The following is a 144,179-nucleotide window of genomic DNA, read 5'->3' on the forward strand; positions in this document are numbered from 1 at the left end:
GTAAAGAAGTCTGAAACAACAGTATTTTTGTAAAAGGTACATAACTCATTAACATAAATAAATCAAGCAAGTTTTCAAAGTATATAATTTGTAGAATGAACTTTTGCAAAACATCAAGGTGTTATTTCTCAATAATATATTGATTAAGATAAGGAAAATAATTTGTTTGGCTGCTTCAACCAACAATACCTCGTGTACCCTTAAAGATATTCATTTACCAACCTTTGCACAAATGTTATTTAAAGGAAAAAAATCATAAGGGTAATATGTAACTAGTGCAAGCTTGAGCCATCTTTTGTACGTGTTCTCAAAATAGCAGAAAAATGCGTTCGGTGACAATACGAATGATTTCTATAATTGCTGAAGCTGGTTTAGATATTTAGCAAGAATAGGGAAATAAAATGGACACTGTTTGGTGTCTTAATAAATATGACTACTATGCGTTTCAAAACTTTGTCATATTATGTTGCATCAACTCCCCTAGAAGTTTTTAGTTATGAAAATTGTGACGGAGACCAATTTCGGATACTGAATTTCTTTTTAGAATGACCCACACATAATACATGAATAATAAAACTATGATTTTAAAAATACTTAACAATGTTCTTTCTCTCAATTGTTGGTTGAAATGTGAAAATCTAGGTATATGTAGACATGTCAAATTACGTTCATCAAATAAAACACATTATGAACAATGAATAAGTAAACAAATTGAAACACAAATACTCTTATGTAAATTGTGACAAAATTACAGATACGACGTATTTGCACTGACAGTCTAACATGACGATATCGAATTGCTTTGAAGCATCCTCCTGGTATTCCTGGAATCTATAGTGAATTTCCATGAATGTGTGTATACCAAAAATAACTAAAAACCCTTCTGGCGGTTCCGACGACTAGAGAGTACCTAATTTAGAACCTGAATAGTCGGAACTCATTAGAATTTATCACTTACTCTGTGGCAACTTGTTGTAATGTAACATTATATCAGAATATTTGCAGCGGGTTATCAAAAAATGTTTTAGAATGTTATGAAAACATTTTATACCCTTTATATAACCCGACATTTAAACATTTTGTGACAAACTTTTCTAGTAACCTTTTGCGAATGATGGCGATGTTTCGTGTTTGCTGGGAATGCTCACAAAAAATATCTTTGGGTGAAATCGAGACGAATAAAATAAATAAATAATTTTATATCAATAAGCCACGTACAGACATTGTTGTTTCTTCAAACTGAGGCTTTTGCCCTCTAGGAATGACCAATCTAGTCACTACATCGTTATGTACCTGTATTTTACCCTCTCCAAATTTTATGCGATGTGTTTTTGAACACTTGCATCTTAATTCAAAATTTAGTTTATAAAATCTTTATTATAAATTCTCACAATAATTATTAGTTCGATTCAAGTGCGTGATTTAATTCGTTTTGGATTTTTTTATAATTTTTGACTATATTGAATGTTGTTTGTATCATAGGTCAGATCTAATCATTTTACAAGTCCTAATTGCAACACATTTTGCAACATACGCTTCCATAAAAATGGAATACGCTTCCATAAGTCATATCATCAGTCATCAGTTGTGTATCTTAATGATGTTAATTTACTTTTGTAGTCATCATTTTTGTAGGAAAAGACCCACTCAAACAGTGTTTTTTAAAACTTTAGAACTTTAATGTGTTGCAAATACACAGTCATTGAACATTCCCTGGCATATAGGCATATAGGCATATAGCAAAGGTATGCAGGTCAGCACTGGCCCCGGGCCTGCTTCGAAACAATTGTATCTGGAGGTAGAATTATGATATTGTGACAGACTGATTGGCAACTGTTTGAGTCATGGTTTGCTGCTATAGTCTGATCAGTTCGTAATCGACGGGAATTGCCGAAAAATAGACCCACGTAAAAAGTTGACAAGTCTGATCTATTAATGTGGCGTGTTAAAGAAAGTAAACAAAGTAATGGACTTTGAATGAATAAGTCGCGATACTACTGGCGAGAAGTCTAGACAATTTTCAAAATAAAATACATTGATATTAATCCTCTATTTTATAACATTACGTTTTGTTACCTGGAGAGATTTGATCATGTCTCACCTCCTTTTTCAACCAAAACGACGGTAATAACTCTTGTACTGAGTGATCAACATTTAACCACAGATTGCCTCAGGAAAAACTCACTTCCTTGGAACCAAAAACCACACAAGGCCAACTTATTGACAGATACGAACCTCAGGATGGAATTCAATATTTGATCAATTCTCTCCAGGAAGTGAAACGTAATGAGGTCCGCCGATTACGAGCTGATCAAACTATAGAGGTATATCAACATGATTAGTGACAATACCATTGCATGGATATCGTACAGCAGATTGCACTTTAAAGATTTGAATCAAACTATAGACTATTGTTTTATCACGCAGTTTTGAAAGTATGCATCATTTTGAGGTACACATGAATTATAAGTAGGTTTATTTAGAAAAGAATAACGTTATCAAAATGTACTCGTAAACGTGAAAGGAATTTTAACTTTGAAGGATGCCTGTTTTCTTTCCGTTTCAGATTCGAATGTTTTGGTAATATTACATACACGATGAAAGCTAAAAAATGCAAAGAAACGAACAAACATAAACCATCTAGCAGTCTGGTTCAACCTTGTCGCATACGACATTGCATATGACATTATTTGGATTATTAAAGTTACCCAAATTTTACATGCGTTGTTGAGCCTTAAAGATAGGTGGCGCAATTAAAACTGATGAGTTGCCATCAGATGGATATGTGTGTTTTCCGATTAGTCTCAGGAGCGTAGCAAGCGGGTGGACATGGTAGACGAAACATGGTGGACGAAGTCCAGGGGCCTTGGGGCTCAGGGGCTCTAGCAAAAGTAAAAATAAAATAAAGTTGATAAAGGCTGATAAAATATATGATATCCCCAACGAGTCCTTTTTTATTCGATAGCTCTATTGGGAGTTTCAATGGGCCTAGGTCTACTCTAACAACAGATCGTGCATGGGTACCCGGTCAGGATCAAACAACCCCTGGGGCCTGAGTGGAAAGAATTTGGAGGGGAGTGGTTGGGGTAGTGGGACTGAGAGAGAGGACAAGGAAGTTAATTTTGACCTATATGGTTATGGTTGACCTCATCCCAACTGAGGAAGGACTAGCTACGGAGCATAGCACGGGGCACTGGTCCTTGGATTATATTTCAAAATAGATGTGTGGTCGGATGAATATTTTTTTTAAAGTTGAGACTATTCCCAAAAGTTTGTCAAGACACCACATATATATATATATTAGTAGAGAAGAAACTCAATTATAAAGGCTTTACCTAGGCCTATGGAATTTTGGAAACGGGTCTCGTTAACCTGCAAACCTTTATATCCGCAAAAACATACTAAATTAGCTCTAAAATCTAGATCAACGGCCGACACATGTTTTCACATGAGCCTTAGGTTTCATTGCACCTAGTAGCACAAAGGCAAATCAAAAGAATGGATACTTCCATATTGATGCTATACTCCAGGGAAAGTCGGAATATAGACGGAACGGACTTACGACACATCGTGTATAAACACACTCGCTATAGTCGTTCTCTTTTTATGAGATATTGATACGGCACCGAAGACTACAGCTGTTCAGAACTCAGCCAGAAACCCTGTTTCCAGACGAAAACCTTGATGTTGTCACAATGAATCCAAAGTAATTATATCGTCAAGACACCCACATAGAGGAATACGACATCTACCCTGAATACGTTATGGCGACTTGTAGATGTCACGTGCGCATTTATAAAAGCGCATTTATATATATACCCGAAGTCCACTGATAACGTATGAAATAAAATGTTTTTCAAGCATTCATGCAAAATTTTTGTAAATGTGACTTATTCTTTATGGAATTACTGACATTTATACAGTGTGATACTGGTAGTGTACAGTATTTTTATTAATGATTCGAGACAAATTTGTCAATTTTGTGATGATTGCTTCGGAAATATACCGATTTGAAACGACTAATTTCAATATGATAATAAGAAAAATATGAGCATTCATCTGATACCAAAATATATAGTTTAGTTTAGTTTAGTTTATATTCGGATATCACTTTTACATCAGTGGCACTCATCAATATGATGGTGCATTCAAAAACATTTAAATAATAGCAATGTAGATAAATATATAAAACAACATTAAATTAAATTAAAATTAAACAGAAGTACATACAAATAATGATACGTATCAAACATGAAAAAAAAAAATACAAAAATATTTACAAGTAAACATGAAAAATACAAATATGTTCAAGTAAACCTCATTATATGTACATCAAGTAGCCTACTCAAGGACATTAATCAGAACTTAAGTAAATAATAAAGACATTATTTATGGTGCCTTCAAATGTGTCCTTAAAGACCATGCACGTTTTATGTACGATTTACAATAGGCATCAAATATATCATCAATACTATTTTGGAATTCTGGGGAGAATAGTATGTATCCATGACCATCAAATACATTACTACCTAGAGCAAAACACAATTTGATATTCATCTCACTGCATATAAAAATATTCCAAACATACAAGAAACAATTATTGCAAAGATTATTCTTAAGAATATTCAGTTCGTCATATCTGACACCCTTTAGTGCTTTACATTTAAACATAAAATGTAAAATATCCTCTGTGTCATCATTACATAACGTACATATACCACTTAAGTTATTATCCCAAATGCTTAACTTTCTATCTAACGAGAGTGTATTAGATCGTGCTCTGAACTTCATACTTGCACCATAAAAATCTAGTTTGTCAAGCAAAAAGTTTCATATTCCTTCAAAGAAGATTTACGACATGCTGATTCATACCAATTTTTCACACGGTATTGATTATGCATATGATTGAAAGACTTAGATAAACTATTGCTTAATGACTGAGTATTTGAACCCATTATATGACTCATACCAATATCATTTAAAGTACTCCTTAATGAGTTAAGCCATTTCCAATAAATCGGATGTGAGTTTTCAGACATAATAAGAAGAGCGTTGATAATTAACTTTGGCCATCTATGTAAGTCCATTGAAAGCAATCTTGAGAGATACTTAATTTTCACCTTATCATGCATACTTTTAAAATCTTCCCAACCTAAATCACCAATAAGTGCTTCTGCTGGGGTGTTTCTTGGGGCTTTAAGAATAGTCCTTGCCATTTGAATTAGGAGACTGTCAAGTTTTTTATAATCACTAGGCTATATGATGAAATCGCACATGCATAATTAATAGCTGGTAAAGCCAAAGATTTCCAAAGAATATTACCATAATATACTCTATTGAAGTCGTCCTGGTTATCAATAATTGACTTAACATATCCAATCAAACGATTTCCCTTTTTTATGACTTCAGATATATGAGAGTGATCAGATAGATTCCTGGTGATATGAACAGCTAGGTACTTGTACATATCTACTTCCATAATGTGATTGTCTGCACGATTCCATAATTTGTTATAATTAACACGTTTACCAACAACAAGAACATTAGATTTAGTGTGATTAAAATTAAGACGCCACTTATTTGAAAATTCGGCTGCAATATTAAGCATTCGTTGTAAGTCATTTTCATCTTTAGCTATGAGAACAACATCGTCTGCCCAAAAAAGGCATTTTATGTTAACACCCATAATATGAATTCCAACATCATGTTTGCCCCGCATTTTTGATAATTCATTTATATAAATACAGAAAAGAATTGGAGATAAAACACAGCCTTGATTAACACCTTCTTCTACATCGAAATAATCTGTGACTATGTCCCCAAATTTGACATTACATTGGACATTTTTATACAAACTCTCTAAAATATTCCATACCCTTCCTATGATGCCAACATTCCAAGCAACTGACAAGAGACCCTTTCTCCATACAGTATCAAATGCTTTTCGGAAGTCCAGGAAGGCCATATATGTTGGTTTATTCTCATCAAGTCTTGCAGCTGCAATACCTTTTAAAGTCAGGATATGATCCTCACATCTATGATCTTTCCTGAAGCCTCCCTGCACTTCCGAAAGAATATTATTATCTTCAATGAAAGACGAAATTCTATTTGAAATGATTCGATTGAAATGTAATTCCCCTATATGTGACCCGGCAGCACAAATGAGCCGTAAATTCCCTAAATTGTATTCTGAGTTACGGTATAAAATGTGTACGAAGGTCGTATTCATCGATAACTAAAGCTGGCGCGACATCTGACTCATTTTGATAGTCACAACACCAATCAATAATCCTATTATTGAAGTGGATAATAAGCTTCTACCTTAGATGGCTATAGAACTTTTAATAGCTCTGGTCTTTGTTTGCTTTTGCTAAATCCTTTTCATGCATAACCAACAATTAACAATGAGAGAAGCTTCTTAAACCTCGTTGACTTGGGGATGATTTGAAATGACCGCCAATTATGACTGTTTGATATTTATTGCCAGCAATGTGGAAAAAGAGACGCATGTATAAATGAAAAAGCTATAATTTTGTTGAAGGAGCAAAGTTTAACAAACCATAACCCCGCTTTTGGATATCGTTTGAAGTCAAATAATATACCATTTTTAAGTTTATGATGTTTATTTTTGAAACACGAAATAAAACAAAATTGACCGGGGAGGAATTTCCTGAAGCCTCCCTGCACTTCCGAAAGAATATTATTATCTTCAATGAAAGACGAAATTCTATTTGAAATGATTCGATTGAAAATTTTGGAAACACAAAATGTTAATGTAATTCCCCTATATGTGACCCGGCAGCACAAATGAGCCGTAAATTCCCTAAATTGTATTCTGAGTTACGGTATAAAATGTGTACGAAGGTCGTATTCATCGATAACTAAAGCTGGCGCGACATCTGACTCATTTTGATAGTCACAACACCAATCAATAATCCTATTATTGAAGTGGATAATAAGCTTCTACCTTAGATGGCTATAGAACTTTTAATAGCTCTGGTCTTTGTTTGCTTTTGCTAAATCCTTTTCATGCATAACCAACAATTAACAATGAGAGAAGCTTCTTAAACCTCGTTGACTTGGGGATGATTTGAAATGACCGCCAATTATGACTGTTTGATATTTATTGCCAGCAATGTGGAAAAAGAGACGCATGTATAGATGAAAAAAGCTATAATTTTGTTGAAGGAGCAAAGTTTAACAAACCATAACCCCGCTTTTGGATATCGTTTGAAGTCAAATAATATACCATTTTTAAATTTATGATGTTTATTTTTGAAACACGAAATAAAACAAAATTGACCGGGGGAGGAATTTACTGCTCATTCGCCGTGAACGGTCACATATATGTGACCCGTTCCGACCAAACCAGGAACAAGTCGCATTTTTTACATTTCATGGGACAATAAGCTTAAAAATGATACCAACATTATATACATAGCATCAATAATTTTCAAGATAATTTTGTAAATGATACCTTGATAATTTTGCCAAATTGCTGGTCTGAATAATAATTATACTAATTAGTTTCCTGCCTTACACAGGATTAAATAGGGATTATCATAGTTCAACTGTCAATTATTGATTAAATAAACCTATTTTTGATAAGTACTTTCAAGGATTTGAAAATCCACTTAGTCCCAAAATCAAATACCATGAATTTAAGAATTCCAAATTTTTTTTTTTTTTTATGGGAATGTCATCTTTAAAGGCGTATAACTCAAAAGCATGCCTGGCGACTTGTTCCAGGTTTTGTTGAAGCTGGTCACAAATGTGATGAGATAAAGTGCGGGATTAATCAGGTTATCCACCTTTAACATACTTGGATTTTTATACAGATGCCGTTTGGAACCAACATTATGTTCACACATCAGCTTTAATGAATATATCAACATACTTTAATTTGAAGATACAACCAAAACAGATTCCATAGTAAAATCAATTTGAATTCATATACCAGACAACTTGTATCAACATGCAAATGCATGGGTTTGAAGGTACAACATAACTATCATATAACCATGGAACGTGTATCAGGCACATTGCCCATAATAACACGCATGGGTATGTAGACACATTTGCAACAATCAGGTTTAAAATACAACAAACCATAATGGAATCAATTGGATTCGTAAACCAAGTACATTGTCTGTTTTTAATTTTTAATCCTCAGGAACATTTGAGGCGTTCAGATAGCCCATTATCATGATATCATTGTGGCTCTAATTAGGGTTTTAGATGCCGTTTACGGGCGTTCAATGTGCGATTTGGTCTTTTGTTGCCCTCGCGTTTTTGGTACGCTTATACTTTTGGCTACAATTAGTGTTTTTTAATCCTTTTCTTTGGTTTGTGCTCCAATTTGGGCCTTTTTAGCCGCTGTGTCCGATTTCTAGCACTGCTTATTTTTCGGGTATTTACACGTTGGGGTATTGCACTCGACGGTTTAGTTTTGGGTATCTGTCGCCGATACACTCTGTCAAATAGGACTTTCTTGTGTTCTGCAACAGTGTTGCAAAATTGCGATGAATTTTCCTTTGGCGTAAACTCCACGTGTTTCGTTCTCTTCTTATTCAACTTCTCGTAGGTTAAATTCGCATTTGCACATTGCTTAAATATATTGCTATTCAACTGTCTAAAATATTTCAAATCTTCTTCAAATGTCGGCCCGTATTCCTTAACCTTCCGCCACAATGTTTTGTTGAAATAGTCATACAGCAGCACGTCGGCATGGTTCCACGTTGATACTTTCTGTCTAACTTCGTCTGACAAATTCCTCCTGTCTTCTCTGGAATTCTTTTTTATGTAAACTATATCTTCAAACTCCCAGCAGAGTTCTTTCGCTAAGATAACTAAAGATTCATCAAAGTATTCCGCTAAAAGAATCATATTGAATTCTTTACCAAGACGTCTGATAGTTGCATTGATAATAGTATCGTTTTTAAAATCTTTAATATCTAATCCCAAGTCATATATTTGGCTATTTTGTGCATAATAATATCTCCGCCCAGCCATACCCTCGTACTTCGTCGTCTTTAATATGTCGCGGTAATATTCTGGTTTCATAAGGAATGTCTCTATCCGCCTGTCTTTACGTATGGTCGGAGCTTTGCTGAAAGCATCTTGAAACATAAATTCTTCAAATGCGGATTCCCATTGCGCTGCTGGCTCACGTATAATTGTGATGTACCTACAGCCTGTTTTCATTAACATATCCATGTTTTTTCTGTTATACCGCATATGCACGGCAAGCATGTCGTAAATGTAGTTCTTGTAATCTTTATATTTCACTTTCAGAGGGGGAAGTAAAAATTCTTTTGGGCTTTTAATGAGAGTCCCATAGAGAGTCCCATAGAAGTGACCATTTTTGGAAGATGTTTTATTGAATACGAAAGACAAATTGTGAAAGAAGCCGAATCGGTTGACGATTGTTTGTAGCGTGGAACTGCCAGTTTTGTGTGTTTTTATGAACACGAGCGTAGTCAAAGGCGATGTGCAATTCTTTTTGGCGAGACTCAGGTAAGACGTTGGTGTAACTAATGAAGTAGGACTTCTTTTGATTGCAATTGCTGTGTGTCGAAGTGTTGCATGTTGAGTTGTTGTGTTGGAGACACTGGAACTCGATTGGTATGACCTCACTTGACTACAAGGAAACAGAATAAGCATCTATTAGATTCCGGTCGTGTTTTTTAAAACATTATGATTCGTCCCAGTTTTACAACCTTTTACTACGCGTATTTTGGAGCACAAAATACAAAACTGATCAAGAAGCTACAGATACGCATCTTATCCTAGGTGCATCTTCAGGACGTCTATAATCTGGCGGCAGAAGGTCGTTGACATGTGACAAGGTGGTGTTGTCGGAGGTTATAGATCTTGAGTCAAACTTCTTTTTGCCGGTAGATCACTAGACGGCCTGAAGATGCGCCTAGTATATAAGTTGCGATATTGTAGCCTCTAAAATTAATGTGAGACCAATTTAATATTTTTTAAAGCTGGACGAATGATAACCTCCACAAACTTTTACTACACGCAAAAAGTATCCGAACAATGGAATTTGGGGAGCTACACAGATAATTGGATGGATGTTACAACCTAAGTGCGGATAGGTTTGCACTGCATCCGGTATAAGTCTAGTTGATGCGATCTGACTGTGATGTTTCACCATAGCAGCGAAATTCCAGCACTTTGAACCCTCTAAGATCTGGAAAAAGGCGCGATATAAATTTAAAAAAAATATTTTTTTTAAATTTCATAAGCATCGTCTTAAGGACACTAAAACTAAATTGCAAAATGAAGTAGGCGATAGGTGGAGATCTTGCACGATACAAAGATATTAACGTCATTCATAACCATCACTTTCATCTCTTCACTTTACAAAATTACACACAAAAATCGATCAGGCTAAAACAGGACGACCAATATCAGAAGTGCGAATCCCAATTTGTGCAAATATGGTAGCGCGCAATCCAAATACGACGGCCAGCGCTCCCGTAATTTGTTCGACGCACAGCACAGCGCGCGCGGAGGTCACTAATATTTACGCTGACGGCGCGGAGGTCCACTGTCGAATATTGGTAACCCCGTTCAGCGTTTGTGTTTTGGCAAATAAATAAAAATGATTGGATCGCATGCATCGCGTATATTAATGAGGTTATCATGAATTGCTACCTTATATATTGTGCAGACTGTAGTTATTGCGTTTATGCTTTGGATGACGGAATGACCACACTAATGCCATGACCATAAATCACACTGGCGAACTTAGAATATTCCCCGTAAAAGTAGTGATGTAATAGGATTAATTACCTTCGAGATAGGTTGACACTATTTTTGAATGTACTGTCCCGCACATAGTTTTGACCTTTTTGCTTATAAGCCCAGAAGGGTATGTCACGTCACAGATGAGATACGTAAAGGTATATTTTTTCTGGATCGTCATGACAAGAGGAATAATTTGGGGTACTTTTCAACAGCATTTGAGAAGTTTTAATTTTGACCTCTGTGATAACTTTGACCGCCACATCTCAAAATGCTCAATGCTGACAGAAGTCCAGTAAAGTTATTTTTGAAGTTAGTGGTCTTGAGAAGCAGTATCCATCAAAAACAAAACTATGAATGTTTGGTAGCAACGGGTTTAGCTTGTTGCAATTTTGGTAAATAATCATGATAATGGGACAAAGTAAAGCTAATTGCCGATATAAGTGGGTTTCGTTTGAGAATCTGTTACGCGCAGAGTAGCATAACATAACATGCTTTCAAGTCTGAAAGACAATTATGTGGACTCCATTAATTGCAAGTGTTTGCTATGTTTTTTAAGCTATACGGAAGTTAGCACGCTTACTATTCAGAAGGCCACATTAAAAGCCAATAAGACATAAAACACTGACTGAGGTTGATTTAATTAATCAATATTGTTATACCATGTACACGTCATGTTTGTCATACAATTTGTATTATATTGTGATTTTCAAAAAATGAAAATTATTTGATATCAGAAAGACATACTTCGTATTCAGAATGCAATTCGATAGGTCTGAGGTGCTCTCATGTCCCAAAAAATACTGTCGAAACGCAATAAACGCTCATTCTAGATCCCTTAATGTTGCTTATAATGTTTAGATATCCATGATATACTTACGGCAATCGTAAACTTGTAGACCTGGGTGACAGGACCAGTGGGTAGACGGCGCAGCAAATAAACACTATAACTGCAGTCAACAACACGAAACAGAATTTCTGAGAATGAATATATAGAAAGAAGCTGGATTATGTTTTAGACTTTTGATACTATAATATATTTTGTTCCAACTTGCCAAACTTAAAGTTGAAGTGTAACGACGGATACATGGATAAATTGCTTATCACAGTGATCAATGTGATAGCTTTTAACAGTGCCCGGGTATGCAACTTTAGAAGTGACTGTATGTGCCAGTCATAAAAGGCTAGCAACTATTTTAAACTGTTGCGATTCATAAGTTCACAGCATCTTGCGAATGGTAGTGAGCTTTGGCACAGATTGCATTGATCATTTCATAGCAAGTGTGTAGAAAAATGCAAGTATCACAGATGTACTTTTGTAAGTTCTTGAGTTACGTTGTAAAGAGGGCTAAAACAACAACACTTGTGTAACAATTACATAACTCGTTAACAACAATAGATCAAAAAAGTGTTCAAATTATAAGATCTGTAGAATAAACTTTTGCAAAACGTCAAAATAAAACATCATTATGATATAATGCGCAATTCACACACTCGATACAGTATATCCCCACACACCGAAGTTATTTCAATACATATCTCGTCTACATTGTACGTACAAGGTAGACGAGATATACTGAACATCGCGGCACACACAATGCTGTTACACACCGACTGCACGTAGAACAGCACAGTACAGTATAGCACAATAACGTATCGCTAGAATTGTCACTTCCAATGACGTTGATAAATCTAGCAAATAAACCCATAAATATCCATCCTTTATGTCTCAACGATGTCTATGCATAACTTATCAAACGAATCTCGAGTTTGGTGCAAGCTGATTGACTCAAACCTACCTATTTGAATTAAGTTTCAGGAGGCAGTACGCAGCACGACCAACACGTGTGTCCACCATTTGCCTAACAATAATTGGTTAAATTCCGCGGCGCGAGATGTATCGTTAATTATGATCTTAAAGGGTCATTCAGCATGTTCTGGTATATTTTTTAATTTCAATTTTTGAAAAAAAATTGTATAATGACCGACCATATATAGTAGGCCCACAAATTAGAAAAGTTAAATATGAAGAAAACTATTTTCTCACGTCAAATTATCATGTCTGTTATGGTCAGTGCCTTCTAAGGTCCTGCCTGGATCACATTAAAGCCTTTATAGGATTGCGAGCATTCCGCTATAAAATTTAGACTTACTTTATCTTGTATCAGAATATGCTTGCAACAAAACGGTATTCACACACACAAACATATAGTTTTGAGTAGGCCTAGTGATGAGAAATCCATAACTTTCATAAATCATGCTGTTTTGTCAAAATTCTGTAAATGTCCCTTTAAACAAGTGGGATTTTTCCGTAACTAACCCCGTTGCTTAAAGGCTTTAACTTGTGAAAAGTTACCGGATCTTAAACTTTTCTGTTTAAACCTGTTAAACCAAGTTGTTTAAAAGAAAATGTGCGCCTTTAAACAGATATTGTTTAAAATCGTAAACTTTTTTTCTTAAAAAGCGCGATCTTAACTTCTGAGATAAGAGTGTAGTCAAATCTTCATACGTTGCACTTCCAGTCGCGGTAGCTTACTGTTCTGAAAATCGGTTTTTGGTTGCTTCGACCAGCAATACCTAGCCTACCCTTAAGCACTCTTTTGTATAGATAGGCGAAGTTAAAACAAATCATGTATTTTAGAGCATTACATTTCCCAGTGTATCCGACGTAAGCTCAAAAATAGTCGGTGTTTTTAGACTGTAACACATTTTGAAACTAGTCAAATCTTCATACGTTGCACTTCCAGTCGCCGTAGCTTACTGTTCTGTACGCCGACGTAAGCTCAAACATAGACGGTGATCTATTTAATTATGCATGTTAATTAGCATATTTATGTCAGATAAATTGTAAGGATCTACCGTGTATTATGTAGTTCCTTAATGTAATGACATTCATATTTGATGCTTTGTTACAATTTGTTTATCACTTTTTTTTGTGGTAAAAATTCTGAAAAAAATGTGTTAAAACATGGCAATGGTTGAAGGGAGTAATGTGCTTTCTGAAATTGTTTAATTAATAAATTGACAAAGATAATGTACGTTTTTTGTATGTTTGTATACAACAATTTGCCAAATTGAAGCAAAACTGGGGTAATATGGTTCAAAAGCGGAATAAATTCGCGTGAAGCGCGTAAAATTTGGCACTTTTTGGGATAAGATGGTTTAATATGAGGTTAATTTGGTCAAAAAAACAAATACAGGCGTCAACTTTGAGAAGATCTGGATCTGGATCTGGAACAATATTCTCAATGGTCTTGAAGAGCCAAGCGAGAAGAATCTGTGATTTGCGCGAGGGTAATTTAGTCGTTTTGTTGCGTGCGTAGATGAGTTATTGTTGCTTCTTTGAACTGTTTATTGTCTTGTATGATTGCTATGGTTGCTGATAGAGAGTTCCAATCCTTTATGGTCTGCGGGAAAAAGGAGTATTTATGGCAGTCCTTATTAGATGTCTTCAGCTTGTATGCTTGGCTGTGGTTGTTTCTGGATAGGCGTGTGACCGGTTGTAAGAATTTTCCTGCCGGAATGGCAGCCTGACCACGATGAATTTTGTGAAACATTGATAGTCGAGTTGCTTTTCTTCTGTTTTCGAGTGTATCCCATTGAAGGGCGTCCAACATGGCTGTAACACTGCTTGTGCGTCTGAAGTCATTGCAAACAAATCTCGCTGCCCTTCTTTGTATCTTTTCAAGTTGGTCTTTGAGATCTTGGGTATGGGGATCCCATATGGTAGAAGAGTACTCCAAGTGGGGTCGGACTAAGGTCTGGTACGCTGTAGCTTTCAGGTCCTTTGGACAAGAATATAGGTTACGCCTAATAAATCCCAGGACCCTATTGGCATTAGCCACTTTGGATTGGATATGATTGGAAGATGAGTGTATAATTGTCCACCCCGACACAATATTGGGGGGTGTATCCCCATCTCCGGGATCTACACCTATGGTTTCTTACCATGGTGTTGACTGTTATAAAAACTACACACTGTGACATGTTCAGAAAATTAATACTGTTACACGTTTCATAAGTGTTACAAAAAGGTGTTTAGAATCTAAACGCTTGAATTTTACAGTGTACCCTATAAAAATTGTTTCAAGTCTACACCACATTGTTATATTAACATAAACAATAAAAACCTTTTAGACTGCAACAAGTCCGTCCTAAAACATTGTTTATAAGATGGCATAGTGGACTATAGTTTGCTACAACATTCTTCTTCAAAATGATATGAAGGTTCGTTCACGAACCATGTGCGCGCAATGAAAACAATGTTCTTCACAGCTTTAGGGTTCCAACATTTCTGTTTTCTGTCTTTTACAGCTTAAGGATTTGTTTAAGTGGTCTGCAAATATTCTCCCTTCGTCGCCATGCTAAACATATTTATACACGTGCCAAATTTTGTGGAAACAAAGTTGAAAAATCGTAAACATCCCTTTCATGCCTGCCCATAATTACAAAATATTTTACAAAAATGGATGGAAAAAATGTATCAACATCACACTCCACCCACCCGTATACCCTCATTTGTTTCGCTAACATGGCTCAACTTGGTCGGACAAATACATTATTTCATAATTATTTTTGTCTTCCTATTTATCTTTTAATACTTTCATGTGAGTTGTTTGTTACTTTTGAGAAATCGATCTTGAGACTATATGATGGCCATATCAGTTCAAGCACTGCCGAAAGTAATGCAATCCTTCGTCCGATCTGTTTCTGTTGTACTATTGAAATTAATATTATTAAATTGTAAATGAACACAAGTTTTTTAATTTTTTTGTTTTTGATTTTTTTTTTGCTATCGGAAGGGAAAAAAGAAACGAAAAAGGAGAGAAGATGAACAAAGAAGTCACTTGGTACCCCCTGGATTCAAACCTCGGCCCCCTCGCATGACACGCTGAAAATCACCCACCTGCCCGGCCAGCGATTCACTGGGTATATATATATATTTCATACACTCTTATATCAAAGCAGCCAATCAGAAAAGCTGTTAGAAAAATACGAAACATGCATTGATTGTGTATATTGTGCACTCCGCGTACTACGCGCAGTGTTTCTCACGCGTTCGCGTCGCGTAGGATTGATTCATTTTTCGGGCGGGTTGATGCATTTAGATTTGGTTCTGTTTTCCAACATTTTTAGTGATAATTTGTTTTAAAAAAAAAGTAAAAATCACGTATTTTTTTCTTCTCGTGTATGAAATAGATTAATAAACTTGTATTACTTATTGCTCGAGAAATTAGACAAAATAATGCACTTGTGCCTGATGTTGATGCGTCTAATGCACTCCCCCCTTCGGGGCTCGTGCATTAGACGCATCAACATCAGCACGCGTGCATTATTTTGTCTAATTCTCCCAATAAATAATACGCGTTCATTAACCTATAAATATATCACTTAGACTGATTGCGTCATCACATCACGTGCAATGCATGCACGATAAGTAGTTATATTATAATAGCTGTATGGAATTGAGGCTGGAATTTGAATATAAAGATGCTTTCAGAGTCGAATGTATTCTGCAGATAAGATTATACTCCACCTTATAGGCCTACAATCATGTGCCAAGATTAACAATGAAAACTTAAGGGATGGGGTATGAGCTTTTGGACAGTATTGGATATTATGACATTATTATTATAATTCTTAGTTTCCAGTGACTCATACAGCGTGCGCACTATAGTAAGAAGAACATGAACATGGAAATTAGAGTAGGTTTTTGCGTTTAATTTGGCTTTCATGTAAAAAGTGGACTTTGCCCTCTCCCTAAATGCATATTATGCCGATATTAGCATATTCATGTTACAACTTTCATGAAAAATATTTCACTTTGGGCAATCCCATACTTCTAGGTAGGAAAAAAGCAGTATAATTAGATAGGAAAGTAATAGTTTTAGTTGGAATTGTCACAAATAATGTTTTGACTTTTACTGGGTAACAGATCACTCACAGATTAAAGAAATAAACATTTAAATTCACCTGTTTTGGAAGAGTGACATATTCTAAAATGTGTTGAAATTATTCGGTAAGAAATTATTTGATAAGAATATCTGTTAAAACACGAACAAAACTATGTTTCTAAAATGTGATGTGATCAAGCAAAATCAGTCGGAACTCGGAAATATAAAATTATCAGTTTCTTATAAAATAGTAAAAGCATTTACAAAGCTGCATTTTGCAGAAAACCCCGTTGTAATTGAACAACCAGTTCCAAAGAGAGCAATTTAAGGGGTTCCAAAACAACAGGAAACAAAGGAAATATTTCCTTTGTTTGGCTATATCTCAAAATCAATATTTGCGAGTTCCGACTGATTTTGCTTGATCGCATCACAAATATAAAGTATTGCCAAACCAGTATTGACAAGGTATTTACTAGTACTTTCAAAGTTTACAAGTATTTCCCAGTAATTTTCGGTATCAGAGATGCCACTATTCCTTCTTTTGCCCGAATTTCTTATTTTATAAAGTCAAAATTTCCACACTTCTAAATATCTTCATCCCATTTTGACATTTTTTTAATCCAAATTTACACATTATTTCAGACATTCTTTCAGAAAGTTTCAGGGTTTCTGAGTGGCCTTAATAAAACTGACATATCTGTGGTATATGTTAGTGGTATTTTCCATCCAAGGCGGTAAATGTACTAGAATTTGGCAATATATAGCCAACCCAGAATTATATTGACCTATTTCACTATGATTAAATTTTATTTTTCCAATTGTTATATTAAAGTAAATAACATACGCCTCAATGTTTCACAGAAAAATAAAGATCCATGAAGAATCACACTTTAAAGGTCTAAAAATCTGAACCAAAAAAACAACAACAACATGTATTCTTTCAACATTTAAAGTTCAGATTGATTGCATGAAATTATAATACTATTACCTATTTGTTCATACTCAAAAACTTGAAATGAGCAAGGTATATCTGGAATAAGTTTCAAGTAATGTTTAAAATCTATTAAAACACGCCTAGCTCAAGAATCCACGTTTATGGGTTCAATGAATTCTTTCAGGTTTGTGTGGAAATTGCTCAAAATTATATGAATTTTTAGCTTCCTATAATATTGTGTGATTTCAGAAGTTAAAAACATGGTAAATGAATAGATTGGCAGAAAAGATTGGCAAAAATATATACATCACTTTCAGTATTCAACATCACTTTCAAAATGCAAGTTGATTTCAAGAGATGCGCCATGGTGCTAGTTTTATGATAGTTATTATATGGTGCCCAATTTTTTGTGGGCAACATAATTTACTGGGTGGATACCTTTGGGCAATGGACAAGTTAAATTTACTGGGTGAGCAAATGCCCACCCAGTTAACATCTTATTCCTCCCTGCCACCATGGTCAATACAAAGATATTCAAGATGGGTCTACTATTGGATGTTGTTTATTTCCTATACATAAACCTAGCAAGCTTAAAAAGGGCTAAAAACAGTGGTGACCATATACAAGATGACACCATTACAAAAAAATTCAGCATTTTACAAATGAAATACATGTAGGCCTATAAAAAACCCTTTTTCTCTACTGTTATGTATATTTCATTGATGCTTTTGATGTAATGTGCAATCATATGACCTATGCCTTAAATGATGTTTTTATTGTATTGCTCTTGATGTAATTTGTTGTTATATGTACAATCGTATGATATAATGTTTTATATGCCGTTTTTATTGTGTATTATACAGGGTGTCCCAGAATGATTTGTACCGTGTTTGCAAAAATAACTAAAAATAGAAGACGGGCAGTGTATCTATTTTTGATACCAGCATTATACTGTTGGACATGTCTCCTACTTATTCTGTTAATTTCAGCACGCTACCTTTATTTGTTTTGGCGTGGCATACAATAATGTAAAATCAATGAAAAACAACTCGCATACCTTTGAAAAATGCCAAGATACGATTAAATGAAGAACGTGGGATGTTTGGCACAGCATTTCGACGACAACTACTGTTGGGGTTGCGCCTTAAAGCTTGCCGGACAGCTGCAATGTTCGCTCTAGTTCTTACAGTCTTACGAGTACCTGAAGCTTCACTCTGCCGATTCCTGACAGTTCCGTGCTCGTCAAACTTCTTAACGTTATACACTATCGTCTAATGAATCTTCTTTGCGTCTCAACATAGCTGCCGGTTTGCCAGTAAGTTTTTGAAAGAAATCCACGGTGCTGTACAGTAAATTGAGGAGCCGTCTTTTCTGTACCACAAACAGTTCGATCTCTGCAAGCAGTTCAAATGACATGGACCTCACACCACAATAACTATATTTAAAACTACCGCCAAAGAGAAAATGGGATTAGGCCACAAATCCTTAATTCCATATAATGATTGCTTCGTAACGTCATAAATAATAGATAGATATCGGCTATTTAGTGGAAATATGAACAGGGCACAACTAAAATACCTGCATAACTTTTTCCAAATAACTTTGTGCTGAACGGTTAGTAATGTTACAGATTTTCAAAGTAGGTTGAGTTGTCAAAACTTAGAATTCACCATTTTTACGCAATCTTCTATAACTTCTACTAGAAACGTCCAATTTTTAAAATCTAAAAAATCTGAGAAAGCTAAATATATGTAGAACTTAAAATGCAAAACAATATGACCATTTAACATGCCCTTCATACCTAAAAATTCCATCTTTCCCGGTATAGATCATTCTGGGACACCCTGTATGTATGGCCCTGTGCCACCTGGGAACCAAGGGAGAACAGTGCCAGTGCATTGATTGGTCACCCCAGGTTAAATAATAAATAAATAAATAAATAAATAAATAAATAAATAAATAAATAAATAAATAAATAAATAAATAAATAAATAAATAAATAAATAAATAAATAAATAAATAGATAAATAGATAAATAAATACATAAATAAATAAATAAATAAATATCTATTGAGGCGTTAAAATCGACCGTTTTCAGGTCAACTAGTTCATGCTGTGTTCTGAACCACGATAAAAAATATCACAACAATCGATACCATTCATAGCTAACTTATACAGTGATTGATTTTCTTCCTACCGGTCAGTAGCCTGACGGTGTTTTTAAAATTTAAGATATTTTCCCTAATATTCAAACTAATGTAATGAATGCAGCAATTAATATTGCCTATTGTTTTAATATAGGCCTACTCAAAGTATATGACGCATAATGTACTCGTGCAAATGCCTTCGTCAAGATAATCGCACTTGCCATGGAGTTATTGCATTTAACTCAGGGGCCTATCGGCTCTCGAGCAAACTCCACGGCGCGTGCGATTATCTTGACAAGTTCATTGCACTCAGTTCATTATCCTTATCATAAATTCAGGCTGTGAAATCCCACTGTTCTATTATGAAGTCCTTTGTAAATCCTAGGCCTACTTGGTCTTGTGAAGTCATGCATGGGAAATCCTACATGTTTTGATAATTTAACTCTGTCATCTTAAGGGAGAGTGCGGATAATATCTGGAATAGCCCATTGGGTGGATTCAAATCGATGGTATTGTATTATATTGCAACCTTTCATCATTCGTTTGTTTACGACTACACGAGTAATTAAATGCAGTTTAAAATGCACAAGGCCGCATTATTTCAAATTTCAGGTATGATGGACCCGATTATAAGTAGGAATGCGTGAAATTGGGATTGTCTGTAGCTAATGTAAGAAAAGACACCTACCTGATTCATTGTTATCAACTACTATTCCCTGTTTGGTCACGAACACGACAGTGGATTGTCACCTTAGAAAGTCAGGTACTCCGAAATTTGGATCCGAGTAGATGTTCCTTTCTCTACAAGCCTTGTCCGCCTTTACAGAAATGTTAAAACATGTTAAAAAAAGGCTGTCCGAAAAGATAATAAAAGATGGAAATTGCTTTTAATGCAAAATATGATAATAGCAATTTCCAGCATGTTATTCTCCTTGGCGCCTTTTTGTGTATCAGGAGTTTTGTCAAGCGTCTGTTTCTTTGAAAATTATGTCGTTAGAAGCGTTTTTTCCATCACAATATCGGCAGCCATTATGATATTAATGAATACATTTCCACTTGCATTGCCGATTGGTACTGAGTAAATGATTTACATAATGTAACACATACATGAACTTTGTATTCATTCAAAACATGAGTCAAAAACTGCAAAACGGATACGACCTTTATATGACCGGGTGTTGCATGTGTTACAGACGCGTATACAGGGTGTATCAAAAAAATTGAGTATACAGTTTCAAAAATACGACTAGATTAAAAGTATCAGGTATTTTGTCAAAATGATATAATTGACAGCTGCATCAACATTTCTTTATTTTGGACTTAAGTGGTTTTTTAATCATATACAAAGACAACAATGTTAGAATGAGATTACCACTAGTAAGATAATACAAAATAAAGCACACAGGTATGTATAATGTTGATAAGCATTCTGCCATGTAATATAAACCACACACTTTCCTTTATTAAACCCATTTTTTGTTCAAAAGTCACTCTCTGGCAATGAATGTGTTACAAGTGGACTTTTATACATACTGGATTTCAATCAATGTGTTACAAGACTCAAATCATGGAATTGGGTGATTCTTTCATACATGCTATTTTTCACATGCTTAATAGACACAGAGAATGAATTTGAGTTGTTCTTTCATACATATTACAGGCCTATGTATAGCAACAATTTCCCATGCTTAACTCAATTTGGCCGAAGTATGGACTTAGGTGGCTTTTGTATCCATATATTCAAATATCGGATACATCCGGTTGTGTTTATATTGAATGTGGATAATTGGATCTGATATCAATCACGTTAACAGGACTAGCGTGGCATGGGTGTTGAAGTACAAGCGTCATGAAAACTTTTGTATGTTTGCTTGTATGTTTGTTCCTTTATTTGTGTGTTTGGTTGTTTGTTTGTATGAAACATAAAATTATATTATATAAATCCATTGTATGCACGCTCTAATTAGATTTTCACATCTAATATCCGTGAATTCCAAAACAAAATATTTCTCAAATACAAGGTCGAATCAATCGGAAATATAATGGACTTCTACTTACGGAATTCTCGTCCTAGAAATCTTGAATCAATGACTGGTGAGGTTGGAGACCCATGGCTTAAAGGGGGGCAAAAATAAAACAAGTCTACTAGGGGTTCCCTTTGGGTTATGTTTGTGAAACCAGATGCCTACTTCGTATGCTCAAATCGATCGTGCAACGTCATGAGGTGTTGGTGTGTTCGACAAAACCCACGAGTTTAATGTTTAGGGACGCGGAGTTAGGAACAGCCAAGAATGAAGTCCTTTAAACGATAGAGTGAATTTGAAATGTTGTCTACGTTTCTCGTATAGGCGATATTTTTACTACTATGGGTGTTGTTCCAATAGGGGAAACGAGGAACTAGTTACCTCGATATTTGATTTGTTTCCAAAGTAATGTAGGATAATGTCATCCTACTATGATAACTCATTTTTATAATTTTGAGTTCAAATACAAAATACGTTTAAGGTTAGCAACTATTTTCAACTATTGCGATTTGGTAGTTCACAGCTTCTTGCGAATGTTTGTGAGCTTTGGCAAAAATTACATTGGTCATTTCATAGCGAGGGTGTAGACGAATTCAAATGTCACAGATATACTTCTGTAGGTCCTGTGGTTCTTAAGTTATGTTGTAAAGAAGACTGAAACAACAATACTTTTGTAAAAGGTACAGAACTCATTAACATAAATAAATCAAGCAAGTTTTCAAAGTATATAATTTGTAGTGAATGAAGGGGATTTCATAGATATCTGAGGTCCAGGACACCTGAAATCGAAGATGGCCGCCCATAGCAATCATAAATCATCAAATTAGCCAGGTGAAATGACAATAACTCGGAATCTGCCTGACCTACAAGGGTTATTGAGGTATATATCCTCACTAAATCAAGGCTGGCTGAGTGAATGAAGGGGGTTTCATGGATGTCTGAGGTCTAGGACACCTGAAATCCAAGATGGCCGCCCATAGTTACCATAATCATCATATTTGCCAGATGAAATGACAATAATTCGGCTTCTGCTTGACCTTGACTACAAGATGGCCGCCCATAGTAACCATATAATATTTACAGTAACCAGGTGAAATGACAATATCTCGGTACCAGCAAACACAAAAACGTTTTTAAAACGTTTTAAATTAGAATTATATTTTGGCTTTTGGTTTAGGTAAAAATGTTTTAATAACATTAAAATGTCGGGTTATATAAAGGTCATGAAAACGTTTTAAAACGTTTTGTATGAAAACACTCTACAACAACATCTTTTAAATGTTTTCAAAATGCTATTGTAAACTACTTTTGAAAACATAGTTTGCCTAATATTTTGTCAACACTTAAATAACATAATGTTAAAATATTTGCACCCAGCAAACACAGAAATGTTCTTAAGATGTTATTTTCAAAACGTTTAAATAACATTTAAATGTCGGGTTATATAAAGGTCATGGAAACATTTTTAAAACGTTATTGCAAATATTTTGGTCAAACATTTTCGCAAAACATTTTTTCAACCCCAAAATAACATTCTGTTTAGAATGTTTTGTATCAAGTTTTCAAAAATGTTTTTGGAATGTTATTAAAACGTTTTTATACCCTTTATATAACCCGACATTTAAACGTTTTCTGTAACACATTTTGTGTTTGCTGGGCAGTATATATCATAACATGTTTTTTAATGTTATGATACGTTTTATACCCTTAATATACCCTTTTTATAACCCGACATTTACACGTTTTCTGACAACCTTTTATAACCTATTGCGAATGATGTCGAAAACGTTTTGTGTTTGCTGGGTAACTATTTAATCTAGAAGAGCAATAATGTGTGTAACTTCGCTAAATCAAGTCACACCAAACCCAGATGGCAGTCATAGTAATCACTATAAACCAAATGGAATGCCATCAATTAGAATATATGCACCTATTACACTCAAGGCTAGTTTCCATGGTTATCTGAGGTCTTGGACACCTAAACTACAATGAAATGTTGCCCACTTAACCAATGTTACGTTATTGATTGTTAATTTTGTTTGTTAATGTTACCGGTGAGTAGAGATTGACAGACATGGCAGAGGAAAAGGAAGAAAGTACATCTGAGATCGTTGGACTTAATCTCCTTATTCCCAAACCTGCTCATGCTCCTACTCCTCCAGACCTGAAAAATGTATCATTTGTCAAAAGAAGAGCAAGAAATCACAGTCACTTCAGATTGGTGAAACTGGTAGGAAACGTGTACGAGCAGTGTTGAGAGGTAGCTGAACTCAAAGACGGGGATGTTCACAAAAAGCTTAGGGTTCTTGGACCTGATTATACATTCCATAACATGATTGCGTGTTGTAAAAGGTATATACAAATACACGAAACGTCGACATACCACCAGAGGAATCTCAGGTAGATGAGGGTCCTTAAGCCCACCTCATGCCAGTCACGCGCAGTACCGTCGTTCCCCATTCAGGGCCTACCAAACCTATTTATATTAAGGTAATACACTATTTTAAAGTGTTGCGATTTGGTAGTTCACAACATCTTGCGAATGGTAGTGAGCTTTGGCAAAAATTGCATTGCTCATTTCCTTGCGAGCGTGTAGAAGAATTCAAATATCACAGAAATACTTTTGTAGGTCCTGTGGTTCTTGAGTTATGATGTAAAGAGGGCTGAAACAACAACACTTTTGTAAAATGTACATAACTCATTAACAACAATAAATTAAGCAAGTTTTCAAAGTATATGATTTGTTGAATGAACTTTTGCAAAATATCAAAGTGTTATTTTTCAATAATATATTGATTTAGACAATAAAAAATCGATTTTTTGGCTGCTTCGACCAACAATACCGCATCTACCCTTAACTGTGCGATATGTTGCTCTGATAGGGAACGAGTAAAAGAAACCTTTTATAACATGCAATCATGTTATGGTACTTGAATGTATAAGAACCTTAAGCTTTTTGTGAACATCATCATCTTTGAGTTCAGCTACCTCTCGTTTTTCCCACATTGAAAAGAGTACCCATCCAGAACTTGCAATTGATAGTAGAATTTTCCCAGCAAACACAAAACATTTTAAAAACGTTAGGGTATATTTTGGGTTTTGGCATAAACATATCTTATATGAAGGTCATGAAAACGTTTTGTATGAAAACAACTACACAAATATTTTGTAAATTTTTTTAAACATGTTTGCCAAATATTTAGGCAAAACTTAAGGGATCTGGAATGAGCGTTTTGAGCGTTTCGACAGTATTTTTTGTGGGACATGAGAGCACATAAGACATATCGAATTGCATTCTGAATACGAAGAATGTCTTTTTTCGAAATGCACGATTTTATGACAAATTATTACAATTTGATATTTTTCACGTTTTTGATATATAACAGTCCTCGAAGTAAATTTTAAAATCTAAAGATATATTCTTAAAGTGTATGTAGCTGGGAGGAAAAGCCGACGATCAATTGAAAATTTTGACCTTTCATATTAAAGATATGGAATTTTTCCCCTAAAAGACCTATTTTTCTGTGTTTTGGGAAAAAATCAATATCTTCAATACGAAAGGTCAAAATTTTCAACTGATCGTCGGCTTTTCCTCCCAGCTACATACACTTTAAGTATAAATCATCAGATTTATAAAGTTTACTTCGAGTACTGTTAAAAATCAAAAAAGTTCAATTTTTAATCATTTGCCATAATTTAATTAATTAATTAAGTGTGCAGAAGAATTCAAATATCACAGATATACTTCTGTAGGTCCTGTGGTTCTTGAGTTATGTTGTAAAGAAGACTGAAACAACAATACTTTTGTAAAAGGTACATAACCCATTAACATAAATAAATTAAGCACGTGTTCAAAGTATATAATTTGTAGAATGAACTTTTGCAAAACATCAAGGTGTTATTTTTCAATAATATATTGAGTATGATAAGGGAAATCGATTTTTTGGAGGGCTACTTCAACCATTAATACCTTGTGTGCACTTTTTTTTTAGAATGCCCCACACAATGATAAAACTATATACATAACAATGTTCTTTCTCTCAATTGTTGGTTGAAATGCGAAAATCTAGGTATATGTAGAGACATAGAAATAAAACACATTAAAAACAATAAATATATGTGAACAATTGAAACACAAATACAAAATTACCGATGATATCAAATTGCTTTGAAGCATCCTCCTGGCATTCCCGGAATCTTTAGTGAGTTTCCATGAATGTGTGTATACCAAAAATAACTAAAAACCTTCTGACGGTTCCAACGACTAGAGAGTACCTGATTTAGAACCTGAGTAGTCAGAGCTCATTAGAATTTGTCACTTACTCTGTGGCAACTTGTTTTAATGTAACATTATATCCGAATATTTGCAGCGGGTTATCAAAAAATGTTTTTGAATGTTATGAAAACATTTTATACCCTTTATATAACCCGACATTTAAACACTTTGTGACAAACTTTTCTAGTAACCTTTTGCGAATGATGGCGATGTTTCGTGTTTGCTGGGAATGCTCACAAAAAATATCTTTGGGTGAAATCGAGACGAATAAAATAAATAAATAATTTTATATCAATAAGCCACGTACAAACATTGTTGTTTCTTCAAACTGGACCAAATTCCAGGCTTTTGCCCTCTAGGAATGACCAATCTAGTCACTACATCGTTATGTACCTGTATTTTACCCTCTCCAAATTTTATGCGATGTGTTTTTTGAACACTTGCATCTTAATTCAAAATTTAGTTTATAAAATCTTTATTATAAATTCTCACAATAATTATTAGTTCGATTCAAGTGCGTGATTTAATTCGTTTTGGATTTTTTTATAATTTTTGACTATATTGAATGTTGTTTGTAGGTCAGATGTAATCATTTTACAAGTCCTAATTGCAACACATTTTGCAACATACGCTTCCATAAAAATGGAATACGCTTCCATAAGTCATATCATCAGTCAACAGTTGTGTATCTTAATGATGTCAATTTACTTTTGTAGTCATCATTTTTGTAGGAAAAGACCCACTCCAAACAGTGGTTTTTTAAAACTTTAGAACTTTAATGTGTTGCAAATACACAGTCATTGAACATTCCCTGGCATATAGGCATATAGCAAAAGTATGCAGGTCAGCACTGGCCCCGGACCTGCTTCCAAACAATTGTCATGGTCTGCTGCTATAGTTTGATCAGTTCGTAATCGACGGGAAATCGCCGAAAAGTAGACCCACGTAAAAAGTTGACAAGTCTGATCTATATTGTGCGTGTTAAAGAAAGTAAACAAAGTAATGGACTTTGAATGAATAAGTCGCGATACTACTGGCGAGAAGTCTAGACAATTTTCAAAATAAAATACATTGATATTAATTCTCTATTTTATAACATTACGTTTTGTTCCCCGAAATATTTGATCATGTCTCACCTCCTTTTTCAACCAAATCGACGGTAATAACTCTTGTAGTGAGGGATCAACATTTAACCACAGATCGCCTCAGGAAAAACTCACTTCCTGGGAACCAAATACCACACAAGGTCAACTCATTGACAGATACGAACCTCAGGAGGGAATTCAATATTTGATCAATTCTCTCCAGGAAGTGAAACGTAATGAGGTCCGCCGATTACGAGCTGATCAAACTATAGAGGTGTATCAATATAATTAGTGACAATACCATTGCATGGATATCGTACAGCAGACTGCACTTTAAAGATTTGAATCAAACTATAGACTATTGTTTTATCACGCAGTTTTGAAAGTATGCATTTTGAGGTACACATGAATTTTAAGTAGGTTTATTTAGAAAAGAATAACGTTATCAAAATGTACTCGTAAACGTGAAAGGAATTTTAACTTTGAAGGATGCCTGTTTTCTTACCGTTTCAGATTCGAATGTTTTGGTAATAATTACATACACGATGAAAGCTAAAAAAAGCAAACAAACGAACAAACATGAACCATCTAGCAGTCTGGTTCAACCTTGTCGCATACGACATTGCATATGACATTGTTTGGATTATTAAAGTTACCCAAATTTTACATGCGTTGAGCCTTAAAGATAGGTGGCGCAATTAAAACTGATGAGTTGCCATCAGATGGATTTTTCCGATTGGTCTCAAGAGCGTAGCAAGCGGATGGACATGGTGGACGAAGTCCAGGGGCCTTAGGGGCTCAGGGGCTCAGGGGCTCTAGCAAAAGTAAAAATAAAATAAAGTAATTATATCGTCAAGACACCCACATAGAAGAATACGACATCTACCCTGAGCCTGCATTCGGTTGTCTGCAAAAGCTGACGATCAGACATATTAACAGTAACAAAGTATGTGCCCAATGGTTTGTTTTTGTCATGTCGTTTTTTTTTAAATATCAGCAAAAATATCATATATATTAGAAAAACGTCTCCAAATTTAAAACAAACATAATTTTATACATATTCGCACTCGGCGGCCCAGTCACTACCTGCCGCTGTGATGTAGGGTAACCCGTCGCTTTCCCTCTCCAAATACCTGTATTTTAAGTTTGCAAAACATTTCACTTTTAAGGTTATAAAGCAAATGGTAGACAAAGTTACTGCAGCAGTTGAAAGAAACGAAACAACTATTGGAATATTTCTGGACTTATCAAAAGCCTTTGATACAATCGATCATAACCTACTCTTACATAAATTAGAACACTTTGGCTTTCGTGGTATTGTGTTAGAATGGTTCAGAAATTATCTAAGTAACAAAAAAACAATATGTTTATTATAATTCTTATGAATCAGAATCACACGATATTATATGTGGTGTTCCACAAGGATCAATCCTGGGGCCACTTCTATTTATACTCTATGTTAATGATATAACTAATGCATCTAAAGTACTCGAATTCGTCAGACGATACCACCATTCTATACTCCCATAAAAACGTAGAACGCCAGACACACCTTGTTAATGAAGAGTTAAAGGAAGTAAGCAATTGGTTTAAAGCTAATAAATTGTCAATTAATGCTACCAAAACAAATTACATGATACTTGGCACACCCAAAATGACACTGATGAATCAAGACCTGCAAATCACACTAGAACACACGACTTTAGAAAGAGTGCATCAAACTAAATTCCTTGGTGTACTAATAGACGAATGTCTCACTTGGAAATGTCACATAGAACAATTTCAAGAAATGTCGGTGTCATGAATAAATTTTATTTACACTTTATTGTACGTTAATATTGCCTTATTTGAATTATGGAGTACTTTTATGGGGAAATACATGTAAAACTTACTTAAATAAAATTGTAAAAATTCAAAAATGGGCTATTAGAACGGTGGCAAACGTTCACTATAGAGACCACACAGTGCCATTGTTTGCTAATAATTTATAACATATTAAAAGTTGAAGATATGTACACACTGGAATTAGGTACATTCATGTACAGGCACTCTGTAAATGAGCTGCCCTGTTCATTTGATAATTATTTTACCAAACGTTCTGACATACATAAGTACAAGACAAGATATGTAAATGACCTAAATCTAACCAAAAATAAGAAAGTCTTTTCTGATCATGCCATACGTACAAGAGGTCCCATTCTTTGGAATTCTTTATATAAAAATCTGAAAGCTTCAAAATCTGTTAAACATTTCCGTAATAAATTCAAAGCAAAACTGATCTCTAAATATAATTAATCTTTTCCGTGAGCATCCCCCTCCCCTTCCCTTGTCTTTTGGTTATGTTATATGTAATGTTGATTTATTTTGTTAGTTTCATTTGATTTCAGGGAAAGGCTAACTTTCAGACCTTTTTGGTCTTCCAGCCTTTTCCTCCATATGTATCGTGTTTATATTTATATATATTTTTTGTAATGTCTTTGATTTGTATGGAAATAAAATATGAACGAATGAATACCCCAGGCCTTAGTCATCCACAGGGTGAGTGCAACTTTCAAATGAGGTTACCTGAATGCCCGGGTGGAGTGAAGGTGGTGTTGGAGATTATGGTCATGTCTTCCATATTATGGTGTACAGCTAAGTATGGATTTCAAATTGATTTGTTGCGCAATATAAGTAAAAAGTTTAAATCCTAGTACGCTACAGACACCGGCTTTCAATCCCATGTATCTGTATTTAAACACGAAATCATCAATCATAAATTTTAATCTGTGATGTTGCCAAACCTCATCCGTAGACAGGGTGACAAACGGGTACATTTCCTGAAAAGGAGGAGTCGATTGAAATAATTGTTTTGGTTTATTAAAGCTAACAATTTTTGGACACCCTGTAAATATATAAACATCTACCAAAAGGTAATCCCCCCCCCCCCCCCTAGATAATGGCGATTTTTTTCCCTAAACGGTTCATCGTATGCCAAATTTGGGACATGCAGTCGAAGCAGAATTTATTTCTGCGCATTATGCCACCTCATTATTGATATCGTAGCGTACATTTAAATGAAAGTAACCCAAGATCTAAAAGTTGCAGCAAAGTCCTATTGCCTTATATTCAGCTAGGAATAATGAATGTCGGGACAAGCGACTGAAATCACGTGACGAAACCGGAAGATGTAGCCAAGGTTTAGACAATAGGCGGCCATTAGCGTCCATTTTCTTTTCTACATGGTGTAATTCACGTGTCGTTATACTTTAGTACACAAATATAAAAGTTAACAGATTTACAATAATTTGAGCATACAATATATTCTGTAGTAAATCGATCAATGACGGTGATTGTTCACCCTGATTCATTGGAATATTCTTCTTGATTCGTGAATTTATATCAACGTACAAGAATTTGAACAAAAAAGATACATTTTAGGAACTAACATGGATTCATGATTATGTTATTCATGGACATTGTAGAAGGTGATCTGCTATATTTGGAAAATCGAATTTTGACAAAATTGTAACATATATATAACATATATAACCAGTAGACTTCGGTTATATATATAAATGCGCTTTTATAAATGCGCACGTGACCAGATGGCCAGCGTCATATTTGAGTTACATCACTGTCAATCACTGAAATGGCGACCATTGAGGGAGTGGCTGCAGCTGTGACCTTGTTTCATGGCTAGCACTGGCAAGGAACATTGGCTGGAGGTTGGATGCGATAAATTTGCAAGGATAAATCATTGAAATCGATGTATCATGAATATTGCACAGCATTCCCACCCCCATGTACAAACATAACTAATTTTTATTTATTTATTATTTATTTATTTATTATTTATTTATTTCATTGTTTCATTATTTATTTCATGATTTCATTATTTATTTATTTATTTATTTATTTATTTATTTATTTATTTATTTATTTATTTATTTATTTATTTATTTATTTATTTATTTATTTATTGATTTATTTATGTATTTATTGATTTATTTATTTATTTATTTAATTTATTTATTTATTATTACATATGTACTATACTTACAGCCGAATAAACCATCCATCACATACGTGATTGTACGTCAAATTGTCATATAACGTATGAGCGTGCTATAAAGTATAAGAGTCTTCCTCAACATCTTCCAGCCGGGATGATTAGATCATGTACAGACATCTACGTGTTCATACTCCAAATTGTACGTCGAATGGTGTACAGATTACCGATTTAGCATGTGGACACAAAAAGGTGCTTAAAAACACATTTAGAATTTGTTTTTTGTCCAATGTGAACGAGCGAATGAGTAAGTTAGTGTTGAGGAGATTGGGCGGGGACATCTAGCCTATTAGTTCGAGAGGGTCATTATTCCGAAAAGGGCTAAAGTCATATAGTTTCGTCAATTTACGTTAAAATTAGAGTTAAAATTAGGGTCTGTGTTATGTTCAGTGGCGGCACTACGGGGGGGTACTTATCTTAACTCCCAAATAAATAAATCCATGACTCATTCCTTCCGAAGAAAATGACAGCCCCCTAAGTTCCCTATCATCGCTTGCAAAAATTATCAAATTACATCATCGGCAGCTACTCAGTTCTGACCTTAATGCCAGTAAGAATCACATTTCGTCATCAATATGGTCAATTCCCATGCCCATTTAGCACGGAAATAATGAAATATAAATCGACTATATCTAGCTTTTCCGTCATTACTTTTTGTCCGTAATGGAAAATCCAAATAAAGAGTTTATGTTTCGGGTCAAATTATTTTGCCCTTTGCAATCAATGCCACTATTTTGCAAAAGCAATTTTCCTTGTGACCTGTCATTTTCGCCTATACTTTTGCGTGGAATTTGTGTACATCCGGGTACCTTACATCGTTGAATACGGTATGGCGACTTGTAGGATGTCACGTGCGCATTTATAAAAGCGCATTTATATATATATCCGAAGTCCACTGATAACGTATAAAATAAAATGTTTTTCAAGCATTCATGCAAAAATTGTTTGTAAATGTGACTAATTCTTTTTGGAATTACTGACATTTATACAGTGTGATACTGGTAGTGTACAGTATTTTTTATTAATGATTCGAGACAAATTCGTCAATTTTGTGATGATTTCTTCGGAAATATACCGATTTGAAACGACTAATTTCAATATGATAATAAGAAAAATATGAGCATTCATCTGATACCAAAATATATATGTGACCCGTTCCGACCAAACCAGGAACAAGTCGCATTTTTGACATTTCATGATTTGAATAAAAATGTAAGCACGGGATAATAAGCTTAAAAATTATACCAACAAATTATATACATAGCATCAATAATTTTCAAGATATGGATAATTTTGTAAATGATACCTTGATAATTTTGCCAAAATGCTGGTCTGAATAATATGTGATGCGATCAAGCAAAATCAGTCGGAACTCGGAGATATTTTAATATCTCGGAGACATTTTAACTGAAAATTTAAAAATGTTCAGTTTCTTATAAGATAGTAAACAGCATTTACAAAGCTGGATTTTGCAGAAAACCCCATTGAAATTGAACGACCAGTTCCAAAGATATGAGCAATATAACTGTTTTTAAAACAATAGGAAACATAAGGAAATAGTTCTTTTGTTTGGCTATATCTCAAAATCAATATTTCCGAGCTCCAACTGATTTTGCTTGATCGCATCACATATACTAATTAGTTTCCTGCCTTACACAGGATTAAATATGGATTATCATAGTTCAACAGTCAATTATTGTTTAAATAAAGCTCTTTTTGATAAATACTTTCAAGGATTTGAAAATCCACTTAGTCCCAAGATCAAATACCATGAATTTAAGAATTCCAATTTTTTTTTTATGGGAATGTCATCTTTAAAGGCCTATAACTCAAAAGCATGCCTGGCGACTTGTTCCAGGTTTTGTTGAAGCTGGTCACATATGTGATGAGATAAAGTGCGGGATTAATCAGGTTACCCACCTTTAACATACTTGGATTTTTATACAGATGCCGTTTGGATCCAACACATGTTCACACATCAGCTTTAATGAATATATCAACATACTTTAATTTGAAGATACAACCAAAACAGATTCCATAGTGAAATCAATTTGAATTCATATACCAGACAACTTGTATCAACATTCAACATGCATGGATTTTAAGATGCAACATAACTATCATAACCATGGAACGTATATCAGGCACATTACCAACACGCATGGGTATGTAGACACATTTGCAAACCATAATGGAATCAATTGGACTCGTAAACCTGGAACATTGTATGTTTTGAATTTTTAATCCCCAGGAACATTTGAGGCGTTTAGGTAGCCCATTATTATGATAGCATTGTGGCTCTAATTGGGGTTTTAGATGCCGTTTACTGGCGTTCAATTTGCGATTTGGTCTTTTGCTGCCCTCGCGGTTTTGGTACGCTTATACTTTTTGGCTACAATTAGTGTTTTTTTAATCCTTTTCTTTGGTTTGTGCTCCAATTTGGGCCTTTTTAGCCGCTGTGTCCGATTTCTAGCATTGCTTCTTTTTCGGGTATTTACACGTTGAGGTATTTCACTCGAAGATTTAGTTTTGGGTATCTGTCGCCCATACACTCTGTCAAATAGAACTTTCTTGTCTTCTGCAACAGTGTGGCAAAATTGCGATGAATTTCTCTTTGGCGTAAACTCCACGTGTTTATGTGTTCTATTCTTACCAAACTTCTTGTAGGTTACATTCGCATTTGCACATTGCTTAAATATATTGCTGTTCAACTTTCTAAAATAATTCAAATCTTCTTCAAATGTCGGCCCGTATTCCTTAACCTTCCGCCTTAATGTTTTGTTGAAATAGTCATACAGCAGCACGTCGGCATGGTTCCACTTTAATACTTTCTGTCTAACTTCGTCTGACAAATTCCCCCTGTCTTCTCTGGAATTCTTTTTTATATAAACTATATCTTCAAAGTCCCAGCAGAGTTCTTTCCTTAAGATAACTAAAGATTCATCAAAGTATTCCGCTAAAAGAATCATATTGAATTCTTTACCAAGACGTCTGATAGTTGAATTGATAATAGTATCGTTTTTAAAATCTTTAATATCTAATCCCAAGTCATATATTTGGCTATTTTGTACATAATAATATCTCCGCCCATCAATATCCTGGTACTTCATCGTCTTTAATATGTCGCGGTAATATTCTGGTTTCATAAGGAATGTCTCTATCCACCTGTCTTTACGTATGGTCGAAACGTTGCTGAGAGCATCTTGAAACATGAATTCGTCAAATGCGGATTCCCATTGCGCTGCTGGCTCACGTATAATGGTGATGTACCTACAGCCTGTTTTCATTAACATATCCATGTTGTTTCTGTTATACCGTATATGCACGGCAAGCATGTCGTAAATGTAATTTTTGTAATCTTTATATTTCACTTTCAGAGGGGGAAGTAAAAATTCTTTTGGGTTTTTAATGAGAGTCCCATAGAGAGTCCCATAGAAGTGACCATTTTTGGAAGTTGTTTTATTAAATACGAAAGACAAATTGTGAAAGAAGCCGAATCGGTTGACGATTGTTTGTAGCGTGGTACCACCAGTTTTGTGTGTTTTTATGAACACGATCGTTGTCCAAGGCGATGTGCAATTCTTTTTGGCGAGGCTCAGGTAAGACGCTGGTGTAACTGCTGATGAAGAAGGACTTTTTTTGATTGCATCGCGAATTGTTGTGTGTCGAAATGTTGCATGTTGAGTTGTTGTGTTGGAGACACTGGAACTCGATTGGTATGACCTCACTTGACTACAAGGAAACAGAATAAGCATCTATTAGATTTCTGTCGTGTTTTTTAAAACATTATGATTCGTCCCAGTTTTACAACCTTTTACTACGCGTATTTTGGAATACAATATACAAAACTGATCAAGTGAACTCACTTTAATTTGAGAGGCTACAGATTCGCACCTTATCCTAGGTGTATCTTCAGGCCGTTTGATGATCTGGCGGCAGAAGGTCGTTGACATGTGACAAGGTGGTGTTGTCGGAGGTTATAGATCTTGAGTCAAACTTCTTAGGAATGTTTTACTCAAGATCTACGACCTCTGGCAACAGCAACTTGTCACAAGACCTTTTGCCGGTAGATCATTAGACGGCCTGAAGATGCGCCTAGGATAAGGTGCGATACTGTAGCCTCTCAAATTAATGTGAGTCCAGTTGATCAGTTTTATATTCCAATTTAATATTTTTTAAACCTGGATGAATGATAACCTCCACAAACTTTTACTACACGCAAAAAGTATCCGAACACTGGAATTTGGGGAGCTACATAGATAATTGGTGGATGTTACAATCTAAGTGCGGATAGGTTTGCGCTGCAACCGGTATCAGTCTAGTTGCTGCGATCTGACTGTGATGTTTCTGGGAAAAGGCGCTATATAAATAATATAAAATATTTGTTTTAATTTCATAAGCGTCGTCTTAAAGACACTAAAACTAAATTGTAAAATATAATAGGCGATAGGTGGAGATCTTGTTCTGCACGATGCGAATCCACTAAGCTATACGCATTTGCATGACATATGATCGAAATTTAAAAGTGTCAAATTTAGATATTTCTTCAATCAATGCAATGTTTGTCAATTTTGAATTTTGAAAAGCTCTCTTTTGTATTCAAATTGCTATTGGTTATCATAACAATTAATCTATCGATAGCAGTTTATGATCGACTGATTTATCAATTTATCTATCGACTATTTTATTTTGGAATTTTGAAATTTAGTTTTAGTTTAAAAAAATGGCTTTCGTTTAAGTGTTTGGCTACTTTATTGTGCAGTATATTACAACAATCTATTGGTTCAAAACCAATTCTCCCTACTCTATTTAAATCGTATAACCACTTCCCTGCTATATTTTTACTATCACTCCCAACAAATGCTACACTTAACCCTAGAATTGAGAAGGGGTTTTGTTTATTTGTTTACCCAGGTTGGACTCTGAGGGACACATTCTAATCCATGGGAAATCCATGGACCGTTCCAAACCAGAGCTGGTTCCAAACTCATACAATAAAAATGCACAAGCCTGGATAGCCAGTGTAGGCCAATAAGATGCATGCTGGCCCAGATAACTTTGATAAACAAAGCAGGAAATGGAAAAAATAGCAAGGAAAAGGAGAAGACCACTCTCAAACACAATTGTTCAATTTTACTCTTAACCCTTACTTCGTGAGAAAGGAAATTGGAATGCCAATCTCAACCCCGATGCAAAGGCGGGTGGTTGAAAAAGAGGACAAATAAAAAAGGTGAAATTCACAAAAAAACAAGTGAAAATGTAGAATTGAGCAAAATAGGGTAATTCAAAAAATTTTGGAATTAAAAGAATCGAGGAAATTGAAAGGAGAAATTGGCAGAGATCGTACACCAAGTTTTGCATTTGTATCTCAAGTTCCATCGGTTTTAGTTGCATTACTTGGTAATTATTTTCTGCATCACTTGCCGTCTCTTATATCTCAAATTAAAGAAAACGTCCTTCTTGTCATTTTAACTACCTTGAGTTTATTGACCCTCTCTCTGGCTATAAGGTCATGGTTTAGAGGCTAGTAACTGTGCATCAGTTATTTGGAGGGCATTGTGAAAACATCTAAACATTTTGCCTTGGAACCGACTAATATTCCGAGGTCCACAGAAAAATGTTTAGATTGTTCACAATGCCCGAGATATTACCGATACAAAGTTACTAACGTCATTCATAACCATCACTTTCATCTCTTCACTTTACAAAATTACACACAAAAATCGATCAGGCTTAAACAGGACGACCAATATCAGACGTGCGAATTCCAATTTGTGCAAATATGGTAGCGCGCAATCCAAATACGACGGCCAGCGCTCTCGCAATTTGTTCGACGCACAGCACAGCACAGCGCGCGCGGAGGTCACTAATATTTACGCTGACGGCGCGGAGGTCCACTGTCGAATATTGGTAACCCCGTTCAGCGTTTGTGTGTTGGCACAGCCTATTCTCATATTAGTACATGTTAACCAATGGATACGAGAAAAAGATAGTATGCATTGCCCATTGTGTTAAAATATATTGTAGTCTTACATGGTATTCTAGTAATTGATGAACAAGGGATACTAGCATACATTTACACTGTACCATGTTTGTAGCGGTTCCACACACGTTAGGGAGCGTTTTCGATGAATATTGGGAGCCACCGAAAATCAAAACATCATGTGACTCACAGTGACTGCACTGCTGGTGCTGTTTTTGATGCGATGATAGGATAGGAGCTATAATTTCATGATTTAGTCATGACATTTCATGATTTTATGAAAAGGTAAGAGTCAATGTAAACCCCGGCCAAGACGTGTCGGGTTTTTTTCTTTTGGCGTACTCCATATAATACGCTATAATTGTATGGAAACAGAATGTTTCGTCGATCATTATTCGTGGTCATCATGCCAGTCAGTCAGTGCAGGCAGTAGTACGTACGTGGGTCAAAATTCGGAACCATTTTCATCGTTATGTTTCGGAATTTTGTCCTACAAAACGCTACAGTATAACATTTTGACCCATAAATATAAGCAGAAAATGGGTTTAAGATTGCAAAAAAATGAGAAAGTTGCACAAATGTAATTATAAACATGTTAAATCATAATCACCAAAATACGTTCATCATGTTCATACCAGTGGCTAGCTCGTTCACGTAGCGTTTTCGTTGTCCCACTGGCCTACGTAGATTGCCTGGCGATCGGAGTGTTATCGTCAGAGCACCTCGGACTAACCAGTGGCATAGTCTGCATAGTCCTAAAAACATCTGTGTATGTCCATGCAGCGTAGTTTCATGTTATTGCGTAGTATAGTATAGTATAGTATAGTAGTACAGGGATCTATACGATGATTCTTTTTTTTGGGTGGATCACCGTATAGGCATTTTACACGTAAATTAAACCTGTGGCTGCATGTGTGCACCATGCAATTGAAAAGCAGACCGGTACTGCACAGTGCCGCTGGCGCTGGTTACCAGTTGTTCTCGTCTAAAGTTAATTTTTATTACTTCCGTGGTCCGGTACGCGCTGGTGAATTGTGATCGCGTAGACGTGACAAGGTCGCCTACTACGCACCGGGCCGACGACCAATGGTTCAATCGGCTTGTTTATTTCTTTTGTGTGTACGCTCGCTCACGCTTGGCGCACAGCTTGGACCACGGAATTGAAGTGTTGGATATGGCCGGGATGGATAAACAACATCTACACCCGGCTTTCCGGTCCTAAACAATGCAAACCCTGCTAGAACAGATAAACAACAAAAAAAATCTCTAATCATCCTTAAATAAAGACCATTATTCAAAATGGGTGATTGTATTACAAATCTGTAAAATGTGTTGAAAGCAGCATTTATTTCTGCACATTTTGACACCTCATTTGTGGAAATTGACTAAATATTGATGTCACAGCGAACATTTAAATCAATGTAACCCAAGATTTGAGAGTTGCAGTAAATTGTATTGATTTTGTATTCAGCATAATGGAAGGAAATCTGTGTAATGATATCTGGGGCGTAGGTAAGTGCAACTTTCAAATCTGGACCTCACTACTTAAATTGACCGGTGACATGTTATTGTTTTCTGGGCTATTGTGTCAAATGAGGTGTCAAAATGCGCAGAAAATTCTGCTTCCAATGCATTTTACCAATGTGTAAATGGCCATTATTTAGGGGGGGTGGGGGTTAGTTACTTTTTTTGAGATGTTTATAAGATATACGATGCATACTCATGAGCTATTTATGCAACGCAAGCTGCGAGCAATGTAGGCTATGTTTTATGCATCCAATCACCATGGACTGAGCAAGTAAACATTTTCTCACGTAGGCAATAATACTCGTGAAGTATGTGAATTAATTGGTGATGTAGATCGAAGAAAGCTTACATAATAATTTAATACCCCCTGGTACCGTACTAACTATTTAACTATACGAATCTACTCAAGTTTTTTTTGGCATGCATCGATTCCATTAATATTTCATGATTGATTGAAATCACTTTTTGACCAAAAACACATTTTTGACCAAAAATCACACAAAAATTTTTGACCAAAAATCACATTTTTGACCAAAAATCACATTTTTGACCAAAAATCACATTTTTACCAAAAATCACATTATTTACCCAAAAATCACACATTTTTACCAAAATCACACTTTGAGCAGAAATCTAATTTTAAGCAAAGTCATGTTTTTTACCAAAAGAGTGTTTTCTACTAAAACTCATGTTTTTTACTAAAAATGTTTTTGACCAAAAAGATTCTGAAGACATAATAATAATAAAATTGGACGGGTACTTTCGCATGATACCTGAATTTATTGATCTCGCTATCGGCGTATTATGCAAAATATAATAATACCTTTAAGAAGAGGGCCAGAGCCAAAAATGGTCATCACTCAACCTAAAATTTAGAAATTGTCACAGGAGTGAATTTCTCCTCTGGTTTAATAGACTACTAACCAAAGATTATGAATCGGCAAAAAAAAGTAAATTTTGCCCGTCAATTTCGGACTGCAAGCAATTAAATACACATGTAGCGCCCTCTCGTGTGGCGGGACGGAATTGTTAAATTTGATGTTACTACATATTTAAAAAGATAGGATTTTTTTTGTTTATGGTATTATAAAGGTCTTCTGTATAGACAATTTCAGCACTAAAAAAAATATCAGTGGACTTTGCAAAAATAAAGAAATAAATTAAAATATGTGTAAAATTCCGTCCCGCCACATTTTGAGGCGATTTTTTTACGTTCCGGAAGGGACGAAAAAAAAAAAATTTTAGTCAAAACTTTCCAAAATATCAACTATTATGGTAATAAACATTCCTGAGTACACAAAAATTGAATTCATCAACTTTGCTAGACTCAGAGCCATTTTAACTTCTTCTTTTTCATGCCTTTTGTGGTAGGATGCCAGCAATAAGGCTATTTTTAGGGTCTGTGGTGTAAAACATGGCCCTGCCACATTTTGAGATGATTTTTTAAAGTTCAGGAAGGGACGAAAATTTTCTTTCTCAGTTTATATTTTGCAATAATTTTTCATTGGAAGTGAAAGAAAAGACAATTTTGTCAGTTTTAAAGTGAATCAATTGCTTTTTTTCTTGATTTTGACATGGTGGACAAAATTCCGTCCCGCCACATTCCGTCCCGCCACAATGACATGATTTAAAAAAATTAATGAGCGTACTATAAAGAGGGAGGTGAATTTTATAATTCCTTCCATAACAAAAGAAGGATAGTTGAAGTTAATACCAATGTTAGAAACAAATATTTTATCCCAGTACTTTTGATAAAAATTCAACAAATGTACTGTCTTCACAAATACATGAAGTTTATCATTCCGTCCCGCCACATCGATGAATTTGTGTTACCGTGGCAACATATTGATTCTTTGGACTATTTTTCTTGTGTATGAATGTAGTCTGTAACTTACTTGTTTATATTAAGAACATGAAGAATCCATAAAATAAACAGTCACAGAGCTACAATTTATAAAGGTCTATCAAAATTCCGTCCCGCCACAAACGGGAATTTTGGCTCTGGCCCAAGAGTAAAACTACATGCAAGCATATTTTTGCTGAACCATGAAATGGTATCAACCTATATTAGTGTATGTTACTTACTTGCTTACTTACTTGCTTACTTACTTAATACCGGTACTTCCTTACCAACCATTTGGTCTGAAATGGACATATCTTTAAATGCCACGAAGGTATGAATCCCCAAGTGGTGTCAAATGAAAGAGGAAGGAGTAAAGAATATAATAAATATTTCCTAACATCAGAGGTCATCCAAGGGGTCACAGGGGTCATTTTAACCGAAAATGCTCCAATTGAGCTGAAATTTATATGCAATGATCCTCATGACATTCTAAATATGTTTTAAACATTTTAATATTCATTTAAGGCCATTAAGGGGTCATAAAGGGGTCAAAAGTCAAGTTTTCAAAAATGCTCCAATTGAGCTGATATTTAAATGCAATGATCTTTATGACATTCTAAACATGTTTAAAATAGTTTCAAATTCATTTAAGGTCATTAAGGGGTCAATAAAGGGGTCAAAGGTCAAGTTTTCAAAATGGTCCAATTGAACTGAAATTTAAATGCAATGATCCTTATGACATGACATTCTAAACATGTTTAAAATATTTTTAAAATTCATTTTTAAAAGGTCATTAAGGGGTCATAAAGGGTTCAAAGGTCAAGTTTTCAAAAATGCTCCAATTGAGCTGATATTTAAATGCAATGATCCTTTATATGACACTCTAAACATGTTTAAAATATTTTAAAATTCATTTGAGGTCATTAAGGGGTCATAAAGGGGTATACATGTACCACAATATACTGCCAAAGCCCCATGGTTCAGCTATGGGGCGGTAACCGCTCTAGTTAAAGTTAAGTGGTATCAGTATTACACATACCACTGTTTATGAAAGCTCAATGTCCTTACAAATGTGGTAGTATTTAGCTATAGTACATATATACAGCTTAAAAATGTAAAAACTATAGCCAGGGCAGATTTAGAGGGGCGCGCCCCTCTATTTTGCAGATTGGCGCCTGACTCTGTGTATTTTGCAGAGCGGCGCCTGACTTTGTGTGGGCGCCGAGCAGTGGTGGCGGCGGCTCGGCGCCCCTCTATTGAAAATTTCTGGATCCGCCCCTGATAACCTTCTAATATGAGAATTGTCCTCTCTAGGCGAGATTGAAAAAAATAGGGCGGACTCGCCCAGGTCTCCCCTATATATGATTTTTACCCCTAGCTCATGGTGGAAGCATTGAGGCTGACACTTTGTGTCGAGAACCGCACACCCCAAGAACTGCAAAAATGAAGTTTAAGCTGTGAATTTACAATATTATTTTATTTCAATTCAAAGCATATATATTCCATATGATCAGGGATGCAAATTGTGCGGGAGCGGGGAGCACCGCTCCTAGGAAATGAGAGTCAAATTTGAGGAAATAATGCCATGAGAAGAAAAAAAAGAAAGAGAGGAAAAGGAGAGAATAAAAGAAAAGATAAGATAAGAGGAAGAGGGAAAAGAGGAAAGAAAAGAAGAAGAGCGAGGTACAAGATAATAGGGGGTGGCTGTGTGGAAGTGAAGCTACTGAATGGAAGAGAGGAAACACTGGTTGTGCAAAATTTGGAAGAATTCGACACATTGTTCAAGAAATAAGAAAAAAAAAGAGGAAGGTGTTGGTGTTAGAATATGAAAATTTACAATTCATCACCATAGGAGGTATCCCATGTTATTTAACAGGAAAAAAAGAAGTTGGATGAAGACAGGTGGAAACAGGGCTCATATCTGAGGAAATTTAGAGAGGCGACAATCATACCTGAGGTCCTGAGGAAATTTATAGAGAGGCAGCAATGAGGATTTTCTGGGAACAAAAGTCATGAAAGAATTCAGTGTACTTAGTATCAAAACTAATGCCACTGAGAAGAGGACAAATTGGAAAATATTGAGGAAATTTAAAAAGTAGAACCATATAAAGCACTAAACAAGTTGTGCTCCTCTAACAAAAAATGAAAGAGGAAAGGGGGTAAAGGAAAATAAAAGGGGAAAGGAGCCTCTGTCCGACCAAAATGACCCCAAACTAGTGTAAAATACCAAATTTTTGCGCGCTAAAAGCAAACATTGTCATCGTAAAGCCTTTTTTGGAAGCTCAAAGACCTAACATACAGTCGCTCTAAAAATTCACGGTATGTTAACATTCTCATCTTTTGAAGTGCAGAATAAAGCTATTTTATGCATGGTATGATTGAGGAAATCTTGAGCCTAAACACCTAGCTTGCTCCTGAGGAAGAAATCACAATTTGCACCCCTGCATATGATAGTGGGCAGTTATTGAATTGAAGCCGTATAATAATAAAGATGATATCATCACTGCTCTTCTCCATCCGACTCAATAGCTCAGTTGGTAGGGCATCGGTCCGGTGATTCAAAGGTCCCAGGTTCAGTTATGTATGAGGGGCGGTCAAGTTTGTAGAACAAGGTATGCTACTTTGTCGCACAGTAATGAATTGGTCTCATTTGAAAGCTTTGTTCCTTCAAACCATTATTGCAGCAGTATTCGATGTTTGCATCACTGTATATATGGTTAGGACACCCTGCAGAAGAAGCCTATCTCCTTGAATTCTACCAAAATGGTCATCATAATTTAATTTGCTCCCTACGGAGGTGAAAATTCAAATGAAATTCAATTTAATGTGCAGTTGCTGTAAATGGTGATAAAGTCGGTGGTATTCAACAGCAACGAAATAGTCCTTCGAGTTCAAGGATGGCATGAGCGTCCTTGAAGATCATCCAAGGTCCAAAAGATTTCAGAACACCAAATAGTAATATATGGTTGTACACCCTTGAATTTCAATTATCAGAAAACCCCATGCATTAATTCCCAATTTAAGCATTAAAATGAGCAGAAATTTGCATACTTTTAGCCAAATTTGGATTGATCATGATTAATTATTAATTCCTGCTAGTATATACCACAGATGGGAGAGATGAAGTATAAAATGATTTTAAGCAGCCTTTTCTTTACAGAAACCCTGGCACGATTTTGCCTGTATAGGCTTCGAGGTACAGTCATAAAAAATAATGATGGTCAACCTATATTTTTACCCACCCAGAGGGATCAGGCTGGCTAATTTCAACCGTCATAGCTGTCGCTAAGAACCGAGTCGCTCCTGCAAAGAATAAATGATGTTTTCTAAAGGCAAATTTAGTACATATCCAGGGCTGTCAACTTTTTGGAATTGCTTGGCGTGATCGAGACAGAGCCGTAACGGGATTTGTCAACTACAATGTTAATTTTGACCCATGATTATTTGGGCCATGGCTATCGATAACCTGAAATTATCTTGACGATGCGTGAGATTTTCCAGCATTTTGCGTGAGATTTACTACCTCGGTGTGAGATTATACTACCTTGGCGTGAGACCGTGAGAAAGTGACCCAATGCGTGAGACTCACGGCCAATGCGTGAGAGTTGACAGCCCTGCATATCTCTATATGGGGATTTATTTGGTGTGAAATCTGCATTGGCCTGTGTGTATGAGTCTAGCTGGAGCAAACTTTGATTGAGCCCTGTGCTGAATAAAGTTTTGATTTATAAGCATTTGCATTCATTGTGAGACACTTTTGATTATGATTTACTAGCTAAAATTGCAGAAAAGGCACCATTTACTGGTAATGTACCAATGGTAAGGTGTCGAGTTCTGACCCATAATGGGAGATTTTGTGCATGTTTAATGTGTGCACGTTTTGTTTACAATCATAATGTATGCATGATATGGATGTCAATGCAATGTCGTGACCGACAGTGCGCAGAAAGCATCATGAACTTATCGTGAACTTGTGCGCTGGAGATCATGAAATTAACGCCATCAGGTAAGCTTAATTACCTTGTACATGTACAAGGTGGTTAAGCTTTAATTAAGATTTCACCTAAAAAAATTGACCATGTAATCATATTGATTATCAATTTTACCCTCCCCCATCAGGGCTCATAATTATTGCGCAGCCCCTTATATTACTATAGAACACTGAGTTTGCAGGTATTAATCGAAGCCCTATACTAATAAAGATAATATCATCACTGCTCTTCTCCATCTGACTCAATAGCTCTGTTGGTAGGGCATCGGTCCGGTGATTCAAAGGTTCCAGGTTCAGTTATGTATGAGGGGCGTTCAAAAGGTTGTGCTACTTTGTCACACAGTAATGAATTAATTGGTCCCATTTGAAAGCTTGTTCCTTCAAACCATTATTGCAGATTCTATTACCCCCGACCCATTATTCAAAATCGCGCACTGTGATTTGTTGAAACGCAGCGATCACGTGACAGACCATTAATTAGCGATAAAGTGTCAAGGGCAACGAACTTTATGTTCTTCTATCATCACAGCGCACAGCAGAGCGCACACAGCACACCTGCTTATGTAGGGGAGATGGAATGTCAGGGGTGTGTTATTGTATACCTGCTTATAGGGGAGAATGGAATGTTAGGTTGTGTTATTGGAATGTGCATACGCTTTGGCTACGCGTATGTGCTCCACCTTCAGGTAAACAACTTGAAATATTTGGGCAAAACATTTGATATTTTCTCTTTAAATCACACTATTTTGTGGTATTAATAGAATAGAAATAAAGGGTGCAGCATTATCCTTTACGCAAATAATGTGTCCTCGGCAGTAAAAGCGTTTAAATAATGGGTTCGGCTGCGCCTCACCCATTATTTACGCTTTTACTGCCTCGACACATTATTTTCGTGTAAAGGATCATGCATTACCCTTTATTTCTTAAATCGATGTTTGTATTCATTGTGAGACACTTTTGATTATGAGTTATGTAGTTTAATAGCTAAAATTGCAGAAAAGGCACCATTTACTAGTATTAAATGCTAAGGTGAGTTCTGACCCATAATGGGAGAGTTTGTGCGTGTTTAAATTTCATAGATGGATTTACACCCATGTGTGCACGTTTTGTTTACAATCATAATGTATGCATGACTTGGATATCAATGCAATGTCATTACCGACAGTGTGCAGAAAGCATCATGAACTCATTGTGAACTCGTGCGCTGGAGATCATGAAATGAACGCCAAGATTAGGTAAGCTTACCTTGTACATGTACTAGGTTATAAGCTTAAGATTTCACCTAAGACCCATGTAATTCAACATTTATAACTCATGCGTTGGTTGCATGTTTTAACTGCTTCTGCGTGTCTGTCTAGCTGCCTGGCACTCTTGACTGCAAATTCAGGAAATCCTAAGCTTTTAATTTCATGTTTGTTTGTTTTTATGTTTGTTTGTTTGCATGCATGTCTATACATGCGTGACTATAGACCTTGGATTGATGATGAACCTCGACAATTTGTAGTGGCTAGTGGAGCAGAAGGTAGAGAAACACAAAGAGGATCATCCAGAATGTCATTGTGGTTGTTGGGAGTGGATCGACTGCTGCCTGTTCTAATGTGGGATATGGTGTCATGGTAATCACAATGCTATCTTCAGTAGATAGCAGATATCAGGTACACAATGATTCTGCTTGAAAATAAATTTTAACCAACTTTCTTGCTCAAGTTATGCTAAAAATAAGTTAATTTACAGATAGTCTGAAATAGGAAACAATCATCAGACACATGCTGCTGTCTTCAGATTTCACACCACCAAATAGACCAAAAACTATTATGGTTGTGCTTCCTTGAATTTCAAATCAGAAAAAAAAACATGCATTCCCAATTTCAGCATTAAAATTAGCAGAAATTTACATAATTTTAGCCAAATTTGGATTGATCATGATTAATTAGTAATATTAATTCCTGCAAGTATACCACAGATGGGAGAGATCAAGTATGTTTTAATGATTTTAAGTGGGTACTACACCCTGCCCAATTGTGTGCCTATTTTTGCATTTTTCTCAAAAATTATAGTGCATTGGGGACAAGTATTTGGGTATGTAGGCTATATTATAAGGGCAAGGACAACAACTACTGCACTGGAAATTTTATTTCAGCACAGACAACAGTTTAGGAGTTATAATCAAAAATAGGGAAAACCAATATTTGATCAATAAATCACTAAGTAAGCTTGCTTTGAGTTGCTGAATTTTCAGTACAGTAGTTGTAGTCTTGCCCCTATAATAAACATAGTGTCATCAATTGTGAGCACTATAATATTTGACAAAAAATGCAAAAATAGGCACAGCATTGGCCAGGGGTGTAGTGGGGTAATGGAAGACACATTCGTTCACGCCCGAATTTTAGATTTATCAACACTAAGATGTATTCTTTCACTTGAATCTGATACAACTTGCTAATATTTACTCGTATTTTTGCTTGATTTGTTTCACTCTTATCAACTCTAAAAAGTTACATGGCTCAAGACAGCATAGTAAATTGGCGGGAAATATGAGTCAGAAATGCTGCGTGAATGCGAAATATTGGGATTACGCGCGCGATTTGCGTAGCATGACGCGGTGCATCTCTGCGCGTATGTTCAACGCAGACTAGGCGCATTCGGTATGTTGTTCACACCAGCAAATGTGGTGTAAACAAAACAAAAATTTGCAGTCAAAATGCCACTAAGATTTTTTAATTATTTTGAATTTTGGCGCACTGAAAGCAGACATTATAGATTTATTGGTGCAAAAAGATACATATTTAGACCATGCACCAGAAACAGCTTTTACAAGCGTGAAAGTCTTACCGTTTTAAAATATAAGGATGTTTTGTGCATAATTTTGACATTTTTTTATTAAAACATCGATTTCTTAGAGTTCACTTTTGACAATATTGCACGATTTTTGTGACAAGATAATGGTGGTCAATATAATTTTACCCAGCCAGAGGGATCAGGCTAGGGCTAATTTCAACCATCATAGCTGTCGCTAAGTACCGAGTCTCTCAGCTGCAAAGAAAAAGTGATGTTTTCTGAAGGCAAATTTAGTACATATCTCTATGGGGATTTGTTTGGTGGTGTGAAATCAAAAGGCTTAATTGCTGACGTCGCCATGCAGTCATATGATATATGTACTGGTACAGGGGCATTGATGATGAATAAAGAACCAAACAAGAAAGATGAGATAGCTCTGATGAAAGTGTTTCAAAATAAATCCATTGACATTTGGGCATTCCAGGGTGTCTTCTAGATGGGGGTCCCAGAATCTTCATGCTCAGAATGAGGACCAAGACAAGTTTCATCTAAATGTAGCAAAAGGTGATAGACATACATTAATCACTGGAATTATAGGCCAGATTTTGTAATTATAAGTACACATATTAAGAAATAAAAGCTGAGACTATTATACCTGATATATGAGGTATAATAGTCTCAGATAAAAGGCATGAGTTTTCATTGCTCTTGTCCATTTAACCGAAATGCGGCATATATAATAAATTCAAAACTTTTTCATTTTAAGGACTTGATGAGACAAAAAAATATGTTGAATGATTCATTAAAAGTTTTGTGCTACTTTTTAATGTTTGAGTAACTATAATTGTGAGTTTTTGCCAGGAATTAAACCGGGCAAAAACATGCAAAAACAGGTTTTTGCCAGTTTTTGCCTCGTTTATCTGCAAAAATTGAACTCTGGATGGTAAAAAAAACACCAAAAATTTGTTTCATATAGTGATGTATGCATGTGGGACATGGTATATAAAAATGTACTGTACCGGTATCTCAAAAACATTTTGAGAACATCAAACTTGGTATAATAATAGGATATGATGGCTTCATGTGCTGTATATTTTTGTGTGATGTTATTTGCATATTTATAAATATTAATGAGCTTGTTTGCATATTTTGCCTAGATTTTCATTAATTGTGCAGTTTAAATGCAATAAAATGATCAACTTATTTATGAATATTAATGAGCTAATTTGCATATTTTGGCTACATTTCCATTAATCCATTCTGCAGCTTAAATACAAAGGCCTCATAACATGTGGATGCTTAATTATCACCATTGTCTAGCCGTATTTACGTGCAATATATTGGAGAAACCATACATTCACTCGGTCAGACATCCTGGAACATTGTCCCCTTCGTCCTCTTTGCACAAGTGTGCGCATTTGCGCAGACTGGTTTTACAAGGCTATTTCCCCTTTGAGACGTCAGCCTGACCAACAGAATTAGGAAATACACTAAATTTGGTACAGATGTAGAGCCTACAATTGAATACTGTTTAAGTGAAACATTTCAATATGAGTTCAGATATGTTAAAAATGTACTTTTTATGTCAGTTTAAACACAATTTTTTTACCCAGTGTGTCATAATTACAGAAAAAATAACTTCCTTGAGGAAACCTTGCAGCACATTTTATTTTCACATTTATACCTAGCTGCAATTAAGTTTGCCAAAATACTGTGAACAAATACATAACTGTACTTTTATGACAAATGCATATCTGCCAGCATTTAAAATGAGGAAACTCACACACACCTAAATAATTATCTTCAAAACTGCTGCCAAAGAAAGAATATTATAAGGTCAATCAAGGATATGTACTTATTCCATAAAAGGATTGCTTTATAACATCATAAATACTAGAAATCGACAGGACACAACAAAAATACCTGCATTTAACATTTTCCAAATAAGTTTGTGCTGAACGATTATAAGTTTTACAGATTTTCAAAATAAGTTGTTTTGTCAAAACTTTGAACCATTTTTATGCAATATCCTGTATCTTCTGTTAGAAACATACAATTTTTAAAAGCTAAAATTGAAAGCTAAATACACATAGTACTTAAAATAGAAAACAATCAAAATCAGTACCGTATTAGGCTTGGATTATAAGAAGAAATGAGAAGGATCTTACTTGTTATGAAGATTTTACTAAGCTTTCAAAATGTTTTGTATTTCAGAAACAACAAGCTATTTTTGATCTGGCATTTACCTGTATGGTCATAGAGTGATCTAGTCAGCAATTTTCTGCAAAATCCCACTGACTCTGCTTTCTCTGCACTGGCTGCCACCAGCTGACCTTCAATTTTCAGAAAGTGTAAGTTTCAAAGTGCTAAGAAGCTCTCAGGTCAAGAAAGAAGGACCCTAGCTTTCAAAGATGTATGTTTACAGGATTAATCAGGAATTCCTATATATTATCAGCCAATTTTGAGGTTTTTAAGGCCAAATTCATGTCTTCTTTCCTGATTTTTGGGTGGATTTTCAGGGTTTCTTCTTCGGGCCTACTTACTTCAATGAGGAAGCATTTATTGGTGCATTTTATTGCAATTTTCAAACTGCCTTTGATCAAATGCTTCAAGTTTACTTTAATGTCTATCATATCAATTTGGTGGTGTTTTCTTGCCTGTTTAGCTTCATAAACCTGGTGATTTGTGACTATTATATTAAATAATGTTATATGGTGGCCAATTGAAACTGATGTAGCGACATTGCAACAAGCATAGACGCATTATGCCGTGCAAGGCTTCACAATTTCCTGTTCGAAAATTGGAGAAAATCATATCCACCCATGGTTTGAACATATAAAAAAAGTGACTGCTGTGTGATTTGCTATAATTTTCAAGTTGTCACTGCATGAAAATTAGTTGATAAACTTAAAATTGCACCATTTTTGGTAAGCTTATATATTGTTGGCATATAGTAGTGCCCTACGCACAGGCACAACGCCTAGACGTTGATCCACAAGCCTCGGCACACTTTACAGGTTGTCGCTGACCACTACGGCTCCACATCATTCCATAAACCATTAAACAACAAATCAGGGACTTTACTGCTTCAAGATAGAGTGCATACCCTAGACATTCCACAAATCACCTTCGCAACCAGGATCAGCTCCCCGAGTTTCGTACAGGTTACAAAGATTAGCAGTAAGTTCCTGTCCAGGGGAATTTCAAGCTAACTCATTTTTCCATGTGAGCATACTAGGCACTGCCAGGGTTCAAACCCGCAGTCGTACCATATAGTCGAACGCCTTATCGATTGAGCTAACTTGACTGCTGAGTAATCCATGCCCCTCTGATATACTGTCTATAACCCTGACCCTGCCCATAAACCTAACCATATCCCTAGCCCTAACTGAATCATAGGCCTAATTTTCATCAGTGCTAACCATAATTTTCACCAATAACCCTACGCAAGACTTGCAACCCTAATATTCATCATCATTTCTACAGGCCAGAGCTTGTAACCCAAATTGTCATTGTTACCTCTCTAGGCTAGGCTTCATTCTGTTATTTTTGTGATAACCCAAGGCCATTTTTGTTTTATTTTGGTTGTTTACTCAGTCATGTTTGCAACCCTAAAGTTGTCTAGATGTGAATTTTCTTCTTGTGCTTATGCAATTTGTTTGTATTTCTGTTGTCTGTGTAGATTATTAACATGGCTGGGGAAAATTCCACCAATCTTGATTAACATGTTAGGCAAAAGCGGAGTGCTGGTGTGTGAGAATGTACCACTTAAATATTGGAGAGGAGCAACATGTGGGTGAGTGTTCAATTTTCAATCATACAATTTGTAATTGCTATCAGGAAAAAAATTATACCATATATTAATTAGCTTGTTTGTATCTAGCCAAAACAACTTAATATAGAAACATTATGTTTTGAAAAATGGAAAAGTGGCATGTTACTTATACATTAGGAAAGGCTTAAAAACAAAACAATTAGATCCTGTTTCATGTCACATTCTGCTGTTAAATTAAATAAACTCCTCAAAAAAAGTTTGGAAACTTTCCAAAACGGCTAAGTATCAGAAATATTTGAAATCTATTTCCGTATTGTTTCATATCAATACAATTGTTCTTTTCTGTATACAATGACACCAAACTTGTGATCATAATTTATTCCATGGTTGAGTAACTGTCTTTGAAAGACAACTTGGAGGTCTCAAACGAAATGTGCCAAATCTGCCATTGTCTGCGCCATTTGCACCAGTATACATGAGAAAGGAATATCACACTGTTTCATTAAAACAATCGCCACTTACCTAAAATCAGTGACGAGTAGAGAGCCCATACGCGTTTACAACAGCATTGCATCTCTTTATCGTGCTTCTTATCAACCTGGCCACATGCACGCTCCTGAGGGATAGCATTCCACTCTTCAAGCAAGATCTGTCCTAAACCAGCCAAGGTTGTTTGATCTGTCACTCTAGTGCCCACACCGACCAAGTTGGTCCTAGAAATGTCCGAGCTATAATTGGCTAGTCACATTCGTTGAATTCCTTCTTCTATACAGGAAATTATTTACAACTCTTGCCCTGTGTGGTCGAGTGTTATCATCCTATAGAGCAGCGTTCGATCCAAGGTTTCGCAGAAATGGGACTGCGACTTGCAAATGACCACTACGAAGAAGTGATCAGCAAGAGAAATTGACTTGCGTTCTTCACCTGAAGAACTGTTAATCACATCCAAGCATTTTCATTCACAATGTTTTCACTGATATGAAACAACATGGAAATAGATTTCAAAAATTTCTAATATACAGCCGTTTTTGAAAATTTCCAAACTTTTTTTGAGGAGTTTTCGTATATGTCAATGATGGAGCTATTTTGTTCACAAAATGTAATTTCCACTCGGTAATGTACATGTTTAAACGCTCGAACATGCCGACCGCTTAAACGGATACAAAATTAAACGGTAACTCCCAGCACTAAATTGAAAAGTAGTGGAAAATCAAGGAAAGCACATTTTGCACTTTGATCAAAGCTCGCTATAGAATGCTACAACTCTCATTCTTTTTGCTGTTAATTACGTTTACATCCGGTAAATCCACAACTCCTCCCACAGTTTGCTAAACAAAGACAACAACCATAGGAGCATGGTGTTTTGCAGCTACAATGCCATAGAATATGCATGATACACTCAGGCTAAGTGCTCACACAGTTAATTTTGTAAATGTCTTGCTCGATCATTTCTTTCAATGCTTGCAGGACAGATTGGGGAGTGTGAGGGGATATGCCCCACCAGAAGATGGGTTTTTTTTTTCAAAGCGAAGTCTGATTGTTGAAGCCATTTGGTGCACATTTTTACCCCCATATTGAATAACACACCTCTAAATGTGGGTCTAACTTACACAATGCATGGAGTTTATGAGGGAGGATGGTCCCTCGATCAAAAGTTGAGGGGATGTGCCCTTCAGAAGTTAGCCCCCAAAATTAATTTTTACACTATTCTTGGTTAAAATAGCACAGACCTCAAAATATTTTCTGAAGTTTTCAAATAAAGACTATAGTTGTGTTTAAATTAATTATTTAAGTTGCCAAATTATGGGTCAGGGCACTCAGGGGTATGTGATATTGTTCTCTCCTCCCCCTGGATTGATGCCCAGAGTAAAACACATTTTATAATTTTTGCCTGCCAGGGCATCACTGTATACTTGTTGTGTGTATATGGCACATTTTAAGAAACGGTGTGTTTTTAAATTTCTTGACAAAATTATTATACATTCACATGGTTATATTTTTCAGATGCATATTGTTGTCTAACCCAGCAGTTTTGTCAAATTTGGATCCAGAAGGTAAACTTCTGTTTGATTGTAGTGCTCATTATTTTGGATTGATCATTATCAGCATCATCATCTTCTTCCATCATATCATCATAAATTTCATCAACAGCAGCTATAATTACATCATCATATCTCTGCTGTCATGATCGTCATCATCAACATTGTCATCAGCATCATCATCATCATCATACTTTCCATATCTTCTTTGTCGTCATCATTATCATAATACCATCATCATCAGGTGGTGTGCGTTACAGGAATAACTCGTCTGGCATGTTATTTTGTCCAATAAAAGAGAAGACTGGTTTCCTCAGTGCAGAGACTGGCGTCTTGATTTACAAAACCTGATTTCTTGATCCAAAAAGTGGCTATGCTGATCAAGGAACCAGGATTTTTATAGATAAATATAAAAACATCTCAAATCCCTGCAACAACTAGTGTGGTATATCATATGGGCCTATTGGGTATAGCTATTGTGTATACTACTTAATACCATATACAGTAGAAATGTACCATATGTTCTATACTGTGGGAATGAATTTCGCAGCTGTCGTAAACACTTGTATGCGCCATTCAATTTGTACACTGAGTGATGGAGCCTAACCAACAGGGCGTATTTAAAACAGTTATGGCGACTCTCCCTATCAAACCCCAGTGATTTTAATTTGTATTCATATTTGATATTAACATACTTGTTTGGTTTGTGATATTCTAAGACATTTTAAAATTTCAAAATAATCCTGTTCAATACATGGCCGATAAGGGAAAATTTGTGATTGTATTAAATTTGTGGCGCACAACACCTGATCATCAACAATTTCATCAGCATCATTGTCATCATCTTCATCAACAACATCATCATCGTCACCATTATCATATATTCATCATCATCATCATTATCAAAATATTAACTTGACTGATGTAATACTTAAAAATGGTGAGCAAAATGTGAACAGTAATTAGGATTTTATTGTACATAAGACATGGAATACAGTGTTTTTCTAACTGGGTGTGAAAATACTGAAGTTGGGGGAGATTGTCCAAAACATGCTGACTATGAGCACAGCAAGTTAGAGGTTGATCTACAAAAGCCTGTGGGAATTGCCTTGAAGAAAGAAATAGCCAACATGTGTCACTTCTGAAATACCTCTCTTTTTTCCATTCAAATTGGTATAACTTGAGGGGAAAATGTCGCATAATTCCGAATGAGGTGTCAAAATATGCTGAACAAGCAGTGGCGTAGCTGCCGGGGGGCAGGGTGGCAAGTACCCCCTGGCAATGCATATTTGGGCCCTCGCCCATTTGCTCCCCCCCCAGCAGCAGGGCAAAATTATAAAGGAGTGAGAGAGATGGAAAAAGGGAAAACAAAGAGAAAGAGAGTTCCACAGGCCAACGATATAATTTGAAAATTTTTAAAATTTTGTTAAAAAATGGAACTAAATGAGTTGCTTTTAGGGCGTTACCCCTTGTATTCCTTTTTTTTTTCTTTTTTGCTCTTCACTTTTTCAAACCACCTGGAAAAAATTGGGTCAACCTTTTCGGGCTGTTGAGGAAGGGGCGGCAAAATATTTGTTTGGTGGATTTGGGCCCCCGCCCCATACAGGCTTGCCCCCCTGGAAAAATCCCAGCTACGCCACTGTGAACAAAATTATCCATCAATTAACCGATTACATTATTTGGTAATTTAAGTTCAGTGTCTTTAAGATGATGCCTTTGTTTTAAGTGCACAGACCCGTTTTGTTCACACTATTGATCAGTATAAGAGTGAAAATAAGAGCTCGTTTACCAGGACTCAATTTGGGAGAAAAGTAAGTCGGGTTCAATTTACTCAGGATCAGGACTCACTTTACTCTAAAACAGAATTCGTTTTATAGCAACAGTCAGTATTTAAGCCAAAGGTCATATACATTGTATCCAGTGGCATAGTTCAATAGCCTACAGTCAACAATAATACTCAAATTCTGACCTCAAAATTGCAGAGAAACCCCATATTTGGTTCACCATTTCCTATTTTATGCATGGATTCAGACAAAAAGTGTAGCCTAGTATCATGACTTTCATTCTCAAAGGGCTTCAGTGGGCAAGTAACAGGTCTGCAAAATGAGGCCCCTAGCCTGTTGCTAATCAATATTTATGAGATTGTACAATCATTTATGCCCGGGGGGGGGGTACTCAGTACAAATGACCATAAGGGGACGTGCCGCCAAACATGGGTAGCATTTTCAGCCTTCTGGTATATCAATGACCCTTTTTCAAAGCCTATTTTGGTATATGAATGGGTCCTTTTTCAAAATTTTCTCAATTTTTTCGGAAAATAGCCCAATTTTTCCTTAATTTGTAAAAACTAAGACAATTTTGGGTAAATTCGGCCGAAAATTTTGACTTTTGGTATATCAATGGGTCCAAATTTCTTGAAAAATTGGTATATTTATGGGTCTACTTCCAAAATCTCAGCGGCACGTCCCTACCAAAACCAAACTAGTACCCCGGTTCTATTCAATGCAACACGCTTTTTGAGAAAATCACAATTGAAAATTCTGTTGTTGGATTTGGCTTCATACTTAATTATATATTTCTTGATAGAATTTCCATGACAGGGTATTCTTTATAAAGAAGAGATTTGAAAGTTGCATTTTGGTGAAATTAACATGTCCATCTTTCAAGTAACATTATTTAATATGATGTTAAATTTACAGCTATGTATGTGAAACAACTTTTGTTTACTCTGTGGCTATATTATGCTGCAGTCTCACTATGCTTTTCTTTTTATGTATTACCATGGGATTTGTGTATTGGTTAAGAACAACTAAGCTGTGATTAGATCTGTATCCGTCATTATTTTTCATTAGCTTTGTCTTCTCTCCACTTATCTCCATGCCATATCTGGTTGATGATATGTCCAGCCGCTTTACAAGGTCTGCCAGCTCTTCTTCGTTTCCTGCTAGTCCGTCAATGTCGTCAGCAAACATTAGGTTTGTGATTGTTTGGCCTCCTATGCTGACTGTTCCACAATGGTCTTCTAGTGCTTCAGTCATGATTCTTTCCAAGAAGATATTGAACAAGGTAGGAGATAGCAGGCAACCTTGACGTCCGCCAACTGACGTGTGAAACCATTCTCCGATTTTGCCTTGTGCAAGTACTGCGATGCTGGCTTTACTGTACAGTTGCTGGATTGAATTGATTAGCTTCTGACCCATGTTGTAGCTCTTCATTGTGGCCCACAATGCGTTGTGCCATACACGGTCAAAGGCCTTCATGAAGTCAATGAACACATGGAAGATGACCTGCTGGTGTTGGTTGTATTTTTCACCCAGGACACGCAGATTAAATATTTGCTCAGTTGTGCTTCTTCCACTCCTGAAACCGGCTTGCTCCTCCGAGATAATTTCTTCTGCCTGTGGTTTTAGCCTATTCAGTAATACTTTTAGCATGACCTTACTGACGTGACTTATTAACCTGATGGATCTGTAATTCTAGCATTGTTGCAGATTGCCTTTCTTGGGGAACGAGATGATGAGCGACTGAGTCCATGGTTTTGGCCAATCACCAGATTGCCATATCTTATTGCAAATGACTGGGAGGATGTCAATTGTCATTTCGCCTCCATGCCTGATGAGCTCAGCTGTAACATTGTCTACCCCCGGAGCGTTTCCAATCTTAAGTGATTTAATGGCTTTCTCCACCTCTTCCCTCAAGACGGGAAAGTCATCATTGTTTGATGATTCCTGGCTTGTGGTTACACCAGGATCTCCATTTGTCTGGTGGTTGTAAAGGTCTGAGCAATACTCTGTCCACCTCTTTAGTATGCCTTCTTCTTCTGTGAGACAGTTCCCCGCTTTGTCTTGGATGGTGTTGACTCGTGGCTGTCTAGGTTTTGTGAGGTCTTTGACAATCTGAAATGCTCTTCCGCTGTAGTTTTTCTCCAGGCTTTCCTCCAGCTCAGTACAGTGTTTCTGGATCCAATGAGTCCTTAGCTTTGTTCATACTTCTCCTGATCTCCTTGTACCCTTTGGTACCTGCTGGTGTATTCTTATCATTCTTTAGCTTCCTCCTTTTGTCACACATGCCAATATGTCCTCGGTAACCCATGGTTGTGTTTTCCTGCGATGTTGAATTTTGATGTCAGCATTTCGGCACCGTCATTGTCATTGAGCATCAACAAGGGAGCAAACTTCCCACCAACTGTTGCTTTGAAGGAAGCAAAGATGTTGGGGTCCTTCAGTCTGTCCAAGTTGAACTTGATCCTGGTGCTCTTGGTCTTTTTGGTATTCATTAGCCGGACTCGGAAGTTTAATATCACCCTGTCATGGTTGCTTCCAATGTCTGCACCTGGGTAGGTCCTTGTTGTCTCTTTGTTGATTCCTGACTGAAACCGCTTCTGCATCAGTATAATCGATCTGATTATGGTATCGTCCATTTGGTGAGTGCCAGGTCCAGCGGCGAGGTGGCTTGTGTTTTCCAAGAGTGTTGGCAAGTATCATGTTGTTAGTCTTGTAAATTCCAACAGCCTTAGCCCTCTTTCATTGGTTTACAGTATTGCAAGAGGGGCCGCAGACTTCCTCACACAGTCTTGCAGTGCATCCTCGCCGACTTTTGCATTCCAGCCACCCTGGATGATCAAAATGTCCTTCTTTTTTACTTTGTTGATGACTTCCTGCAGTTGGGTGTAAAAGGTTTCCACATGTTCATCATATAGTCTGAAATTGGCACATAAACCTGGATTATTGTGATGTTAAATGGGGCTGCTTGCAGGTGACTACAAGTTTTCTCTCAACTATTGTGATCTTGGGCAAGCAAAACAATTTTGTTTGGCTACAGCATCCCTTCAGTATCTCCCACGAGGTGCTGTACATACTCTAAGTACAGTGTGTGCGCGGCTGTCCCGGTAATTTCCTCTTCCCATGTGGTGGAATACAAAGGGCATTTCTTTCACAGGCTCGTTGTCTTCAAGATGCAGTATATGGCCGAGAAATTTGAGTTGATGAATCTTGACTCTGGCAATGAGTGGAGTGGTGTTGGTCAGATTGTAGATCGTTTAATTTGGAATCTGATCCACACACTTGATGTTTAAATATGACTCTGTAGCAAGATGTTGCAAAGGCATTGATCTTGTTTTCCATTGATTTTTGTTTCAACGGCAGGGATGGGCTTCTCCAAAGTCGTTCCATTTTCCAGAAAGCTGCCCAGGCTAGTGCTTTTCTTCTTTTTAGGTCTCCAACACTAGAGCCCATTTTGGAACCCACGTACTTGAGGTTGATAACTTGGTTGATGGCATGTACCATAGACTTCAAGTGCTGGCTGGTTTGCAGTCAACTATTCTGCCTTTGGTGCGCTGATGACATAACGCAAGAATGCTTTGACATCATCAAATGGTTGCCTTGTGCTGTAATGTGCATGGTTTATATCCAGGGTTTACATGTGCAGTTGCTGTAAATGGTGATAAAGTCGGTGGTATTCAACAGCAACGAAATAGCCCTTCGAGTTTGTTTTCCCTGTTTGTTCTTCTTCGTCATTTCCGTTTTCTCCAACTCTCTCTCCCTCATCCCCTCTTCCTAGCTTCTCTTTCATTCCCATTATTTGTTTGCATTTTTTTTCTTCATTTCTTCCTCTTCTTTCTTCTTCCAGCCCCTCTCACTCTCCATCTCCTCTCCTCCTCCCCTCCCTCACTCTCTACCTTCTTTCTGCCTTTCTTTCTGGCTGCTTAACTTTCTATGCAGTGGTGTAGCCAGGACTTTGCAGGGGCAAGGGAAGGCAACTTTCAAGGGGCAAAATTTTACTAAAATGATCAAAAATAGGCAAAAAAAGTAAAGAAAACAAAAGAATAAAATATCTTAAATATCAGGGCAGGAAGCATTTTACAGAGGCAAGATTCTAACAGGGGGCGGCTACCTCCACCCCTGCCAATCTCTACCTTAAAATGAAAATTTGTGTAAACACTTTTATATAGTAGAGCTGCAAACCTAAAGGCATTGTGTACTTTCAGTAGAAGCATGAGAGTTCAAGATCCAATGTCGATTTTAGGACTTGGAGCTATTTTGGATTTGACCCCTAGTAAATGCTAGATGTCACGGAAGGCCATACAGGGGTGGACAATTGAAATTGCTCCAATCTTGTCATCTGATCACAAGGATTAAAATAATGTATAGTTTGTGCTATATATGACATATCGTTATGGAGTATACAAAATCCTCATTTTTGGGTCAAAAATGTGACTTTTTTGGTTGTACACGGTAAAAATTTCAACTTGGTTCAATTTTGACAAATGCGGTGGCAAATTGTTTGTAAAGCTGACACAAATCAGAAAATGAATAGTTTTTCATATATGTGCTGTGTTCACTGACTGAGATAGATGGCAAACAAGGTCAAAGGCCATATAGGGGTCATAGGCCACTGTTAAACTTTAACTTCAATTTCTCGTTCAATTGAGAAGGTGAATTCTATACTATTTTTATTCTTATATCAAATACTTGGCTTATATCATGAAGAGCAATTTGACACCTTATTTGCCAAAATCAAGTGAGTTGAAATTATTACCCATGTACGTCATTTTACCCCAATATGCGGTTTTTGTGCAACAACTCCATAATAGATGGCACAGTATATAGCACAACACATTGTTTTAATCCTTCTAATCAGAGGAGTAATTTGGTATGTCTTTCAACAAGATCGGAGCATTTTTAATTAGTGACCCATGTATGACATGTGACCTCTAATGGTCACCAGGAGTTAAATCAAAAATGGCTCCACATCTTAAAATCAACATTTTATTTTCATTTTCTATTATAATTGTTAACAACCACAAAAGTGTCCTAGAGGGGTATTTGTGGGTTTGCTTCCCTCAATTCAAGCCCCAGGGTCCAGCATTGTTTTTAAGAACAACCTGTTCAGCGGGTACATACTAATGCACCAATTAGCTAATCGACTGGCGTGTATTTGAATCTCTGTACGTACATGCACTTCAAAATAAAGGGACAGAAATTTATTTTTGAATGTGTACATGTGTGAAATAATCCCAAAGGAAATCTGTTGGTGGATACTCATCAAAATTGTTAATATATTATTTCATGTAAAATGTTGAAATTTCAATTGTTCAATCCTCAGAGTAAAAAGATAAGATAATTGAAATTACACCCTCAGAAAAATCACCATTTCTGCACTCTACAAAATGCATGGATGTAGGTGTGTGTGGGTGGTGTCTGTTTGGGGCATTTGTAATCACCACTGAACCTCATGGGGAACCGGGCCCATCCCAGCTTTGGCTGCAAATAACAAAAATACAAATTCCGAAGTGTGTCTCATATAGAGGTTGTATTCTGTAACCCCTTGGATAGTACCATCTCATAGTGTGTATGAGTATGTCCATGGTATGTCGATTCACTGCATGCATGTGTGTCGTCTGGAGGCGCTTACAGGCAGGGGTATAGGCATATAGTATGCGACGTAAGTGTAACTTGCTTTCTGGGGGTGAGGGGTACGTGTGTACATTGTGAATTGATGTTTTAATTTTCATTTTTAACATGCTGCATGTATCTTTGTTGTTTTCAGGGGACAATCCTGTAGATATGGCTGGAGATCCAACTTTCCTCTATCCAAAGGTGTGGCTTTTCAGGTTGGAGCAACATGCTGGAGATTGTCGAATAGCAACCAGGGGAGTCAATTCAACTATATAGCATTGGAGAGTTTTTGGCAAGACCCACATTTGATGGCATATGAACAAAATATTTGTGTCCATGGAGCATGAAGCAGCATTTTAATGATTTCATTAGGCCTCTGGTTGTCACCAGTTCCAAAGCTCATGGCCTGCATTTCCTCTGCACCAGCTAGCTTTGTGGCTTGTGGCATCAGATCAGAAAGAGTACACCAACCATAATACACATACAATTTTTGTATTGTGATGTTGTGGTTTAAGTGCAGAATCATGCTGACAAAGTCAGCATTTAGTCTCTGAGCATTCCGATGGCTCAATATCTCCTGCATCTTGCATTTTTCTTGATATCTCCTGCATCTTTCATTTTTAAGACTCGGTATTCAGATGAATTAAAGTGTAGACTCATCACTTGTTACGTCTTCACCATTGATTATTGAATTTGCAACATTTTGCAATCATCTTCATCATCATACAAGTGTTTATTGTAGTACTCACCATGGGCATTATGTGAATCAGTTGATGTAATCTGGCAAAATGTACATTGAAGGTCATGATATCATTCAAGATGGGCTAATCAACTTCTTTAATACTATAACTTTCAAATGCCTTGAAGAAATTACACATGTAAACATTCCATTTAGTTTCACTTTAAGGGATACTACACCCTACCCAATTTTGTGCCTATTTTTGCAGTTTTCTCCAAAATTATAGTGCATTGGGGGCAAGTAAGATATGTATATTTATAGGAGCAAGGACTACAACTACTGCACTGGACATTTTATTGTTGGGGTTGTGGAGGTACAGTCAAAAATGAGGGAAAACCAATATTTGATCAATAAATCAATATCTACTTGCTGAATTTTCAGTACAGTAGTTGTAGCCCTTGCCCCTATAATATACATATCTAACTTGTCACCAATGTGTTATACTTTAGAAAAATGCAAAAATAGGCACAAAATTTGTCAGGGGTGTAGTACCCACTTAACTCATTCAAATCATGCCCTAAGTACTACTAGGAGTAATCTTATAATGCCCTGTTTGTTCCAACTTGTAATATTACTGCTGGCAAATGCAATTTCCATTATAGAAGCCACAGTACAAGTGTTATAACTAATTTATTTAGATACTATTTTCTGTATTTAATAATTTTATCTGTATTTTTCATTTAAACTTGTTTATATCTGCCCCGGATATCTGCTAACAATTAGGATGTGATGGTCACACATATGGCTTGCTATCCCATGGCTTGCTATGTGGTGAAAAAAAGAAGCTTTATTTCAAACTCTAATGGTGACACACAGGTTAAATTGCTCGAATATACATTAACCACACTTAAACAAACACAATGCAATTTGTAGGCAGCAGTGTAATCGTTCCCAATATTGCAACATTGAATCAAACAACTTTACAAACATCCAACTCCATCCCATCCCCGTGATTTTTGGCATATTTGTAATGTTTACACATGTCACAACTTGCACCTAAATGGAATCAGCCAAATTGGTTGTGTTTGTAGGTAAACAGAGTTAAAAGTTCGACATAAAGTCATAATTCAAGAATTATGACTTTGGATGTCCTCCTATAGAACTGCGTGTTAAACAGCCAAAATAACAAGCAGTATTTACGTCGTTATTTCAGCTCAAAATGGACAGAAACCATTCCCGATAATTATCACTAGTATTATTTCAGCATTTTTGAGTATATAATGACAAATTTAAAATTGGAAGTAAATTGTACATTAAGCCTTTAAGTGGTCTATGAATCACTGAATGTTCATTGTTCATTTAAATCTAGTAATGGTGCCAATATTCAAGCCAATGCAGGAGTTTTGATTATCATGTATTTATGCTGAAATTGCAGCTATATGTGACTGATATGATGACAGTAAAAGTTCTGTTATTTATTATTTATTTATTTATTTATTTATTTCTTATTTAACCTGGGGTGACCAATCAATGCACTGGCACTAGCTGTTCTCCCTTGGTTCCCAGGTGACCTAAAAAGCCTAGCATATTTGCAGCTCTGGTGCATTAAACAATTGAACTTTTAAGTTCAATTGTAAAAGCCACAATTAGTACAGGGTACTATTGGATATTTTTGAGTTAGCATCTAGTTTTCCTACATAATACATTTTTTGGCATCTTTACACCTTAAAGGATAAAATTAGAATTGATTCCATTTTTTTCTATGCCCCTACCGAGGGTACGAATAAAAAAAGTCAATTGTCATAATGCACTAGGGTGCTTAGTTAAGGATTTATAGAGTAAATAAGGTCAAATGTCAAAATATCTCATGCACAGAAGTCAAATTTTCAAAATGCACTGATTCAATCGAAATTTGTCTTAAATTACTCCTCTCGGCAAATAGGATAATAATTTATTTGAGAAATTTATAACCTCAGAATCGGATGAAATTGTGGGTCAAATGTTATGCTTTATATATATTTCTATTGGACTTCGGCTGCATGAACTCTGAAAGGGGACATTATGACCAGGGTTGTAGCTAGGACATTTTGAGTGCTGGCAGCATTTGATGACAATCTTTCATACATGGTAATTTGTTGTCAAAATTGATCAAATTTTTGCAATTTTGGACTGAGTGGTGGGTTACAATGCCAAAATTGCAGCTGAGTGATGTAGCTACAACCCTGATGATGAAAATACAAAAATGCACTTAAAGTGAAATTTGAGACCTGACCATTTTTTAATTTTAATCTCTGTGTATGTAATTTTGGACATTTGACCTTAACTCCTGAACTAAGCACTGTAGAAAATTATGACAATTGACTATTTTTTTTTTGCTCCCTGTGATGAGGATTACAACATAATGGGACTATTTTGGAAGTTTTGCCTCCACTGTGACTTGACCCATTAACATACCGAGGGCATAGAAACAATCAAATTCTTATCATTTCAGGTTTAAATATGACAAAAAACATTGGTTCCACTAAATATTATGCATGTCCACTAAAAATTGAAGTACTTTTAAATTGATTCAGACCTAACTTATTGGCTGGAATTGATGAAAGAAACATTTTGGCGTTTAAATAATTTTAATCGGACGTTTCCAGAGATATGGCCTTTCAATTAGTGTCACAGTTTTATATAGGGCTGCTAGAACATATTAAAAAGTTTAAGTCCAAAATGGAATACTAAACAGAAAGTACAATTTTAAGGTGCTTTTTCTTAATGTATTTATTAACTAGCATTGTCTGGAACATTATATTTGCGTATAACCACATGAAATAAGATCATCCTAAAAATTTAAACGATTTTGTGCATGGTCTAAATATGCATTCTTTTGCACCAATAAATCTATGTCTGCTTTCAGTGCGCCAAAATTCAAAATAATTAAAAAATCTAAGTGGCATTTTGACTGCAAATTTTTTTTTTTTTTACACCACATTTGCTGGCGTGAACAACATACCGAATGGCAGAGTTGTGCCGCATGACGCAACGCTAATCGTGCACGTAATCACAATATTTCGCGATTCGCACATTTCTGATTCATTATTTCCGCCAATTTACTAAGCTGTCTTGAGCCATGTGACTTTTTAGAGTTGAAAAGAGTGAAACAAATCAAGCAAAAATACAAGTAAATATTAGAAAGTTGTATTTTATCACTTTCAAGTGAAAGAATACATCTTAATGTTGATAAATATCAAGAAATCTCAAATTCGGGGGTGAACGAATGTGTCTTCCATTACTCTGGCCTTAAATCTTCAGTTTTTCAAACGAAAAGTTCCTGACATTTTCGAGAAAATTGTAAATTTTTTGCCTAAGTGACGTACCGTATAAACTGTATGCTTATTTCACTCTTCGTTGTATGTCTTGTCTGAACATCCCATCAGCTGTGTGTAGCTCCACCAATAACCATGAATAATAATACACGCATTGTAGCCGCTGTACGTCGACTTGACACATAAACTGTGTATATATTGCTATTAGTCTTGGCATCTTGTTTGAATTCCATCAGCTGCGTGGAGCTCCCAATAACCATGGTAATTATAATTGGCGAGCTAGATACACGCATTGTAGGCACTGGAATGAAATACCAGTTTTACTTCATTTGTTTGGCTCGAAATAAAGTGGCAAAACGATCAGTAGCTATCAGTGAAAACTAACATTTAAATAGGAATCTATTTTTATGCAGATAACACATTATTGCTTTAATCTTTTGTAAATTACACCTATAATGATTTATTGAGAACTTTTGATGTTGTGTGAAATACATATACTTTGTATTTCAAACTGTACCATTTATGTGGTGAAAGTTTTATAAATTATTGAGGGATTGATTATCATTAAAATGTATACATGTGCTTATACTTAATGTATTTGAAAGATGGGTATATGTATTCAAATTAGTCCCATGAACATGGCAGATGCTAAAATGCTGTGTGGATATAGCTGTTGAAAATAGTATCATCTGTTCGTAGAGTATTCACAATTAAAAACGAATGATACATTTATTTTATCCATTCAGAATACACCAATTATGGTTAAAACAGCATGAATTGAATGTGCTGATCCCTCTTGATATATAATATTACTGTTTATGAAACATTTATATATTATGTGTATACATATGAACTATGAATAATAAAAGATAAGAAAAACTCATTTATACCAGTGTTCCTGAATTTAGTTTTTTTATACAGAGTATGAAGAGTATTCACCAAAATCATCCTTAGTGCAGAAATAAGGATTGGCCATACATATTATGTTCTTATCATTGGGAATGAGGACAATGTCAGTAGCTGCTCTTTGTTAGTGTAAACTGTGACTGTCTATGTTGTCAAATGTACCTGTGGGTCATGCCGGAGGAGCATCGCCCCTCATCTTCGGCTGAAAGGTCATTTAGGTGTTAAATTAATCATTTCACCGAGGAAATGAACATGGAAATTATTACCATTGATGTTTGTGGTCAATTCCTGCAAAGGAGAATGGGAAACTCTTGTTTTCTCCCTCACCTTAAATGAACACCGGTAAATCCAAGTACATTCATTCATAACCGCATAAATAAAGTGATGCATAAGGCCCAATCAAACTTATTTAGTAACCTCAGTGTATGCGAAATGAACAATCCACATGCAAGCAATTATCGTGTCTGTATACATCGTATGATTAAGCACTGTCGACTATTTCTTGAGCACTGTCGACTATTATTTGATATCAGAAAGACATTCTTCGATGTGCTCTCATGTCCCACAAAAAATGCTGTCAAAATGCTCATTCCAGATCCCTTTATGACTTTGCGCCGGTTATTTTTCAGGTAATGTGAAGAGTCTCAACAGCTCATGTGGACCACGGAATATCCTTCGCACCACTCGGGATTTTCCTCGGTTTTAAAACAAAATGTTTAGATTTTCCACAATTCCCTCAAAACAACTGGTGTGCAGTCATTAATCTCTAATTAATAAATTGATGTTGAAATGGAAAAAAACTTGGGGAAAATTATCATGCAGATAAGAATCACTTAGACATAGCATGTTAACAACTCGCACAACTTTACAACGAGATGCATTGCTGCATGTATGTACCCCGCTGTTTCAACAAAGAGTTTCTGTCCCTTTAAATAAGAAAATGGTGAAATAAAATCCATAAAAAAATGCAGTTGGGGTTTACAAATCTGGATTATCTTTGCTTAAGCTCAATTCCTCTAAAGAAGCCACGTGTAGAGTACACATCAATGTTCTCAGCAGCACTCTCTTGTTATGACAACATCTCTGAGATACGTGTACTAAATACCAGGTATATTTCATGATGCTTTTACTCTGGATTTCTTGTATCCATGCATACCATATGTATACTGATGCAGGACTACAAGTCCGTATATAACAGTATGATTAAAAGTCCCATTTGGTGATCCCAGTGCAAATGTAAAAAAATTAAAATTAATTGCTTAAAAGTGATGGATAAGGCATTCAAAAATTGTCGCTTTGAAATGAAAAATTTGCCAAAAAACAAAGAAAACAGCATGTTAGAATGAATATTTTAAACAGTTCTCTCAACAAAAGAAAACAGCAGCTAGTGTACATTTATATATATACTTGGTCTATTCATTAATTCAGCCTATTGTCATGAGAGGGTTTGTTGCATACAAAATCAGAAATTAAAAAGTTGTACAAAGTGGTAAGTGCCCAAAACCATGGGGAAAATTGGAAAGATTGAAAAACATCTCCCTAGTCGGTATATGCATGGTCAATCACAAGTTGTGATTCACAACACAGGTGCTCGAGAACTCCCATTGTGGCCTGTACACCATCCGCGATAATGAAAACGCTTAAAAAGGGTAGTTTTTCGTGGGTAAGCACGATCACGCAGCGTAAGCGTTTAGGGTGTCAAAAACATGAAATATTGGAAAAAGGGTAGCAAAATTGCAATTGCTAATACGCTGAAATGAAATTTAGGGTATGAAATTTGATGCAAGGAATAAAATCCCTGTTTAGGGTATTGTTTTAGCCAAGGGTTAAATCCTGGAACTCTAGCCATGCATTTGCTCTCCGATAGCTCTATATTCGAGGCTAGAGACCAGTGCATTCGAAATCTAGTCAGAATCACTGGTTCTTAGGGTATATTTTTGCAACTTCGGTGGGTTTATTTTTACAATTTACACCATTTAGGGGTCCATTTTAGTTTCTTACGCCGAATTACGCCATATTTTAGGGGTAAGAGTTACAAAGCCTTACGCCAATAAGGGGTGAGATTTTTCCACACTGATTACGCCATTTAATAGGGTCCATTTTGAGGTGCTGGGATGAGCATGCATACCACTTTGGTATGCGAGTGACCCCCCCCCCCGGGCATAACATCTCACAATCAAATTAAAAGGGCATTTTGTGATCCACAGCCCCCACTTTTTTCAAAAAAAGTTGAGTATTTTATACCACTTGAAACCTCTGGCTACATAATGTTTATGTACCAAAAATGTCTTGCAGATTAATTCGTTTAGAGCTGTTTAGCAAAAATATCGTCAAATTTGAATTTCGTTCTGGTATACCAGAACAAAATTACAACAGTGGCCTATGGAGCAGTGAACACATAATCATGCATAACTCATAAACGCAAAATCGCAATCATCCCAACTCAAATTTTGGGAATAAGCTTTATTCGTGGATATCTACTGAAAAATGTCATAAAAAGAGGATGCTAGCTAGGATCACAAAATACTCCTTTAAATGTACTGCAACAATATCGTGGTCATGATATGGAGTCTGCATCGGGCTTTAAGGTCATTCTGCCTACCTTGATTTTCCAGTAGCCAATCAAAACAAGTAAAAATAGTTGCACAACATATAACTCTTGATTTTAAATCCCAGATAAAAATTCCAGCACCTGATGAGAATTCTCACTGCAGAGCTCGTGGTAGTGATGTGGAATTGAACTTTACGCAAAAGATTCAGAACTTGAATCCTGGGTTTTCTTGACCCATGGCGAAATAAATTTAGGGGCTATCATTTTCTTTGGAAGGGGGTCACAAACCCGGTTCCCAAATTTAAATAAGTTAACGTCGATAAAATTGTGACCCCCCTATTTTGGCAACAAATTTTATGACCCCTCCACCAACGATACACCCTACCCCTAAGGGGTGGTGCAATAATTATGTGTACCCCCGGGGTGGTGAATTCTCAAAATGGTCTGCCAAAAATCAGGCTGTGCCAAAAAAATCTTTGCCCCCCCTAATGAAGTACAAAAAACCCTTTTCCCCCCCTTTTGATGTGCCAAATAATCTTTGCCCCCCCCATTACACATGCAAGATTTTGGGGAACCCGAATTTAAAACCTTAAATTGTCTTATCTAAACAGGCTAAAATTGTATTAAAAATCAGTCTTTAAATAAATAAACACACTATCTGTGTACCGCCTATTTTTCTTTCCAAAATTAAATTTATGAAATTCGAAGCTCATATAGGCCTAAACATGATAAACACAGCATGCAGTTCGGGAAACGAGTACAGAATTTGGGTGCAAAGTAAACGTGGAATTTCAGGAAATATTTATCACTGATAATGAATCCAAATTCATATGAAGAATATTTAAGGTCAAATAATTACTTTCGTCTCAAAACTGTAGTTGTTTTTGCAATATTAACACCTTTTTGCAGCATTTTCATCTCATCGTGACCATTGTTTACATGTTTGTCCAGGAGGCGTATGCCACCAAGAGCATTAGCCTCTTGGCCAGTCGTTCAAAGTTATTTTGGGTCAGGGATCAAACCAAAAGATTGAAGAAGGGTTTAATGTCAATTACCTTTCTCCTATAGGCCTACTCTAATAAAACATCCATGTTATTTTTACGCAATTACTGCTTACCATGCTTACAGACAGGGAGAGAGGAAGTCCGCTGTCAAGAAATACTACTAAAATTAGTGACGTTTATTATAGGCTTATCGATCTTTTTGTTTGTTCCCTTTTTATTTAACAACAGAGGGCGGTGTTGCACAATTCGGGAATTTCCCTGAACGTTGTTGCCCCTGGAATATTACCTGGAATATCATCTCTTTAAATAGGTTCTTTTATTAAATTTGTTTTACGACGGCATCATTGGTGGTACAATATTTGGGGATGGGAGGGACGGGGGTGTCCAAAGCAGGCATATTTAGGCCTATGTCTGATGAACATAATTTCACAATCATTTTTCCAATTTTTTTTTTCAATTTCTGTTTCTGTCAAATATTCTCATTTTGTGGCACTCTTTGACTATAATATTGTACAGGTTTCACTCTGTCTCTCTAATAAACAAGTTTTGATGCCCAGAAAAAGGTCAATTTCTGTTTCTGTCAAATATTCTCATTTTGTGGCACTCTTTGACTATAATATTGTACAGGTTTCACTCTGTCTCTCTAATAATCAGGTTTTGATGCCCAGAAAAAGGTCGATAAGTTCTGTTTCTGTCAAATATTCTCATTTTGTGGCACTCTTTGACTATAATATTGTACAGGTTTCACTCTGTCTCTCTAATAAACAAGTTTTGATGCCCAGAAAAAGGGCGATTTCTGTTTCTGTCAAATATTCTCATTTTGTGGCACTCTTTGACTATAATATTGTACAGGTTTCACTCTGTCTCTCTAATAAACAAGTTTTGATGCCCAGAAAAAGGGTGATTTCTGTTTCTGTCAAATATTCTCATTTTGTGGCACTCTTTGACTATAATATTGTACAGGTTTCACTCTGTCTCTCTAATAATCAGGTTTTGATGCCCAGAAAAAGGTCGATTTCTGTTTCTGTCAAATATTCTCATTTTGTGGCACTCTTTGACTATAATATTGTACAGGTTTCACTCTGTCTCTCTAATAAACAAGTTTTGATGCCCAGAAAAAGGTCGATTTCTGTTTCTGTCAAATATTCTCATTTTGTGGCACTCTTTGACTATAATGTTGTACTGGTTTCACTCTGTCTCTCTAATAATCAGGTTTTGATGCCCAGAAAAAGGTCGATTTCTGTTTCTGTCAAATATTCTCATTTTGTGGCACTCTTTGACTATAATATTGTACAGGTTTCACTCTGTCTCTCTAATAATCAGGTTTTGATGCCCAGAAAAAGGTCGATTTCTGTTTCTGTCAAATATTCTCATTTTGTGGCACTCTTTGACTATAATATTGTACAGGTTTCACTCTGTCTCTCTAATAAACAAGTTTTGATGCCCAGAAAAGGGGCGATTTCTGTTTCTGTCAAATATTCTCATTTTGTGGCACTCTTTGACTATAATATTGTACCGGTTTCACTCTGTCTCTCTAATAATCAGGTTTTGATGCCCAGAAAAAGGTCGATTTCTGTTTCTGTAAAATATTCTCATTTTGTGGGACTCTTTGACAATAATATTGTATAGGTTTTACTCTGTTTCTCTAATAAACAGGTTCTGATGCCCAGAAAAGGTCAATTTCTGTTTTTGTAAAATATTTCCATTTTGTTGCACTCTTTGACTATAATATTGTACAGGTTTCACTCTGTCTCTCTAATAATCAGGTTATGATGCCCAGAAAAAGGTTCATTTCTGTTTCTGTAAAATATTCTCATTTTTTGGTGTTCTTTGACTGTAATATTGTATAGCTTTCACTCTGTCTCTCTAGTAATCAGGTTTTGATGCCCAGAAAAGGTCTATTTCTGTTTCTGTAAAATATTCTCATTTTGTGGCACCTTTTGGCTATAATATTGTATAGGTTTCACTCTGTTTCTCTAAATAAACAAGTTTTGTTGCCCAGAAAAAGGTCGATTTCTGTTTCTGTAAAATATTTTCATTTTATATATGGCACTCTGACTATTATTGTACAGGTTTCAATCTGTCTCTCTAATAATCAAGGTTTTGATGCCCAGAAAAAGGTCAATTTCTGTTTCTGTCAAATATTCTCATTTTGTGGCACTCTTTGACAATAATATTGTATAGGTTTTACTCTGGCTCTCTAATAATCAGGTTTTGATGCCCAGAGAAAGGTCGATTTCTGTTTCTGTAAAATATTCTCATTTTGTGGCACTCTTTGACTATAATATTTTACAGGTTTAAACCCTGACGCTCTTTGATTGCGATCACTATTTACGCCAGGGCAGAGAATGGAGGATTTTTGCAGATAAATGTCGCATCCCCCGCATATTGAAGGGAAAATTTCATGTCCCCCTTAAATCCTCCATTCCTTGTGTATAATTTCATGTCCCCTCCAATATCAAGGTCAAATTTCCTGGCCCCCCTCCTCATGTCAATTAAAAAGTTGCCATCCCCTAAAATCCTCCATTCCCCTGGGGTAAATAGTGATTGCTGTCTCTGTAAAAAAATTCTCATTTAGTGGCACTTTTTGAATGTAATATTGTACAGGTTTATACGCCCTGTCTCTCTCAGTGGCTTAGCGGGGGGGGGGGGCAAAGGCAAAGGGGAAAGTGGAAAATCTAATGTGTAATTTCAATGAATGCCAAGGCTCAAAACCATTTTCACATTGATGTAATCATGGATTTGAGTATTGGTTGGAATTTGCCTAACTTCATGATACAGGACCTGAATTTGCCTAACTTCATGATAACATAATGGTGGGATTTAGTTATTTTAAAGAGTTTTCTGAAGCTGCGCCTCTCATGCTTTCAGCTTAACACATGATCTCATTAAAACTAGAATAAAATATCTCGCAAGTTTTTATGGTAGGCAAGGCCTTTTCTAATGTTGCAAGTATCAAAATCTGAGTTTTCTTCTTACATAGCATTACATTTGTAAATTCTCATACCGGTTCTCATATCGCTTTTAGATCGATTTTTGAGAAATATATAACCTCGGAATCAGATTATATCATGGGTCAAATGTTATGCGTGTACATTTTTATTGGACTTGGGTTGCATGAACTCTGAAGGAGGACCAAGACAATAAAAAAATGCACTAAAATAGGGAATTAAGTATTTTTTTGAGATTTCTTATGTTTGGGGGAGTATTTTGAGACCAGTTTTGATGAAATTGGACCATTTTTTAAAATTTGGACCTCTATGTATGACATTGACCTATTCGACCTTATAACTCCTGAACTAAGTACCATAGAAAAACATGACAATTGATTTTTTTACTGTGAGGAACAATTTTCACATTACAACATGGAATTATTTTCAAGTTATGTTCTCACTATGAATGGAACCAATCAAATTTGTATCATTTCAGGTCTAAGGATGCCCCAAAACATTGGTTCCACTATTTAAAATCCCAAACCCATAGTGCCACATACTAATATTTCACTTACAAATAGACATAAACTGCTCAAATAAAGAAAGTCCGCAGTCATAACCTGTTCTACACCGAAGCCTGATCTTGTTATGACAATTTGATTGATACGGTCGTGTGCAAACTCTTGTTATCTCCAATTTGATACCAAACACTTAAAAGTAACAAAGATTGACACCGGTTTATGGCATTTGGTGCATTTCAAAAGTTGCAAATCAAAAGTATGCATGCAGTCAAAATTGCTAAGCGTGGCAATGTGGTCAAGCTTGTTGCCCACGATGGCCCCTGTCGACTATCCCAAATGCGCGCTTCATTCAATTGTCAATTTAAAACGCATGGATTGCTACAGTGCTTTACTGATGAATACTAGGCACGATGCGATTGAAATGACCTAGTCGTAGTTTCGGGCTATGTCAATGTTTGCGCTCTGCTATTCACCTCTACAGGTCCGCGTGGTCTGTTTTTAATTTGCAACTTTTGAATATGCATCAAATTTCATATACTGGTATCAATCTCTATGAATTTAGAGTGTTTTGTATCAAATTGGAGCTAACAAGATTCTGCACACGACCTTATCAATTAAATTGTCATAACAAGATCAGGTTTTGGTGTAGGACGGGTTACATGACTGCAGACTTTCTTTATTTGAGCAGTTTATTATATGCACCTCAAAACTCAATCCCTGATTGATGATGATGATTATTAGTGATTCTTGTTATTATTATTATTATTATTATTTATGGTAGAATTGGACTGACACCAACTGCAACTGTAATAATAACGCTACACAACTTCAAGTAAACACACTCCACCACAATTCTATTACTGTGTACATAACACTTTTTTATTGATCAACATAATACTTTACAGGAACCAAAGGTCCCCGGTTTGAATTCTGGATGGCCAGTGGACTTTTTTTCACTGGTTATCATTCATGTTGTGTCCGTGGGAAGTTTAAATCCAATTACAAACACATCAAAAGAAGAAAGTCTCTGCTAGTTTGAGTGGTCATAACTTAGAACACAATTACTTAATGCAATAAGATTGATATGAATGTATAGAGATGTTAGCTGCAGTATGACATTTTTTTAAAGGCGAATCATAATGATTGAGAAATAAACGTAATTCGATGCAATTTTAAAAGTTGCACATTTAAACAAATTACGCTGTGTAAAACCATGCATAATGCTCTCCAAATTGAAGACTAACATGTTCCACTCACATGAAGTGAGTGTCGATCAGTGTCATCGATCGAATAACAACCCACTTTGAATACAGTCTTTTCGATTTGGAGAGCATTATGCATGGTTGACACCCCTTCCAATATGCCTTTACACAGAAAATTTGCATGCAACTATTGAATCGCATTTACGCAAGTGTGGTACCATACTGAAGCTAACAATTTACAAAATTTTCCAAACGTTCATATACATTAATACTGCTTTTACTTTATTGTGCTCAAAGTCACACCACCAGGGCATGCCACTCAAACTAGTGCAGACTTCCCTTTTTGATGTGTTTATTATAACATATAATACTTTATTTGAAATATATTCATATGAAACGCATCAGTGAAGAGGACGCAATGCCTCGAAATCATATACCAATATTTTGGATATCATTATCAAAGTATTACCATCACATGGCAATTGTTCATAACATAAACAGTGGCATAGATTTCTTTTTTACATGGGGGAAGGGGTTAGAAAAAATTCTTGGAGTATAGTGAATGCAGCACCTTTTGGCGACACACTAAGTTTATGGTACAAATGCGTGCAAACATGTTTGCCATATTGAAGCTAAACTGATGAAATATGGTACAAAAGTGGAATAAAATCTAATGGCCATTAATTAGGTAATTATAAAAACTACCTCAAGCGATGATCGCATCCTTAAAAAAGAACAAACACTCCTAGTAAAATGAGTGTTTTGAGTGAATCATGGATCCCTGTCTTGCTTTTCAAAACCACCCTAAATATGTGTTTTCTTTCATGCGGATGCTTACAACTTTCATATATCAGTGACCACCTGGATAACAACAGTGGTTTTCTTCATCCCTGTCACTTCTGCGACACTAAGTAGGGCAGAGGTACATTGCATGATCTAGCAAATGTAATCATGTTTTGCTAAAAATAGAGTTGCAGTTTACAATGTATAATTCACAATAGTGACACGACCTGGTCCATGGAAGCCAAAGGCGGCAAATTTAAAACTGAGATAGAGGCAAAAATATGGAGTGAAAAAAAAAGCAAATACAAGAAAATAGATATCACAAAACTTCATACCTTTAGAACTAAGTATGCTAGACCTTTGGCATAGCCTAATGTTTGTATGAGGTAATGATTATAAATTACAATCTTTGATAAAGTGCCAATTCATTTTCATTGACTCCATTGTTTTCATACCTTGTGACCTTTCTCTGCAGCTCAGTCAGTATAATGTCAGACTGCAGAGTTCGTTTTTTGCCGGCAAAAAGCCTTGTTTTGCCGGCAAAGTGGCAAAAAATGCCAAAAACTGGTAAAAACTCATTTGTAGTTAGTCAAATATTAAAAAGTAACACTAATTAAAAACAATAGCACACAACTTTTGATCAATCATTCAACATACTTTTTGTCTCGCCAAGTCCTTAAAATGAAAATGTTTTGAATTTGATATGCCACATTGCAGTTAAATCCACTAGTGAGCAATGAAAATCCATGCCGTTAATTTCTTAATATGTTACTTACCAAATCTGGCCTTGTTACACTCAGGAAATTACTTTCTATAACTTAAGTATTTGTTTTAAAATTAAAAAAGTGAACTATTCATCACTTTTTTAGTTATTGCCATTTTTGCCAGCATTTTTTAAGTGGTTAAAACCGTGATTTTTCCCTCCTGCGGCAAAAACCTGCAAACCCTGTGTCAGAGATGACAAAAATATATATTATTTCACATTTAAGGCACTTGTTACTCAGATACATTTATGCAACTTAGCCTGTTATTATGGCCATGATTTCTTTAAATACATTCTGTGTGCAAAGCTTATTAACCACTTCAAATATCAACAAATTACAAAATTAGTCAACCAACATGCATGTTTGGTTTAAGTTATTGCAAATGGTACCCAATCCCGTCTATCTTTTGGCAAGATCCAACATAATCTGCCATGCAGCATTTGGTATAACTGCTGAATCATACACAACGTCATTAAATGGGTAGAATCACTGGTGGTGGAATCGTCAAATGAGCAGTGATGGCACCACGGTGGGGGTGGGGGTAGGGGCATGGGGGTAAAATACTCCCCCCAGACAGAAGCTCTGCCCCCCAGAAAAATTGAAGAGGGGTGAAAAGCCACTTTTTAGCCAAAATTAGGTGAAAATGTCCCCCAGTCGGAAGCTCTGCCCTTTTGCCCCCAGACAAAATTTTCTGGTGCTGCCACAGCAAATGAGTCCAGAGATACCACTTGGTGTCGTCAAGATTTCCTGTAAAACATGGACAAATCCTGAAAATTCATTTTTCCCTTTTCTTTTGCACAGGAAGGGTAGAGCAAAAATTTCCCAAAATCAGGAAATTTCCTGAAAAGCAGCATCTCTGAATGACGTCATTGGACATTTTGCACTTGTTCGAATACTGTATAACAAAAAGCATTCAATAAAATCTTTGTACAAGTTTTACAGGTGAATAATATTCAAAAGAGGATAATCGGATTTTACTTGTGCCTTTCCATAATAGTTGATTTACTTCATCCCCATTCCCAAACTCAACCTGTGGTGAATGAGAAGTTATATCTTTCACATTGTTCTTGTAATATCACTAAATGTATAGGCCTAAATTAGTTAACATTGGTTACATTTTATGCTTGCAAAATACCAACATTTTAGTACAATGCTTTCCCAGACAGGATGAGAAAAGTACAACTTACCACTAAATACCAATATCAATGTTTCATGCAGCATTAAAAATGTGGACAACATGGGAATGTAACTCTGAATTTTACCCTAAAATTTCATGAACTTTTCGTCTGAAAAACTAAAAATATCAAAGAAGAGAATTCCATAGACGAGGACCTGGAGTTTGAAACGCTTTGTCACCGGTGAGAGTCCTGGTTTTCGGAACAATGAGAAGTGTTCTGTCAAGTGATGAACGAGTGGCATACTTTGGTTTGCGAAATGTGATCAGTTCTTGCAGGTATTCCGGAGCTTGTGAGTTGACACACTTGTATGTGCATAGCTTGAATTCGATACGCTTACGGATCGGTAGCCAATGAAGATGGCGTAACAGAGGGGCACTAGATGTGTCACGGCCAACCATCATTATAAGTTTCGCGGCTTAGTATTTTGTTTTCGTTGTAGGTCATATTCAGTGGCTCCAAACAGTCAGGCGTTACCATAGTCTATGCGACAAAACACACCTTGGCTGGCAACATGGAGGAAATCAATGGATATGCATAATCAGCTTTATTGTTTTATATTTTTAGGCATGTTACAACCACTAGTCCCACACATTTTAGAAAGCAATAAGTCATATTAATAAAAGTCATTTCTTTCTGGTGAAACAAGTCTGAATGCGACTTAACTCTTTATCGGAGAATGTGCCATGTACGTACAGGGTGTCCCAAAAGTAACTTAACATTGTGAATTGGCCATAACTCGCGTTGGGTTGTATTGGGATAGTATTGTTACAAAAATTGTGCAGTATGTAGATAATTCTTTTAGAAATGTTATGATACCAAACATTTATATCTACCGTGTACCGTAAAACCCACTTTTATAAACACAAAATATAAGTCTCGACATTTGAGGCGTGACAACACGATATAACGTGTTATCGTTTTCAAATCTGTTTTGTTTAATTTTGCTATGTTTGTTTGATTGTTTGTTTGTTTGTTTTCAATGCGTAATCTTCATTTTCTGTTTTATCAGGATTTTATATGGAAACTGCTTAAGTTGTTCTCCATGTAAAGTCGACAAACTGATCGTCTTGGGCTTTTCGCCACCGCTCTTCGTATGACATCGATGTTTGTAGCTGATCTTCCTGTTCTTCCACGTCCTGCCCGATCATGAACAGATCCAGTTGATAGGAATTTCTGCACTAGTTGCTGGATTGTATTTCGGCTGGTTGTATAATTTACATCAAAATGTTCCCTAAACTTTGCTTGAGTGAGTTTGTCCGACTTTGTCTCGGCAAAGAATCTGAATCTGTTGATCTATAGGAAATTCATATTCACTTCAACTGTTTTAAAGTAAAGTTTAATATTGTCAATATATCCTAATTATAATCTAAAACAACAGTAACGCTTACGCTAGGCCATGTAATCCATGAATGTTCTTACCTAAATGTAGCGTGTGCAGTGTGTGAACCAACTCTATTGTTCAGGGAAGCACATCATTCATGTGCTTGAACCTGAGACTAGTATACCTATACTAGTCTCAGGCTTGAACAAACAACATAATAATGAGCTTGCTTTTGTGGGTTTGATACACACATATGTACAGTCGCACAGTAAGGTCAAGGGGTCATCAATAATGCTGTTTTTGGTATCAAAATAATTCTAAAAGATTGATCTATGTGAATATGTTCTCCATTTTGGTATGAAGTAGGAAATATTTGAGATATGGCAAATTCACAATGTTAAGTTACTTTTGGGACACGCTGTACTTACAAAATATAAAAACAGTGCATGCAACTTATTTGATTTTAACTTATGAACCAATTAATACGATTTAAACCAACAGGTGCTCACCCAATCAAAGTCAACAACTATGAAAAGGGTCAATATGAAAGATTTTGTTGATGTTTTGGTTGTGTTGGGCAAAAGACATGATACCCAGTAAAACTGTACTATCTGCAAGCATTAGATATTGATTAAATAATTTTCAGAACAAAATCTGCAATAATTTGCACATAGAAAATATGAGTAATTTCAATTTCCTGGCACATGAGATAACAGAGATATGACGATGGAGGTAAAACTTTTGAATGATCCTTGTATAATAAGATCAAGACCAAATTTTTATTTAACAAACTTTTTTGAAACTATTTTTGGAATTCTATCCTTATCCATCTTTGAAAGGCAGCTAGGGGTACTCTCACTTTTCCAAAGGTCTGCCATTCCAAAGGTTCGATTTCTGAACATGCAATTTTACCATTCGCTATTCGAAAAGGTTCGCTATCCGAAAAAACAGTTCTCTAATCCGAAGGTTCTCTATTCCTAACATTCTCAAAACACAAACAGATTCTCTATTCCGAAAACAAAAGGTTCTCTATTCCGAATATGAAAAGGTTCTCTATTCGAATATGAAGAAATAGGTTCTCTATTCCAAAAACAAATAAGGGTTCTTTATTACGATACAAGTCCCAGTTATCTCTACTACGAATATGAAATAAGATTTCTATATTCCGAATATGAATAAAGTTTTCCATTCCTAAATCTAAATAGGTTTCTTTATTCCAAAATGAGTCACAAATTCCAAATTATAAAAAAAGGTTCATTTTTCCGTATCTGTCTATGACACGGTTTCAGATTTGAAGCAGGTTTGACTGCCAAAAATGGCAAAATATAAAGTTTCAAAAAATATTGTTTTAAATATGTTTTCTAGACAGAAATTTTGTGCAGAATTCATTTCTGAAGTCAGAAATGCACAATCTGTCACTGTTTTCCTGATATGAGCATTACAGTAGAGGCATATGCTTTTGACGGAAATAAAAATATGAGATCCATAAGTGACAACATCATCACAACATATTTGAACTCTATTGGCACACTTATAAAGGCTCTGCAAGGCTCACATCATGTTGTAGTGCAAGTATGACATCTGATTGGTGCACACACATTGAATATAGGTCACATGATTGCGCAATATTACAGGTAGTAATTGTTCCCGATTTTGCTCAAAAATGGGGTGGCGAGTCAATTTGATAAAAAATTAGAACTCAAAAATATGCATTTTAGCACAAGTTTGGTACTATATCCCTGTAGTATTGTATCATGGGAATAACTGATTAGTTTTTTCATGTCGCCCTCATATTTTTTTTTTTTGTGCGATTTTTGAAATGCCAAATTTTACGTAATTTACAGATGTCACAAATTGATAAAAAATTAGAAAAGAAAATTGAGAAGGAATGGAAAGATATTAATGTTATACGCAAGTAGGAACTTATACTGTGCATAACTGATTAGTTTTTCAAGCCTATAGCTCTTGTAGTTTTCTTGTAATCTTGATTTTTATAAATGGTGGGAATTTTTACACACATCAAAATTTTAAGGGGTAGGGGAAACATTTTTACATTTTGCAAGTCTTTCCCTTAGTTAAAATGAACAAAGTTAGGTATCAAATGAAAGCCCATTCAATACTGCATAGACTGGTAGGTCAACCATCACTGTAGCCCCTTCCTATCAAGAGTTATGATTTTTCAAATCAATTTTTTTGCCGAAAACGGCTTATTTTGGCATGTCAATTGTCACGAGGCATGTCATATTTGAATGATTCTGGCGTGCAAATGATTAAGTCAATCACAAAACAAATACCTGAATCCATCAAATAGTACCCTCAGCTGACATGTTAACATTTTAAAGGGCCATATCTATGTATATTGTAGACTCTATGAGTATACAAAGTTGGCATGTGAAAATTTTTGTCACCCAAAAAGTGCGTTTTTCGAGCAAAATCGGCCACAAATCAACATTTTGTAGCAAAACGATATACGATGCATGCGTTTTGATAAAAAAATCATGTTCTACAAACAATTTTACCCTAGAAAAGACACCTTAGAAATTAAACATAGCTATTTTCACTCTGGGGTGAATTTTTACACACTTTGGCAGTGAAACCTGCTTCAAATCTGAGACCATGTCCTATGTTGAATCATCCTTACGCTCTCTAATAAGACCAATTGGAGTTGAGCAAAGCACTGTTAAACCAATGTGTCATGTGCGGAAGAACCCTAATAAATGTCTGGTTTTTTTTTCAATTTCGATAGAGCTTCATGTATCTGGAGTTCCTCTGATTACTTGTAAAGGTAGAGAACAGTTTGAAGTTTGTAACTGTGGAGTCTGCAATGTTTTGCATGTGCAGAACAATAGAAAACTAGCTACTTTGCATACAATTTGCATATATATTAAGATGACAAACTGAAAATTCAACAAAATTTAACCATTAGGGTATAATGTAGACCTACATCACAAAATCACATACAAATGAAGCAAATTTTAAACATTGTTGTTCCTTATCTATTATAATATCCTTATATATCATAAATTTTAACAAATTTGGGCAATTTCTCTTTTTACATGATAATACAGTACGGCGGCAACCGTGACCTCTTTTGTTCGATAGAAAATTATTTCGGGTTGGTGAGCACGGTGTTTCATAACACAATGTTGAAAAATTTGGCTGGCAAACATGTTTTAGCGAAATAGCTCCAGAAATGGGAGACACAGGTCGTTTTTTGCTTAAATTACATACCTTTACCACAGATAAGATACCAAACATTTGTGTAAAGCATCAAAAAAACAAGTAAAAGTTGAATTATATTGAAAATAAAGAAGCTTGAACATGTCCAAAGTAGCCGGGAAAATGAGAAAAATTGCATGTCACGATCACCAAAATGGTTATATCTACAACAGGGAGTAAGTTACTCTCAAAACAGCCTTGTGTTGCAATCGTGCATGACCATTGGTGACTAGTGTCACTAGCAGGGCTGTCAACTCTCACGCATTGGCTGTGAGTCTCACGCATTGGGTCACTTTCTCACGGTCTCACGCCAAGGTAGTATAATCTCACTCCTAGGTAGTAAATCTCGTGCAAAATGCTGGAAAATGAGTAAAATCTCACGCATCATCAACCAAATTTGTTCGAACCTTACCGTAGAAATTTGATTTTTTTCCTCTCTTGTTCTGTTAGGCCTATGAGTATTATGATGATGATCATTTGGAAATATTTATATGCAACCTGTTTGTTTTGCCACAGTCTTCCCTGCAATGTTTTTCTTTATGTGTACATATCAAATAATGATATAGCGTCAGCCATAATGTACGAATTTCAAACCTGATTTTTGGGCATATTTGTAATTTTTACACATGTCCTTACACCATACCCAGATATACACCTAATTGGAATCAGCGGCTCGTTGTAAAGAGCAACTTTGATGATCTCCAATAGAACACCACAGTTAAGCGGTCAAGATAAAAAAATGGTTTCTATCATTTTACCTCATTATTTCTACTTCAAATGACCAGAAATCCTTCCTGAAAGTTGTTTACTAATATCGTAAATATTTTCATAATTTAAAAAAAAAAAAAACTTTCAACCTCCGCTTTGACTACAGGCACGGCCCTAGCCACTAGACCATCACATCTTGCTACCTTATTCTTGCACCTTTTACAATGTTATTTCTAATTCAGTGTCTCGTTCAACAATAATCTTTTTTAAACTGTTTGTAAGTTCAGTCAAATGGGATGAAATTACTTTTTATATTGACCTCGATATTTTGTAAGACATGGTAGTATTTTGTATGAATAAATATATATCACTGGAGTCAACTGGACGATTCTGACAATTATTAATCGATATATATATGGACAGAGCCAGCGGCTATTTTGCTAGTGACACTGGTCACCAATGGTCACGCACAATTGTGACACGAAGCTGTTTTGAAAGCAACTTTCCAACCTACGATTCGATTATTCCACAAATCATTTTTGCTGAAAATTTAATACAAGCTCACATTAGTTAATATCTATCATTACGGAAAAGCATACGACCGGCGTTTGCTCATAGTTGTAGATATAACCATTTTGGTGATCGTGACATGCATTTTTTCTTAATTTTAGGCTACTTCACACACAATAAACATTCATTTTGTCCACAATAGGCTACTTCACGCACAATAAACATTCATTTTGTCCACAATAATTGGACTTTTACACGTTACTGTTTGCTTTAAACTCATGTTTCATATCTTATCTATGGGCCCAGTACAGGAATTAAGCGAGAAATGGCTTGTGTATTCCATTTTTTTAGTATTTCCAAAAAACCATCTTTGTCGTCTTATTTTCAACATTTTTCAACACAGCAAAGGTCATGCCGGTAAAAATTACCGGAAGTGAGCTAAGATGCCGTCGTACTGATAGCTAGGAATAAATACCAGAATCATCTCATCTGAAGGTTACTTCAAATCATCCCAAAGTCATGGTTTAGGGAATGTTCTAGCTGTACTCTCAAACCATGTGACTTGGGGATGATTTGAAATCACCTCTACTTGAGATGAGTCTTGTTTTTGTTCCTAGCTAATTATGTTAAAAGAGACACACGTAGCAAACGAATTTGTCATATGTCGACTAAAATATTAGTCTAAATTTTGTCAGAAACACTCACTTGCGTAACATTGTGGGGCTTTACCATGATGACTGCATGGACTAGGCCTATACCCCAGAATCAATGCTAGACATGTTTCATTCAGTGACTGATATTTTACTGCTTCCATGGAGAAATGTGCCTGAGAAGGGGTAAATTTTGACAAACTTTACACTGAATATAGCTATAACCAAGGAAAAAAAATTATATACTGAGGTTAGCCGATGGCTTTGTGAAGTCATTTCTATATACTGAAGATATATATACTGCTGATGGCTATGATAAGTCATTAATATCTACTGAATGTAACTGATGACTACGAAGTCATTGCTATCTACTGAAGATAGCTGATGGCTATAAGAAGTCATTAATATCCACTCAAGATAGCTGATGACTATGTGAAGTCAGTGCTATCAAAGGAAGATAGCAGATTGTTCTGTGAAGTCATTGCTATCTACTGAAGATAGCTGATAGCATAGCCAACACAAAACATTTTCACAACATTTGCTGTTTTTAAAATGTTATAATAATGTTAAAAGTGTGGTTTTAGATTGGTTGAGAAATCACAGAAAAACATCTTGAAAATGTTTTATAAATATTTCTGATATGCAGAAACATATAAATTTCATATTTTATTTTATTTTGGCATTGTTTGCACCATTCATTCTCCATTGAAACAATCCCTTGTGCAAGACTTCTCACGGGGAGGGGAGCTGCTCCCCTTTACCCAGGCTACACCACTGTATGAGACCTAAATTTACCCATGATCCTTTGCGCATGCCTAACCCTCCTAATTATTAGCTTCAGTAAAATGGCCTAAAATTCAACATGGTTCAATCCAAATGACGGTTTGATTTTCATTGCTATAGATTCCAGAAATATCCCTGGAAATAATACTAAAAGTTTACCAAAATATAAACAGATATTCTATGGATTTTCACCCCGTAATAGTAGTATAAATAGAGAGTTTTCGACCCAAGCTGGTAAGAAAAATGGTCCCTGGTTTATTGGAGCCATTATGTGCTCTCGCAACCCATTCCGTAAAAACATACTGTCAAAACCCAATGGCATACCATCCAACCCTAAACTATGGCAAAGCACCCTAAATTACACTGCACAGGCCTATATCATACCACCAAACCTTAAGGACTTTGCTAGAGAGTGCAACATGATTCAACAACGACAGATTCAGAAAAAGGAAACTCTTTTATAATTGAAATAGAGATCACAGCGACTCATTTCGAATAAAGAACCTTTTTAGATTTTGGAATGGAGAACCTTTTTTCATATTCGAATAGGGAACTTTTTCATATTCGGAATTGAAAACACAGTTATTTTTCAGAATAAATATTTTTTCGTTTTAGAATAAAGAACCCGTATTTTCATTGTGGAATAGAGACACCATTTTCATATTGGAATAGAGAAACCATTTTCATATTGGAATAGAGAAACCATTTTCATATTCAGAATAGAGAACCTTTTCTGTTTTCAGAATTGAGAACCTTAGCAATAGAGAACCTTTTTAATTTTCAGAATAGTGAACATTCGGAATAGCAAACATTCAGAATACCGAACCTTGGGAATAGCGAACTTCGCCCGGCAGCTACATTATCTGGCTACACAGTACAGGATCATTTAAATGACCATATGAACAACACTTGTTCTGTAAGAGTCTGATGGCATCTTGTACTCATACATTTTTTGACTTATCAGATGTCCATGATCATACACATATGTCTTGTGCTCTATGTATGGATGCATTTAGCCTGCCACAACTTTGTTGATAACATTATGGTTCTTCTAGTTCTCTGCCTGGAGAAATCCTTTGTCCTCCTCTGCACATTGTGCCAAATTGAAGATATGCACAGGCATTGTGGAGCCTTATGTTGACATTGGTTCTCTGCAAGAAAATAAAGACCAAACAGTAAACATTTATGCAGTTGATGGAATCTCAAGCAAGGTTTGTTTCAAAAAATTTTGTACCCTTTCAATAGTGAACTTTTCCTTTGAGGGGTATAACACATTTCCCAGGGGGTATTGTTTATTCTGTTTTGGAAGAACTGAAACACTGTGTGCCTCAATTTTTGGTGTTATACCTTTATGCAAGCAATTTCACTGAACAAAGCATAATTATGATATCATAATCAATAATAAAGTATTTAAAATGTCTTTGTCTTTTTGGGGTCTCAAATGATTTCTAAAATTTCGGACTCCATGAGGAGGGTTCTTAGTGGGTACAGGGATATGCAGCAGATTCAGGATGCAATTTCAGCCATTTTGGTTTATTGATGACCCTCAATTTCTTGAAAAGAAATTTTTTTTTCAACATTTTCTTCAAAAATGTCAACAAAACAGTCAATTGTTTGTTGTTACCATAAGAAGAGGATGCTACTGTCCATTCAGTTAGCTTAGATTATTGGATTTTTTTAAAGATATTTTAAAAATTACAAAATTGTGGTCAAAACCATCAAAGAAAAGTGTTGGCACACCTTAGACCCAGCATGGTTTATACTTTTCAAATTCCAAAGTTCAATTTGAAACCCCCATTTCTTTTTTTGGTTGTTTCCTGCGATATTCTTATAAAATGCAGTAGAACGTCAAGTACTATAAACTTTTTTTGAATCAATCAATTTAGAACAATGGGGAATAATGTTACAATTATAATAAATAGATGCGCTTGAGATAGTATTCATTCAACTATCCGTATCAGGGTGTATATCTGGCAAAATAGCAATATTTGCTAGTAATTGGGGTGAAACTCACTGTTGAAACATTAGTTTATTATAAAATGTGAACATGAACTAAGATTTTCAGAACATAGGCCTGGCTTACATAAATGCATTCCTTGCATACTTATACACTTATATAGCCTCACATAATTTCATACAACAAAACCTGGTGGACCATCATCACCTATACACCCTATCCAATAACCGGAACGGTATAACAATTGAAAGGGCAGCCAAGACAGTTCTAAGTGTCAGAGTGACATGTCCCTAGTTCGAACTACAACCATTCATACATATCACCTGTTTTTTAACTTTTATTGTATTATCATCAAAATTAACCCTTTGAGGCCTCTTGGGTGAATTTTTTTTAAATTCAAGTCTATGCCCTCCCTTAGTTAAGAATGGACCATCCCATACGATTTGTGAAAAGGTTGCAAACCCTTTTGGTGGACCCAGGGACGTGCCTAAAATGAGGCAAAATTGAAAATAAATAGGGTTTTAAATTGAACTTTGGAATTTGTAAAGTATAAATCACCTTGGGTCTAAGGGTAAGCTAGCACTTTTCTTTGAAGACTTTTACCACAATTTCCTGTTTCTTTTTCAAATATCTTAAGGTGGAATCTCCCCGGTTGTGGGCAAAAATTATCTTATTTTTGAGTAAAGAACTGAGTAAGAACACATGATTGCATGATGACATTACAAATTAGAATTAAGGAAAAAATCCCTTTCTTCTGCTTTTTGTTTGAAAACAATCGGAGCTTCCATTCAAAAGTTATATTCAAAAATGTAACTTTGCGAGGCAAATTTTTAAAAATTAATTCTTATGTATTTTATTGTTTTCTCAAACTGCGATATTTAACGTTTTTCCCTTTAAAAAACCATATCTAACAAAATAATCATTATCATAATTATTTGTGATAATTCAAGTGTTTCGTTTCCAAATCAAAATTATAATAAAGCAGTGTTTCGAAAATATAGAAAATCCTAAAAACAGTGTTTCTCGACTAAAATTCACAAAATTGCTGATATCTCGAAAACTTTTTTTCGCGAACGCATGTCCACACTGTGTGTTGCTGATACGCAGGGCTATAAATTGAACTAGAAGTTTTTAATTCCAAGCTTGGGAACTATGTTGTTGCTATGGCAGCATCAAAATAGTATACAGCAATAATTATTAAAATTTGAATTTGACCTTTGACCTCCCGGTAGACCCCCAAGACATCACATGATTATCATAATTCTAGTTCAAATTCCAGTCCTGTCTATGAAGAACACATTCCAAACATTTCATTTCTATTGATAAAACACTTTTTGAGATATCATGTTCCAAAGGTCTCTACCTTTGAAATTTGTTTAAGATATACATGCCACCTAGTTATGGGAAGTTTCATTCACTAAGTTTATACCTGTACAAGCTTTAGATTCCAGATCACCCAAACTGGGGGGATTCCACCTTAAAAACATAATCCAATGTAATTGAATGTGCAGAGTTGAATAATAAAATCTCAGACACTATCTGCTGTGTGAGTTTCAACAGCATCTAGTTAGTCTGGTTTGCTTTTAAGTATCAATTTGGAGACTATTTTAGCACCAAAGCATGCAGTGCAATCATTGGATTCATTCACGGCTGTTTCGTCAGTGAAATAACGACTCAAACAAGTCGAAATACAAACTTTGACCAATCAAATATATGCAATGTGCAGGTGCCCTTGGTCTCACTAGCTCACTTAGACCAGATCGTATTAAGACCTGTACCATTGCCATGGAAAGCTCATATATAATTTCGAGTGTATGTAATATTGTATGTTCATGTATTAAGGGTCCCCTGAAGATGAAAACATTCTGCCTATAAACTATATAACTTTTCCAAATAATAAGTTTTTTCTTAATATCTCTAAAACAGTTTTGATGGAGTTGGGCCCTTCTTCCACTCAGGTATTCAATTATTAATTCTGAAGCTATAGGCGTATTTATAACAGCTGCGATACTTTTTGTGCAGACTTTACAATAGGAATAGACTAGCGGCAGCAGCAACTGAGGCCCCAATCGTCTGATATCCCCTTTCATGCCAGAGAAGTCGCATTGTGTGGATAATACCACTGCATGGCTATCTGAATCAACCACTGAAGCCCAATGATTGATTGATAGCAAATTCATCATAGTCTATCAAGAAGGACCACACTATTGTTATAATAAAAATAGTGTGATCTCTCTTAAAATAGTGTGGTCCTTCTGGATAGACTAGGATGAAATGGCTGTCAATCAAGAACTGGGCTTTGACAGTGGTTGATAGACAGCCACGCGGTGGTATAAATCCTGGTTTTAGACAGACTTGATGTTCGTCAATCAGAAAAGACATAATATGAAACTTTTGTAATGAGGTTGTTACCAGATGGTTTGCTTGGTGAGGGAGGAGCACAAACAGGCTGGGACCGAGAATAAATGTGATCACACCATTACAATCTCACTCCCTTCCTAGCGTACTGAAAAGGAACTCATATTAACACATTCATTTAAAATCTTACCTCCATATTTATTTTATGTCTCATGCATGCATCATAGATATTCAACAACATCATGTTTCAACCTTTTGATCAGTGCTGCTTTCTGTTGGAATTCCAGCTATCTTGGTGCTTTCTTGTATTCACGGTCTGATTATGTCCATCTCCCTTGCATGTGATGTCTTGATTCAAACTTCTTCAGCTCTTCATCAAAGCTGTCAACTACAATGCTGGAAGGAATTAAAATTAACAGCATCATTGCAACCACTGAATATTCCACTGTCCATAGGTCTTGTTTCTTAAAACCAGTATTGTTTCTTATGATACTAACTTTATAAGAAAAAAAAATTATTGGCAAATTTTTAAATACTAGCTGTCACCCGTGCTTAACCATCTTTCGCGGTCACCACAAATAACAGTTGGTTAATGCACTTTGATTTTGGGTGTGTAAATATTCTAATTGTGAGATTTTCATTTACCATGTTTACAAATATATTATAATAACAAGGTGGATTGTTTTAATTTAAAAGTACAACTGTTATTCACATTTCCTCACAGCACTATCAATGATAGCTCAATGATATACATGAAGTTACACAGTTGCAATGCATGTATAATGCTGATCACATACATGTATATGCCATAAAGCAGGGTCGACTTAGTACACATTCGTTGTCTTGAATAATTGGATCATGATTGAAGCAAGTTATATTGCCACCATACCGTCATCAGATACAACCCTATTCTACATATCATCATCGCAAAAGCTCTTTCCTGAAATACCATATTTCCTTGAATAGTCACTCCCAAAAGGGGGGATTTAATTATTATAGAGGTCATTTTTAAAACGATAATTCCTGTTAAAATCATTAGGTAAGGGACGCACCATTTGATACTCAGGGGGGTAGGGCAGCGAAGTTTTGTTTTTTTTAATTTCATGCATTATACACAGTTAGGTGGGGAAAGGTTTTTTTAGTGTTGTTGGGGAAAGTTTTTTTTGCTCATGTAGTGGGTGAAGTTTTTTTGTTGAAAAACTTCCTACCCTAAGCTTGAAACTCATGCGAAATGACAAACTATGAACTTAGGAACGATGACTTCCGGTTCACTTCGGGTTTACAAGCAGATATTCGCCAATTACCGACGCCATTAGTGACCATGTGTGCACCTTGGAAAGCTTACTACACAAGATAGCATGGAAATATCAGCATTTTTTAAACATCTTGATGAAAAAAATGGTGGGGTGTTTAATTGAAGGCGACTATTCAAAAAAATACAGTGTTGTAGTCAAATTTGTAGCAGTACAAATTCACCAAACTTCTATTACAAATTAGGAGTTTGACAAATTTGTAATTTTTACAGATCCAAAGTAGATAACTGCTTGACTGCCTCAATTATCTTATTTTTGAGTAAAGAACTGAGTAAGAACACATGATTGCATGTTGACTGAGCAATTTGGAAAATTTGCCAAATACCTGCTTCATTGGTTTGTTTTTTTCTTCTTTTAAGACTGAGAGGTAAATGGATCTTAGAATACATTTTTTTTGAATTCTCAAAATGGATTGCCAAAAATTGTTTTTACCCTTTTCATGTGACACTAACAACATATTCCCCCTTTCAACATGAAAAAAAAATCTTCGCCTCCTCCCCTTTTACATATCAGGTTTTTGGAAACTCAAATTATGTGATGGCTAACATTCCGCATATGTGAACATTTTCATACTGTTTTTCTACACATTTTTAGGGCCTTTCCCAACTTTGCCCAGGTTTCGCAGGAGCAGGTCTCATTAAATTTGTTTTATATATATACAGTTTACAAGGCCATAGACAATTTAACTGGACAAATTATAATTTGTGCACAGTACCCTGTACATTGTTGTCATCATCTGTATATAACTGGAATCCAGGTAATATACAAATATACTTCAGGTTGGTCTGAACCATGGTATTTTTTAAAAATGACAAATTCCAGTTTTCTTGAATTCTATATTCATTAGTCTGTGTACCGGTACTTAAACTTTTTTAAACAAATTTCTATCATTTTTAAATATGGTATTTCACCCTTTTCCATCTGAAATCGTCCACATGGTCAATGGCGGAAATCTTGCCATTTTTAAAATTTCCATCAAAAAACAAAAATATAGACAACATAGTCTAAATTAGGCTGAAGCTGTCAGATTTCAACTATTTTAAGCGAATATTTCTTAAACTTAGTCAAAATTCAAAAAAATAAATTTAACGTATCCTAGATTTTCATACCTAGATTTTGAAAATCAAAAGAAAAAAATTTTACTGAAAAAATAATTAGTTACGGGTCAAAATCACGGTTTTTGATGATTTTCTCCAAAATTGAGCATTTTATAAATTAATCTGACGTCACCCTTGGATTTGTAAGCTAATTTCCATTGAAATATGTATACTTTTATACACTTTAGATCAACAATTTAGAAGTTGTAAGGCTAAAATGTTTCCATAATTCCATGGTTCAGACCAACCTTAAATAGTACTACCAGATATATGCACTGCACATGCATGCGTGCCACATGATGTGATAACACAATCACCATTTGCGATAGCATGCTTTCATTGGCTGGGCCAGCAAAACACCCATAGCTACCGGTCAGCTACCAGTAGCCGACCTAGTGCTTGGCATGAGAGGGGTAGGGTCCGAACCCTGACCCAAAACAAACTCTTTAATCTTTCCAGATTCCAAAAGCCATTGGGGCTCAAATATCCAATAAAAGCTGTACATTTGTGAAGATTATCATTCATCCAAGTAGTAAACAATAATAATATTTGTATTAGTCTCGTCAATTGGACTTTCAATTTTTGAGTGGGAAATTTCACGTTCAATTAGCCCTACCGACTTTAGGCGGTAAATGTTTATTGAACTGTGAAGTGGATTCTTTCGAATCACAGGTTTAATACATTTGAATTCAACCTGATAGATATCTTCTTGATCGCTAAACTGTATAGGCTCCTGCAAAGTTATGACGTAGGCCACTCCGTCCTCCTGTTTCACATAAATTTGCTCATACCAATTACCATCTGCTTTCTCTGTTCAAGATTTATATCCTTGTCGTCAAAAGAATGTTTGCATAGTCTCCACAACCAGTGCTGGCTCGTCTATGCTGGTACATGCATTCTGCAAACTTGGCAGGAGCTCATGCCAATAGTCAATACTTGGCGGAAGCCTACAGTTCAGCGATCAAAAAGATATCTCTCAGATTGAACTCCAATGTGACCAGTGATACAACAACATCTGAACTTTTACTGGCAGATGATCAGAAGGGCTAATGATGCGTACTGGGATGAACATGAAAATTTCCCACTCAAAAATATTAAGTCCAGTTGACTAGATTATACTAGTAATATAAATATTATTATTTCATAAAAGTAAAAAGCTGTCTTCAATGAATCAAAATTTATGAGTATTATCTCATTTTACATCATATAACAACTTTGTCAAAGTACTTGTCATGAAGACAGAAACTTTTACCATACCTTACCTTCTTTTTTCAGCAGCACCTTTAAAGACCCTTTTCTCCTTTGTTTTATCTCCAAATCAAATACTTCACTAATCACTGCACTCCGCTGACAGCCCTGATCTGAATCCCCAGTTGCACTATTGTCACTCATTGTGATGAATTATCTGTAAAACAACCAAGCAAGCAAACAAACGAAAATACTCATTAAAGATCCATCAGAATACCAAATACCCTCTAAAAAGGGGAGCATGATCACAAACCCGGAAGAATGAACACACAATGGTTTTGCACATGTTATGTGATTTTCAGTATTAATTAAAAACCTATAATATTAGCAGGGTGCACTACTGTACCTTGATGAATTTAGATGTTTTAAATATCTTTTGAGGCATAGTAAAAAAAAGCAACACAAAAAATACTAAAATTGTCCCTCATGGAACAAATGGAATGTCCAGCATAAATGTATGAACCTCTGGCTCTGCATGCCTCTTGCCTACATGTACAAGGGCACCCTCTTTTGTGCCCTACACCCCATGGGGGTCCCTGGGTATTGATCAGTATTCAGTAGGTATCTATCATAATTATGTGGAAAAAAATTCATGAAAAATTATTATTTTCAAGACTACTGTACATATATGTAACATGAATATGGTCTCTCTAAGACAAGCAAATTTGAGAAAAAAGGTATTGCTCAATAGATCATGCATATTAAAGGTCCTATGGAAACTTTCTGACCTTGTGAGTTTCAAGTAACAGTTTTCAAGTACCGTAGTGTAATAAAGGATCAATTGGACCAATCGTCAACATTGTTAGAATAATTTCACCACACAAAAACATCAGGTGAAATATTTGCAAAGCTCCATTCTGATTGGTGATTAAAGTAATGATATCATGTAATTAACCAATCAGAGGCCATGTTAGATTGGCAGGTAGTGTTCAGGGGGTTACTAACTGGTTTAGAGTCCATAAAATTGATATTTTACTTACTAGTTAGGGAATAAGATAATGCCAGTGACATTTGCCATACTTGTTTGAGTGCATTTTCGTCCATGCTCAAGGATGATACCCCCTTGACAATGTTAAGTGTCCCCTACCCCAGCCCTGCACACACTACATGTAGTAAAGAACCCCTTCCCTGCCAGCGCAAACATTGATTAACCTGATATGTGTTTCGACTAGGTGATATGAACAAAATTATGGTAGTTTGAAGGTGGTAGACTTGGGAATAAATGAAAGTAGCATGTGACTCTATACTACCGTAAACATTTAAAAACACATAAAATTAGCTAATTAGCATAATTAATTAGCCGATAATGTCATATTTTCAAAAAAAATTTGGAGCCTCAACCGAACATCTTATAAAGCTCATTGAGGTATCAAATTGAAGCTCTTTCGACAGAGATCTGTTATAAACTTCTTTGCAAAGACTTCTAAGGGAGGGGGTTAGGTTATTCACTGTCTGTGAAAAACCAAAATCTGGAATGATCAAATATCGCTCAATTATCAGAATTTGTCATTTTAGTGAATACAATATACTTTTACATTTTTCAATTGAGGTTTAAAATACAGATCACAGATTAAAGTACAATCATGCAAAGTTTCAAGTTCATAGGGGATGTAGTTTTGACTCTCACATTTTATGGAGATCATAAACTCATGAGAAATGAAATGATAGAAAATTTGCATTGAAAGTAATTAGTTTAAATTCCTTGATTAAAAAACACAGAAAATCATGATTTTCACTTCAAAATTAGTCTTTTTGAGAGATACATGTAGTACCGTAACATCATTTGGGACATCTGTCAAAAACATGTGTTTGGTTCAGCATTGGTTCTGATAATCTAATGTTAATTTATAAATTTGGTCAACAAGGCTTGGCAAAAGCAATAAAATACATAAGAAATTGAATATGTACACATTTTCTATGGGAAAGCAATTTGAATTCAAAATTGTGGTCATTAGCAAAATAATGTTTGATAAGTTCTAACTTGGAATTTTGAATGGAAAGTCAGATTTCAGTCAAATAAAAAGCAAAATACAGTTTTGTTTTTTAATGACAGAAAATAAGAAAAATGCTGTTTTTACCACCCAATCCCAGGTCTACCACACCGAAAGTTGTATTAGAGTCACAATCACACGGTAGCTGTGAGCAGCAAGTTTTAAAAATAATCGACTGATAAAGAAGACTAAACAGATGCTCCCGCGAAACTATATTTACACGTAACATTAAAGTACTTGAGTTATATTGTTAACTTTCTATGATATTTTATGCAATTTTGAGTCCCATATTCACCAAAAAATCCAAGTTTTTCACATTATTCTTAATTGTTCTTTCTGGACGATGCATCCATTCATATAATAAATGCTGTACATCGACACAGCAATTTACATCAGTGTCCCGTGGCTAAATGGTTAGCGCGTTCGACTCCGGATACGCTGACCCAAGTTCGATATCCGATGACCAAGTGATTTTTTTCAATATTTTATTAAACAATTTATTGTCATCAATCATGGATTTGCCAATTCCACCGTTACGGACGTTACAGATACATGCAACTTGCAACTTTAAAGTGAATAGCACACATGTTTGCTGTTAGGATAACACTTTATTTCTTAGTATGCTACTGGTACACACTCTAATGTTCAATATAATGAAGCAATTTTGTTTTGGCTTTCTTAGTTAATTAGCTACAGAAATTAGAAAGCAGCTGCGTTACGGACGTTACGCCGAAAGTGCCTGCCTTTTGACATATTATAGTACATATCCTTTCATCTCCACTCAGTTCTGTGTTCTATTTTTTTCTGTTAACTATATTGAGTAAGCTCTGACTCCATTCTATGTAAACATGAAAAGTTGATTTAGTGTTACGAACGTTACATTTTATGTCAAATGTAACGTCCGTAACGTTTTTCATAATGAAAAAAAACTGTCAAGCTACTTCCTCAGATTTTTTTTCTTTATTATCTTGCAGTAGGTCTGACATCAATCTATGGAGGCATGATTAGCTAGTTTGAAATAAATGCTCCTGCTTTGAGCAATAATGTTCCAAAATTTTGTTAAAAATTTCCAAAAGGCACTTTTGGCATGGAATTGGCCTATAACATAATTTTAATCATCCAATGCTATTGTGATATTATTTTTATCAAATCAAGATATTTGATTATCAGGGAAATTGTTTATTATATTTTTTTTAAATCTGTCCTACCACGGACGACCCTGGCAATTCACATGATAATAGGACAATAAAACATACATGTGATACATGTATGCATGAATGGTTGTTGAATCAATCTAGAGACATATCCCTCTGTCATATTCAGCTATTGTAGAACTGTATTTCAACATATCCAACATGACTGTCATTTCAATTGTTATACAATTGCATACACTCTATAGGTGTGAAAATTGTGTAGTATGGGAGGCCAGCAAGGAAAAACATATCCAAAATGAGAAAAACAAATATGGAATGCCATTAAAGTCATACATAACGTATAGACAAATTATCAAGGCGGCAAAAATATCCATAGGCCTGTTGAAAGGAGGTCCCCACTACAGACACAGGGAACAACTTAACCCAGCCTATTAAGTAGGACCGGTACTAACATCTATGTGCATTGGTTCAACTCGCTCGCAGACCATGAGAAGGCATGCCGAGAGTGAGGATGTAGTCCACAGTGCAAGAAATATCATGCCTATAAAAGGTTCATTTATTTTAATTTGGGGATCACATTTATCATGTCCATTGCAGGTTACATTAACTTACGCCTAATAGCTCTATAGACATTTTGGAATATATGCTGTACGGGGGAGAAGATTCAACTGTGGCCCTATTTTTAGGGGACTTTGTGGTTGTATGGGGGACTTTTATTCTTTTCAATGAATGGGCTTAATCCGATGATGCCGTCAACAACTTAACTTAAAGATTTCATGCAACACTGAAGTTGCACACAATCAAGTCCAAACTCTATGCATTTATGAACCGCGAAATTACCTGTAATTACTGACAACAACTTCCCTTACTCCCAGCATGTACATTACGTTTGAACACACACATATTTTGCATTTCATATTCCTTCTTTTGTCTCAAAAAAGTTTTGGGTATAAGGCAGTGGGCTGACAAAGCTTACCTTAACATCTGTAGATAGAATGGTGTGCCAGCAGTGATCTTTTACCTGTAAATAACATTGGAAATATTAAAAGATTAGTTTGCCTTCAACATTGTTTAAAACATTTAGACAGTGGCCTCTATTCATCAGTAAAACTGTCCTCAAATGAAAATTCTTATGATTCAAATTAATCACTTTAATGGGTTGAGTTTATAACCATTTTGGTTGGAAACAACCATCCTTAGAAATCAATGAAAGTTAAAATATAAATAAATTGAGTTTACAACCCTGTTTATTGATGGTGGTAATGGTACCCTCCAACAATCTTGGTTGGACAATCATCCTAAGAAATCAATGTAAATGAATTGTTTCAGATGTCCAATGTTTAATATTTATAATTACTTGTTACTCGAGAAATTGTACAAACTGCACTTGTACTGAGATGTTGATGCATCGATTGCACTCCCCCTTCAGGGCTCATCATGCATTAGACATTTCAGTACGCGTGCATTCATTTGTACAGTTCCACTTCCAACAAGTGATACATGTTTAAAACCTATAAATACAACCCTGTTTATATTGGTAATGATATTCCACAACCATTTTGGTTGGATACAACCATCCTTCCTAAGAAATCAATGTAAATGAAGTGATTTCAGGTTGCAATACTTAATATTTACTTCGAAACTGAGTTTACAACCCTGTGGTATTGTACAACAGTAGGCCTACAACCATCTTGGTTGGATACAGCCATCTTTAAAAATCAATCAACAAAATTTTGTTGAAAATAGCCACTTGCACCTGTAGGGAAATTTTGCAGAAACATGTACATTTTGAAAGAAATGGCTAATTTGCGCAGGGATATGCATAGAATTTTGACATCACAGATAAGAACACCTCTTGTGCAAGCTTAGTTTCTACATGTAGGTTGTCAGATCATTTTTTGTGAGTGAAATAGCAAAGAGCTAGTACAGTACCTTGACTATATAAAAAAAAAAAACCTCTAGATATTTAGCTGCAATTTAGATCAAACTAAAGCAGGACTGTCAACAAATTTCCAGATTGCTTGACATGAGATATTGTTGACAACAGGGGCGCACGGGACTGAAATATTGTTTGGCAACTAAAAAGTGTGCTGTAAAGTGTGCTGAGGCTTGTGGATCAACATCTAGGCGTTGTGCCTGTGCGTAGCGCACTATCACTGCGCATATTTTACTGTTGGTGTGTGAGTGTGAGCATGATAGAAAGTGGGAGAAAGTGTCTAAATGGGTAAAAATGTGTGAGACTCATGCATGATGCCAAAAAGGTCATTGCATCTACCAAATCTTAGGGCTCATATTGAAATTCCCTTACACAGGAAGGTGTGCGCCATCCTGCAGCTTTCCTGTGCTAGCCTTCTTTTGTTAAAATCCTGGGCAGGATGTATCACTGATGCATATAATCCATCCGTTTTATGACCGAGCTTTCCCGAGGCACACGCTTGAATAAAATAGCGAGGGGAATCCTGCCTTCTTTCTGTGTGAAAACGTGGTATACCGCTAGGGTATTTCAATATGAGCCAATATTATAATATTCTTAGGAAATACATTGCAGGATGGTTAATGAGAAAATATGATTCATTTTATGATATATCAAAAACTCTTCAACAATGAGAAAAATTTGAGGGATGATGCTGTTGATAGGGTACAGACCTTTAATGATGAAATTTGGATGAAAATTATTTTGAATGAGTTCAAGTTCTATAAAGATTGCCTTTTTTTTTAACAGTCCAAAATTTTGTTGAAGTGCAATTAACAACATTTTTGATGTAATCGCCTGTCATGATCGGCTGTGTTTAACTTCTCGGGGTGTGATCGGTATGACTTGGAAAATAGCCCAATTTTGCCTCAATCTAGCCGAAATTCAGGGGGAAATTGGTAAAAATTACTTGCAAAGATTGCCGAATAGGGGTGCAACTCGACTAGTCTTAAATTACAAGACTGTTCTACCCCAACCATAGCCCCTAACCGAAACTCTGTAAACGTGGACTGGACTCAAGTCTAGCAAGTTGCACCCTATTCGGTAATTGTACCAATTACTTGATGATTTGGGTTAAATTCGGCCAAAAATTGTAAATTTTGGTACCAGTACATACTAAATACATACCGATGGGTCCAATTTTTTTACATTTTCAAATTCTCAGTGGCACATCCGTTCCAAAACCAAATACCCAAAGCTCCACCCTCAGGGTTCGGTTTTTGCCATTACCAGTGGCAAAAACTGGCAAAACTCATTTTGCCAGTTTTTGCCTGCTTTCAACCGGCAAAAACTCACATCATATAGTCACTCAAATTAAGTCAAATATTTAAAAAAAAATACCAGAAAACTCATACACACAACTTTTAATGAAAAACTTTTTAATCTGATATGCCACATTTCGGTTAAATGCACTTAAGCACTGAAAATGCAAGCCATTCATTTCTTAAGGGGGTACTACACCCCTGGCCAATTTTGTGCCTATTTTTGCATTATTCTCAAAAACTATAGCGCCTTGGTGACAAGTCAGATATGTATATTGTAGGGCAAGGACTACAACTACTGCACTGGAAATTCAATAAGTTTACCCTTTAGTTATGCTAAGTCTTTGTTTTAATGAGGACTTAGCAACTCAAGGCGAGTACATGTAGTTATTGATTTATTGATCAAATATTGGTTTTCCCTCATTTTTGACTGTAACTCCACAACTGTTGCTTGTGTTGAGATAAAATTTCCAGTGCAGTAGTTGTAGTCCTTGCCCCAATAATATCTTACTTGTCACCAATGCGCTATAATTTTTGAGAAAAATGCAAAAATAGGCACAAAATTGGGCAGGGGTGTAGTACCCCTTAATATGTTCTTTTTAGAATAACAAAATCTGGCCTTGTAACACTCAGGTAGACATGATCACAACATTTTCAAGTCTACAGGTTTTTTCACATGGAAATTATTTTGTTTAAAGGAGTATTTCGTGATCCTAGCATCCTCTTTTTATGACATTTTTCAGTACATATCCACGAAAAAAGCATATTCCCAAAATTTCAGTTGATTCCGATTTTGCGTTTGCGAGTTATGCATGATTATGTGTATTACACTGCTCCATCGACAATACGTTGTAATTTCGTTCTGGTGCACCAGAACGAAATTCAAATTTCGCGATATCTTTGCTAACGAATTAATCTGCAAGAAATATTTTGTACATAAACATTATGTAGCCAGAGTATTCCAGTGATATAAAAATCTCAACTTTTTTTTGAGAAAAGTGGGGGATGAGGCTGTGGATCACTTAAATGCCCCTTTAAAAAGGTGATTATTTAACTTAAAAAATGAGGGGTCGATCAACCATGTCTGTAGCTCAAATATTTGAAACAAAGTTATATGAGCAAATGTCTGTTTTTAAGATTTTTCATTAAATCTGCGGCCATCATTGACAATGCCCTACAATGACTTACTGTACAAAAAAGCAAGCAATGCATAATTTTTCACCACGGCGATCCGTTTTACACAAAGGCAATTTTATTTTATAAAATCTAAAGTCACTGCATAGTGACTTCTGAATCAAGGATAAAGTACCAGCACTTTTTAGACTACGTCTCCAAATTTCTGTTGTCCAAATTTCAAAAATTTGAATTTTACTATGGGGATTACACAGTTAAGCCATTTACTGTGGTCGCAACTTTTTGAGCTTTTTGAGTTGAACGTCGCCCTCTATAATAAGCAATGTGGACATACCTACTCAGGAAACAATTTTTGTATTAAACTTATAAATAATTTGTTTCGAGATTTTATAGTTTTAATTTAGGCTTTAGCCATTTTTGGCAAGCGGTTATAACTGCAGTTAAAACCTAGCCCGAGGTACTCACACCTCCGTCACTACGATTTCCACTGTCCTTCTCCGTACGAAGGTCTGAGACTCATGAGCATAGCTGGTCCAGGGTATACATAAAATACCACTTTTTCTCATACCACTTCCTACCATTCCTCACATGAAGATGAGACTTAAACAAAACATATTTGGTGCATGTTCGTAAATTTTGAGCACATTTGAGGATGTAAAAGACCAGACTTGTGACTGTTATCGTCGCCATGTTTTGAATTCTTCCTATAAATAGATACCGTCAGTGTGTAGGTAACCTAGGCAAACCTTAGTTAACACATTTACTAGTCAGCTTAATTCGCCGAGACCGGGCCCCAACACAATGCATATTTACATAGAAATTTGAATTTTTTTCGAGAATAGGTGGGTGAAGGAAACCTACATAAATATGTTTTCTATACTTCACTTGACCCAAATATATGATTTTTATGGTGATAATCAAGTCGCACATGGAATTTTAGAGGATTTTGATAGCAGTTCCATTAAAAAAGCTGCCATCGCCATGAGACTAAGATCTAGAAACACCCCCGAAATGCCGTTTTGGGGAATTTTGCTAGCTGAATCTTTTTGATGAAAGTCAATCTTTGACAAGATGTAACTTTGCTACAGAAAGTGCTATGAAAAAAGGTTTTCAGTTTTGGCTTAGTTTACTCAAGGGCTTTAATTTGATATATAAAACGATGCAATTTGATGGCAAATTTGAATTCACCTAGGATACCTACAGTGTGACGTCATCACCGCGACGTGAATTCACAGTGCCCCGTTTTTACGTACGTATGGCACTCATGGCCCTAGTGAGGAAGGAACAGGGCCATGTTTCGGGCTAGTTAAAACCGTGGTTTTTTTCCACCTACGGCAAAAACCTGCGAACCCTGCCCCCCTCCCGTGTCAAATAGCGTACAGCTGACGAGCTGTTGAAACTTGAAAGCTGACAGCCAGGCCCGTACACAGGGGGGGTGCGACACTTGAAATTAATGATTAATGATTCTGTATATTCAGAACATGAATAGTCCGGGTGAATAGTACAATATGTATACATGATATTAACACGTCACATGTCAATGACAATGACTAATTTATGCATGTGAGATGATGATTATGACAACGAAATACGTTGTCCAAGTATATAATCTGATAATTAATTACCGGTATGTTTAGTTTACCAACTTTACTCAAACTTATAAATTGTTAAGCTTACCGTACCTGCATGCCTGTAATGCACCTCATCATCATGCAGCATATGATTGTTGTATGCTCCACCATGCACCACTGACACTTGTTACAAGGGTTGCCACATAAATTCGCGGGTCAGAGAGTTGACAAGTCGCCCAATTTTCTACTAAACATTTTCAAAGATCGACTTTGGAAAATTAGTTTTTGTTGTTGTTGTTGTTGTTTTTGATTTCTATGGAAGAAAAACTACAGATACTGGAACACATAAACCAAAAGTGCAAAAAGCCTGACCAATATTACAAGGAAAATTTCAAAAGTCGCCCAATTAGGCTTCTAAAATAAATGATGACGGATTATCAAACCCTGCCGATGCTTTATCAACCGCATATTTTCTCCTCTCATTAATATTCATTTCATTACGTCATCTTTTCGCCACAACCATAACTCAGAACTGGTAATAAAATACAACAATAATAAAACTGTAATGAAATAGTTTATCGTAAATAAATTAAGGATAAATATTAAAAATCTTTGCCCCCCCTTACACATGCAAGATTTTGGGGAACCCGAATTTAAAACCTTAAATTGTCTTAACATATATGCGAATGCAGCGAGCAGGAAATTTTGAATATTTGAATGTGTTCGTAACGTTTTCCTACGCCTTTTTAGGGCGTAATATAGAAACGGTGCCCAAAATATCTGTGCCAAAAATTGCTTGCCCCCCCTTTCGACCTACCAAAAATCGCTTGACCCCCCCCCCCCTTCGACCTGCCAAAATGCTTGCCCCCCCTTTTGGCCTGCAAAAAAATCTTTGCCCCCCCCTATAATTCACCCCCCTGGGGTTACACATAATTATTGCACCACCCCTTAGTTCCGGCAATGAATAATTTGACTTGAGTCTGGCTGGGGGGATTATAAAATTTTTGACCCAAGATAGGGGGGGTCGTAAAAATTGTCTCCAGTCACCGACATATCTGGGACCCCCTTCCTTTCGCTGTCAAAATAAAAACCTGATCCCCCTCGTAAAAGTGACCGCACCGTCGTAATTAGGGGCTGATTTGCAATAATTATGTGTACCCCTTTTGGCGAGTTCCCAAAATGGACTGCCAAAAACGCTCCCCCCCCCCCCCACTGGCCGAGCCAAAAATCTTTCCCCCCGGGGGAATGCCGCAAAAATTTTGATCAAGGCGTAAAGAATGCGGGTGCGCCGGTGCACAGCCCCCGGGGTGGTGCAATAATTATGTGTTCCCCGGGTGGTGAATTATAGTGGGGGAGAGATTTTTTGGGCAGGCCAAAAGGGGGGGGGAAGCATTTTTTGGCAGGTTGAAAGGGGGGTTCAAGCGATTTTTGGCAGGTCCAAAGGAGGGCAAGCGATTTTTGGCACAGATAGCACTGTTTCTATATTACGCCTTTGGTGTAGGAAAACATTATCAAATATGCAAAATTTCCTGCTCGCTGCACTCGATTATACTGAGCGGCTGTGCAATAATTATGAGCCCAGGGGGGGTAAAATTGGGGGGGCAAGAAATTTTGGCGAACCGAAAGGGGGGGAAGCAATTTTGGCCAGCTGAGAGGGGGGCAAGCGATTTTTGGCACACATTCACTGGGCGTCTTTTAAATTAATCACTCTAAAAAGGCTTAGAAAAACAGTACGGAAATGCTTTAATATGCAAATTTTCCTGCTCGCTGCGCTCGCAACATAATAGACCATTTAAGGTTTGAAAATTGGGATCCCAAAAATTTGACATGTGTAAGGGGGGCAAAGATTTTTGGCGGGCCGAGAGGGGGGGGCAAGCGATTTTTGGCATGCCGAGAGGGGGGGGCAAGCGATTTTGGCGGGCTGTTTGGAAATTCCCCAATATTTTACCACTTCAAATGGGGGCAAAGATTTTGGCACGGCCAAAGGGGGGGGCAAGCTATTTTGGCAGACCACTTTGAGAGTACACATAATTATTGCACAACCCCACCAGAATCCTGAAATAACTTGGCAGAGAGCATTTACTATGACGTTACCTAATGAATATTCATGAATGTTTGCGAAAATAAACATTTTAAGCTGGTCTAGAATATTTGACCTTGACCTTACAACCTTTAAATTATTTCGGTGGCCACACGTGTTCTGTGGCTGAAATATACAGTAGTCTCCTTTACAGCCTGTTCTTGTCGCCGTTATAGAGCTGGCTAGATTCTATGTCCGAGACTAAATGTAATGATGCGGCAAAGCAAACTCGAAATTCGAGTTAATTTTAAAAGTCAAAATATTATGAATAAGACATTTTTTTCAATAAGACTGGTTAATGCAAGTGTTCGCGACTAGGGCTACCAACCCGCGGTCCGGACTAAGATGCAGCAAATATTATCCATACGTTTTACTAGTAGGCCTATTTTAAAAGAAGCCCAATTGGGCGTTTTGATTCGATGAGGGTATACTATAAGTTTTTACTGGTTTTAGGATATTAAATCATTCCCAACAGCATTTATACACTCCGTTGAGGGGGTATTAACCAAAATAGTATAGTAAACATTGGTCATCAAATACTAATTTCTCGTGTGATACTAAAATATATCACAAGACAATGAGCAAGGCATACTATTATCTATTAGTATGCATTAGCCAATGTATACTAATGGTAGAATCGGGTGGTTGGCAAATAAATAAAAATGATTGGATCGCATGCATCGCGTATATTAATGAGGTTATGAATCATGAATTGCTACCTTATATATTGTGCAGACTGTAGTTATTGCGTTTATGCTTTGGATGACGGAATGACCCACAGAGGTCGGTATACACAAGAGTCGCATTAGTATACATGTTCACGTAACATCCTTCAACTCATTTGCATAGAATTGGATACCAGGATCGTATTCTGATTCGTCGTGCCTTCTAACCTGTTCTAATTAGCATACTTTTGGATACCTCCATATTTGGTATTACCTTAATTAATGTTGTTTACATAGTGACGTCATTAGAGCTGGTCACTTTGCCAAAAATCCGACGAACAAACGTTTGCAGTTTTCTTTTTATTACTGTTATATCGTGAAATACCATATAGCTGACGTGTTAGTCCAATATGATAGGAAAATATTATAACCGATGACCCCATGTTCACATTGGCTAAATAAGCTGTATTTTCGCTGGAAAAGGGCCGGGACTTGTCGGACATTTTGTTTGCAAAAAGCATGTTCTTCTCCCGCGTTACCCGGAAGTGGCAGCACCAGAACAAATGACGTCATTTCTGGATTTCAGCCGGAACGGTTACGTTCATTGCCGTGCAACAGTATAGGCATTAGCGTATCTAGGTTTTACTAAAGTAAAACATCTTTGGAATGACCACACTAACGCCATGATCATAAATCACACTGGCGAACTTAGTCTATTCGCCGTAGAAGTAGTGATGTAATGGGATTAATTACATTCGCGAGGTTGACACTATTTTTGAATGTAATGTCACGCACTATAACGCTATATCGTTATAACAGGGATAAAGACCGGTTGGTCCGGTAAACATAGTTTTGACCTGATTGCTTATGTCACAGATACGTAGAGGTATATTTTTTTCTGGATCGCCATGACAAGAGGAATAATTCGGGGTACTTTTCAACAGCATTTGAGAAGTTTTAATTTTCCAGTAAACTTATTTTTGAATTTGGTGGTCTTGAAAAGCAGTATTCAGCAAAAACACAACTATGAACACCAAAACAAGCTTCTATAGCAAAATTACGTTTGGCAGTCGGACTACGGGGTAAAAATGTTATAGAAACTTCACATTATGCTGAGTTCTTTTTATGTTTCGCTCGAACCTGTAAGACTAGTAACCTAAGTTCGCAGCTATTGTTCCCATGCACCTTAATGATGAATTTTCTAACCTATTTCTTCGTAATCCTTAAAGTCCCTAGTACATAAATTGTGTTGTTCCCAAAACAAAATATTGTCCTCTGGTCATATGAGGATAATTGTACTTATCTATGATGTTCTTGAGTTATTGCCAAAAAGGTCAAAGGTCAAGCGTTGAAGGGTCAATATTTTGTCGTGTCAAATCTTTGATTTGAAAAATGATCTCAAACAATGCTAGTTAGCAAATATGTAGGATGTTTCATGTATTTCGCAACAAAATAGATCAATGAGCATAGACCCCCATTGAAATCGACATGTTTTGATGTGTATATAGATAATGAAACAAACATCCTCATCGCTCCTATTAGTGTACATTTAAAGGTGGAAGCTTTGCTTTAATGTTGCTTTTAATGTTTAGATATCCATGATATACTTACGGCAATCGTAAATTGGTTGACCGGGGTGACAGGATAAATGGGTAGACGGTGCAGCAAATAAACAATATAACTGCAGTCAACAACAACACGAAACAGAATTTCTGAGAATGAATAATATATAGAAAGAAGCTGGGTATGTTTTATACTTTTGATACTATAATATATTTTGTTCCAACTTGTCCAAAATTAAAGTTGAAGTTTGACGACGGATACGTTGATACATTACGTATCACCATGATCACAGTGATCAATGTGATAGCTTTTAATGTGTGTCCTTGTGCTCGGGCACGCAACTTTAGAAGTGACGGTATGAGCCAGTCATTAAGGTTTAACAACTATTTCAAACTCTTGCGATTTGGTAGTTCACAACATATTGCGAATGGTAGCTTTGGCACAGATTGCATTGATCATTTCATAGCAAGTGTGTAGAAAAATTCAAATATCACAGATGTACTTTTATAAGTTCTTGAGTTACGTTGTAAAGAGGGCTAAAACAACAACACTTGTGTAACAATTACACACTCATTAACAACAATAGATCAAGAAAGTTTTCAAATTATAAGATCTGTAGAATAAACTTTTGCAAAACGTCAAAGTGTTATTTTTTGCAATGATGTATTGATTTAGATAATGAAAATCGATTTTTGGTTGCTTCGTCCAACAATACCTAGTCTACCATTAAGCATTGTATAGATAGGCGAAGTTAAAACAAATCATTAAATTTCCCAGTGTATTCCTTTAAAAAAGGAATGGGGCGTCCAATGTTAGCTTGGACGTGATATGGTAAATTCCATGGTGTTTAGATTTGGTATTATAATGATTTTTTTTCTAGGGAAGAGTAGATGATGTTACGAGTCGTACTTGACTCAAGGCCAAAATCACCTTTTACCCGAACTCACACGAATGCACAACACAAATACACTGTTTGTTTAAGCTAACAAAATCTAAGTCTTTAATTGAAAGCAAGTTTCGTTTGGTACAATATAATGACTACAAATGCACATATACATTAATCAAATATAATCACTCTTTATCTATTTTGTACTTAGCCAGCATTCTTCTTCTTGGTGATCATAAAGTTCTTGTAATGTTCTGGACGACTGATGTAAGATATCCCTATTCACTTGTCCTGCGACAATCAGCGAAGTCCTTTGTACACTTGCATTGATAACTCCTTGCGTATAAAATCCTTACACGAAAATGGTGTTCTCCAAACACGTTTACAACTCCTTGCGCAATTTTCCTATACTAAACTCCTTGCGCCGTCCTCCTATGCTAAACTCCTTGCGCCGTTCTCCTATGCTAAACTCCTTGCGCAGTTCTCCACATTTAACTCCTTGCGCTGCTTTCTCCAAACTTGGTGCTATTTCCACCTTTCACACAATATCTTCAGGAAGCAGGACTGCGATGCAGTTGTCCCCACTTATTTTGACAGTTGCGTTGAATCAAAATACCAGACTTCAGCAAGTCGACAGAAGAATATATTTCCTTTCTTGGAAGAATAACGTTCTTTGACGTATTCTAGATCTTCTCCGACAACACTGGTAAATAGTAGTACTTTGACTACATAAACTATTTCTGGTTTGTAACTTCCTTTCTTTCAAGGAATTGGACTGTAAGCATAGCCCAGATCAACACTATCAACTGTGACCATAATAAAGGCTATTGCAGCCTGTCAGATCTGTATCCAGATGATAATAATTGTAACAAAATTTCATAAAGTCGCCTCTACAATCCGCAGTAGACCCTGATGTCTTACTTTGGTCCATTTTCGTAGCTTTGAAATAACCATATTTCAGCATGTCGTTGAAGACGAAACAATTGCCCTGTGGACAAACAACGGTATCCGCACTTGACGAGATCCATCTACATATCTTCATCGCTCAAAGGCTGAACTTGTAGCACTGTAGGAATCCTCCATGGCCACACTTTAAATACTCTCTGAGTATCCAGAATAACCGGTTAACATTAAATACTCTCTTTTTGAGAGCTATAGCTACATCCATTCACATTACAATCATATCGATACAGGTCTGCCTAGAATTATTATTAACATTGTGTTTTATCCCCATCTGGGATTTTCCCAATGTTCTAATCATAGACATTAACATTTCACCTTACATCACTTCCTGTGGGTTTTTCCCATGATGTCATCATCTTTCTTTACAGTCTCAGGGATTTCCCCTTGACATAAATAGTCTTGATAAATGATGTTGTTATTGCATTCATCTGGGTTTTCCCCTAGATGTAATAATAAACAAACTAGTGCATGATTATAAAGGTAACTTTCCCTATTTCATGATACACAATTATACAGGGTACATCACAATGATCAAATGCAAGAGAAATGTGTTTGATTGGGGAAAGTGTATGACAGGACTGTTTTGGATGAAATAAATTGAATCGGAAAGCTTGCAAATTATCACCCAGCACTTATTATGGTGTAAGAATCAAATATCACAGGGCTCACTGTAAAGGCTGGTCAGAAAAGCTGGTCAGAAAAGGTGGTCAGAAAAAGGTGGTCAGGTTATGGAAATTCCCCTTGTAAAGTATGAAAGGTAAGAAATTGCTGCATAGTAAGACTGCGGCGTGCTATAATCACACTGTAGGACTGACTGTAGAACAACTTTTGACCCACCTCCCGCTCGTAGGACTACACAGTAAAAGAATCCCACTGTAGGACTATACTGACTGTAGGACTACTTCTACATTTTTAGGACAACAAGCACTGTGATAACACATTTTGAAACTAGTCAAATCTTCATACGTTGCACTTCCGGTCGCGACAGCTTACTGTTCTGTACCGCCGACGTAAGCTCAAAAATAGCCGTTAATCTATTTAATTATGCATGTTAATTAGCATATTTATGTCAGATAAATTGTGTAGTGTTCCTTATGTAATGACATTCATATTTGATGCTATGTTACAATTTTTTACCAATTTTTTTTTTTTTTTTTTTGGTAAAAATTCTGAAAAAAATGTGTTAATATATGGAAATGGTTGAAGGAATTAATGTGTTTTCTGAAATTTGTTTAATTAATAAATTGACAAAGATACTGTAAGTTCTTTGTATATTTGTATACAACAATTTGCCATAATGAAGCAAAACTGGTGAAATGTGGTTCAAAAGCGGAATAAATTCGCGTGGAGCGCGTAAAATTTTGCACTTTTTGGGATAAAATGGTTTAATGTGAGGTTAATTTGGTCAGAAAACCAAATACAGGCGACAACGTTGAGGAGATGAGTGTATTGACCACCCCCGACACAATATTGGGGGGAGGGGTATCCCCCAACCCCCGGGATCTACACCGATGGTTTCTAAACATGGTGTTGACTGTTGACTGTTATAGAAACTACACACTGCGACATATTCAGAAAATTAATACTATTACACGTTTCATAAGTGTTACAAAAAGGTGTTTAGAATCTAAACGCTTGAATTTTACAGTGTACCCTATAAAAATTGTTTCAAGTCTACACCACATTGTTATATTAATATAAGTAATAAAAATCTTTTAGACTGAAACAAGTCCATCCTAAAACACATCACTTAGGCTGATTGTGGCGTCATCACATCACGTGCAATGCATGTACGAGCAGTAGTTTTAATAGTGAGATTTAGTTAGCCCTGGTTCGGGAAAACATGCAGGTTATGCTGTATAATAGCCGTATGAAATTGAGTCTGGAATGCATGTAACCCCTAATTTGAATATAAAGATGTTGTTTATTTCATATACATAAATCTAACAAGCTTTCCTATAGACCATATGTACTTTATCAGATCAGAGTATAGACCTTATGTGGTAAGAAATAGTAGTAAGAGACGCACCATTATCAAAGGGGACATATGGACAGGTTTCTATACGAGGGTTGGTCAATAATATCCCGCAACCATTATTTATCTCTGCTCATGCATGACTTAGATGACTGTTACTTACGATCAATAAAGTTTGTACCTTTGTCTTTCAAAACGCATAACAATTAGTATCAGAGTACCTTTAATTACGTAATCTCATTTGCATAAAGTCATTGCTATATGTACACTGACAATTGTCAACATTGGCGAGAAATTTGAATTGGCTTTGAGGAACGTGTAATAAAAAGAAGCAGAAAGAAGTAAGGACCAAAGCAGTTTACAAACCTTATTTTTGGTATGAGGTAATCTGAGTATATTCAATTGATAATTGTGAAAAAACAAATGTATCCGTCAACAGATGAGGAAAGGGACCGTCTTTGAACTTCACTAAAAATAGGCCTATAACAACAAGCAAAAATGGTGTGAAAATCGCGAGAAAGTGCCCACACGGCAGAAGAAAGAATCCAAATTATCTCCAAAATAAAACAAAACCAAATATGGTTATTGGTATGGTAGTAGAGATCATAGTCAGTACAATAGAATTTGTTGCAACAAAAATAGAAATATGCGCATGCGTTGATGGTATGCATGATTGAAAGTAGCAAAAATGTATGAAAAAAGTAAAAATTCATCAAAAACGCGCTAAAATATGACTAATACAAGGTTTGCGGAACAGTAGCTGTGTGAGTGAATTGCTATACCAAGTCTTATGCTAAAATTAGACACACCTTTCGAAATTCAAATTTCTTATTCAATCCAGAGCCTCTCTATGGTGTGCTACTTTAATTACAAAAACAAGACCTTTTGAAATTAAGAGTTCATTAAGAAAGAAATGTTTATGGTTTCTCCACTGGGACCTCCTTTTTTATAATCAGTAGATACCCAATCAAACCAGGTACCATTGGTTAAATTTTATCATCGATTAATCTTTCTATCTCTTATTATGTAAAGAACAATGGGTGATAAAGCCTACTCAAAATTGGAGATATTCAACACGATTTCTTTTCTAAAAAAAAAATGGTATATGTCTAAAAAGAGTCCAGCATCATGCCTATGTTATCGGTCTATAAAGCTGCAAAAACCGTGCCAGATTCTATACTTTTATTCTCGAGATATTTGGAATTATGTAACAATACCTCAATTTGGCGCGAGATTTTCTTGACTACTTTTCACCATAAATCAGGCAGTGCCCATACGCTATTGTGTTTATGCTAATGTCATTACGTAATCAAGCATTCAGCATCGCTAATACATATTCGTTTTGAAAGACAAAAGTACAAACTTGAATTTAGCGTAAGTAACAGCCATCCAAGTCATGCATGCGCGGAGATACACCATAGTTGCGGGAACTTATTGACCAGCCCTCGTACAAAAACGATTCTCTTATAAACCATCTACGCACAGTTTCCACCTCGATACACATGAGCACACATTTTCGTCCAATAGCTTCCAAGCAGAGAGCAACAAACAGTGAATTGTCTCCACATAGTCTTTGATTACACTACACGGTTGAGCGCATAGTACCGTAAGAGCTGTGGAGCTTCTAGCTGAAAAAATGGACCTCTGTGATTGTTTTTTGTCGAAACGTCAAGTGTTCCCTTCATTCAATTAGAATTTGTTTTATATCAAACGAAAGCTATAAACACTCTCCCTCAAAAACACTTTTCGTCACTAGGGCAACAGATAACGCAATACAATGTTAAAGCAAGGCGAATGTGGTAAATCTGTTGAAAACTACCTATCCAAGCACATTTTTTGATTAAAATGTAGGTTTTATAAGCCAAAACCTCAAGTGTTCCTTCAATATTTTTCAAATTTTATGTCAATAAATGAAAAAGCACACTTATAGTGTCCACATACTAGCGTCATTAGAATGAGCAATGGCCAATTATCTATAAATTGCAAATCTTGTGCAAAAATGATTATTTCCCAGGCAAAAATTTAGGCATGAGTCATGCCCATGAACATGCCAAGATCTTGCCATGAACATGCCAAGAACATGCCCTATTTTCGCTAGCAACGGGCATGAATTTTCATGAATTTGGGAAAATTTGATGGGTTGTTCATGCTCACCCATGAATATTCATGCCCTTGTATGCTTTTTTGTCATGCGTGTAGTCAGAGCCTTGACATGTTCAGGGCATGTTCATGGGTAACTCATGAGCATGAATCGCGGTCAATGTCAAATTCTCTCTACTTTCATGCCCATAAATGCCTTATTCATGGGTAACTCATGGCATGAATCATGGTCAATGTCAAATTTTCTCTACTTCCATGCCCATTCATTTTTATTCAAGGGCGTCAATTACAATTTTAATGGGTTCAAATTTAACGACCCATGAATCCTTGATAGAGGATTTTCATGCCATATACAAAACAAAAGAATCAGAATCTCTTGCCATGTTCATGGCATGAACATGCCATGTTCATGGCATGATTTGCATAGCGACCAGTAGCGAATTTTGGGAATACCCATGAATTATTTTTGCCTGGGTTTCGCCTGTTTTGTCATACGGTTGTAAATTCGATGAACCATGACTTTGCTAAAAAGCGTTTACAAATTGATATGAGGAACTTGGTAGTTTGTTTTGGAAAAAATGTCCCCCCCCCCCCCCCCCCACAAAGAAAAAAGAGAAGAGTGCCCGCCTAACAGAACCTGAAAGAGAAAGTTGAGAAGACAAAGGAAACGAAAAGGGGCAAGGAGGCCTTTTCCAACCAAAATTCACCCCGATCATGGACCAAAATGAGTGTAAAATACCAAATTAGTGCGCACACATTGCCCCAACTATTTGGAAGCTTGAAGACTTCATAGTTTACATATGCATACACATATGATATCCCACCAATAATACGGGGTCAAATTGATGAAATTGTTTTGATTTTCCCCCGAAAGTTTTATTTTTCCTCCGACCTAGAACGCTGGAAATAATGTTTTTTGTGCTATGTAAAATTGTTGAAAATATAGAACTTCGCGATTGAAAAAAAATGTCTCGCCGAGGTGTTAAAAAAATTGCCTCATCAAGTTGCTAAGAAAAAATGCTTCATCAGCCCAGATGATATCTGGAATAGTCCATTAGGTGGATCGTGGATTCAAGTCACTTAAAATCGATGTTATTGTATTATATTGTACCCTTTCATCATTCGTTTGTTTACGACAACACGAGTAATTAAATTCAGGTGTGACGGACCCAATTCTATGTAGGAATGCGTGAAATTGGGATTGTCTGTAGCTATTATAAGAAAAGACACCTACCTGATTCATTGTTATCAACTACCATTCCCTATTTGGTCACGGACACGTCAGTGGATTGTCACCTTATTTAATTGTACACGATACGTTACACAAATGTTCATGATACACCGCTAAAAATCATGTACTCTGAATTTTGGATCGGAATAGATCTACCTTTCTCTCTGATTTATGTAAGCCTTGTCCGTCTTCATAGAAATTTTGGAACATGTTAACAAAAGGCTGTCCGAAAAGCTACACCAAACCGGCGTGGAAATTGCATAATAAATAATAAGGGCAATTTCCAGTATGTTATCCTCATTGGCGTCTTTTTGTACATTGCCGATTGGTACTGAGTATTTTAGGTCAAGGTGGGAGGACAACAATAATGAGCGACCTTTGGACCAAAAGAAAACACCACTAATACAAATACAAAAGTAGTATACGCCAAATTGTTTCTAAAACTTACTGCACAGCAAGCTAAGGCAGCCTGGTTACCTTCTAGAAATAATGCTAAGTCGGAGGATTTTCAATAAAATATTTTTGGGCAAAAACTGTAGTTCCTATGAACCACACAAATACCAAGTCGGGGATAAAATCGCATTTCTCATTTGTTTTTAAACCACTCATGAGCTTTTTGACTTAATCAAAACCAAAACAAATACCAAGGTCATATTTTAGGTCAAAATGAGAGGACAACAACAATGAGCGATCTTTGGACCTAAAGAAAACACCACTAATACAAATACAAAAGTAGTATACGCCAAATTGAAATTGTTTCTAACACTCACTGCACAAACTAAGGCAGCCTGGTTACCTTCTAGAAATTGCTGAGTGGGGGGTTTTTCAATAAAATATTTTTGGGCAAAAACTGTAGTTCCTATATAGAAAAGCATGTGAATATTAATTTTACATCCTATATAACGATTCGTGATACCAAATACGGATTTCTCGCCCTGGAAGAAATCTTGAAGCAATGACTAGTGAGGTTGGAGACCTATGACTGAAAGGGGGGCAAAATAAAATAGGTCTACTGGGGGTACCCCTAGGGTTATGTTTGTCTTCCAGATTTGATTACCCTCGGTTATGTTGTATCAACTCTCATTACGTTTTTTTTTACCGTGCAGCAAAACGCTCAAATAAGCGCTCAAATAATTATGGTTAATCTTAAAACAATTGTAGTGCACAATTCAAGTTACCTACAACCTTATACTTGTGTTGAGTGGTCGATTGGCAATCAAAATTCATGGATAGTATGTATGGTGAATTTTTTGAGGCTCAGCGATTTTTATTGTTTGCTATTAAAAGTATATATTGAGAGAGAAAAAAAACTCAACGGGGATTGAACCTTGCTCGTTGGATTACCGGTCCAAAGTCTAACCACTGAACCTGACTTCACAGGGGAATCTCCACCAAAGTCCCCATGATAACTTTCTCATGGTGTCTCAGCGGCCAATTTAATTATCAAATAATCAAGGACGTAAGACAGTGTGAAACACAAATTAATATATGCGAGGATCGGATGTAAACAATGCAAGCCTGAGAAATTATGATTATTATATAACGTGGTTGGGCTCGAGCTAATTTACATATGAAATTTTTGAGATAGAACAAAATCAGGACTCAGCGGGAATTGAACACCGGTCGCTGGATTACTGGTCCAGAGGCTAACCACTGAAATTGAATAGACACCTGAAGAAATTAACACGTTGTGGGACCTCTTTTCTATTCTTTATTATAAGGACCCATACATATACCTGTTTGACAACAATATACATATCAAACCACAGATTGGCATGTTATTTCTGTCAATCATTAGCTGCTGTCAATCATCGTATCATCAGGTCAGTGAACTAAATTGGATAATTATTTGAAACATTTAAACTAATTCACGTCACACAGCAAAATGAAAACTCACTCAGAAATTTTCGAGTTCACTTCTTCAGCTGTTGTGACGTGACTGCTGGTTGACGTTAGCGGTACTGGAGTCACGTGATCGATCATGTGATATCGATCCATGTGACTCCAGAAGCCTTCCGTAGGTCTTGGGGAGGTGGTGGCGGCCTCAGTCTTGGTTGAGGTCTGGGTTGTAGTTACGTTATTAATTACTAGTATTCACACACTGATTTTAAGCTACGTTCGTAGTTTTTTATAAAACAACTTAAAAAACGTTTAAATAAATTGAATATTGAAAATGGAAATCAAAATAATAAGGATTTCAGATCTGGAATAGTTTAGAAAATTATTCTGTCAACTTTATGCTGATTTGGTTTTGAGAGCATATCATAATTATAACTAGGCACCTTAAGAAATTAACACGTTTATTAGAATAACACCACTGTGATATATACATACAAAAACAGATTGCCATGTTATGTCTCTCAATCGTTGTTTTTTCTCAGTCACTGTGTCGTCACTGGAGTTAATAATGAGTTGTGAAAATATAGATATATGCACAGATTTTAAACTACGTTCGTAGTTTTTATTATACATTTCAAAAAACGTTAAAAGCAATAAACAAACATTTCTTATGTAAAATAACAAAAATGCAAATAAGATGTATTTACATTGACAGTCTATCTGAACAAGGCTATATCGGATTGCTTTGAAACACCCTCCCTGTATTCCTGGAAACTAATAATAACATAATAGCGAAATTCCGTGAATGCGTGTATACCAAAAATAACTAAAAACCTTCTTGCGGTTCCAACAATGAGAGAGTAGATGTTATTTGTTTCTTGAGTTAGAACCCATCGGCTATATGGAGGCTATATTCGTCTAAGATATGGCAAGTATACGTGCTTTTGTTTTTCTCGCATGAAACATTGTGTCTCGGGTGAAAGTCTAAATGCATGCGCGTATTTTAGTGGGGCTTTGGGGCGCGAGCAGGGGGCGGCAAAAAAGAAGGGGAGGCGGAAGATAAAGGGGCGGCAAGAAAACTAATTTAAGAAAGAAGAGTGGGAGTGAAGGGGCGGCAAGAAGAATTATCAATGAAAAAGGGCGGAAAATTATGGACAACTAATGAATCTATACCTTTCTATACCATTTTGACCGTCTACAGTGTAACAGCTTGAGTCGGTATGGGTAATGAGGGGGTGTAACACCTGTAAAATTTCAGTTTAAAAATGTTTGCTCCAACACCCCCTCTCCCTCACACTTTTCAGAAGAAAAGAAATTGGGTCAACCTTTTCGGGCTGTTACATTTTATTTAGCCTCAGAAGGGGCCACCGAATGCCACTGAAATGCGCCCAGCACTAAGGGGCTCTAGGACAATAAGCACATAAATTAAATTGTCCTTCGGAGTACCACGTTGGCCATAATTTGGCTATTAACAAAGTATGTGTTTTTCGCGCGCTTCGTTTTGCACGCACTTTCTAAAAGCAACGCCAAAGTATCGGTTTAGGTGAACTTGTTTTTGACTTCAAACGGGATCGCTTCACGGGATTTTGTCCCCCTTTGAATGACCAAGCTGGTTACCATGCCTACGTATCCGTATTCTATTCACCTTTCAACTTCTTTACTATCATAATTGTGCGTAAATGTGACCATCTACCACGAAGTGGTAGTAAAGTCGGCTCATGGTCATTTTCTGTTTATTGCAGATTTTAAAAGAATGCACATTCGGCTTCAAACTGACACCTCAACCAGCTTCATCGGACATCTAGAAGTGAAGTTATGGTTCATCAAAGGTCAAATTCTTAATATATTTTACATAGAAATCCATATACTGTTTTTGATTGTATCTCCAAATGGAAAATGCCGACTTTACGACCAGTTTGTGGTGGATGGGCACAAATGTTGTTTTACAACCATATTTATCATTTCGAAAAATATTGCTATAAATACTACCACATCAGATAAATCACTGTATTATGATTTTACCACTCGTTTTAACCCATGGCGTGTAATGATCCACATGAATGTTACTGTATTTGTTAGTTTTGCTTCTATATTAACTTTTGCTAAAGAGTAAGCTTTTAATGCTTTCAACCCAATACGTTTTTCGTGTCGAAAACGAAAAAGAAAGTCATTGCTTCGAAAATAATTGAAAACAAATTACGTTCAGTCTCACAATAATTAGTTTGATACAAGTGCTTGATTTATTTTTAGTTTGTTGTTTTGTAATTTTGGTATACACTTCCATATGTCATGTCAACAGTCGTTCATCGTGATGTCAATGTACAGTGTTATTAATCAGTTTGTATATAAAAGACAACTCCAAACAATAACCTGGAGTTTTATGGATGTAAACTTTGTGAAAAAGTTATCAACTATTTTAAACTGTTGCGATAGGGTAGTTCACAGCATCTTGCGAATGGTAGTGAGCTTTGGCAAATATTGCATTGATCATTTCATAGCTCAAATATCACATATGTACTTTTGCAGGTCATGTTGTTCTTGAGTTATGTTGTAAAGAGGGCTGAAACAACAACACTTTTGTAAATCGTACATAACTCATTAAGGTTACACTAAGAAACGTATAAAACGTATAAAAGACGTATAAAGTTGTTCTCTAAAACAGAGTTTTCTCAGTAGTCAGATATCGCAGCGAGTGAAATGTTGGTGCATTGGATGTAGCTTAACATTTTCTTTGTGTGTTTACACAAATTTTTGAATAAATTTGAAAATCCTTCGTTTAAAGCGTTTTTTACGCACCATGTTCACAAGATCAAAAACGCGTTTCATGACGTTTTTTTTCAAATGTGCGCTCCGTATAAAACCACGCCAAGTGATTGTTTTCTTCTTTTTGTATTGTACTACAAATCGATCAAAGAAATAATGTTGCCATGGGGAAGAACCAAATACAGTACCAATTAAATTCTAAAAGCCCGTTTTGGGGGAACATTTTCGAGAATCTTGATTGAGAAAAAACGGTTTTGTTACATTATCGATATCTTGATTGTGGAACGTTAATTTTGACATCTAACTACCAACATTATTTCTCAACGATCTGTCGATTACTCTACCATTTGATTTTCATTCAAAATTGAAGCTACTTTTGCAAAAAAACGAGTTTTTTCATCATCGATGCGACTGACTTTGCGAGGGTAATGCGTTTGTTTATCATAACAGCCTGCATGCACTATTGAATATAATAGTCAGTTTGAGACCCTCAGTAGCTCAATCGGTTAGCGCGTTTGACTTCTCGACTATGTAATATTGTTTTGACCTGGTCAACTAGTACGGGTGTGAGTCCCCGTGTGGTCCAATTCTACAATTTTCTATTTTTTTTCTTACTTTTTTCTCTTTTTCTGCCTTCTTTCTTGTTCGTGTCTTTCTTTCTGACTGCAGTGATTGTTATTATTGTATAATTCAGGAATATGCCTACTAATCTAAATAGGCGCGGCCTATATTATAAGCCTATGAATATATATTTTTTTAGAACCAATTAGATATTGGTTGTTGGTTTTGTTATTGTTGTATATATTGCTTACTCAGGGTAGGCCTACTAGGCCTATTATATCCTATAGCGGCATTGATTTATTTCACGACAGATATCATCTAAGGATAAAAAATTTAAAATTTATAAAATACCATAGAAAAATTGCAGAAAACCGGCTGCCCCCACCCCGGCAGCCCCTATCATGGTCGCCCCTCCCTCCCTATCCCTGCAACATAGGATGACTCACGTGTCACGGTTTCATAGATTCGTGGTCATTGTGCATGTAGATTGAAAATAATACAGACATTGTAAATTGGCATATAGCAAAGGGTATGCAGGATAACACTGGTCACATTGTAAATTGGCATATAGCAAAGGGTATGCAGGATAACACTGGTCACAAACCTACTTCAAACAAATAGTATATCTGGATATAGAATCATGATTATAGTGACAGATGATTGGCAACTCCTTGGGTCATGGTCTGCTACTAGAGGCGTATCAGCAAAACCATGCATGGATATAGAAGAGAGAACAAACCAACAAATCTAGCAATCTGGTTTAACCTTGTCGCATAGGATATTACATATGACATTGTTTGAATTATTGTTTGAGTCACCCAACTTTTACATGCATTGAGCCTTGAAGATAGGCGGCGCCCTTAACAACTGATGAGTTGCCATCATATGGATATGTGTGTTTAACGTCATTGACTTGAATTTTCTGATTTGTCAGCAATTTGGTCTTTACCTGAATTTAAATCTCTAATGACGTAAAGGGATGTTGAAAATGTTTTTTAAAAAACATCAAAAACAAAAACAAACATTCTGATGTTTATATACTTTAAAGTCTTTAGGCGGTCTGCACTCAAATTATGAAATAATTTATATAATGGTTGTAAAATGGTTGCATATGAAAGTTTTTTTACATCAATTAGTTGGTTTAAGGCGATTTAATACCCTGATTTTCATCAGTACCCATCTTCTTTTTTTGTTGTTGCAAATTTATAAAGTATATAAATATGTTCATCATCTCATGTCCTGAACTTATAAAATATCTCTACATACAAAGTTGTTTTAAACCATTTTAGAAAATCATTTTAACCGGTTCGTTTTTTGATAGTTGTGGAGCACCAAGTTCATGAAGTCATAAAAGAAATCAGGGACCACTTATTCCCATTTTACTGTAAAGTATTCCCTTCTGATTGACTACATGTATCTTGGACTGATAATCGGAGCCTGAGATGACGACATTATTGTCTGATGTGACTGCAATACTGTCAGGTGTTAGACTGACAGGGAAACTCTTTAGGGTGGTACCGTCATTCGTGTGTTTGCTTATTATGAATCCAGAATGGTAAACTCCTACCAGGATATTACCCACATAATCTACACATATTCCACTTAGCGTTCCACTCCAGTAGTATGACTGGTCATTTGGGTCTACAGGTGACCATTTACCACAGTATTTGCCATTGCTGGCATGGTAAGACTTGACATGGTTGTTGTCTGTAACAAAATATCTGCCTTCAGTGTATACAACATCACTGGGATCTGACGTTTCCCCACTATCTAGTCCTTGTGCAGCATCTAGACTAAATCTATAGGTACCATTAGCTGAGTATATTTTAACCATGCCCTGTGAGTGTGACTCATGGTTTACCACTGCTATAGGGTGCACAACTTATAAGTTCCCCCTAATGCTTTTTGAAAGAAATCGAAAACTATTTAACGAAATGTAAAATTGTAAAAAGTTATGAGTAACCTTATTTGTTTTACAAATCTGGACCAATTTGTAGTGTCACACATCATTGCGTTCGGTCACAGTGGTTCATTATTTAAATTTCAAATTGATGCCACGGGAAAACGAAATAGAGTATGAAGCTCAAATTTTCAGGATTTTACTTTCTCATCATTACCTACCACCACACAGAAAAAGAAAAAAAATCAAAGAGGTGCTGCGGTGCACATACCAGGAGTTGACATGGAATGGCTCAACACTGGTTTTAAATGTGAGGGTTCAGACAGAACCTTTTGAACGACCCTCGTATATTGTACAGAATACGTAGAAAATAACTTAACCTTCCTCAGTCAATGTGATTCTTTCTATTTTAACATAATTATATATATATAATTATATATATTCCTTGGCTAAAATGTGTAAAATTTTAATTCTTATGACCCACTGCGTGGTATATAAACATCTCAAAAAAGTAACTAATCCCCCTCAGATAATGGCCATTATTCAAAAACGGGCGCTTGTATTACAAATCTGTAAAATGCGTTGGAAGCAGAATTTATTTTGTAGCAATTGACTAAATATTGACGTCACAGATTACATTTAAATCAATGTAACCCAAGACTTGAAATTTGCAGTAAATTTTATTGATGTTTATTCAGTATAATAGAAGGACATCCGTGTAATTATATCTGAGTGTTTTTGTATTGTTGTAAGTGCAACTTTCTAATCTGGGCCTCATATTGACCAGTATTTTATGGTTTTCTGGGCTATCGTATCAAATGAGGGGTCAAAATGCGCAGAAATAAATTATGCTTCCAACGTATTTTTCAGATTTATAATACAATAGCCCGTTTTTGAATAATGACCATTATTTAAGGGGGGTTAGTTATACAATATAATACGTTCCTAGGCCTTGCACAATGACTGAGTACAGTGGCGTGCGCAAAGGGGTGGGCACGTGCCCCCCCACTTGTGTTGGTTATTCGGGGGAAATTCAGGTGATAACGCTAAAACCGCACCTTACACACCTAAATCAAACTCCATTCGGGGAATTGAACAACCCCCCCCACTGACTGTGTAAGAACTTTGACTTTGTTAAAAAGTTGACTTTTTATATTTACAATATTACGACCCAGGCAAAAATTTAGGCATTCATGCCCATGAATATGCCAGGATCTTGCCATGAACATGTCAAGAACATGCCCTATTTTCGCTAGCAACGGGCATTAATTTTCATGAAATTGGGAATTTTTGATGGGTTGTTCATGCTCACACATGAATATTCATACCATTGCATGCTTTTTTTTTGTCATACGTTTAGTCTGAACCTTGACATGTTCAGGGCATGTTCATGGGTAACTCATGGGCATGAATCACGGTCAATGTCAAATTCTCTCTACTTCCATGCCCATAAATGCCTTATTCATGGGTAATTCATGGCATGAATCATGGTCAATGTCAAATGTTATCTACTTCCATGCCCATTAATTCTTTATTCAAGGGCGTCAATTACAATTTTGATGGGTTCAAAAGTAACCACCCATGAATCCTTGATAGAGGAATTTCATGCCATATACAAAACAAAAGAATCAGAATGTATTGCAATATTCATGGCATGAACATGTCATGTTCATGGCATGATTTGCATAGCAACCAGTAGCGAATTTTGGGAATACCCATGAATGTTTGCCTGGGCATGTTTTATGCGAATGAATTCAAGCAGAAAAGGGCGATTTACCTGTAAGGTTTCCAAAATGTCAAGGTTATAGAGATATATTTATCAAAAAATTACAGAAAAGTTATTTCCTTTTCTGATGTTAACCAAACCATTTAATACTCACTTTACGCGGAGTCTTTGGTATTGCACCGACGATCGGTAAAAGTATCAGATATTAGACCAATCCACGCAGGTTCGTGTCTACATGTAAAGTGCCCGTTTGACCATCCGGTTCACCGTGTAAAAAATGAGCTACAGTGAAAAAAAAATTAAAATCCTTTAATTTTGCAGTACGTTAATCTACTCTTAGTCCATTTGCTGATGCCGATCATGTGTGCACAAAACTTCTCCTAAGTTACTCCACACATACATTCATGAAGATCTCACACCACCAAATAAATCCCCATAGAGATATACTAAATTTGCCTCAAGAAAACTCAAGAAAAATTTTTTTCTTCGCAGGTGCGACTCAGTTCTTAGCGACAGCTATGATGGTTGAAATTAGCCCTAGCCTTATCCCTCTGACTCCGATTGTGTTAAATAATTATACCAATGTATTCCTCTAGTTATATAAGGATTCAAAAAATGTACAGTTTTAACCGATCTATGCACCGTTCTACAAAAAATGGTCAAATTTGTGGTCCTATAGGGGTCAAAAAGTGTGAAATTTCACCGATGTTGGCAAATAAGGTGTCAAAATGCAAATTCAATTCAAATGGATCATAGTTTGAAAATCTAGGATGTCTAGTTTATGGGGGACTGCTCTATAATCCGACGCTTCTATAATCCGAAGGTTCTTTAGTCCGGAGATTCGCTAGTCCGAACATGTGTTCATAGCATTCCCTAGTCCGAATTTTAAAAGAGGTTCTCTAGTCCGAAAATTTTTTAAAAGAGGTTCTTTATTCCGACGGTTATTTATTTCGAAGGTTCTATAGTTCGAATTTAAAAAAAGGTTCTCTAATCCGAATATTAAAAGAGGTTCTTTAATCCGAATTTTAAAAACGGTTCTCTAGTCCAAATATGAAAATAGGCTCTATAGTTTCGATTTTTAAAAAGGGTTCTATAGTCCAAAATTGCAAAAGGGTTCTATAGTCCGAAACGGATACCGTGTTCTTTAGTCCGAATCAGTAAAAAGGCTCTATAGTCCGAATTTTTTTATAACATTAACATTTACTGCACCCTCTAGCTAGATAATAGCAGAGTTTATGGTAAACGGGATGACGCTACTTTTAGCACCACCCCTCATCAAAAACAAATCCTGCGTACGCGCCTGATATCCCCAACTTACTGTAAACAAAGAACCTAAAAATACGATATTTGCTCGAAAACTGTTGACATATTTTTACACCATCAGAAACGAAAAGAAAAATTATGAATGGAACGAAAATATAAAGAAACCTGAAGAAGTACAAAAAAATACACACAAAAAAATGGAACAAAAGACAAAATGAAAGAAAATAAATGAAAGAACAATGAAACAACTGAATAAAGACTAAAAGGAAGTCCAAATGAAAGAACAATGATTACAAAGATAATGAACAAAATAATGAACATTACAGAAAGAACAAGGAAAAGAAAGAAAGAATGTAATAAGGATAGAACGAAAGAAATTAGAATATAGAACAAACAAAAATGAGAAAGGGATTTTAAGGTTACACAAAGAGACGTATAAAAAACGTATAAAAGACGTATAAAGTTGTTCTCTAAAACAGAGTTTTCTCAGTAGTCAAATATCGCAGCGAGTGAAATGTTGGTGCATTGGATGTAGCTTAACATTTTTGTGTGTGTTATATACAAATTATTAGAATAAATTTGAAAATCCTTCGTTTAAAGCATTTTTACCCATCATGTTCACAAGATCACAAACACGTTCCATGAGGTTTTTTTCAAATGTGCGCTCCGTATAAATCCACACCGAGCGATTGTTTTCTTCTTTTTCGTATTGTATTACAAATTGATCAAAGAAATAATGTTGCCATGGGGAAGAACCAAATACAGTACCGATTAAATTTTAAAAGCCCGTTTTGGGGGAAAATTTTGGAGAATTTGCTTGAGAAAAAGCTGGTTTGTGAAATTATCGATATCTTGATTACGAGACGTTAATTTAGACATCTGAATAGGCCTATCTACATTATTTCTCAACATTCTGCCAATTGCTATTCCATTTGATTTTCACTCCAAATAGAAGCTAGTTTTGCAAAAAACGAGGTTTTCCTCCATCAGTTCGTTCAAAATTTCAGCGCCGACATGCGTGTTTATTCTTAGAGCCATAATGCGGACGCGATTGTAATCATGTATTAATTGCAATCCAATTATAGTTATATCATCCGCTTTGAGAACAGTCAATTGCGTAAGCTGATCTATGGCCGAGTGGATAGAGCGTTGGACTGGGAATCTAATATGAACTATTTTTGTGGGTTCGAGTCTCCGTGTGGCTGAATTTTCTTTCTTTTTTTTCTCTTTTCTCATTTTTACTTCCTTTCTTTCCTCTTTTCTTTCTCCCTTTCTTTTTCATTTCTTTTTTTTTCATTTCTTTCTTTCTTTCTTTCTTGTTCGTTCATTTTCTTTCTCTCTCTTTCTTTCTCTTTTCACTATTTCTTTATTCTTTCTTGCTCCTTTCTTTTTAGTTTTATTTGATTGATTCGCTGAGTGCAGTGAATCGTGATTGATTGTTTTTCACTTTATATAATTCAGAAATTTGTAGGCCTGCTAAGTCTGTCTTGTTGATTTTCATCCCAAATTCGATTTACAAATAATTGCTTTTTGATATTGTTGTTGTTGCATAATACCCTTACATTGTAATCAGGGGAATAGCAGCATTGATTTCATCAAAGATATCAAGGCTATAAATTCAAAATCAACACATTTTCCAGGGCGTAGCTTGACGAAGTGCCCCCAATCAATTTTAAAATGTATAAAATCCTTGTGAAAATTGCCGAAAACGGCTTGTGGCACCCGCCCCCGGCATCCGAGCTCCGGGCACGAGCTAAGCCAAGTTTCATAGCCTTTTCATGTCTTGACCGTGGATCGATATTCTATTGTAAGTAGGCCTACGTCCCGGTACGCTTGTTCATTTTCTGCATGGCTGTTTCTGTTATGAACTTACGCCCCTCTGAAATCAAGCGCATGAAAAACTCTCGGCTAACCTTAAGAAAGAGCTAATGAAAAAAATATCGAACGAAATCAAGAATGAACAAATGAATGATGATTTGACAGTGAAACAAATGATGAAAATAAAATTCGGACTATAGAACCTCTTTACCAATTTGGACTAAAGAACACGGTATCCGTTTCGGACTATAGAACCCTTTTGCAATTTCGGACTATAGAACCTTTTTTTAAATTCGGACTATAGAGCCAAGTTCCATATTCGGACTATAGAACCCCTTTTAAAATTCTGACTATAGAGCCTATTTTCATATTCGGACTAAAGAACCGTTTTTAAAATTCGGACTATAGAACCTTCGAAATAAAGAACCATCGGAATAAAGAACCTTCGTAATAAAGAACCGTCGGATTAAATAACCTTCGGACTAAAGAACCGTCGGAATAAAGAACCGTCGGACTATAGAGCTTCCGCCAGCTCATGAACACGTAGATAACTTAGGGGACTAGGGTACAGGGCGTTACCTCGAATATATTATCTGTCATAGCATGTAGCAAATTCAGTCTTTTTTAACCAAGACCATGTTTCAGGACTAGGGTGCATTTATTAATAAACTACAGAAACATGCTGCGGCAATGCCGGTAATTAGGTCTATGGTCTCTAGCCGGGAATAGGTATGTTCGAAGAAAATGACTTGCTCATTGCTGAAATTGATTTTGCAATGCGATAAGAGCATGTTCAGCTTTTCTTATTTCTTCAACATGAAAATATAATTATGCATTACTCGGTGGTCACTCGATAGTGGACCCAACAAATAACTTAGAAAATATTCTTGATCCTTCACACAGCTCAAAGAGTTAGCCGTGATTTGCTATGATAAGTTCTGTAGGCCATAGGGCCTAGTACTTTAGTAGTCTTTATTGGGCGTATTATCGTATGTCAACCAGTAATGTTTCATTTGCTACAAGTTCAAATGTGAAGCAGCCGATAATTATGACGTTTAGCAATAGCATGTCTTTTCTACTCCATGAAACACCTATTATTTTTTTTTAAATTTTATTATCTTCGCTTTACTTGACTTCATCTTCATCTTCACTCCAGCATGTCCAGTTTGATGTACTTTTGTTTCCGCTAAGTCTCATGTGCCATACCCGACACTATTGTTTGTATGGCAGTATTTACGCCCTCATTTAGCAATATAAGAACAAAGCATTATACTTTAAAGTGATGGCAGCAGCAACAAAGTAACAAAACAACTGCCAACTTGGCAACATGTATATACATAATATAATAATAATCGTAGCCCAATTTTGTCACGGCATAGCACCCAGTGTGGGTTCGTGGTTTCGCATAAAAACAATTCTAGTAGAAATAACTTTTACATTATACAGCTATTCCGATATGGGCGAATTTTCCATGGTAGAGATTTGACCCAAGATACCCCAGCCAGCAATTTTACGTTGTTACAATGTCGTATAAAAGTAATCTACGTTGTACTTTAAAAGGGCATTTCGTGACCCACAGCCTCATCCCTCCACCTTTCTCAAAACAAGTTGAGATTTTTATACCACTGGAAACATCTGGCTACATAGTGTTTATGTACCAAAAATGTCTTACAGATTAATTCGTTTAGCCAAAATATCGTCAAATTTTAATTTCGTTCTGTTATACCAGAACGAAATTACAACAGTGGACAATGGAGCAGTATTATCATGCATAACTCGCAAACACAATATCGGAATCAACTGTAATTTCGGGAATACGCTTTTATCGTGGATATCTCCTGAAAAATGTCATAAAAAGTGGATGCAATGATCACGAAATCCTCCTTTGAGTTAAACGTATATTTACGAAGCATCACAAAGTTGGAGCTTGACCGTAAATCAAACAACAGTATTTAATAGAAAGTCCTGTATCAAAATTATACACATTTTGTTCCATTTTCATAACATAACGTGATTCAGCAACCTATTTTAAATAGTATTTTTGAAAATACTCCAGATTTAATGGAGACATAATTTTTTTCAAATGTCCGACGATATGAAAAGACTGTTCTGTCATGATGTCTTAAAAAATTATCACGTTTTCAAATGATCAATTAAAAATTTGTGTCTATAATTTTATAATAAACTTTAAGATTGTCGGTTCAAAGTGATAATATACATAAATAAAATGAACACAATACCACGGTTGTTGGATGTGATAATTATTAACATTTTCTAACAAAACTTAATAATGATGTTCTATTCTAGACCTGAACAATAACAAAAGCTATCACACCAATATATATATATATATATATATATATATATATATATATATATATATATATATATATATATATATATATATATATATATATATATATATATATATATATATCAGGTCTGACCATGCACAATGGATGATTTTTTCTCTGCTTTGCTTGGTCAATCACCTTTTTTACCATGTTTGTAAGTGTGTAGTTCAGAACAATTTTGTTTTTATACTTTTTTGTCCTGAGTTACTCACCCCACCAATTTTGTTTCTTGTATTATGTAATTGCCAGTTTGTTTCTTTTTTGATTTGTGCATTTTGCTTTGCCTGGTATCATCACACTTGTTAAAGGGTTTTACACCCGAAACGTCGTGTCTCTTGAATTGTATTCAATTTTGCACTGCGCCTATAAATCTCTCCACTTCGACCATTATATTTTATCCAGTGCTACGCAGTATTTCGACTTTATATATATATATATATATATATATGACACGATCTGGTCCATGGGGGCCAAAGGAGGCATTTTTGAAAATTTAACTGTAATTATTACATTATACATACAATAGGCTATCATTCACTGAAAACATCAAAGGTCTGGCATACTTGGTTCTAAAGTTATGAAGTTTTTTGATGTCTATTTTCTTATGTATTTTATTGTTTTTTACTCCATTTACCTTTATCTCAGTTTCAAATTTGCCGCCTTTGGCCCCCATGGACCAGATCGTGTCACATATTTAGTTATTTTCAATTTCGTTATCGACTTATTCATCTTTGTCTGCTTTTTGTGGTAATTTCTGTAAATTGTATATTTGTGTTCAAATTGAGGGCGCTATTTACATAATATTTAAAATTGAATTAGGCCAAATGAAATAAGTTATTCCTTACATTTCATGATAAAAAATGTTTTTGAAAATGTCCTTACTATTTGTTACTCTTTTTCTGGTGCTTTAATGCCACTATACCAGTGTCTACATCTTGTAAAAACGACAACCCGATTTAAGATAAATAGCGCCATCAATGTTCACTTTGTCTTAAAAATGACGTAGTTTTACATGCCATCAAACGACCGTGATATCTCATCTAAACGAATAGTTACGGGGTCAATAATAAATGAGTAGGGATTCTATTTAGAAAAAAAAGAATAGTACGAAATTAGTGTGGGCTTAAATGATTGCGATTCGATACCAAATCAATGGATCAAATGCAACTGATAGCCAATTTTGTTCAAATCAACCGAATTAAATGTGATTTACTTATTGCAGTTATTTATATATTTACATTTTTCTTTCAGGCTGAACTAGACTTAAATGATGTAAAATACTCGACGGTTGCCTTTTTGATAGCTTTATTTCTCATGTAATAGAGCAGTCCATCCCAAATTCCACTACTTGCGAAACAGATATTTGCCACTAAGGCAACGGTCACAGGAATCTCAATTTTGAAGAATGTTTGAAGTATAAGAACCACTTCCAGTGGACACAAACAAAACAATGTCGAGAAAGTCAACAGAAACATGGTGGTTGCCGATTTGCGCTCTTGTGCGTTGATTTTCCTTGTATTCGTGAGAGCACCGAGGCGAGCAGTACTGCGATGATGTTGCCGGATAATGTAAACAATTCGAGCATACAGAATAAAAGTCATTAGTAGCATTGCATCTTGAATAACCATAAGATACAAGAATTTGTCAGAAAAACTACAAGATTGTCTGGTTGGTGAGTACTCGGCTTTCCATTCATAAATAAAGCCTGATAATACCCCAACGGGTACCACAGATGACCAAATAAAAATGAAGAGGATACGTGCGCGTTTGAAAGTGACAATTCGCGGATGACGTAATGGGTATGAGATGGCGATAAAACGCTCAACGTTTACAGCAAACAAAGACATTGTTACGATGCTGAAATTTGGCTGAACAATCACTGCTTGTATGAGGCACCATGTATTTCCATAAGGCCATCTCCCATCAAATGTGGCGATACCAATTGCTGGTATAACGTATAAAAAGCACACATTTAGATCAGCGCAGGTTAATGATACAAGAAACAGTTTTGTGACGTTGTTTACTCGTTTGGTGTGTCGAATTACTAACAGGCATACGATGTTGAGTGGTAGTAACAGTAGCAGTAATATACTCCAACAGACAACTTGAACAATGTCGGTCATTTTAATTGTTATCTTCGGGAATGTTTTTAATGAACTGATTCGCCGATTACAACCGTACTTGCAATCTGATAACTGTTGACTCAGTTTGTGCGATGTTCTAGAATAGTCAGAATTTGAAGCACGTTTGACAGTTATTTCATTACGCAGAAAAATATTCTATGAACGAATTAATCGATAGCTATCACGTAATAAAAGCTCGTGACAGGAAGTTAAGAAACATGTTGAAAGGATTTAGAATATGTTAAAGCGGCGAAGCCCAACATCAATTTAGGAGTTCCGCACGATGACTGGACTTAGTGAAACAAACGTGTGTGCAATTAATCATACAAACGTACGAAGGACTAATTAAGTGTTCTTGGGGATGCATGTATCATTCAAAAGTGTTGACGTGAATTAGGTAACTAGAAGTCATAATATGTATCATTTAATATTTAAAACTTCTAATAAATCTGAAACCAAATATTATTTATAATATTGAAAACATACGTATGCAGTTTATTTAGTCAAGTAGAATTTGACTGCGAATGTATACCTCTTTGTGGTGGTATTGGACTATGCATTGAGGGAGGCAGTTGAAGGCAAAGAAGAGCAGCTTGGATTCCAGCTGGAGAAGAATAGATCTAGACGGATCGGACCTGAAGTGCTAACAGATTTAGACTTTGCAGACGACATAGCCCTATTGTCTGAGGAAATCCACCAAGCACAAGAGCTACTGCAAAGGGTTGAATCATCTGCTGGAAAAGTAGGCCTCAAAATGAACGCTTCAAAAACTAAGTTCATGTCTTTCAACCACAATCAAAAGATATCTATACAGACAAACAATGGCACCAAACTAGAAGAGGTGAGCGACTTCAAGTATCTGGGTGCATGGATGGCTAGTACGGAAAAAGATGTAAAAACACGCAAAGCAGCTGCATGGAGAGCATGTAACAGCCTCAACAAAATCTGGAGGTCAACTCTCCCAAAGAAATTCAAGAGCTGTTTATTTGCTGCTACCGTCGAATCCGTTCTAACCTATGGATGTGAAGCGTGGACTATGTCTCCCAGACTATATAAAGAACTTGATGGTTGCTACACAAGAATGCTTAGATCAGTATAAAACATCAATTGGAAGCAGCACATCACGAACAAAGAGCTATATGGTGACCTACGCTCGTACCGAAACTTTCACAGAAGATCAGAGAGAGGAGGACACGTTTCGCTGGGCACGCATACAGAAGCAAAAATGAACCTGTAGCTAAGCTGATCCATTGGACACCAAAACATGAAAACAGAAAACCTGGTAGACCCCCTCTAACATACGTGGATGTATTGAAACAGGACACTGGACTGGATGTTATGGATTTGGGAACGGCCATGCAGGACATCAACATAGTGAAATGAATAACAATCTTTTGCAACCTTGTTTGGATTTTATGGTCTTGAAATCGCTGTTGTTTGTTTTTATATTTCTGACTAAACTCTTGAAATAAAACTGAATAAGTTTTATTCTTTGTTCATCAGAATAAAATACTGCATCTATATCTGCAATGATATGGCCGGCCTACTCAAGTGCCCCCGTCAAATGCCCAAATGCACGGTGGTTGTGACGGTGGTATAATGAACCTCCTGTTGCATTATGTCACGTAAAGAGCTTGCTCATGAATGCGTGGAATGCGGACTAAGTACGTAGGTTGCGAACTTGACATTCACAGGGGTACTAGTAGATTGTACATAGATTATGTCATGAAAAGGATATTTATATTTGTCAACATTAAATTACATTTAATTTTCACAAATCTATATGTAACCTTTTTGTTGGGACACCCGGTATATACACACAAGAAAAGGCAATCTCAAGCATATAATTACAATGTTCGTATAAAATTCGCCATCTTTTCCACATTCCACTCTAATATTTTTATATATGTATTTTAATAGGACATCAATGGGATCCACACTCAGTCAAGTTTTTATATAAAATCTTGTTTCAAACGTTCAAACCAAAATAAATGTTCGTGTTTACTTTATTTTTTTTCTAATATTATTGAACGCAAAAAGGGCAAACAAATATGACTAAGTAATATTTATTCACTTCGTTGCCTTTTTAATATGTAAAAGAAAATAAAACAAAAAGGCCAGTACATATCTTGTAGATCGTTTAATTTTTGCTTTTCAAATATGGTTGTCGAGGTGTCATCAGACGCTATCCAATACCTCAATAAGCTATATTGCATAATAGACGTAAATGGAACTTGAGGTTTCGTACTGAGTGGAAAGACTTTCGATTTACCTTGATCAAATTGATAAAAATATTAATATCATTTTTTTACGTGTTGTTTAGCAAAGGCATGGTTCATTGAATTTACAACGTACCGTATGACTAAACAGGTGAAAATATAAACTTTTTCACAAGATTTGCAATTTAAAACGAAGTGGCCATTGCTCATTGAAATGAAGCTAGTACTTGTATATGGACAATATAAGTGTGCTCTTACATTTAATGACCTAACATTTGAAAAAATATTGTAAGGAACAAATAAGGTTTTGACTTTTAAAATCTACATTTTGGTCAAAAATTGTGCTTGGATAGGTCGTTTTCAACAGATTTACCACGTTCGCCTTGCTATAAACATTGAATTGCGTTATCTGTTGACGTAATGTTGAAGTGTTTTTAGGGGGAAGTGTTAGCTTCGATATAAATAAAAATCAGATTGCATGAAGGGAACACTTGAGGTTTTGACAAAAAAAACAATCACAGATGCCTATTTTCCACTAGATCTCACACAGCTCTTATGATGCTATGCACTCAACCGTATGGTATAAACACAGAATACGTAAAGGCTAGATTCGATGTGCTTGAAAATATCTGTGTACTCGGGTGCATCAAGGTGGAAACTGTACATTTATAAGAGAATCGTTTTGTAGCCAAACCTTTTCATATGATTCTATAAAAATATGTGTTTCGGTGCCAATCTGTTATCAAATCATAAAAAAGGCTTATTCCAGTATTATTATTTAAAATCATTTTCTTTGTGTCATCTTCAGTTTTTGGGAGAATTATGATGCTTTTAGAGATATGAATTTGCTCAATAATATTGTAATGTGGATTCAGGTCAGGGCGATAATAATTTGACGGGTTGTATCTCGAAGTTTTAGCATCAAACGTATAGTTGTTTCATCTTTTTAATGATTATCTAGTTCTTGGTCTTTAAAGAAAATGTATATTTGAAGCAACCAGTCGCTTTTTGAGCTGAAAATTTTCAATAGCTGTCATTTACACAGCAACATAAAGGGGAATGTCCGAGAATAAGTTCATCAGGATTTTCAATAAAACAGATAATTCAGAGTACAACTCCGAAAATGACAGTTTCTCAATTCTCAAAGGCACTAGAAACGTCTGACTACAATTCTGTCACCAAGGAACTGTCCCTTCTTCTGTCAGGCGTCTAAGACATCAGTCGTCAGCAGTTGTCAGGCGCGTATAATTCCTTCGAGAAACATCGTATCGTGTTTATACAATCTGAAAAATAACGTAGGCATAAACATGCTACGGAAATGAACTTGTTCATTCGGTTTCCGTTGGCATCGGCATCGTGTTTTTGGGCACGCGATGCACGGCTCTTGCAATTGCAACTGCAACCATTGCCGAGTGGAACCGGTAGAGACACATAACAGGAATAACTATGAGAAACAGCATACGTGATGTGTATTCACCCCAAAAAGCATTTACCAGAGGGGTAGCCGATATTGGTTCTTCTTTGGACGTTCTCTGAAACATTCCCCGGTCTACCCATTCGGAAAAGTTATAGGCAGCAAAGAAAATGAGCAGATATGTCATATAATATGGAACCTTTTTGCGAGGAAGATCAATAAAAAGTTTGGTTTGTAAGAGAGCCTGTACAAATTGAACTGCTGAAAAGCATAAAAGTACAGATGCTCGTCGTATGACCTCTTTATCTAAGTGAAGGCACGCAGAAGCAGTAATGAAGCGAAATTAATACCAAACTATATCGCTAGAGGTTGTCAGCAATAACACTATTTCACTGACACTGAACGGGAAATTTCCACGATCTGGCCATGAAGGAAGTTTGACAGTAACGACAAGCATTAAACAAGCACAAAAATACCACATTGTAATACATCAACAAAGTTGTAAACTAGGAAGAAATCTCGAGTTGCTATAACACACCCCGATACCAATGAAGATAAGATAATAGAAACCAACGTATAAATGGCTTCTTTTCTACTGTATTTCGCACACTGAGTAACAATTGTGCGGAATAGAGTAGAAAAGTAGCTGTTTGTTAAGTTGTCAGATGTCCTGTTACTGTCCGTCCTCGAGGTCTCGTCAGGTGTCTTGTTACTGTCCGATGTTCTCATACTCGTCAACCATAAATGAATTAACACTAAAATACATATGTTTTGAAACCCTACATAAAAAGGCTCAGAAAAGGTTTTTAGTGCACTAATGATTTGTGGGCATGTTTTTACATCGTTTATATGGGTTTCCACTACGGTTTCATTTATCTGGCAACGAGTTATGTAATCTTGGCCATTTTCTGAGATTAGCATGAGAGGCAATAGGGTTATACTAAGCCATGAATAAGCTACAGTAACAATTAAAATGGTAAACGACAAATGAACAAGCGGTTTATTATGGAAAGCTGTGTGGGTTGGTTTGAAAACTTTAAAAAATGCTATTAAAGCAATCACAAATATCGTGTGTGATACATATTTTATAAACGCATGTTTGTGATCTGATTTGACCGGTATCTCATATGGATCGATGTGATTAACAACATCAGAGAATTCGCACACAATCGATAAACAGCAATATACAATAGACCCGTATCCGAAGGTGAGAAGAGAATGTCTCAGTGGTCTGGTATCGTCATGATCAGCTAATGGTAAGTTACTGCAAAATGCAAGCTGATGTGGCTTTTTACGGCAAAATGTATGGTTCCGTTGGTGTTTACAACAGTCTTAATGTTTATGTTGTATCATCAGCATACCTAGTATGACTAAACCGACGGTGGCTGTTGCAATTGCGTTCTTTACGTTGATTGCGTAATATACACCCGATTCTAATTTCTCGCTGTTAGTGATCAGAATTGCTGAGAATGCTAGCGTTGCCCCAATACTGATGAAAACCAAAATAGCTATCACAGAACAATTGAAAGACTGGTTACGGTAAGGTTCAGAAAATCGCGTTGTCTGAAAAATGAAAAAAAAAATCAAAAGAGATAAATGAGTAACAATATAGTACAGGCAAAATTACAGGGACATACCAGAGATATTATGAGACCAAAAATAACAAACTAGGGGTGGTGGTACAACCCCCTTCTACGGTTAATTATTGATATAGAGTTTAGGTTACTCATTAATTTTTCACGAAATGGTTAGGATTATGGTTATGCTTATTGTTTGGAATTTGGTCACGCTTGCTAGTCTTGGTATGTCGTGCACCGTGTCCATAGGTACGTTATTATGTATAAATACGTATTTATAAATATAGTCGAAGCATACTGGAGGAAGACATTCCATTCCCTTTTTTACCATCGTAACAAAACTGAATAATATTATGTCTACTTGTAATGAACTTAATTTTCAGCTGCATAATTCTTACTCGGGTCACTGATCAGTACGATGAAAAATTACAAAATTAATTATTGATGTCATTTGTCATGAACCCAGGATCCATGAAAACCAAAATAAACTGCTCAAATAAAGAAAGTCCGCAGTCATACAACCCGTCCTACACCAACACCTGATCTTGTTATGACAATTTGATTGATACGGTCGTATGCGTATGCTACCAAACACTCAAAAGTGACAAAGGTTGATACCAGTTTATGGCATTTGGTGCATTTTCGAAAGTTGCAAATCAAAACGAAGCACACGGTCGAAATGGCTTAGCGTGGCAATATGGTCAAGCTTGCTTGCCCACGATGGGCCCCTGTCGACTATCCCAAGTGCGCGCTTTATTCAATTGTCAATTTAAAACGCATGGATTGCTACAGTGATTTACTGATGAATACTAGGGCACGATGCGATCGATATGACCTAGCGGTTGTTTCGGGCTATGTCAATATGTCAATGGTTGTGCTCTGCCATTCACCTCTACAGGTTCGCGTGGTCCGTTTTTAATTTGCAACTTTTGAAAATGCACCAAATTTCATATACTGGTATCAATCTCTGTGAATTTAGAGTTTTCGGTAGCAAATTTGGTATCAAATTGCAGCTAACAAGATTCTGCACACGACCTTATCAATCAAATTGTCATAACAAGATTAGGTTTTGGTGTAGGACGGGTTACATGACTGCGGAATTTCTTTATTTGAAGTGTTTACTAGAGTTGTGCAGCCCGGAGATTGTATGCCAAATTTGCGTTATGCTTCCGAAGCACATCTGATATGTTGCAATGGTTTATTGTTGATGTCGCTACGTAAATTTAAAAGAAAGTAACCCAATATTTAATTTAAACTTGCAGGAAAATCATATTGCCTTGTATTCGGTATTCTTGGAACATAATGCTTTTGGCTCTCATTGGATTATTTTTCTTGTTACAGGAATTTAGAGGCGGTTAATACATGTGATAATAAATAAAAACAAATGTCATTAATCTCATCAGTGGACATTGTTTACTTAATCCCGTGGAAGTGGAACACTAAGGGTTACATCTGTTAGTACCACTTTCTGATCAGGACATTTTGAATCTAACGTTATCACTGACAGGACAGCTTGCAATTGTACGCCAATTAGGATATTGTTTGTCAGAAAATAAAATGAAATTGAAAAAGTTTCAATTTGACACACGTGAATGATAACCACTGACGTGAATACACGGTTGTTTGATGTATATAGAATTGGCTTCATTATCAACTAAATGCAAACTATAGATGGCGCTATTTATCCTAAATCATATTTCTTTATTTGCAAGGGATAGGTGATTAATACTGCCATTAAAACAGCTGAAATAGGTGAAACAAGCAACGAGGAAATTTTTAAACACATTTTATCAAACAATAAAAGGAAATATTTGTATTAAAAGCTTGAAAGAGTAATTTCCAGTAACTAAATAGCGCCACCAATTTTGTCATTAAAAGATACATTTTATATCCGAAAAAGCCATTAAAATGCTATAAAAGTGAATAATTTTGTAAAATAGGGGAAATTATAGTTGAGAATGACTCAAAAGCATCTTTATACATTAGCATTATATCACATTTAGATGTTTAAGCCTAAAATTTGGTTGTACATGATGTTTTGTTTGAAAAAAATATAAATGATCCATTCAAACAACCGTGAATAACGACAACTGTTTATTGATTATTACATGTTTTGATCCCCTCCAAATGCATGAAGAAAAAAGAAAAATCCAATGAGAGCTGAACAGGTTTTTTTCAGTGGATACTGAATATAAGAAGAAGAATACGAAGAAGAATACGAAGACAAAGAATAAGAAGATGAAGAATACAAAGAAGAAGGATACGAAGAAGAAGAATACGACGAAGAAAAATACGAAGAATAATACGCAGAAGAACAATACGAATGTCATAATTGGAGTTGATCCCTTAAAATAAAAGTTGATTGTTTCCTGTGTAATTCACCTTAATGTCATGATCCCTTACATCTTGTTGCAGGTATGGGCACTGAAACTTGCAATCTAGGTGTGATGTGTGTATTGTGGTCAGACCTGGATACTAGGTCCGCCCATTTCATTAGGTATCGTCAATATTCAGTTTTTTTGTGTGTCATGTAAATTAGAACCTGGCTTGGTGGTTGCATGTTCACAGAAATTCTGGGCATTCAATTTTAACACCATGTTGAGATAAGATCTGCTAATACATATACGAAGAAGAATAGGAAGAAGAATAGGATGAAGAAGAAGAATTCTAAGAATACATATACGAAGAAGAATACGAAGAAGAAGAATACGAAGAAAAAGAAGAATACGAAGAAGAAGAATACGAAGAAGAAGAATAAGAAGAAGAAGAAGAATACGAAGAAGAAGAATACGAAGAAGAAGAATACGAAGAAGAAGAATAAGAAGAAGAATACGAAGAGGAATAAGAAGAAGAAGAATACGAAGAAAAAAGTACGAAAAAGAAAAATACGAAGAAGAAAAATACGAAGAAGAATACGAAGAAAAAGACGAATACGAAGAAGAAAAATACGAAGAAGAAGAATACGAAGAAGAATAATAAGAAGAAGAATACGAAGAAAAAAAAAGTACGAAGAAGAAAAATACGAAGAAGAAAAATACGAAGAATACAAATACGAAGAAGAATACGAAGAAGAAGAATACGAAGAAAAAGAAGAATACGAAGAAGAAAAATACGAAGAAGAAGAAGAATACGAAGAAGAAGAATACGAAGAAGAATAAGAAGAAGAAGAATACGAAGAAAAAAGTACGAAGAAGAAAAATACGAAGAAGAAAAATACGAAAAAGAATACGAAAAATACGAAGAAGAAGAATACGAAGAAGAATACGAAGAATACAAAGAACAAGAATACAAACAGAATACGAAGAAGAAGAATACGAAGTAGAAAAAGTCGAAGAAGAAGAATACAAAGAAGAAAACGAAGAGGAATACAAAGAAGAAATAGACTCTGTTTAGGGCTACTCATTTAGCAAAATCAACTGAAAATGGACGACGATTTATTGTAGCATACATAATTGACAACATAAACGTATCTTACCTTTAACAGTCCAGTAGACTCTGTTGTTTCTGCAGGGCTACTCATTTTGCAAAATCAACTGTAAACGAGCGATGATTTATGCATAAACTGTGAAGTGTTTTATACTTTTGCAGAAATCTTAATTAGCATGATACCCATTCGTTAAGATTTGAAATAAACAGACAAACTTCTCTTTATCTATCGGTGCCAATGGTAAAAGTACTCTGAATTCAAATTCCTTACTACACACTCGTTCTAGAAATCTGTTGAAGTGGTGTACAACCGGTCGCGTCACTTTAACAGTTAGTTTCGACTGTATTTACAAATACAGTGCGTAAAATACTTACGTGACCACCTCTGCGCTGTCATAAGGAACACACCATTCGATATCAAGGAGGGGGGTATTGGTAGTTGTTGAGTTATGACAACTTTTTACGCCTCAGTCTTTTAACCCTCAGTGGGTATTTTTGAATACCATCCAAGGATCAATGTTTTTTTTTAATACCACTAAAGGAGCACTTAATTTTTCTATCTATATCTCAGTGAATTTGAAAATAGTCATGGTTCAGATTTTGATTTATTCAATATCTGTTGCCATGACCAGTCTATCCTATTTACACCAAGTAATTAACGCCGATGCTTGGTGGGTGGTGTAACCAAAAGAACGATGGTGTGGGTGGGTGTAACTATATAAAAGAAAGACCACCAAAATGAGACAAAAAAGTGTCAAAATCATTTTGGAGTCATTGTCATCCGGGGTGAAATCACCGTAAAATATTGCAAGTTCGTGAAATTTGGTTGGAACGACGACCAAAGCGAGACAAAAATTGCCAAGGTCGTTTTGGGGTTGATTGGATCATCCGGAGTCAAATCGCCACAGATTGTCGCAAGTTCATGGAATTTGGTGGTACTAACAACCACCGAGCTAGACAATAATGTCAATGTTTGGGGACATTCAGTGCCATCCGAGTCAAATTGCCACAACAAACACCGAGCTAGACAATAATGTCAATGTTTGGGGACATTCAGTGTCATCCGAGGCAAATCGCCACATTGTCGCAGGTTCATGAGAGTTTGTTTCCAAAAGGCGCTATAATCCATATTAGTGAAATAGGAGAAAATCATCGTTTTTTAAATTCTAAGCCTTATTGGTATTTATTCATTTATTTTTTGGTTTTGAATGTTAGTTCTCATGTCAGTAACTACAAAAACACCTATTTTTGAGATCCTGATTATAATATTTAATTGTAAGTATTCTTTTATTAAACAGCTTGAAGTGGATTTAGCGCCTTTTGGAAACAAAATATTCAATGATATTCAAAATGATTTGCAATATTAAACAAAATACACACAAATATTTTTTTATAAAGCAAACTGCACTTTATTTCAACAATGTAATGATATTTATTCACCAAAAGCTTGAAAATGTGAAAAAATTATGCAACGAAAATTCTGTCAAATCATTCCATTTTGCACGTAAAGTGTCGTCTGTGCTTGCTGGGGTGTACTAGTGTGTGTACAAGTTGAAATTCTAAACTTTTGTGATTTAAATTTTGATCAATAGTTGCCTTGTCAACAGGAGAATAGTCCTATGCAATTTTAGTCTTTAATTCTCTACTGAGCACGGTGATTGGTCGGATGGATTTAGCGCCTTTTGGAAACAAACTGAAATGGATTTAGCGCCTTTTGGAAAAAAAATCAAATTTCTGGCCCACCCTGTAATGGGATTGAGCTCCTTTTGGAAAAAATAGTTTGATTCCGTGTAACTTATGATGTAACACTGTACATTGGTACCAATAACTCAATTTTTTTCCAAAAGTGGATTTAGCGCATTTTGGAAACAAGCATTTAACCACCCAAACAGGATTTTTTCTGTTTTTACGTACCGCGAAAGCTGGCCATGGTGATTGCTTACAGTTTAGATATTTCCTACCGCGTATATTTGATGTGATCAATTATTTACGTTTCTAACAAAACATTACATGATTTACAATTCTGGACCTTAACAATACCAACAATTATCACGCTAGCTAACTTATATTTACTTTTCTTTATCATTTTTTAAAAATATTTTCTATCTTTTTTTGGCTATTTTTATTGTACGAGGTCATTCAAAAAGTTCTACCTCCATTCTAATATCTGTTATCTGTTATTTTAAGGACCAGGATGTTGAAATTGCTCAATATCATACTCTAAAATCTTGTCTATAAAATATAAGTTATTTGATGAAAATATGATTTTTGGTTCTTAAAATGTGTTGGTTAAGGCAAATACAGTTTTGGTACTTCGGAAACGGTCTGAAAAGAAAGGCTAATTTTGATTAAAATCATAACAGATTTATTTCTGAAAATGATCACATTGCTTTTTTTGTTCAAATAATTTAATCAATGCATAATGCTTGCAGGTAGTACAGTTTTACTGGGTATCGTGTTTTTACACAACAAATAGGCCTACATGTTCAGGATCGCCTTCATGTTGACCCTTTTCCATAGGTTGTTGACTTCGATCTGGTGAGTACTTGTTGGTTCAAGTTGAATAATTGGGTTAACAAAGTTTTCATCTTATTTCCACGCCAAGACGTACCTTTTGTTTAAATAAGGACGTAATTATGAATTACCCTTAAACATGGTCTAGTCGAGATTTGGCAATTTCCACTAACATTTGTGTGTATGTTGAGCCCCTCGGTGATTACTTCTCATATAACACGTGGTTTATTTTGTTTTGAAGTCCCAAGGCATGCCAGGGAGCTAAAATAGGAACAAAATATTTATCCTGAGTAAGCAGTTGGACAACTGCAGTTTATAAACATTTTTATGCAGATTACCCAAAGCCACAATATGATGCTTACTAAACATTTGGCTTTAGTTTTTAACCGATTCCGATATACCAAATATGTATTCGCTTTAACCAACATATCTAAAAAACTAAAAATAATATTTTCTTAAAATAACTTTTTTGTTGTAGCCGAGATTTAAGAGTATAATCATAGGGAATTTCAATACCCTGACACGTATTGATAACAGAGATGCGATTATGGAGGTATGACTTTTTGAATGACCCTAGTATATATGTGTGTGCAAAAATTAAAGGCACTTTTTACATAATGCATTTTATTTTTCATGACAATAAGTATTTTAGAAACTTTCCTTGCTATATGTTATTCATTATTATGATAGTTTAATGCCACTATACAAGTGTCAATCCCTTGTAAAGATGCAAACAAGATTTAAGTATCGCCACCAGTTTCTAAGTTTGCTTACAAATGAATATAGTTCTACATTAACAACCGTACTACTATTGTTGTTGTCTTCTATTTCTTCTGTGATCGTTATATGCCATTTTCTGGAATCGATGACATATTTGTTATCTAGAATCTTATAATAAGCCCACGATGTTATTATTTTTTAAAGTTTTAACGGACCCATATCACCTATACCTATTGCTGATACTAATCGGCAATGGTTGCTTTACAGGCAAATACCAAAAATAGATCATTTAACACTATGCACTCCATCCTGTCGAAGGAAGTTATTACCAGTGATCTTTAACCCTAATCTATAGTTTGCATGCAATAACCCAGCAAATACAAACATATATTTTAAGGGGGTACTACACCCCTGCCCAATTTTGTGCATATTTTTGCATTTTTATCAAAAATTATAGTGCATTGATGACAAGTAAGATATGTATATTATAGGGGTAAGGACTGCAACTAATGCACTGGAAAATTTATTTCAGCACAGACAACAGTTATGGAGTTACAGTCAAAAATGAGGGAAAACCAATATTTGATCAATAAATCATTAACTACTTGCCTTGAGTTGCTGAATTTTCAGTGCAGTAGTTGTAGTCTTTGCCCCTATAATATACATATCTTACATGTCACCAATGCGCTATAATTTTTGAGAAAAATGCAAAAATAGGCACAAAATTGGCCAGGGGTGTAGTACCCCCCTTAAAACGTTAAAAACATGTTAAAGACGCGTGTTAGTTTTGGTTGAAGCATTTCAATAACATTTAAATGTCGGGTTATACATTTTAAAAAGTTTTATATGACAAAACACTGCAATAACATTTGTAAAAATTAACATTGTTCGAATGCTATTGCAAAATATTTCTTGGCAAACATTTTTACAAAATATTTTGTCAACACTTAACAACATTTCGATATGTTTGCGGAACTAATGTTTACTTAAACGTTTTATACCCTGTATATAACCCGACATTTAAACGTTTTCTGTAAGACGTTTTGTATTTGCCGGGTAGCGTTGTTCTTTAATAGCTGATAACAATTAGGGGTGCACCATTTGACATCCAGGGGGAGTGGCTGCAAGACTTTTGTGGAAGTGTTTGAAAAACAAATCCCACTACACAAGTTGTGTGCCAACTCGTATGTCCCATAATTATATATGAACATAACGACCTTGTAAATGTAGATTAAACGGATATTCCTGTTTACAGAAGCTTGTTGTGAACTTTTAGGAACCTAGCATCCCAGCCCATTGCACTCAGTGGTATAATTAGGGATTCAATCATTTTTCGCCGTTTAACAACGCTCGCGTCGTCTGCGTGGTTTACTTCGTGAGAGCAGGGCAAGCGAAGTAAACCACGCAGACGCGCCGGTGATGAACAACAGTGAAACATGATTGAATCCCTTTAACAACGAAAACAAGCTAAAGACCGTATACTAAAGAAATTCAAAGAATTTATTTCATGAGGAATGTCAGTTAATAATTGCCACTCCGTCTTACAAAAATATCGATGACTTCATCAATAAAACTGCAGAATTTAGCCGCTACCTACAAAAAACGGAATTCAACTTGTAAATGTGTATCAGAATGCGTCACAGAATCAGAGGTTCCAGGCATGACGAATTTACGCGCTCACGCGTAACGCGTATCGCGTATACGGTAGAGTACAAGTGTGGATTCATCACGAATTAACAACGGTATAGCATGTATCATGGAGGAAGAGTTTTTAAATACATTATAACGTTTAAACAAGGAACTGTAAAGTCTTCTCTAATATTACTTACGCGGGAAAATTAATCGTGAAGTTCCTAAAATAGGCAATTTGACACTATTTTACCCCAACTTAAGTTAATGTTGGTGTTTACCCGTGCCAAAAGGAAAATAACCAGGACAATGTCGATTTCTGCCCGGTAGAACTGATGGAGTGGGTAAGCCCGGCTAGAAGAGCAATCTGGGGGTAGATTATGCTAAATTCGACTTTTCTTCAGAAATAAACATATTATTAATCATGATGAACGTATTCATTTGAACTTTAACTAGAATTTAATTACAAGTATTCAATAAATAATCATTAATATGTTTATACCGTTAAGATGCGCCTAATTTTGCTCATGGGCTCACTAGACATGACTGGAATTTTATGCACAAGCTAACACCGCCCTCTCGTACAGGGTGTATCAAAATGATTGGTACCGAAGACTTCTCATTTTTTGCAGATTTTTTGATCTACTTTTTGTGCCAGTTTAGGGTTAATTGTTTAAATATTTGTAATTATAGTAGTTTTATCTTCTCTAAGAATTTTAGATCATAAAGATAGCACATTCTATTCAGAAGTTACATGATTCTAAAGGAAAGTAGGTGTTTTTACTTCTCTATATTTTTCAAAACTTTCATTTTATTTGTCAGTTCTTTTGTTTCAGTTTTCTTTTGTTCCTTTTGTTTTAAATTAAAGCCAATTGCATAAATTATCCATTCACCATTCTCAAACCAGATGTCTAGTCTGTGGAGTTTTGAATAGGCCAGTTTGTCACTTTTAGAACTGGCCCTTCGTCTAATCAAATGCTTGTAACTTTGCTTCTTGAAGTCACATTGGATTCAATGTGGTGTCATAATGTGCAGGATTTGATAGTGCATCTATTAAAAAAAACCTTACCCCAATATTGTTCAGTTTGGACATTGTGATTATTTTTCCAACTGTAAGGATACTTTATTGGCGAAGTATAGTTAAGTATCACTGGTGACACGAAGTTATGGAGAAGTGCAGAGAAGATTTAGGAGACAGTTTCTAAGAGCAAGGCGTATCCCATGCAAACATGCTATAACTTGCAATGCTTCAAAATTTGATATTGGCAGTTACAGAATGGACCCATCCCAGTTGTTAAGTTCTTTCACGATAGGGCTTCACCTCAAACTGCCAGAGTCGTAAGACAGGGACTTCAGGAACTATCTTTCTAAAAGCACGTGTAAAGCAATTTATGTTATGTATACTGAGGTGAGATATTGAAGAGTATGTATGCAATAAATGGTTCAATCAGTGAACCCATTCATCTTGTGTAGTGTAAGTCAAACCATGATTACGTAGATCTTCGTTTAAATGGCAATAGCGCCCAGATGCATCTACCAATCAACTTCAGATTAATAGATCAATAAGTTAACATATGCCCCTTTCTATTTATAGTACACAAACTATATTAATTAGCAATTTTATAATTTTGATATATTTTTGAAAATGTCATATAGCCCGGTACCAATCATTTTGATACACCCTGTAAAAATCCCACCAGAAAACAAGAGCACAGACAATTAATTCTTTTGCTTTTCAGAGGAGGGAGCTCTAAAGCAAAGGAGCCATTGTACGCTATTATGCAAAGCCCATATAAATTGATTTTTTTTTCTCAAAAGTTGCCATTATCCAGAATGGATTCACCATCACCATCAACAGTGGCCTTAAAGCTCCATACATGTGTCTTGCTAGTGAAATTAGGACTGTGAACTTTAAATTGTCATTAGGATATTTGTACTCTAAATCAATCATTTATGGTTGGGTTATTTCTTGGAAAACGGAAGCACCATCTATTTTAGGTCATTGTGTAAATTCGGAGGGTTTTATGTTGGGCTGAGGTATTTGTTTTAATGGAGTAGTTACTCCCGAGCAAAACACAGCGAAATAAGAGGCCCAAAACAAAACCCGATTCGGCTACCGAAACAGGTGTTTAGCCGCGACTTGTCAAGACGTAGCTGAAGGAATCGGGCAAAAAGTTTTGCTTCGGAAATAATTATATAGAATTATATTTTTTTTTTACCCGGATTCTGGGTAAAAACGCTACTCCCTGCATATTATCCATTTTCCTTAATTCAGATATTTGAGT

At 35.8% G+C, this 144,179-nt stretch overlaps 2 protein-coding genes and 2 long non-coding RNA genes across 4 annotated transcripts; all 4 read right to left on the minus strand.

The window, feature by feature from the left end:
* Positions 1-6,140: 6,140 nt before the first annotated feature.
* Positions 6,141-20,787, minus strand: LOC140169879 (galactosylceramide sulfotransferase-like). The gene is made up of 3 exons (XM_072193192.1): positions 20,422-20,787; positions 11,639-11,736; positions 6,141-9,640 (listed from the first exon to the last, which is right to left on the minus strand). The coding sequence occupies exons 1-3, from the start codon at positions 20,428-20,430 to the stop codon at positions 8,320-8,322; spliced, it is 1,428 nt and encodes a 475-aa protein (XP_072049293.1). The 5' UTR covers positions 20,431-20,787; the 3' UTR covers positions 6,141-8,319.
* A 12,138-nt stretch (positions 20,788-32,925) lies between these two features.
* LOC140168988 (galactose-3-O-sulfotransferase 3-like) lies at positions 32,926-105,020 on the minus strand. The gene is made up of 2 exons (XM_072192284.1): positions 104,942-105,020; positions 32,926-34,901 (listed from the first exon to the last, which is right to left on the minus strand). Exon 2 carries the CDS (start codon positions 34,502-34,504, stop codon positions 33,503-33,505), a length of 1,002 nt encoding a protein of 333 aa, XP_072048385.1. The 5' UTR covers positions 34,505-34,901; positions 104,942-105,020; the 3' UTR covers positions 32,926-33,502.
* On the minus strand, positions 76,855-78,377 carry LOC140169881 (uncharacterized). Its single transcript, XR_011861423.1, has 2 exons — positions 77,866-78,377; positions 76,855-77,827 (listed from the first exon to the last, which is right to left on the minus strand). It is a non-coding gene; the product is annotated as an uncharacterized lncRNA (long non-coding RNA).
* Positions 105,021-130,520: 25,500 nt separating the features above from the next.
* LOC140169882 (uncharacterized) lies at positions 130,521-137,367 on the minus strand. Its single transcript, XR_011861424.1, has 2 exons — positions 137,081-137,367; positions 130,521-133,591 (listed from the first exon to the last, which is right to left on the minus strand). It is a non-coding gene; the product is annotated as an uncharacterized lncRNA (long non-coding RNA).
* Between the last annotated feature and the right edge of the window lie 6,812 nt (positions 137,368-144,179).

The sequence above is a fragment of the Amphiura filiformis genome, chromosome 14, assembly GCF_039555335.1.
Source record: "Amphiura filiformis chromosome 14, Afil_fr2py, whole genome shotgun sequence".
NCBI classification, from domain to species: Eukaryota; Metazoa; Echinodermata; class Ophiuroidea; order Amphilepidida; family Amphiuridae; genus Amphiura; species Amphiura filiformis.

What these genes read in the sequence shown, in the direction of transcription:
- LOC140169879 (XM_072193192.1), bottom strand. An exon ending in TCTACAAGTTTACGATTGCC is followed by an intron (nt 9,641 to 11,638) that starts GTAAGTATATCA and finishes GTTTCCTTGTAG; the next exon opens with TCAAGTGAGGTCATACCAAT.
- LOC140168988 (XM_072192284.1), bottom strand. Translation starts at nt 34,504, where the DNA reads ATGCTTGCCGTGCATATACGGTATAACAGAAACAACATGGATATGTTA.